A 129,972-nucleotide genomic window follows, 5' to 3' on the forward strand; every position below is an offset into this window, starting at 1 on the left:
CCCGGAGACGTCACTATTTATTTTTTTTACCCTATAAATGCGGCGCCTTACATTATGCAAATGTCCCAGAATGATCCTGAGTATTGATCTCCTGAGCGATGATCGATAGCACTCAGGTCAGATCCTGGAAAGTGACGTGACGTTCACATCTGCCATACTACTCCCCCCATCATCCTGCCGACACATCAGAGGAGGAGGATGAGAGCACTTCCCTAGCAGCTGCTATACAAGGTACTGACTGTATGTCACCACTGACTTGTCTGGCAGTAGTTCTGTGTTCTGTGAAGACAGTATCACACAGGAAAGCTTAGATACACTGGGAAGAAGGCAGTGTCACAAATGATCTGCTTAGGCCTCTTTCACACTTCAGTCTTTTGACGTCAGTCGAAATCCGCCCTTTTTTTTAAAGAAAAAAAAAGGATCTGTCGTTCTTTTGGCGGAATCCGTTTTTTCCCATAGACTTGCATTAGTGGCGGTGGTCATCCGTTAATTGATGGATCCGTTGGAATTTCAGCGTCCGCCGTCTTGAGTAGACGGACATAGCAACGTTTCTTGTCTGAGTTGAAAAGACGGACTGCAACGGATCCGTCGCAGTCCGCCGTTAGCTACTATGGAAGCCTATGGGCGTCGGATTCCGCTTTTTTTAAACTGAGCATGCCCGGAAGATGTTCCTTTCATTTTATTTAACCCCAAAACCCGTTCTGGCAAAGAAAAAAATCTCTCTCTCGACTGCTATTCCTTTGAATTTCAGACACTGCTGCAACACATCCGTTTTTTCACTCTTTGACAGTTTACAACTGACGTCAAAAGGCTGAAGTGTGAAAGAGGCCTAAGATACACTATGTCACATATAACACATATAGATACACAGCTCAGCAGTCAGCATCACACAGGAGAGGATTAGATACACGGCTCAGCAGTCAGCATCACACAGGAGAGGATTAGATACACGGCTCAGCAGTCAGCATCACACAGGAGAGGATTAGATACACGGCTCAGCAGTCAGCATCACACAGGAGAGGATTAGATACACAGCTCAGCAGTCAGCATCACACAGGAGAGGATTAGATACACGGCTCAGCAGTCAGCATCACACAGGAGAGGATTAGATACACGGCTCAGCAGTCAGCATCACACAGGAGAGGATTAGATACACGGCTCAGCAGTCAGCATCACACAGGAGAGGATTAGATACACGGCTCAGCAGTCAGCATCACACAGGAGAGGATTAGATACACGGCTCAGCAGTCAGTATCACACAGGAGAGGATTAGATACACGGCTCAGAAGTCAGTATCACACAGGAGAGGATTAGATACACGGCTCAGCAGTCAGTATCACACAGGAGAGGATTAGATACACGGCTCAGCATTCAGTATCACACAGGATAGGATTAGATACACGGCTCAGCAGTCAGCATCACACAGGAGAGGATTAGATACACGGCTCAGCAGTCAGTATCACACAGGAGAGGATTAGATACACGGCTCAGCAGTCAGTATCACACAGGATAGGATTAGATACACGGCTCAGCAGTCAGCATCACACAGGAGAGGATTAGATACACGGCTCAGCAGTCAGTATCACACAGGAGATGATTAGATACACGGCTCAGCAGTCAGTATCACACAGGAGAGGATTAGATACACGGCTCAGCAGTCAGTATCACACAGGAGAGGATTAGATACACGACTCAGCAGTCAGTATCACACAGGAGAGGATTAGATACACGGCTCAGCAGTCAGCATCACACAGGAGAGGATTAGATACACGGCTCAGCAGTCAGTATCACACAGGAGAGGATTAGATACACGGCTCAGCAGTCAGCATCACACAGGAGAGGATTAGATACACGGCTCAGCAGTCAGCATCACACAGGAGAGGATTAGATACACGGCTCAGCAGTCAGCATCACACAGGAGAGGATTAGATACACGGCTCAGCAGTCAGTATCACACAGGAGAGGATTAGATACACGGCTCAGCAGTCAGTATCACACAGGATAGGATTAGATACACGGCTCAGCAGTCAGCATCACACAGGAGAGGATTAGATACACGAGTCAGCAGTCAGTATCACACAGGAGAGGATTAGATACACGGCTCAGCAGTCAGTATCACACAGGATAGGATTAGATACACGGCTCAGCAGTCAGTATCACACAGGAGAGGATTAGATACACGGCTCAGCAGTCAGTATCACACAGGATAGGATTAGATACACGGCTCAGCAGTCAGCATCACACAGGAGAGGATTAGATACACAGCTCAGCAGTCAGCATCACACAGGAGAGGATTAGATACACGGCTCAGCAGTCAGTATCACACAGGAGAGGATTAGATACACGGCTCAGCAGTCAGTATCACACAGGATAGGATTAGATACACAGCTCAGCAGTCAGTATCACACAGGAGAGGATTAGATACACGGCTCAGCAGTCAGTATCACACAGGATAGGATTAGATACACAGCTCAGCAGTCAGTATCACACAGGATAGGATTAGATACACGGCTCAGCAGTCAGCATCACACAGGAGAGGATTAGATACACGGCTCAACAGTCAGCATCACACAGGATAGGATTAGATACACAGCTCAACAGTCAGCATCACACAGGATAGGATTAGATACACAGCTCAGCAGTCAGGATCACGTGTATCTAATCCTCTCCTGTGTGATACTGACTGCTGAGCCGTGTATCTAATCCTCTCCTGTGTGATACTGACTGCTGAGCCATGTATCTAATCCTATCCTGTGTGATACTGACTGCTGAGCTGTGTATCTATATGTGTGTGGGGAATAAGGTGCAATCTAGTGGCCTCAATTGATGTTTTGGCTGTTTGTTTTGTTGCCTGTTAATCCTGGGTGATGAACCTACCAAATGAAATGTTTTATATTGTGTGAGGATCTATTCCTTTCATTTCTTTTCTTTGCTATATTTTTTTCCCCCCTATATTGATAGGGTGATATTGTGGGAGAGAGGGATAGTCCACGTTGAGTGGGGGCGCCAAAAAAACGTCTTTTAGGGTGCCAACCTCCACGGCAAGGAAGGAGTCAGTGAGGTATATTGCAGGGTTACTGCAGGCAAATTTATTAACACACAGGATAGGATTAGATACACGGCTCAGCAGTCAGTATCACACAGGATAGGATTAGATACACAGCTCAGCAGTCAGTATCACACATGATAGGATTAGATACACGGCTCAGCAGTCAGTATCACACAGGATAGGATTAGATACACAGCTCAGCAGTCAGTATCACACAGGAGAGGATTAGATACACAGCTCAGCAGTCAGTATCACACATGATAGGATTAGATACACGGCTCAGCAGTCAGTATCACACAGGATAGGATTAGATACACAGCTCAGCAGTCAGTATCACACATGATAGGATTAGATACACGGCTCAGCAGTCAGTATCACACAGGATAGGATTAGATACACAGCTCAGCAGTCAGTATCACACAGGAGAGGATTAGATACACGGCTCAGCAGTCAGCATCACACAGGAGAGGATTAGATACACGGCTCAGCAGTCAGTATCACACAGGATAGGATTAGATACACAGCTCAGCAGTCAGTATCACACAGGAGAGGATTAGATACACGGCTCAGCAGTCAGTATCACACAGGATAGGATTAGATACACAGCTCAGCAGTCAGTATCACACAGGATAGGATTAGATACACGGCTCAGCAGTCAGTATCACACAGGAGAGGATTAGATACACAGCTCAGCAGTCAGTATCACACAGGAGAGGATTAGATACACGGCTCAGCAGTCAGTATCACACAGGATAGGATTAGATACACAGCTCAGCAGTCAGTATCACACAGGATAGGATTAGATACACAGCTCAGCAGTCAGTATCACACAGGAGAGGATTAGATACACGGCTCAGCAGTCAGTATCACACAGGATAGGATTAGATACACAGCTCAGCAGTCAGTATCACACAGGAGAGGATTAGATACACGGCTCAGCAGTCAGTATCACACAGGATAGGATTAGATACACAGCTCAGCAGACAGTATCACACAGGAGAGGATTAGATACACAGCTCAGCAGTCAGTATCACACAGGATAGGATTAGATACACTTACTTAAACAAAATTAGTCTAGGAAAAAATAATCATGTAGTGAACATATATTTCCCTTAAAAACAATATTTTAATTCCTCATTTTGTTAAAAAAGCACGTAACCCAGTGTATAGAGCAATACAAAAACCCTATATAATCCACAATAATAAATTTGCCTGCAATAACCCTGCAATATACCTCACTGACTCCTTCCTTGCCGTGGAGGTTGGCACCCTAAGGCCGGAGTCACACTGGCGAGGAATACGGGAGAGTGAGAGGCGCAAAAAGCACGCATTAGACACGGACCAATGATTCTCTATGGGGTCCCTCGCACCAGCCGTATATTTCTCCTCAGTATCCTACGCTCCGTGCCACTCGCAGCATGCTGAGACTGTCAGCGTACTACGCCCGTAGTATGCCAATGCAAGTCTATGGGTGCGCAAAAAATACAGATTACACACTGAACACACGTGTGACCTGCGAGAAATACGCACCCGGTGTCTTTTAGCAAAGCCGGCAATTCAGTGCGCGATACAGTAAACTCACACTGACAGGTTTAATAAAGAAATGAAAGAATAGATGTAGACACACAGAATATATATATATATATATATATATATGCATTCTATGTGTCTATATCTATTCTTTCATTTCTTTATTAAAACTGTCATAGGGCTCCATTATATGTCCATTTTGCAAGCCTGCGAGAAAATCTCTCCATACGGATTACATACGGATGCTTACATGCGCAAAATACGCGACCACACCTTCATTACGGATGACATACGGAGCACTGTTTAGGGGTCTGTCATCCGTATTACGCATGTAAAATACTGACCGTATTTTGCGCAGGTTAGTGTGACTCCAGCCTAAGAGACGATTTTTTGGCACCCCCACTCAACGTGGACTATCCCTCTCTCCCCTAATATCACCCTATCAATATAGGGGGGGGGAAATATAGCAAAGAAAAGAAATGAAAGGAATATATCCTCACACAATATAAAACATTTCATTTTGTAGGTTCATCACCCAGGATTAACAGGCAACAAAACAAACAGCCAAAACATCAATTGAGGCCACTAGATTGCCCCTTATTCCCCAGACTCCTGCCCCTTATTCCCCACACTCCTGCCCCTTATTCCCCACACTCCTGCCCCTTATCCTCCACACTCCTGCCCCTTATTCTACAGACTTCTGCCCCTTATTCTCCACACTCCTGCCCCTTATTCTCCACACTCCTGCCCCTTCTTCTCCACGCTCCTGCCCCTTCTTCTCCACGCTCCTGCCCCTTCTTCTCCACGCTCCTGCCCCTTCTTCTCCACGCTCCTGCCCCTTCTTCTCCACGCTCCTGCCCCTTCTTCTCCACGCTCCTGCCCCTTATTCTCCACACTCCTGCCCCTTATTCTCCACGCTCCTGCCCCTTATTCTCCAGACTCCTGCCCCTTATTCTCCACGCCCCTGCCCCTTATTCTCCACGCTCCTGCCCCTTATTCTCCACGCCCCTGCCCCTTATTCTCCACGCTCCTGCCCCTTATTCTCCACGCCCCTGCCCCTTATTCTCCACGCCCCTGCCCCTTATTCTCCACGCTCCTGCCCCTTATTCTCCACGCTCCTGCCCCTTATTCTCCACACCCCTGCCCCTTATTCTCCACGCTCCTGCCCCTTCTTCTCCACGCTCCTCCCCCTTATTCTCCAGACTGCTTCCCCTTATTCTCCGCACTCCTGCCCCTTATTCTCCAGACTCCTGCCCCTTATTCTCCACGCCCCTATGTTGCTTTTTAAGGACTGCCTGCATTTTGAGGTTCTGCAGCCGCTGAGGTGTATTATGAGGTTCTACAGCAGTTGAGGTGTATTATGAGGTTCTGCAGCAGCTGAGCTGCTGAAGAATATCTATCAAGCAGTACATATCACCTCATGTCAGTCCGTCAGTGGCTTGCACACCAGAAGTAACTCTGTGCAGGAGCAGCCTTTCGTGCATGAGAGATAAGCGGTGCCTGTGTGACGCTGATCATCTCTGTATAACTACCCAGTTCTGACATCAGGATGTGATGATTATTCAGATTTTACTTACAGACTTGTTAATGGAAAATTGCTAATATGTATAACAGATCGGTGTTCCCTGCAGTTACAGGTAGATCTTTGGGGGTCCCCGGCACTCAGGGAGTAGGGGGAGGCTCCCCACTCATGTTGTGTAGAATTGTGCATGTGCTTTCTCGTCCTGGGAGGCTGAAATTGGAGCCGTGTTTCCACTGGACCTACTATGTTACTGTGTAACCCTATAAGTGCAGATCCGCGCCGTCACTCACCGGCTCGGGGTATTCCCTGCGCTGCACAGCTCCCGGCTGAATGTCAGTTTTCCATGTTGCTCCTTCTCCCCTTCCTCAGGAAGAAATGCAAGACCCGTCCTAATGAAGCAGCAGACAATGGCGGACACCATGCAGAAAACTCATTAAGCCTCTGCTTACTGGATACATGATCCAGACGGAGTCCTGAACCCTGGGAGGACGCCAGCTCCGCGTATCAGGTCAGTGTGCACCCCAGAGAAACCGAGGCCGAGAGGAGCACGGGCCAGCGGTGTATAATAGTGCGGAAGCGTTATACGAGGAGCGGCCGATGTCAGGACATCATATTACAGTACAGCAGTGATATACTGTGCTTCGAAAAAAGTATTTATACCCAGGGTCGCTGTCCTGGTGGAAGGTGAACCTACACCCAAGTCTCAAGTCTTTTGCAGCCTCTATCAGGTTTTCCTCCAGGATTGCCCCATATTTAGCTCCATCCATCTTCCCATCAACTCTGACAATTTTCTCTGCTCCTGCTAAAGAAAAGTCTCCACACAGCATGATTGCTCCCTCCACCATGTGTGACGGTAGGGATGGTGTTTTCAAGGTGAAGTGGAGTGTTAGTTTTCCGCCACACATAGCATTTTGCATTTAGTCCAAAAAGTTCTCCTTTGGCCTTATTTGACCATAGACCCTTCTTCCACATGCTCGCTGCGTCCCCTATGTGGCTTTTTGAAAACTGAAAATGGGACGTCTTATGGCTTTCAAAAATGATTTGTGAAGTACACTACTAATAGTCATCCTGTACAGATTCCCCCCCCCCTGAGCTGTGGATCTCTGCAGCTCCTCCAGTACTAAAGTACTTAAGTTTGTGGGTGTAATATGAAAAAAATGTTGAACAGTTCGCAAGGTAAGAATACTTTTCACAAAAAACAGAATAGTGCCAGCTCACTGTAGAAGTTTATAGGAGTCCGTTGTGCACGGAACCTCGAGCCAACCACTCATGTATAGCAACTGCAGGAAAAAGAAGAAATGTTCCAGCTTCTGGTAAAATTTTCAGAGTAGTCTTTATTCCATCAAAAAAACAATTAAAATAGGATTGCGAAACGCGCGTCGGGGCAGCAGGGATGCCAAGGCTTCCACGTGCACTATTAGGTATGGTTAATCCAGCAGCTGTTTTAATATATACAGCACCGTATTTTCATATTGGGGATATATGGGACACATTGTCCTTAATAATAGCACAGCACTTTTTATTGGGCAAGGTGTAAATGTCCATCCTTTATATATTGTTTACAAGGAGTACATAGCACTTTATATATTTTTGGTATGCTTTTATTCAGCCTTCTATTTTTTGAAGTGTTAACTCTCGTGTTTACCCCATTTACTGTCCTTTTTGATATGAAATTTAGATTTGCGGTTATATTATCAATTTTTTATGGTGTGTTTTTACACTTTGTGCGTTGAGGGTGTTTTATGGCACTATGTCCCTGATTTTTGTATTTTCAAGACTCCTTTTTAATTTTTGTTTTTAAATGAATTTTCAATAAAAATATCATTTTACTTAGTTTGTCTCTTGTTACCAAATTACTTCATTGGATAACGGTTTTTGTGATAAATTAATACATCTAATACTATATATTGAAGTACACAGTCTGGTACTGTATGTGTGGGTTCTTGCTTGCATTGTAGGGTAGCCTGACACTACACACATACACTAATATTATTGTTCGTTCTGTCTGATCACAGTTTCCTGTTCTTTGGTGTCCAGGTCCAGAGAGCTGAGGGTGCAGCGGGGACACGATGACCTCTCCGTGCTTCGCCCGTGAGTATCAGGACTGTGCGGGGCCCGGGGCCAGGTCTGCCTCCTCCGCTCACTGTGTTCTGCCTGCAGGTCTGCAGCTGGATGAGAACTTGCAGCTGATGCAGGCCGGATCCGTGATGAGGAAAGTGAAATCCCGAAATTGGAAAAAACAAAGATACTTCAAACTCCAAGAGGATTGTATGACCATCTGGTACAAGTCCAAGAAGACGGGCAACACCAAGTCCACCTGTGAGTGCCAAAAGGGCCGACATCACTGCAAACAAGAACTGCTGCAACCTTCTGATGCACTTTCTTTCAATTATTTATTATTACCTTTGTCAGATTCAAGTTATTTCTGTCACCATTGTGGGTTTTTCTGTAATTAAACAAGGGGTGCCAACAATTTTGACCGCGTGTGTACATTGCAGCAAAGCCTCAGCGCAGGAGAGAGCTATGTGCAGCTGATTTATGGTTTACCTAAACTGGATACAATTGTAGCAAACACTCAGCTGTCAGCAGTATTAGTTCTGTGCAGGTTTTTATCCTTTAGGTGTAAACAAGAATTTTCCTTTTCCTGCACAAAAAGAAAAAGAAAAGAATTGAAATACAAAGTATAAAAGAAAGTTGCAGAACTTCAAGCTTCACTCTCAGGGGTAGAAGCTTCTGATAATATTTGCCACTTGATAATTATTTCTCAGACCTTCGATTTCTGGATGGATATGGTACAGGCTGCGAGGCATTATGTGGCGGTGCAGTGCGTCTGCGCGTCCATTACTGATTCCCCCCAGGCATTGAGTCTTGAGCAGGGAGTTCTGCATAGGTAAAGTTTTGCCAGAGCTGCTGCTGTGAGAATAGATTTCCAGTAATCAGTCTGCGGGAATAGCGAGGGGTGATATCCTGCCAGTTCAGGGGCCAAGAACAGTGAGGTTAATGCAATGGAGCAGACGGGTCGCCCAGCACCGTGCATTACTCATGGTTTGGATTCCAAGAGAGCTGAGCTGTGGTTTTCCGTAATGAAAGCCGTGTCTGCATCATTATGAATTACAATTCCTGCAAACAGCAAAAACATATATTTTTACATAAAGTAAACTCAGAGGGTAAATCCACCTCTCAGCAACATATTAGAGTATAATATCTATATCAGCAGTACAATCACTGTGTACATACATTACATTACTGATCCTGAGTTACATCCTGTATTATACTCCAGAGCTGCACTCACTATTCTGCTGGTGCAGTCACTGTGTACATACATTACTGATCCTGAGTTACATCCTGTATTATACTCCAGAGCTGCACTCACTATTCTGCTGGTGCAGTCACTGTGTACATACATTACTGATCCTGAGTTACATCCTGTATTATCCTCCAGAGCTGCACTCACTATTCTGCTGGAGCAGTCACTGTATACATACATTACATTACTGATCCTGAGTTACATCCTGTATTATACTCCAGTGCTGCACTCACTATTCTGCTGGTGCAGTCACTGTGTACATACATTACTGATCCTGAGTTACATCCTGTATTATACTCCAGAGCTGCACTCACTATTCTGCTGGTGCAGTCACTGTGTACATACATTACATTACTGATCCTGAGTTACATCCTGTATTATACTCCAGAGCTGCACTCACTATTCTGCTGGTGCAGTCACTGTGTACATACATTACATTACTGATCCTGAGTTACATCCTGTATTATACTCCAGAGCTGCACTCACTATTCTGCTGGTGCAGTCACTGTGTACATACATTACATTACTGATCCTGAGTTACATCCTGTATTATACCCCAGAGCTGCACTCACTATTCTGCTGGTGCAGTCACTGTGTACATACATTACATTACTGATCCTGAGTTACATCCTGTATTATACTCCAGAGCTGCACTCACTATTCTGCTGGTGCAGTCACTGTGTACATACATTACATTACTGATCCTGAGTTACATCCTGTATTATACTCCAGAGCTGCACTCACTCTCCTGCTGGTGTAAAGATTTGATCTTCCACATTGAATAAACAGTTATTTTTTTCATTCTAGTTTCCATCAGTGACATTGAGACGGTGCGGGAAGGTCATCAGTCTGAGATTCTGCAGAGTATCGCTGATGAGTTTGAGTCAGAGCTGTGTTTTACCATCGTCTTCTTCGGGCGTCGGGCTAACCTTGACCTTGTGGCTAACACGGCGGAGGACGCTCAGTGCTGGATCCACGGCCTAGAGAAACTCATGGAGACAGTGAGGAATATGGACCAGAAGGAAATCCTCGATCAGTATCCTTCAAATCATTTTACAATCAGGAAGTTCAAATTCTTCCCCATTTTCTAGATCTGCGCTTGCTGTCAGTGGATGGAATATTCTTGTTGATATCCAGAGACTAAAAACCCAAATCATATTGATGTTGATGCAGCTGCAATTTGATACAATGTATCCAATGTGGCGCAGCGCCTACTATGTGTGTTGGGGATCACTCGCTTGGCAGCGGATTAGTCAGGAACAGGTTTTTCACACAAAACAGTCCATATGGTTTATTTAAATGTCATAAACCGCACCATATGCCAGGTTTCACATCACCGGCTTACACACAGTCCATTACTTCATCACGTGTGGCTTTATACAGCATTCACTAGTCACGCCGGACTCTCTCCAGTCACCGGGTTCAGTAACTGACCTTTGTCAGTGCACATAGTTCTTTCCCCATTCCTGGGGCTACCTCTCAGGAGCTCCTGCTCCACAGGCTGACTCCTCATCAGTCCAAGGTCCTCAACAGGACAGCATCTTTCTCCGTGTGGGGCCGTCCCAGGCTCTGCATACACATGTGGCCTGTCCGGGTGCTATTCAGGACACTTGTCCAACACCCAGGCCACCAGGTCCAAGGTCTCACCACGTGCTTCAGGAATCCGATCCTACTCCCAGGTTCTTCCAACACAGACCTTTCAGAAGCTTGCACCCTGAACCATTCAGGTACACACACTCTGTCCATGTGACCAGACCTCAGTCACATTATATGGTTGTAACCACCCCCACGGATGGGCGGTACATGTGTGGTTAGTCAATTCCCGCCCAGCTCTCTGACTAACCCTATAAGCCACCCTGACAAGTAATACTTGTGGAACTATAAGTCCCAGCATAACCATATCATTTTGGCTTACAGCGCAGAGAACCTCTGTGACACATACTGGACATTTACAATAATGCCAGTCCCTAATTTACCATTATAATTATGCCTCCAAGCGCATCATGAAGCGCATACACAGCGCCCCCTAGCTGTAGCAGAGGTTACTGCATCACACCGTGTAGGTAAAGGCTTGAAGTCCAGTGTGAATTGTGTTCAGTGTGGATTTCTTGAACTGATACATTGTGACACACCATCAGCTGTGCCAGCAAAACTAGATGTTCTCACTGTAAACAAGAATGTTTCAATACAATAAAAGCAAGCAGAGAGGAGGAAATCAGCGAGATCCTGGAGCAGAAATGAGAAATTTTGAAATTCCTTCATTTTACTGATTTTATCTTGGCTTTGCGTTACATTGTCCTCTCTGTTCACAAACAAAACTGAAATAAAAATTAGAGGGCAGTGCATTATGGGAACTCCTGATCACTGACACATCGCAAGCTGCAAACAATAGAATTTTTTTGTTTTCAGCTTCAGCAGTGACTGGAGCATCAAACTTCACATAACAATATCAACAGCATAAAGTTCAATAAAATAAGTAAAGTAAAATATTTGCAACGTAACTCAGCGCTATGTGCCGGGAACTCCTGGGCGAAAACGGTGGGACTTATGTAAATCCACCCAAAAGTGGGCACTATGGGGCAAATTGGGGATGGAGACTTAAAGGGGTTTTCCACCTTTGGGGACAATTTGTTTTGTACTTATATAGATGTATTTGGGGCTAAAAATCATTTTGGAATCATTCAAAATTTTGCTCCGTGTGGTTTTAACAAGCTCTTTGTTTCTCCGCACATTCAAGTTTAAGGCTATGTGCACACGCTGCGGATTCTGCTGCGGATCCGCTGTGGTTTTGGCCGCTGCGGATCTGCAGCAGTTCCGCAGACAGTGTACAGTACAATGTAAGTATATGGGATTTACAATCCGCAGTGCACATGCTGCGGTTTTTCAACTGCGGAAAAGCTGCGGTTTTGAATCCGCAGAAGGAGTTAACATGTCAATTCTTTCTGCGGATTCCGCAGCGGTTTGCCACCTTTTCCATTGTCCAGGTGTCAAACCACAGGGGAAAAAACCGCTGGCCAATCCGCAGGAAAACCGCAGGTCATTTTACCTGCTGATCCGCAGATAAAAATCCGCAGACCAATCCGCAGCGTGTGCACATAGCCTAAAGTGGTCTTTGATCATAAATCAGCCAAGAGGAGGTCAGAAAATGAAAGACAGAAGAGTAATAAACTCTGAGCATGCATGTACATAAAAAAGTCCCAAAAAAGTGGCCAACCCCTTGATAAACCGCAGTTGACCAGTGAATGTTGCTTTTCCCTTGACCGGGCCACTCAGATGGATCTGTGACTGGTTCCAAAAGGCCGACAAGAATCGAGACGGGAGGATGAATTTTAAGGAGGTCCAGGATCTTCTGAAAATGATGAATGTGGACATGAACGAGCAGCACGCGTATCGTTTGTTTCAGGTAATGGGTGTGAATACTTATACAAACCAAAGGTGGGCTAATTCAAGGCAGTTATCATTAGTAATGTGTAGAGGTGGGCTAAGAGTGATCGTTTTTGGAACAGCTGCAGAGCCACAGATTAGCGACCACCGATTTTCGATTTTCTTAAAGGAGAGGATTATCTCATGAGAATCTCACGATTGTCTGACATCCAATCTTACGATTGGCCGAGTGCAACAAGCTCCCAGCGGATCCTAATCAATAATGCAATTTGGTCCAGAGTATCAATCTCTCGCGAGTCGTCGTTGGCAGCCCATCCGTGGGCGTCTAAGATGTAAGATAATTACAATATTAATTAGTAAGTAACCCCCGATACAGAATGTTCTAAGGCGGGTGATATCTAGAACCTGCATTAAATAACAGATCCTGTGAGAGAGGAAGTGTCGATGGGGGTCAGCACGCGTTTCAGGCCATTAGGGTCTCAGAAGCTGCAGAATTCTGTCCGGAGAGAAGCGGCTTCATGTAATCTACAATGGCTGGAAACATAAGGAGAAGAAGGAGCAGCGGCTATAGATTTAATCACAGAAACTTGAGGAAGAACTGCTCAGCTCTGGTACATCTGCTCAGAGTACAAATAACCCCGCCATACTGTGCATCAGCCAGAAGTCCGGGACACATGAACGACTGCGGAATTTTGGCGTTAGCGACAATATTTTTTTATGGATGCAAAATTTAAAGAAAGAAAAAAATAGAAGAAAGTGATACTTTATTTCTTTTTGAAATTGTATCTGCCTAAGAGTTTTGTGTCCAGAGCATTCACCCCATTTCCCTTGCTTACACTAGCTATGCCACTGGCCAGAATAATAATGCCGTACAATGCCGTCATACAGTGCTCATATACTAACAGCAAACAGTGAGCAAATAAAAGAATCATACTGAGTGCAACCTACTGTTCTGCCCAAAAGTTTACACACCCCAGCAGAGTTTTTGCTTTCTTGGCCTTTTTTCAGAGAATATGAATGATAACATCCAAGCTTTTTCTCCCTTCATGGTTAGTGGTTGGTGAAGCCATTTATTGTCAGACTATTGTGTTTTCTCTTTTTAAATCATAATGACAACACAAAACATCCAAATGACCCTGATCAAAAGTTTAAGATTTATCTCTAATTTTCAAAACTTTTGAGTCTCCTCAAACAAAGCGGGTGGGCTGTTTGTAATCTTTGTCGCAAAGTGGACTGAGGGCCTAACAGGGTCCCACATACCATAAATGATGGTAACTATATAAGACCAGTCTGCAATTATTCCGGCCTCCAGGTATACCGTATGTAACTGCTAAGCTTCTCTTTACGGGAAGACAGGTTTACATATAGCATAAATCTTTTTTATTTTTAATAAATAAAACAGGAGGTTTACCTTTTGTATATTGTATTTCAAAAATCACAATGTGACGTATAACAAAAAAAAAAGTTATTAAAACCAATATTGGTATTTCCTCAATCCCCCCTCCCCCCAAAAAAAAAGAATAAAGGTTAGTTATTAATTCATATGTCATCAACCCATAAAGGAAAAATTCCACGTCTAGCTACATCAATACTATCAAATGTATCAGCATCATTAGAAGCTTTTTTTCCCATTCTCTACAAGAAAGAGTTAATAACTTACATTCCCAAAATGGCGCCAGAGAAAACTACTACTGATTGTCTAAAAAAAAAAAAAAAATCAGATTTCATATGTCAAAGACATGAGATTACTGTAAAGCCTGTGCCCCACTTCATGTTCAACCCGTATAAGAAGACCAGTCAGAGTGCCCCCCACAAGTACCAGCCAAAACACCAAGTGCACCCTGGTCCCAGAAACATGAATGCTCCCTGCTCACGTGCCCACCTGCTCATAATACCTCCAGAGGATAATCCCAGCCCCCTGGTGTATGAGCCACTATATATATTCACCGAGAACCATCATATGCTGACGGCTGCAGTTCATTCTCTGCCCATTTATCTATCAGGGCCAGCAGGAAATCACAACAATAATGTAATTATCCACCATCTCCCCAAATATATTCTGTGCTGCAGGAGTACGACAAATGCTGAAGAGGAAACTACTGCCGCTCTAATGCACAGAGAAGCACCGCACTTAAATAAAAATGGATGGATGTGTCATGTTACATTTGTGAATGGCCTTTTCTTAACAATCCTTTCCAGGCTGCGGTTATCCCGGCTGCTTGTGCACCTTTTTCTACCACAATTTTTCCTTCCACTTTCCATTAATCTGCTTGGATCCAGCACTCTGTGAACAGCCGGCTTCTGTAGCAATGACCTTTTGTGGCTTCCCCTCCTTGTGGAGTGTGTCAGTGACTGCCTTCTGGACATCTGTCAGGTCAGCAGTCTTCCCCATGATTGTGGAGCTACTGAAAACAGACTAAGGGACCTTTATAAACACTTAGGAGCCTTTACAGGGGTTTATTGTTAATGATTCTAATTTACTGAGATAATGACTTTTGGGTTTTCATTGGCTGTAAGCCATAATCATCAACATTACCAGAAATAAACACGTGACATAGAACTCTGAGTGTAATGACTCTATAGAATAGAGGAGAGTCACTTTTTGCATTGAAGAATTGAAATAAATTAACTTTCTAATTTTGTGAGAAGCTCCTGCATATTCCTGTACATAGGGAGCAGGGTTATAGTCACAGTGAGCATTTACCAGCACATATCAGATGATTTGTCGCTTTATAACAGCTTTTCTGCTCTCAGATGGCTGATAAATCGGAGTCTGGGACCCTGGAAGGTGATGAGTTTGTGATGTTTTACAAAGCCCTGACACAACGAGATGAAGTGCTGAAGATATTCCAGGACTTCTCAAAGGATGGCAAGAAGCTAACTCTGTTGGAGTTTGTGGATTTCTTGCGTCAGGAGCAGCTTGAGGTGGAGAACACTGAAGAGTTTGCAATGGATCTTATTGCTAGACATGAACCTTCAGAGACGGGTAAGATGATAGAATACTGTGGTAAACTATAGCAGGAGACAAGCCGTCATTCGGAATGTTCCGTTTTTTTTCAGTTTGTTGCAAAGTTCTGCCCTCTGGTCCAATATAAAATCAATGTGTGATCTCATGTGAGGGGTTGAAAGACCTTCATCAGCTCCTGAAAATCATTTCACTTGTGACTTCCATGAATCTGACTTTTCTGCATTTATGTAAATAAAGCTTAATCATTTTAATAAATACGAATTTCACAAGTTTGTAACATCAGACAGTTTTTGTTTTTTACCTCCTAACCTATTCAGGATCTCTGACTGCACTGCGTGCGTGGAAGAAAAATGATTGTTTCAAATTTGTGGAATTTTCGTTTTTACACTGATTAAGATTTATTTACATAGAACAGAAATTCCTTCTCGTGTCTGGTCTGCCATTAACGCACACGTGTGGCGGTGGCGTAGCGTGGTTACCAGCTCCCAACGCGATTCGCTATTGAACCTTTTATCTCTCAACTACAATTATTATATTACTGTATTTTAACAGATTTAACTGTAATTATAGTTTGTCGTTTTGCTTCTACCTGACATATATTGTAAAAATATAAAGTGATACATATTTCTATTTACTTCATTTTTTTTTAAATGTAGCTCATTATTACCCTTGGCTAAACCTAACCCTGGTCCTGACACTATCCCTAAACCTAGCCCTAACAACTTTCCCTAGCCTTAAATCTTAGCTCTATCACCAGCCTAGTAGCTGCTCAGCCTCAGCCATCTCTCTTGCTGCCTATACAGAGCATTCAAATGGTCAAGACGATGTTATCATCAGCTGCTGCCCTCTGCAGAGGCAGCAACCAAGATGGCAATGCTCATTTCATTACACTGAGAGATTTGTCATCTTGGTTGCTGCCTATAGCTGCTGTGTTGGACTCATTGCACCCATGCGGTTCTCAAAGGAGCGACGTTTGCTAGTGTTGCTCATTGCACTGGACAGTCAGTTGGGTTGGAGGGACCAATATTTTCCACCCACCATAGAATTTTGCACCCATGGAATCATCTCCCTCTGTCTATGCGGCTCTTAGAAAACTACAACTCTCAGCATGCCCTGTAAGCCATAAGGGAACAGCTGGAGAGACACGGTTTGGAGACCACTGCTATAGATCAGTGGTGGCTTAGAAGTTCTTAAATCCAGCAGCATCATGAATGAAGATCTGCTGGTCTCGTTTCCCTTTTTAGACACCTTTCACCTTGTTTTATTGAAGGATCAGGTTGTCGTCCTCTTGGCTTTTGCCCCACAGCTTGTGTTCTCCTATCTCTGCTTGTTGGTAATAGCTGATCACAGCGATCGGCTCTAATCTGTGGCTAATCCTGGCAGTATGTGTTCAATTTCCCTATAGCGCCACCACAGGCAAACTGAAGCATTACAAATTGCTTATTCAAATCAATGGGTTGTCTATGTACAGGTCCTCCGGGGCACATAAAAGTGAGATTTTCTAAACTAATCAACCCCTTTCATTGTTACTAAATTGTAGCAAAAAAGCTTCACGCCCTCAGTATCGATGGCTTCCTGATCTACCTGTGCTCTGCGGCGGGATCCATCTTCAACGTGCGCCATGAACCTCTCTACCAGGATATGACGCAGACGCTGGGCCACTATTTCATCTCCTCCTCGCACAACACTTACCTGATGGAGGACCAACTACGGGGGCAGAGCAGTGTGGAGGGCTACATCCGGTGAGAAGCGGCAGCAATGCATGTCATGTCCACCACTGATGGTTACCTGGTGGGGTGGGCTATGGTCAATGGTCTGCCGACTAATTCTAGAATTATTTCATTCAGGGCATTAAAAAGGGGCTGTCGCTGTGTGGAGGTGGACACTTGGGATGGCCCCAATGGAGAACCCATTGTGTATCATGGTCACACCTTCACCTCCAAGATCTTCTTCAAAGATGTTATATCGGCCATCAACAAGTATGCATTCAGGGTAAGTACATCACAAAAAGAGCTATTCATAGAGGACCTAGGGCAGGGGTAAGCAATCAGTTCTCTGAATTGTTTCTGGTGCCACTTTGTAAAGTTCTGTCCTAACGTCTGATTTGCCCGCGCTGTGCCGATCCACTGGAATGCTCTACCCCAAGGAATTAGGACTATCCATAACTTGCACAGTTTTAGGCGCTCCCTCAAAACACAGGGGGAAGATATTCTTTACAAAGTGTTTTACAGTGATATGACTTGGGTATGACGTCACTTGGTGATCGGTGGGGTCTGATCTTCTAAGGTTTGGTTGTCTTTCTAAATTTGGGCTATTAGTTCAGCAGGTGGCAGAGGTACAGGGGAAAGAGTGGAGCGGGGTCATCATTCTCAGGATCCCAGGGAGCGGGGTCGTCATTCTCAGGATCCCATGGAGCGGGGTCATCATTCTCAGGATCCCATGGAGTGGGGTCATCATTCTCTGGATCCCAGGGAGCGAGTTCGTCATTCTCAGGATCCCAGGGAGCGGGGTCGTCATTCTCAGGATCCCATGGAGCGGGTTCGTCATTCTCAGGATCCCATGGAGTGGGGTCGTCATTCTCAGGATCCCATGGAGCGGGGTCATCATTATCAGGATCCCATGGAGCGGGGTCGTCATTCTCAGGATCTCATGGAGCGGGGTCGTCATTATCAGGATCCCATGGAGAGGGGTCGTCATTCTCAGGATCCCATGTAGCGAGGTAGTCATTCTCAGGATCCCATGGAGCGGGGTTGTCATTCTCAGGATCCCATGGAGCGGGGTCGTCATTATCAGAATCCCATGGAGCGGGGTCGTCATTCTCAGGATCCCATGGAGCGGGGTCGTCATTCTCAGGATCCCATGGAGCGGGGTCGTCATTCTCAGGATCCCATGGAGCGGGGTCGTCATTCTCAGGATCCCATGGAGCGGGGTCGTCATTCTCAGGATCCCATGGAGCGGGGTCGTCATTCTCTGGATCCCAGTAATCAGACCCCTTATAAATGGCTTGCCTAGTAAAGATAGAGAAAGGCATTGCAAGTTTCATATATTCTTTTTGTTTCTGTTCTTCATCATTATCAAGATCTCTTCTTATTGTCATGAATTGGAAACATTAATAGGAGAAGAATTAGGAAAGCTGGTGCAAACTGAAAGCGTAGCTCAGCAATCAGAATCCAAAAATGAAACAAGTAACCTACCGTATTATTTTATTTAAAGGGTTAAACCCTTGGTCTCACACCTGAGGGTTTGTTACAATGTATCAGCAGGGAGCATTGTGCTGTTGATAGATTTAGCTCATGGGCGATTGTCTACACTGGATACAATTGTAGCAAATCTCCAGCTGTTAGATTTCTACATGACACAAGGGCAGCATGCACTAGGGGAAAGCTGCAGACTTTGCCTTATGCAAAACTAAACAACTCTTACATCTAAACCAATTGGTTTGAGGAAAGAAATTATTTTTTTCCAGCTTAATTAAAATTCCTATTCCTATATTCTTTGCATCAATTTCTCACTGATTTCAGATCTCAGCTTGCTGTTTTTAAGATCTCCGCTTTCTTGATTTACTTAAAAAGTCAAAGCAAAATAACTCAGGTCTGAACATATCCTTAGAGTTAATATTGCATCCAAAAGCATGCTGAAAATAAATGCTGCAAAAACTGCATAAAAAAAGCGTAAAAAAGTGTCTTTTAGACACCGATCAACAAGAAAAATCCACATAAAAAACATGATGTGAACATACCCCTATCGTTTTCTCCCGATGGGATAAAGATCTGTCGTGATCCGCCTGTGTGTCAGTCACTAAACCAGGATGGATCGCTATCCACGGGAACAGAGCAATAAAGCATACTATTCAATGACAGCAAGCAGAAATCTGGAAAAATGTGAAGATGATCACACAGCTTTCCCAGAGACCTGAATGGCAGTCTGTAGAGTCTGTGTGTCCCGCTGGATGACTGCTAATTTATCTGCTATATGTGACATCAGGACCCAGGTGTCCCTACCCCAGACACCCTGCGTCCGTCCGCCAGTGTCATCACTGCTGATCTTCACCGCAGCTCAGACAGAGGAAAGCTAATATGTCGTCTTAATAAATATTTAATCGGTTCCTTAAAAGTGAGATACCGTAAATGAGCAGGTGGTGAAAAACAATCTCAGGGAACAGGACTCGTCCTGCAGCGGGCACACCGCTGGAAAGAGACGTGGCATGTGACACTCAGATCTTTTGGCGTTGCCCACAGGTATCAGACTACCCCGTCATTCTGTCTCTGGAGAACCACTGCGGCGTTGATCAGCAGGACACTATGGCGCAACATCTGAAAACCATCCTGGGTGATAAGCTTGTGACCGGGACCCTAGACGGACGGATACCGGTGCAATTACCATCTCCAGAGGTAAAAAGTAAGAAAAATCCATCTACATGTCTATGGCCTCACTCATACGGGGGGTCGACTTTGGCAATTACTCTTTTTGCCTTATTCCAATGCCTCTAAAATAAAAAATTATGCAAATTTGTAAATAGTTTTGATTTTAAAAAAATCTGCTTTTCTGTGTATGCAGCTCCTGCGCAGATTTATATGTGTCCATGGTCCGTGTGTGGCCTGATCCTGCCGTCATGTGTTTCTATGCCCCATCTTCTATTGTCTGGAGAAGAGTCAGCAGAGAGAATAACTCATAGCTGTATGGTCTGACTACGCAGGATATGTTTGTAGTCTGTAACCATAGTGACATATAGGTCCGCATAGGACCTGTATACAAAAAAAGGACATTTTTTTTTGCATAAAAACTATTTGCAAATCTGCTTTATGTTTTATTTTAGATGCTCCCGTGCCAGTAAAGATAGGGTTTATGAGAAAATGAAAGGGACATTCTGCAAATAATGCTCATGATGAAAACTTATGCCATTTTCAAAGCCTATGTCTGTGCTCATTCAAGATCTTTGCTTGCAGTCGTTGAATGAAAAGCTATTTTGCTTACTGCTAGCAGGTGAATATATGACTTGGTGATACGACGCTCACTCTTGCGTGAACTAATATTATATGTATGGGGCAAATGTCCAAGATGCATTTAAAGGGAATCTGTCACAGGAAATTTGCGGGCTATGTAAATGTCCTGTGTCCGGTCCGATGGGCGGTGTTTCGTCTTTTTTCTCCACCCCATCCGTGGTCGACGGCCGCGAAATTTTCAGGGATTAGAGTAGTTCTCCTCCATATTTTGCGCGTGCGCAAAGCAATCTTGCTTTGCGCATGCGCAATATGTTTTGCCCATCTACCGGCAAAGCCGAAAATCAATACTGCACCTGCGCCAGTACACTATGGCACGGAACACAGCGAAATACTTCCGGGACATAGTATACCGGCACATGCGCAGTATTGATTTTCGGCTTTGCCCGCAGTTGGGCAAAGCATACTGCGTGTCCAAGAGGCAATATTGCTTTGCGCACGCGCAAAATATGGAGGAGGCCTACTCTAATTCCTGAAAATATCGCGGACGTCGGCCACGGATGGGGTGGAGAAAAGAAGAAGAAACACCGCCCATCGGACCGGACACAGGGCATTTACATAGCCTGCAAATTTCCGGTGACAGATTCCCTTTAAAGCCCCAAAGGTCCCAATTGGGCCCAGTATACGATGGCTGGAGGGGCGTATATTCAGACTTTGTGTTGGGACTCAATAATCATAAGCCTCTCCTCTGCACTAATCCACAATGTGCTCTTCTCCTAAACTCTCCAATTTCAGAAATTAAAAGGGAAGATCCTTCTAAAAGGCAAGAAGATTGGGAGGTTGAAGGACTCTTTGGGTGAACAGGTTGAAGACTCTTACATGGGAGAGATATCCGAGGAGGAAGATGGTGGTGAGATGGATGAGGAGAACGTCCGCAATGAGGATAAGAAGAGATCCAAGGCAGGTTCCAGGTTATTCATCTGCTGAGACTTGTATGACGAGGTCTTCTAAATATACATCTGTGGAGCTTCATGCAGGTTTGGGTGGGATTTCAGCTACTCTACAGATGGGAGGCCAAAAATCAACTTTTGTTCACAGTTTAAGATGGAAGCTGCTATCCTTATATTTGATCTTTCTTAGAAATCTAAGGATCGCCTCTCACAGGAATTATCGGACTGCATTATCTACTGTAAGAGCGTGCCCTTCGAGAGCTTCAAGCACTCCAGGACCAACTACAAGCCGTATGAGATGTCGTCCTTCACAGAGTATAAGGCTCGGAAGCTCATCAGAGAACCAGGTGACAAATTATGGATGATGGGAGTTCTAGTACCGAAGTTCACTCAGTCCTGAGAACTTGCTTTGGATGATTATATCCGCTGATTACTAGACCTGCTGTATACAGTATATCCGCTCTATAAGCAGTGGGAGCTCTCATTGCTATACACTTCAGTCAGTGATGATCTATGTTATCCCATGGCCTACAACATCTGTGTATTCACTTGTAGACATTCTAGTCTTTAACTTTTGGGTGTTTTATTTTCTTGTAGGTAATGAATTTGTCCGACACAACTCCTGTCAACTCACACGAGTTTACCCCACCGGTCTGAGGACCGACTCCTCCAATTACAACCCACAAGACATGTGGAATGTGGGATGTCAAATGGGTAAAGTATTATTCGCGAGTTTCCTCAGTTTAATCAGATTTTGTGCAAATTTACACCATATCCCCAAAAAATACTACAGTACTGCCCCCTATGTACAAGAATATAACTGCTATAATACTGCCCCTATGTACAAGAATATAACTACTATAATACTGCCCCCTATGTACAAGAATATAACTACTATAATACTGCCCCTATGTACAAGAATATAACTACTATAATACTGCCCCTATATACAAGAATATAACTACTATAATACTGCTCCTATGTACAAGAATATAACTACTATAATACTGCTCCTATGTACAAGAATATAACTACTATAATACTGCCCCTATGTACAAGAATATAACTACTATAATACTGCCGCTATGTACAAGAATATAACTACTATAATACTGCTCCTGTGTACAAGAATATAACTACTATAATACTGCCCCTATGTACAAGAATATAACTACTATAATACTGCCCCCTATGTACAAGAATATAACTACTATAATACTGCCCCTATGTACAAGACTATAGCTACTATAATACTGCTCCTATGTACAAGACTATAGCTACTATAATACTGCTTCTATGTACAAGAATATAACTACTATAATACTGCTCCTATGTACAAGAATATAACTACTATAATACTGCCCCTATGTACAAGAATATAGCTACTATAATACTGCTCCTATTGTAGGGATGTGACTCGCTCAGGTGCAGCGGGAGACAATCATGAGGCAGGTTCTTCCCAAAGTTCATGAGGTTTATTTGCTCCATAAACCATATATCTGCATATCACCAAAATAGCCTCTAGCTTAGGCACAAAAGAACATAAACGTCCGTGGCTTCAGACTCGGACCGAGAGTCTCAGCACATGCTGGGAGGTGTAGTCCTCCCCATATACAACTAATATACACAGGCCAGGGCAATGTCCAGAGCAGCGCTGCATCTGCAGCCGCAGACACAGGAAGGCTTCTCCTTCCTTAGCACACAGGCCACTCTCTGTAGTGTCCCACCTGGACACATGGAAGTCTGTCCACACTCTGACAGACTCCCTCCACACTCTGACATGTGCCAAACACCTCAATTACATAGCCCTGTAACCACACCCAAAGGGGATCACATGGCTATGACATCACCAAAGGTTGTATAGACACACAGGCTTCCCTGACACAGTGTAACAGAAAGATCAGCAGTACCTCTGCTGATCAATACACCCTGGAGCCTGCATCCCAAGGCCACCCACCTTGAGACCCACAATGGTCATTTAGGACCCTGCTCCTGTTACCACACTGAATGTGCCTGTACACCCGTCCTGGGACAGCCACACAGCGCCCCCTAGCCGACACAGTGGTAACTACACCACATACCTCCCCCCTCTGTTCAAACTTGTGGGGTTGAACACATGACATCACCCAGGTATCTTGAGACCTGGCACCCATGTCACCTTGCCCTACAAGTCGAGAGGACCATCTCCGTCTGTTTCGGTAGTCAAACTGCCTCATATTCACGTTAGGCCTCCCCCGCCCCCAGCGGTCAGTATCTCGGCCTTGGGCTTTGGCCTTCCCGTCAACGTCCGTCAGTGTAATCAGACACTCTTTAGTCTCCACCTGTTTGCAGTGCGCTCCGTCACCCGACCTTTCTCTCACCGGCCGGCTCTCCCAGTTCACACTGTCATGAGTCCCACGTCCAGCTGGGCCAACTGGCTGGTCTGAGTCTGACCCTCTGTCACTATGTCCACCACCGGGTCTCGTGCCTATGTTACTACGATTAGAACGGCCACTTGCGGACTCTCGACGTTCTTGCCTTCGACTACCTGTCCTTTCATTCCTTGGAGGATCCCTTCGGGTCCTTACACCTTGGGTTGGAGGTGGACGCCACCTGACGTTCTCTATCTGCTCATTCATCTGCAGTCGATCCTGTCGTAGCTGCTCAATCTCCTTCAGGTACGCTACCCGATATTCCAGGAGCATGCGAAGCTTCCCAATGCTTTCCACCGAACCAACCACAATGGCAGGAACCATGTCAACTTCAATAACGGCTTGGATTTCACCAGCAGGTGGGATCCTCACTCTCTTCACACAGGACCGATTCACCATCTCCTGCATCACCTTTCCAAGTCTGCCAACGACTTTCCCCACCAGATTTCTGGGTACCGGAATTATGTCTTCCACAAAGCCCAGCCGACTTTGTGCTTCCCTTGCAAGCTCCAGACGTCGAGCGGCTTTCCTATTACGCTCCACGAGCATCTGTTTCGTGCGGAGACATTGTAGGTGCATCTCCTTCAGGACAGCCACCCTTCTCTCTGTGTCTTCCGTTTATGCCAGTATCACCAACTGGTCTGTTTCTGGTGCCCAGCTCACACTATAGGCCTTTACTGCCTTTTTAAAGGTCTCATGCACACCTTCGCTGGCACACGCTTCTCGCACGTCTTCGGGTACCTCCATCACGCACTTGAAGGTCATGGACTTGCTCTCATCCTGGACAGATGGCTCTGGGTTCCCCACGGACACTTCCCTCAAGGTATCTGCCAAGACCGGGTGACTGTCTTGTGCAGCTCTTGGTTCACCATCTTCCTGAGATTTACAGTCTTCAGGACCCTTTTCCAAGATGGGCTTTGGCAGTTCTGCCTTGCTATCAGTCGGGCACGGCCGCTGTACGTCTTCACCCATCCACTTCTTCTGCAGAAGACCTTTTACTACTCCACTGAGTTCTTGCAGAACTTTATCTCGCTCCTCTGCCAGGTAGCGACGCTGATCCTCTCTCCTGAGAATCTCCTGTTGATGCTTCTCTTGGGTCTCTCTGAGCACCTCCATATCTTCCAACAGGGTCTTGTTCATGGTTTTACATGCTGACAGGTGACCTCTGAGCTCAGAGACTTCCTTCTCCAGCTCATCCACTCTGTGCTCAGCTGCTTGCCTTAGGACTCTTTCCCGTTCGACATGTTCTGTTACAGTCTCCTTTATCAGCTGTATCTCATGATCTTGTTCTCTTTTGGCCAGCACGTGTCTCACCACTACCTCTTTAATTATATCATCAAAGGGTACCACTGGGTCAGTCACACCAGTCGAGTGAACCCTCCAGTTACCGTCCAGCACCAATGTGTCTAGTCCAGTAGTCTCATCTCCCAGCCCACCATCTGTCTTATCACGAGACCTCAGGTCCGTCAGTTGGGCAGATGTACTTCTTCCTCTGGTCAGTTCTACCTCTGACCTGTCCATGTCAGGAGCCGTCACTGTCTCAGTGTCTGCTTGTCCCACAGTCAAAGCATCTCCATCGTCAGACCAAACGTCATCAAACAAAAGAAAGTCCCGGCCCCTCTCCCAGGCATAGACTAAGTCCCGTGGTATTCCTCTACCTTGGCACTCACCACCTTTGGTCCCCTCAAACACTACTGTGTCTACTGCGTAGTTCACCGTGACCCCGTGTTTACAGCGAACCCTGATGTTTTTCTCTGTCAGAGAGAAAACGAGAGGCGTTCCTGTCAGAGTCACCTGACTCTCTGAGTCCAGCCGACCAAAGGCTCCTTCCCGGTGCAGCATCACTGTACACATCTGTGGCCCATCATTACTACCCGGAAAGGATACTCCACATTCTGAAAAAGACCTGCACATACACTGCGGTACTCCAGACATACCTACTGAGTCACCCAGTGCTGTCACTTCTTCACACTTGGCCCCTTTCTGGACCACCACCCCGCTTTGGGTTGCCACCCCAATTTTGGTCACCGCCCCCTTTTGGAACTCCACCCCTTTTTGGGTTACCACTCCAATTTGGGTCACCGCCCCCTTTTGGGACTCCACCCCTTTTTGGGTTACCACTCCAATTTGGGTCACCGCCCCCTTTTGGGTTTCCACCCCTTTTTGGGTTACCACTCCAATTTGGGTCACCGCCCCCTTTTGGGTCACCGCCCCCTTTTGGGATTTCCCCATGTCCGTCCTGCAGAACCTCTTAGGCCACAGTTCACACAGTACAGTTTGTCTTTTAACGATACCACACAAGTCTTTGCTGGCACCACCACAGCTCCTGCTGTCACTGATCACCGGCACCTCCGGCTGCTGTTCACACACATACACAGCGGCTGGTGTCACTGCAGCTCCTGCTGCGCCATCTTCGTGGACCCGTCGATCCACCGGAAGCCGCTTGTCACCTTCGTAACCCCGCCGGGTTACTAGAAGCCGCTTGTCACCCTCAAAGATAAAAGAAACCACAAAAGCGCGCCCATAGGGCCTTACCAGTGCAGGTATAATGGGTTACGCAGCAATAATACAGGGTACTCACCCTTAATAGTTGTGTAAAGCCACAACTACTGTATCCGCTTAGTCACATGCCATAAAGCTGCAGCAGGATGGTGTAGACAGACAGCGTCTGCTACCAATGCTCCCAGGGCAGATCCCTTAAAGAAAACACCAGGTCCCTGTGCTGCGAGACCTTCGTGACCCCACTGAGCCACAGCAAGCACCTTCAGGTTTTGCAGAGGAAAAGAAAAAAAAAAACAAAAACACATGCACAGTCTCTCACATGTCCTGTCCGTGTGCTGTTCAGGACGTACCGTCTCCACCTGAGACCGTCCAACACACAGGGCACACCGGGTGCTATTCAGGGAGCAGCCCTCCTCCCAGGGTTTCCCAACACACCGGCCTCACCAGGTCCAGGGGCTCAGCGGGTGCTCTTCAGGACATCCGTCTCCACTTGTTACTGCCCAACACACGCCTCACCAGGTCCAAGGTCATAGCACGTGCTTCAGGGCTCCTCCCAACACTGACCCTCCAGGACCTTGCTCACTGACCCCTCCAGGTACACAGTCTCTCACTGACCCTGGTCAGTGCAACACAGACTCCTGTCTGTTACCTGTGTCGGCCACACAGGTTCCTGGACGCCTCTTCTCCTCAGAGGTATCCCACAAATATTAATACAGTCACTTTCTCTGACCTCGGTCAGTATTACTCACGGTTGTCAGACCGTCTGCTCTCCTGGCTCAGAATCGCCAGCGCTGCCACACGTGCTTCTGGGAGTCGCTGCCCGCAGTCTGTCACCAATTGTAGGGATGTGACTCGCTCAGGTGCAGCGGGAGACAATCATGAGGCAGGTTCTTCCCAAAGTTCATGAGGTTTATTTGCTCCATAAACCATATATCTGCATATCACCAAAATAGCCTCTATCTTAGGCACAAAAGAACATAAACGTCCGTGGCTTCAGACTCGGACCGAGAGTCTCAGCACATGCTGGGAGGTGTAGTCCTCCCCATATACAACTAATATACACAGGCCAGGGCAATGTCCAGAGCAGCGCTGCATCTGCAGCCGCAGACACAGGAAGGCTTCTCCTTCCTTAGCACACAGGCCACTCTCTGTAGTGTCCCACCTGGACACATGGAAGTCTGTCCACACTCTGACAGACTCCCTCCACACTCTCACATGTGCCAAACACCTCAATTACATAGCCCTGTAACCACACCCACAGGGGATCACATGGCTATGACATCACCAAAGGTTGTATAGACACACAGGCTTCCCTGACACAGTGTAACAGAAAGATCAGCAGTACCTCTGCTGATCAATACACCCTGGAGCCTGCATCCCAAGGCCACCCACCTTGAGACCCACAATGGTCATTTAGGACCCTGCTCCTGTTACCACACTGAATGTGCCTGTACACCCGTCCTGGGACAGCCACACAGCGCCCCCTAGCCGACACAGTGGTAACTACACCACACTATGTACAAGAATATAACTACTATAATACTGCTCCTATGTACAAGAATTTAACTACGATAATACTGCTCCTATGTACAAGAATATAACTACTATAATACTGCCCCCTATGTACAAGAATATAACTACTATAATACTGCCCCTATGTACAAGAATATAACTACTATAATACTGCTCCTATGTACAAGAATATAACTACTATAATACTGCTCCTATGTACAAGAATATAACTACTATAATACTGCCCCTATGTACAAGAATATAACTACTATAATACTGTCCCTATGTACAAGAATATAACTACTATAATACTGCTCCTATGTACAAGAATATAACTACTATAATACTGCTCCTATGTACAAGAATATAACTACTATAATACTGCCCCTATGTACAGGAATATAACTACTATAATACTGCTTCTATGTACAAGAATATAACTACTATAATACTGCTCCTATGTACAAGAATATAACTACTATAATACTGCTCCTATGTACAAGAATATAACTACTATAATACTGCTCCTATGTACAAGAATATAACTACTATAATACTGCTCCTATGTACAAGAATATAACTACTATAATACTGCTCCCTATGTACGAGAATATAACTGCTATAATACTGCTTCTATGTACAAGAATATAACTACTATAATACTGCTCCAATATACAAGAATATAACTACTATAATACTGCTCCTATGTACAAGAATATAACTACTATAATACTGCTCCCTATGTACGAGAATATAACTACTATAATACTGCTCCTATGTACAAGAATTTAACTACTATAATACTGCTCCTATGTACAAGAATATAACTACTATAATACTGCCCCTATGTACAAGAATATAGCTACTATAATACTGCCCCTATGTACAAGAATATAACTACTATAATACTGCCCCTATGTACAAGAATATAACTGCTATAATACTGCCCCTATGTACAAGAATATAACTACTATAATACTGCCCCCTATGTACAAGAATATAACTACTATAATACTGCCCCTATGTACAAGAATATAACTACTATAATACTGCCCCTATGTACAAGAATATAACTACTATAATACTGCCGCTATGTACAAGAATATAACTACTATAATACTGCTCCTATGTACAAGAATATAACTACTATAATACTGCTCCTATGTACAAGAATATAACTACTATAATACTGCCCCTATGTACAAGAATATAACTACTATAATACTGCCCCCTATGTACAAGAATATAACTACTATAATACTGCCCCTATGTACAAGACTATAGCTACTATAATACTGCTTCTATGTACAAGAATATAACTACTATAATACTGATCCTATGTACAAGAATATAACTACTATAATACTGCCCCTATGTACAAGAATATAACTACTATAATACTGCTCCTATGTACAAGAATATAACTACTATAATACTGCCCCTATGTACAAGAATATAACTACTATAATACTGCCCCTATGTACAAGAATATAGCTACTATAATACTGCTCCTATGTACAAGAATATAACTACTATAATACTTCTCCTATGTACAAGAATTTAACTACTATAATACTGTTCCTATGTACAAGAATATAACTACTATAATTCTGCTCCCTATGTACAAGAATATAACTACTATAATACTGCTCCTATGTACAAGAATATAACTACTATAATACTGCTCCTATGTACAAGAATATAACTACTATAATACTGCTCCCTATGTACGAGAATATAACTGCTATAATACTGCTTCTATGTACAAGAATATAACTACTATAATACTGCTCCTATGTACAAGAATATAACTACTATAATACTGCTCCTATGTACAAGAATATAACTACTATAATACTGCTCCCTATGTACGAGAATATAACTACTATAATACTGCTCCTATGTACAAGAATTTAACTACTATAATACTGCTCCTATGTACAAGAATATAACTACTATAATACTGCTCCTATGTACAAGAATATAACTACTATAATACTGCTCCCTATGTACGAGAATATAACTGCTATAATACTGCTTCTATGTACAAGAATATAACTACTATAATACTGCTCCTATGTACAAGAATATAACTACTATAATACTGCTCCTATGTACAAGAATATAACTACTATAATACTGCTCCCTATGTACGAGAATATAACTGCTATAATACTGCTTCTATGTACAAGAATATAACTACTATAATACTGCTCCAATATACAAGAATATAACTACTATAATACTGCTCCTATGTACAAGAATATAACTGCTATAGTACGGCCCCCATAATAATAATAAATTTTATTTCTATAGCGCCGACATATTCCGCAGCACTTTACATTTCAGAGGGGATTTGTACAGACAAATCACTAATGCTCTAGGATTATCCCACCGCTGCCACCAAATATGTGAGGAACGGCGGACCGCTATCGCCAAATTGTGACGGACAGCAGACCCTGTGCCACCAATATGTCACGATCCCACCACCGACACTGGTTTGTCAGCGGACGGAGGGACGTGACGCACTGCCGGAACACGGCTATCACAGGCACAGTGGGGGCTTATCTTAGTTATCCCACCACTGGCACCATGTGACAAAAATACAGCAAGCTAATCTTGCTCTGACAATTTACCGCAGGGGGGTATTTTGGATGCCCCACCACTGCTAACAACCTTCCAAGAACTGCGGAAATTTATGTATATCCCACTTTCTAAGTTCCACTTTGGAACTCGCAGCTCTCCGGCGCCCCCCTTACCCTCAGGTCAGTCAGGGAACTGCACATAGGATAAGTAGTCACCAGACGGGCTGCTTGTTGTGCACGGGCAACTAGACTACTGCAGTAAGAGAATTATCAATGCCGTGGCCTCAACCACTCCTTCAGCAATATAAGACCCTTCTGTACTGCCAGCTAGCCTCGCCAGCCACGCACACCAAGCTGCCACAAGCTCCTGGTTTCTCCACTTAAGTTATAGACTTAATGGAGGGGTTCGAAGCCAACCTGAACAGTAGCGTAATTATCTAAAACAAGGCGCATAGTTCGTTTCCTAGAGCATGGAGACAGAGTTAATAGATTTTAGAATTTATTCTCACGAAATGGGCGGTCTGGTGAGGTCCAACCTCCCTTCTCTCTCAGTTATAACTTAACTAAAAAGGTTATGATAACCATATCTTAATGGGGAAGCTCGTATGAACTCACCCATGTTTCCCAGTGTAACAAACCCAACAAGAAAACATCAAGAATGCACTAGATAGGACACTCCATTTGGGAGCAATCCATATCTCAATTTCTGGAAGTCCGAGAATCGTGAAACTCAGGGGTTTAGAAAGCTGGCTTTGTGCCCTTTGCAGGAATGTGAGTTTCATATCTCTGTCACAAGCGAAGTGCGCGCTAGGCTTCTTTTAATATTTCCTATACCTGTATTCAAGCTTCATGGTTTCAGAACAAAGCAATGCTTTCTCTTGCAGGGGGGAAGGCTGCGAGAGGAAATGGACGGTTTCATGTTACCAGCAAGCAAAGAGCTGATAAGGAGGGGGGGTTGCAGCTACATCACAGGCTTGTCTCCTCAGTGTATAGCAATGGGAGATTCTAGAAAGTTCTGCAAAATCATATCTTACATTACACCTCCCCCCTTTAGAGGGCGCTACGGAGGCATTACCTGTCGGTAATCGGCCATGCACACCTCAGCGGGTTCGCCCCGGCAGGACAACCCATCGGCATTGCCATGTTCACTGCCCTTTTTGTGTTGTACAGTAAAGTCGTACTGTTGAAGGGCAAGGCTCCAGCGGAGCAACCATCCATTGGTTACGGATACTGTGTGCAACCAGCTCAGAGGGTTGTGGTCGGTTACCACCGTGAAGGTGCGCCCGTACAGGTAGGGCTGCAAACGTTGCAATGCCCACACCATGGCCAGACACTCCTTCTCGATGGTCGAGTATGCCACTTCTCTCTGCAAAAGTTTCCGGCTCAGGTACAACACGGGGTGCTCCTGGTTCCCCGAGTCGACCTGGCTGAGCACAGCACCGAGGCCAAACTCGCTGGTGTCGGTCTGTACCAGAAACAGGCGACTGCTGTTGACTACTCTCAACACTGGAGAGCTGCACAGGGCTGCTTTCAAAGCTTGGAAAGCCGCCTCAAAGTCATCTGTCCAGTTGACTGTTTGGGGTAGCCTCTGCTTGGTGAGGTCCGTCAAGGGTTTTGCAAGGGCGCTATAGTCCTGCACGAACCGCCTATAGAACCCTGCAGTGCCCAAGAAGGACTTCACCTGTTTCTTGGTCCTGGGGGTGGGCCAGGACGCAATTGCGTCCACCTTTTCTGGCTCTGACCTCATGCAACCCCCGCCAACCCGGTGCCCCAGGTACTGGACCTCGCTCATGCCCATCTGGCACTTTCCTGGCTTGATAGTCAGGCCTGCCTGGTGAAGACGCTTGAGCACCTCCTGGAGATGCTGAAGGTGTTCCTCCCAGGTGGAACTGAAGATGGCGATGTCGTCCAAGTACGCCACCGCGTACTCCTCCAGTCCCCGAAGCAGGTGGTTGACCATCTGCTGGAAAGTGGCAGGGGCATTTTTCATGCCGAAGGGCATGACCGTGGACTTGTACAGTCCAAAGGGGGTGATAAAGGCGGATTTCTCCTGCGCCTCAGGGCTCAGGGGAATCTGCCAGTATCCACGACTCAGATCCATGATGGATATGTACCTTGCTTTTGCCAACCGCTCAAGCAGATCCTCGATGCGCGGCATCTGGTAGGCATCAGAGGTTGTGATGGCGTTGAGACCCCTGTAGTCCACGCAGAACCGGGTGGTTCGATCCTTTTTAGGCACAAGGACTACAGGTGAGGCCCACTCGCTTTTTGACCATCGAATCACCCCCAGCCTTAACATCTCATTAATCTCTTGGCGCATGACTTGTTGCACCTCCTCAGAGATCCAATAAGGTGTTCGCTGTAGTGGGGTGTGATTCCCGGTGTCCACCTCATGAACCGCTAACTCCGTCCTCCCAGGTCGGTTGGTGAACACGGCCCGGACGGGTTCCAGGGCTTCCACCAACTGCGACCGCTGGGATACGGTTAGCAAACCACTTATCTCCATGTCCTCAATGGACCCATTGGCCTTGGCTTGGGCCAGCATGTCCAGGAGGGGATCTTCCTCCCCATCCTCGGGCAGGTTGCAGACCGGTAGGACGCAAGCTTCACGTTCGTGGGGCGCCTTCAGCATATTGACGTGAAAGGCCTTGCGCCTACCCCGAGCATGGTCAAGCGTGACCACGTAGGTGAACCGGTTGAGCTGTTGGTGGACGACGTATGGGCCTTCCCAGGCTGCCTGAAGCTTATCCGTTGGTACGGGGACCAGCACCGATACCTTTTGACCCACCTGGTAGGTCCGCTCCCGGGCGTTCTGGTCGTACCAGTGCTTCTGGTCAGCCTGAGCCTGCGTCATGTTGTCATGCACCAATTGCGTCAAGGTCTGCATCTTGTCACGGAAGCGCATGACATAATCCACGATGGACACTTCTGTGGGGTTTGGCTCATCTTCCCAGGATTCTCTTATCAACCCAAGGGGTCCCCGGACTCGCCTGCCATACAGGAGCTCGAAGGGGGAGAACCGGTCGAGGCCTGCGGAACTTCTCTGTAAGCGAACAGCAGGTGTGGGAGGTACCGCTCCCAGTCGCGACGTTGGGTCTCAACCAGCATGCGGAGCATCTGTTTGAGGGTACCGTTGAAGCGTTCACACAAACCATTAGTCTGTGGGTGATACGCACTCGATACCAGGTGCTTCACCTGAATTTTCTCACAGAGAGCCTCCATTAGGCGAGACATGAATTGGGTCCCTTGATCAGTAAGCATCTCCCTGGGAAATCCTACGCTTAAAATGATGGTCACCAGTGAGTCAGCCACCTTATCTGCCCTGGTTGAAGACAGAGCTACTGCCTCTGGGTACCGGGTAGCGTAGTCTACCACGGTGAGAATGTATTGCTTTCCAGAGCTGCTGGGGATGGCCAGCGGGCCTACAATGTCCACCGTGATTCTCTGGAAAGGCTCCTCTATCACCGGCAAAGGGATAAGGGGAGCCTTAAGAGCAGGCCCCGCCTTACCCACTTTTTGAAAGGTGTTACAGGAGCGGCAGTATTGTGTTACATCTGTCCCCATCTTGGGCCAATAGAAGTGTTGAGACAGCCGTGCCTTTGTTTTGCTGATCCCCAAGTGTCCAGCGAGTGGAATCTCATGGGCAATCCGCAACAACTCAGTTCTGAACTGTAGGGGGACGACTAGCTGTCTTTCCCTCAACCACTCCTTTTGGGGATCTCCGGGTACTGTCTCCCGGTACAACCTTCCTCGTTCCCAGAACACCCTCTCCTTATCAGGCTCGGAGGTGGGCGTCTCGGCGAGGTGTCTCAATTTCTCCAGGCTTGCATCTGAGTGCAGAGCAGCCTGGAACTACTTGCTGGAGGCTGCCAGAAGTGACGTCAGGGACCCTTCCTTACTGGGACCCTCTAGAACCGGCTCTGGGTTCACCTCTGGTTCAGTCTCTCCTGTAGCAGAAGAGGGTCCAGAAGACAGTGCGCTACCTGCGATCTGGGCACTCTGACTGCGTGTGACAGCTGCTATGTATGCTGTCTCCCTGGGGATTTCTACAGACCCACCAGTCGGTGCTGCTATGGGCTCTTCCTCCCCATCCACCCCCAACACTTCAGGAGCAGTGCTACTTATGGGCCAGTTACCTTCCTCGGTGGCACTGGTCAGTTGCATGGCATTACCTTCCTCATGGTCCCCATGCACCTCCCCATTTCCTTGAGCACCGTTGCTTGCTCCTGCCAGGGATTCCTCAGCCGTCTCACTCCGTAGAGTGACAGAGCTGAGCACTTCGGTACCTGTGGACACATCTACCGTTTCAAAGAAATGGTTAACAGGTTCCGTCGGCACAGATACATCATCATCATCATCATTCCTAGGAAAAGAATGGTTATCAGATTGCTTTGGTAAAGTTACATCACCATCATTCCTGGGGAGAGAATGGTTGTTAGTGGCATCATTACTCATCAAGGCATTTGCAGGTAACACATTCAGTTTCCTGTCATCATCATCATCATCATCATCAGGGTTAACATTGCCCTTATTATCAAATTGGGGAGGGGTGTCAGGGACATAGTATGCAACCATCCTCCCCAAGTCAGTTCCCAATAAAACATCAGTGGGCAGGTTTTCGGACACTCACACTTCCCTCACCCCGCTCCCAGCACGCCAATCAAGGAATACCCGGGCCACTGGCAAGAGACAGCGGGTACCCCCAATCCCGGTGACAGTCAGGGTTTTCCCCTCAACAAACTCTTCAGGGGCCGCCAGTCCAGGACGGATGAGGGTTCGTTCAGCCCCGGTGTCCTTGAGGCCTGAAGCAAGACGGGCCCCCACCTGGACAGGTTGAACGTTGTCGTCAATCCTCCCAACCACACCTCCCACCAAAAGAACAGAGGCGTTGGGCCCAGAAGCCTTGGCTGTGGGTTTCTTCGGCTTTTCCGGACAGGTGGAACGGAGGTGACCAGTCCGATCGCAGTTGTAACACTTGCGACTGTCAGTAATAGGCCTGGCGTTGGTATCTGGGCCAGGGCCTCCGGAGTGACGGCTAGCTGGGGCACTGGGGTTGGTTGCAGGCTTTCCAGCTGGTGGTGAATGGCCTCCGCGTCTCTGGCTTCCGGTTGGCCTCGTAGTTGTCGGCGATCTGAGCCGCTTTGTCAGCTTTCGTTGGTTCGCGGTCCAGGATGAACTGTCGGACCTCAGCTGGGCAGAGATGCAGGAACTGGTCTTTGATCATCAGGTCCCGTAGCTGCTTAAAGGAATCAGTCCTTGCACCACATCACTATAGCTATCGTGTGGGCCACGTTGGAGGTTCCGGAACTTCTTTCAGTATACCTCAGGTGTCAGTCGGTATTTGGCGATCAGAGCCTGCTTGATGGCATCATAGTCGTCGTCTTCTGACGGCAGAGAAGCAAACGCCTCCAGAGCTTTGCCTTTTAGCCCTGGAGTCAAGTACCTGGCCCATTGGACCTTATCCAGCCGGTACTGTCGGCAGGCTTTCTCAAAGGCTCGCAGAAACGTGTCCAAGTCCCCATCCTTTTCCATCATGGGAAAATGCTCTGGCCGGGGTTTAGGAGTCTGGACGCTGCTGGGCTCACTGCTTCGGGTTGTGGGGGTGGAGCACCTCCAGTTCATGGGCCCTCTGCGCCTCGCGCTCAGCTCGCTGCTCTGCTCTCTCCGCCTCTGCTCGGCTTGCTGCTCCTCTCTTTCCCGAGCTTGCTGGATCAGTGTCATACGGCCCTCGCGGTCTTCGGCAGGGAGAGTGTCCAAGGCCGCTTGCAGGTAGGGGTCCAGCGTGCTCTGGTTGAATGTGGGGCCAGTGCTCAGGAGTGGAGCCTCTGCTGCAGCCCCATTGTCACTTGGGCCAACTTCTGCACCCGCTGGACTCTGGGTGTTGTCCAGCTGCACCAGAGCCACGATCAATTGATCTCTGGTTTTGCTTGTGGCGTCAATGCATACTGCAGCAAGGTTTTCCTTTTTCTGCTGTCTGTACCAGGGTTCTCCTTTTGCCGCCATGGTTGCCAAATAAAAGATAGAAAAGAAAAACGAAGAAAAGGGAGGGAATACTTGTACGTACACAAAAATGTTTCAGGACTAGTAACCACTGAGTCTGTTCTCCAAAACCTATGATTCAGGATTCCCGCAGGAACCTTGCAGGATTTTAGTGAGAGGAATGATTGCTCAAACCAAATCACTAATGCTCTAGGATTATCCCACCGCTGCCACCAAATATGTGAGGAACGGCGGACCGCTGTCGCCAAATTGTGACGGACAGCGGACCCTGTGCCACCAATATGTCACGATCCCACCACCGACACTGGTTTGTCAGCGGATGGAGGGACGCGACGCACTGCTGGCACACGGCTATCACAGGCACGGTGGGGGCTTATTTTAGTTATCCCATCACTAGCACCATGTGACAAAAATACAGCAAGCTAATCTTGCTCTGACAATTTACCGCAGGGGGGTATTTTGGATGCCCCACCACTGCTAACAACCTTCCAAGAACTGCGGGGATTTATGTATATCCCACTTTCTCAGTTCCACTTTGGAACTCGCAGCTCTCCGGCGCCCCCCCTTACCCTCAGGTCAGTCAGGGAACTGCCCCTAGGATAATTAGTCGCCGGACGGGCTGCTTGCTGTGCACGGGCAACTAGACTATTGCAGTAAGGGAATTATCAATGCCGTGGCCTCAACCACTCCTTCAGCAATATAAGACCCTTCTGTACTGCCAGCTAGCCTCGCCAGCCGTGCACACCACGCTGCCACAAGCTCCTGGTTTCTTCACTTAAGTTATAGACTTAATGGAGGGGTTCGAAGCCAACCCGAACAGTAGCGTAATTATCTAAAAAAAAGGCGCATAGTTCGTTTCCTAGAGCATGGAGACAGAGCTAATAGATTTTATCATTTATTCCCAAAAGAATGCGGGCAGTGATTACACAGATAAAAGTTGCTATAAAGTTGAGACGTTACATATGTACAAATACAAATATAAAACAAAGTAAATGAAAGAACAGAAAGTAACACTCACATGTGCGTAGGCAGACCATGTGGCTGGGGGAGGGGCGCTTAACCAAACGTCCCCACTCATCGGCATGTCTCTCTGGCAGGAGGACTCCAGCTGAACTGACTGGAATTTGGTAGGGAATACCTATAGCCTAGGGTCGGTGACTTCACGAAATGGGTGGTCTGGTGAGGTCCAACCCCCCTTCTCTCTCAGTTATAACTTAACTAAAAAGGTTATGATAACCATATCTTAATGGGGAAGCTCGTATGAACTCACCCATGTTTCCCAGTGTAACAAACCCAACAAGAAAACATCAAGAATGCACTAGATAGGACACTCCATTTGGGAGCAATCCATATCTCAATTTCTGGAAGTCCGAGAATCGTGAACCTTAGGGGTTTAGAAAGCTGGCTTCGTGCCCTTTACAGGAATGTGAGTATCATATCTCTGTCACAAGCGAAGTGCGCGCTAGGCTTCTTTTAATATTTCCTATACCTGTATTCAAGCTTCATGGTTTCAGAACAAAGCAATGCTTTCCCTTGCAGGGGGGAAGGCTGCGAGAGGAAATGGACGGTTTCATGTTACCGGCAAGCACAGAGCTGATAAGGAGGGGGGTTGCAGCTACATGACAGGCTTGTCTCCTCAGTGTATAGCAATGGGAGATTCTAGAAAGTTCTACAAAATCATATCTTACATTACAATAAAAATAATCACATAGATTATAACAAATACCAAGAGGAATGAGGGCCCTGCTCGCAAGCTTACAGTCTATAAGGAAAGAGGTAGACACGAAAGGTGGGTGGTAACAGTTGCCCTGATTGTATGGACCATGTACAAGAATATAACTACTATAATACTGCCCCTATGTACAAGAATATAACTACTATAATACTGCCCCCTATGTACAAGAATATAACTACTATAATAATGCCCCCTATGTACAAGAATATAACTAATACTGCTCCTATGTACAAGAATATAACTACTATAATACTGCCCCTATGTACAAGAATATAACTACTATAATACTGCCCCTATGTACAAGAATATAACTACTATAATACTGCCCCTATGTACAAGAATATAACTACTATAATACTGCCCCTATGTACAAGAATATAACTACTATAATACTGCTCCTATGTACAAGAACATAACTACTATAATACTGCTCCTATATACAAGAACATAACTACTATCATACTGTCCCTATGTACAAGAATATAATTACTATAATACTGCCCCCTATGTACAAGAATATAACTACTATAATACTGTCCCCTATGTACAAGAATATCACTACTATAATACTGCTCCTATGTACAATAATATAATTATTATAATACTGCTCTTTTGTACAAGAATATAACTACTATAATACTGCTCCTATGTACAAGAATATAATTACTATAATACTGCTCCTATGTACAAGAACATAACTACTATAATACTGCCCCTATGTACAAGAACATAACTACTATAATACTGCCTGCCCCTATGTACAAGAATATAACTACTATAATACTGCTCCTATATACAAGAATATAACTACTATAATACTGCTCCTATATACAAGAATATAACTACTATAATACTGCTCCTATGTACAAGAATATAACTACTATAATACTGCCCCTATGTACAAAAATATAACTACTATAATACTGCTCCTATGTACAAGAATATAACTAATATAATACTGCTCCTATGTACAAGAACATAACTACTATAATACTGCTCCTATATACAAGAATATAACTACTATAATACAGCTCCTATGTACAAGAACATAACTACTATAATACTGTCCCCTATGTACAAGAATATAATTACTGTAATACTGCCCCCTATGTACAAGAATATAACTACTATAATACTGCCCCTATGTACAAGAATATAATTACTATAATACTGCTCCTATGTGCAAGAACATAACTACTATAATACTGCCCCTATGTACAAGAATATAACTACTATAATACTGCTCCTATGTACAAGAATATAACTAGTATAATACTGCTCCTATGTACAAGAATATAACTATTATAATACTGCCCCTATGTACAAGAATATAACTACTATAATACTGCTCCTATGTACAAGAATATAACTACTATAATACTGCTCCTATGTACAAGAACATAACTACTATAATACGCCCCTATGTACAAGAATATAATTCCTATAATACTGTTCCTATGTGCAAGAACATAACTACTATAATACTGCCCCTATGTACAAGAATATAACTACTATAATACTGCTCCTATGTACAAGAATATAACTACTATAATACTGCCCCTATGTACAAGAATATAACTACTATAATACTGCCTCCTAGCTGTGAGGTTGTGTGTCAGTGGTTCTCCTGATGTCTGGAGCAAGCCCAGGGAGTGGCCACCCTGGGCGAGGAAACTCCCCTGGCAAGGCCCAGGCTTCCCGGCCTACACTGGGACTAGCCTCTCAGGCTTCTACTAATGGGAATGTTAATCCCAAAGCCACTGTGAGTCCAGTGAATGCAGCGAGTCAAAGCTGCAGCAGTTCTATGAAGAAAGAAACAGTTGTGAGTAAAGTTTTGGGAGGAAAACCTTCTCCAGTTCCAGCAAAGAAGCCAGAAGGAAAAGTGTCTGTGAGTGATGGAAACCAGCTGAATGTGAAGTCTTGTAGCTCCCCTGTCAGTAAGCAGCTCCTGCCAGGTGCACAGGTGAGATCGGCCCCAGCTGTGCAGATCACCTCTGCTGCTTCCAGGCAGAGACGGACGTCTTTGGAAAGGCAGACAATGCAGGGGAACCTACAGCAACATGGCAGTATGGCGCGGTCAGGACGCACACGGTCACAGTCAGGTGGCAGCGATAAACCTGCTGCGGAGCCTGCATCCAGCCAAGGGGCCACAAAACCATCCGTGGTGGACCCGCACAAGACAGGATTCAAAACCCCTGTACCCGTGGTCAAGACTAAACCTGTGGGGCCGGCGCGTGCACCCGAGCTGCAGCTAGCGGATGAGATACCGGGACTTGTCCGAAAACTGGGTGAGTTACAGCAGCAAAAAAAAGCGCTGCAAATGGAGGTAGACTTCATCTATAGTCTAAAGACCACTAATCCTGCCAGTAATGACGCCTATGACCTGAGACTGAACACACTGGGTGTACAGCTGGCGAGTGTTGTGCAGGACACTGAATCTGTGCTGGAGAGCATGGGGCCCCTGGCAGAGACCTACAGGAACCACGAGTGGTTCGCCTCCTATAAGCAGGACTGTGCTGTAGAGGCCAGGACCCCTGATGTTCAGGACGGGACCCCCCAGCAGCGGACACGGCCAGTGTTACAGGCTGCCCGCTTCTGCTTCCAGGAGGGTAAACAACTGCAGCAGCAGGCAGCTCAGTGTGAACAGGAGCATACACTTCAGACTGCAGCAGAGGCACCACAGGTCCCAGAGTGCCCCACACAGGAGCAGGACAGTATATGTGAGACTGTTTGTGCTGATGAGACAGCCGAGTGTGAACAGGAGCACACACTGCAGACTCCAGCAGAGGCACCACAGGTCCCAGAATGCCCCACACAGGAGCAGGACAGTATTTCTGAGACTGTTTGTGCTGATGAGGCTGAGGCACAGACTGTGGCTGGGGATGCTGTGCCCATGGGGTCGGGGGTTGGAGGGGTTTCACATTCTGTAATGGACGTCGCACTGTCTGATAATGATGCTGCTTATGATAATGTGCATGATATGTGTGATTATCCCCCTTTGCCATCTAGTCCACAAGGTGTGACATCCCCCCTGCTGCAGGCCCTCTCCCTGTCAGTCAGCCCAGTGTGACCCGGCAGGTGCCCCCCAGGAATGCCTGGAGCCGCGGCGCCGCATCCTTCACTTCCAGCGCCAGGTATACCGGCCAGACATTCAAGCGCATTAATGTGGTGCGGTTTAAATACATAGGTGCCAAGGAGGATCTGCCACAACGCAGGTATGTGGTGAGAGAGCTGCTCTGCGGCCAGATGGGGTTTGTGGCAAATGAGATACTGGCGGTGTCTAATCTTCAGGACAGGCAGGGCTACGAGGTCAGCTTCAAGCTCATGTCTGACCTGGATAGATTCTGGGCCAATTACCCCAAGTTCAGAGATGCTGAGGGCTGGAATAAGTTTGTGTTGGTTCCTATCTCCAGGCCAGACACTGTCACAGTGAATATCACCTTCTGGAATGAGGCCGTTCCTCCACAGGACATCAAGGTGTGGCTCCGGAGACACTGTGACCTCGTCTCTGGACTCACCAAGGTCAGAGATGAGGATGGTATCTGGACAATGGGGTGACGGGTCTTGGTAAAATTGCGGCAATGTAATAACATCACTGCCCACTTACCCAACTCCTTCTTCATTGGGAGGGAGAAGGGAAGGTGTTATTATCCCGGGCAACCCAGAAAGTGCTTCAAATGTGGTGGGAAAGGTCAAATGGCTAACGCCTGTACTGTGGTGAAGTGCAGTCTGTGTGGGGCAATCGGCCATGTCGCTGCAGACTGCCGGGACGTCAGGTGCAACCTCTGTGGTAAGATGGGCCACCCTCACAGGGACTGTCCAGACGCCTGGCACAACATCTGCAGAGTCTTCCCTGATGAGTTAGTGATGGCAGGGGCAGAGGCTCAGGAGGATGAGGATGTGGTGGCAGGGACACATGAGGAGGAGTGTTTAATGTCAGGAGAGATGTTGACCAGCTCAGATGCCCACCAGGAGTCCACTCAGGCAGCACCAGAGAAGCAGGGTGCAGAGGGGAACATGGAGGTCGTCCATCAGGTCCAGCAGCCTCAGATAGCCCCCCCTTCAGCATCGCTGTCTGTATCTGATGACTGGAACATTAATAATAATAAAAGGAAGAAAAAGAACACATCCTCCCGTAAACCTGAGGCAGAATATGACACTGGTCAGAGTGCTAGTAAGAAGGTTCAGAATTCTGCAGGAGTGATGGTCGTGTCCAACAAGTATGGAGTTTTATCTGACTCCAATGGTGACGATTATGAGGAAGAGTTGAGGAAAGTTGATGCTGAGTGTGACAGGGACATAGAGGACCATCCCCCACCAAAGCGGAAGCCCTTATCTGTAGACCCTCAGGTAGAGTCTGACATGGACACCAGTGGTGGACAGAACATCTCTGACTCATGATGATGGCTATTACTCTGCTCTTTCTATATTGTGTTGTGATGGCGGGGTTCTCATTGACAGTGACCTCGAGCAATGTGAATAGCATTAAGCTGAGGAGAACTAGACACACGGTGTATGAACATCTCAAATATCTGGACACAGATGTCATCTTCCTGCAGGAGACACGACTGACATCTCTGGGGCTTATGAGAGAGGCTGAGAGGGAATGGCGGTCCGGTCCTTCTTTCTGGTCACTGGCTGTGGAGCCTTACGCCGGGGTCGCTGTCCTGTTTAACACCAATGATGTGACTGTGCATAGGATGACGGAGGTGGTCATGGGAAGATGTCTGGTCCTGGAAGTCACTGTCCATGGGAGGCGACTCCGGCTTATTAACATCTATGGGCCACAGACAGTGACTGACAGGATCCAGCTGTTTAATGACGTCAAGCCTTACCTCTTCACTTCTCTTCCAGTGGTGATGGCGGGGGACTTTAATGCCATAATGACATCAGGTGACAGCTCCTCGGGCAGGGCAGTGACCAGGGACGGTAAGGTCCTACATAACGTTATAATGCAGGCAGGACTGACCGACGTTTTCACACAGGGTGGGCGACAGCCAAAATTCACGTATTCATGTTCCAACAGGAGCAGTAGGGATAGATTTTGCTTTTGTCAGTCCTACTGAGGCTGTCGGCGCCCTGAGTGAGAAGGTCGTCCCTTACTCTGATCACCTCGCCTTGTGCTTCTCTTTGGGTTCCTCTAACCGTCCGGACATTGGTAGAGGGTTGTGGAAGCTTAATTCCAGTCTCCTGGATGATGCCTATGTTCAGAGCCGTGTTCACTCCCTTATCCAGCTTCATCTAGACAGGGTTGACTTCTATGACAACATGACCGACTGGTGGGAGGACGTCAAGGAGGATATCAGATCCCTCTTAAAGAGACTGTCAGTTAATAAAGGGAGGAATAAGTACAGCCAGTACCTAAAGCTGCGCAAAGAATTGGAGTCACTGTATTCGGCGGGCGGGGATGACAAAGTGAAGATCGACCGGCTGAAATCTGAGATAAAGCAGTATCAGTATAGCAGGTATACCTCCCTGGTTCTTGAACGGGATTATGGGTCCTTAGGGGCCCCTGATCCCTTTGAGAATTGCAGGGAGAGGGTGGCCAAAAAAATGGTCACGGGTCTCATTGACTCCCAGGGTGTATTGCAGGATTCACGGGAGGGTATCCTGGAGGTGGTGAGATCTTACTATGCTGACTTGTTTCAGAGGAAAGTTTTGGATAAAGATAAGATGGCTCAATTCTTGGAGGCAACTCCAGCGCCTGATACTAATGATCTGGACTTTTCTCCTTTGACAGCAGAATTAACGGTGGAAGAAGTTAAGGAGGCTATTGATAAGTTATATCTGAAGAAGGCACCAGGTCCAGATGGTATAACAGCAGAATTTTATAAGAAATTCAGAGACCTCCTGGCTCCAATTCTCGTGGATGTGTATAGAAATTGTCTAGAAAATCACCTGATGCCTCCATCCATGAGAGTGTCCTCGTTAATTCTGCTGTCTAAAGGTAAAGAGCCGAGTGACATCAAGAACTGGTGGCCGATTGCCCTCTTGAATGTGGACAGGAAGATTCTAGCAAAGATCCTATTTTCTAGATTAGTCTGTTTGTCCCCGGCACTGTTGGCAGGCTCTCAGTTTGGCACAGTAAAAGGGCAGAACATCTCTGGAGCAGTCATCTCGATACGAGAGATGTTTGAGAGATGTAAAGCTCTGCGGTGTGGGAGATATGTTGTTAGTCTGGACCAGGCTAAAGCCTTTGACAGGGTTGATCATGACTATCTGTGGGCCACTTTGTCAAAGTACGGTATTCCGGGACAATTTGTGGATTGGGTGAAGACGTTGTACAGAGAGGCGGTGAGCTTTCCTCTGATTAATGGTTGGCAGGGTGACACTTTTGGAGTTGGGGCGGGGGTGAGACAGGGTTGCCCAATGAGTCCGCTCCTGTATGTTTTTGCCCTAGACCCGTTTCTGAGGTCACTGCAGGAGTGCGATTTTCAGGGGGTGCCGGTCCCCCACTGCCCGCCTCTGAATGTTGTTGCCTATGCGGACGATGTGACGCTGGTGATCTCCAATCCTCGTGAGGTGCAGATGTTATCTGCGTCCATCAGAAGCTACTCAGAGGCCTCCGGGTCTCTGGTCAACCTTGAAAAGAGTCAAGCTCTGTGGACATTAGATACTGAGCCCAGCTTTGATCTGCCGCAGTTTTCCAAAGCCTCCACCCATATTAAGATCCTAGGGGTTAAATTTGGGAGGGATGATAATGCCACGCTAAATTGGGAGGAGAAATTGGAAACCGGAAATGCAAAGGTTCAGCGATGGAAGAACTGGAGGCTGACCTACAGAGAAAGGGTCACAATGTTGAAGACTTACCTGGTCCCCGTTTTCTTGTATGTCTCTGTCATTTTCCCTTTACCAGAATCTTTCTCAGCGAGGCTCTTCAGCCTGTTCTTCCAGCTCTTGTGGGGGAATAGGATGAACCTGATAAAGAGGGGAATAACATACCTACGGCGGAGAGAGGGTGGGCTGGATATGTTGAATCCAAGGGTTTTCTTTGACTCCTTGTTTCTAAAGGTGAATTTTGGGAACATGGACTCAAACAGTAGCTCCCTGTGGGTAAATAGTATCAGGTACTGGATATTGCCTTTTGCAGAATCTTGGGTGCGAGGCGGCAGTCTCAAGAGGAGGAGATGGACAGGTGACCACCTCCCCCAGTATCTGGACTATGGTCTGAAGTGTGTTAGGAGGTGGGGACTGGAGAGGTCTTACATTGAGAGCAGTACGAGAAGAGACCTGTATGCTCGTGTATGTAGGACTTTCTTCTACTCTCCACTGGCCCTGAGAGATTGTGTCACCACCACCCTGCAGGAAAGCCTTAGGTTCCTAAACGGGAAACGGCTTCCTCCTAAACTGTTTGATGTCACTTGGCTTTCACTGCATAGTCGGCTCTTTGTCAGAGGGAACCTGAAACATCTGTGTGTCTCTGATCGGAATTGTCCCCTTGGTTGTCAGCAGGAGGAAACTATGGAGCACTTTATATGTGATTGCTGGGGAGGGAGGAAGATCTGGGAGGAAGTGTCAGATAATCTAAAAATCCCCAGACTGCGGACTCTAAAGTATCCTGACATAATCTATGGTGTCCCCTCCACTGTTAGTAACATCAACAGAGAGACAATGTACATTATAATCAGTGTCATCAAATACTATCACTGGCACATGAGAACCCGGGTGTCACTGCACAATGAGCCGTTCGATCACACCGCTGCCGCCAATCAGGTTATGTCAGAACTCCGGTGGATAAAATCACTAGAAGTTGGAAGGAGTCCAAGAAACATAACGTTATGGAGAAACGTAAAATTCAGTTAGAAAATATGATAATGTTTTGTTTTGTTTTTTTTTTTTTGTGTTTTTTTTCCCTCTAACTTTCTTTTTCCATCCCCAGGTGTGGACACTTTAATTTATTGATGAATATGATCTGATTATTAGTGCTGTGTATATATTACCTAAGTGGTTTGTGTTTTGTAATACTGGATGATTTTTGTTTTATTATAATTGTATTTATGTTTGGGTTTTATAATAAAAATTGCCCCTATGTACAAGAATATAACTACTATAATACTGCTCCTATGTGCAAGAATATAACTACTATAATACTGCCCCTATGTACAAGAATATAACTACTATAATACTGCTCCTATGTACAAGAACATAACTACTATAATACTGCCCCTATGTACAAGAATATAATTACTATAATACTGCTCCTATGTGCAAGAACATAACTACTATAATACTGCCCCTATGTACAAGAATATAACTACTATAATACTGCTCCTATGTACAAGAACATAACTACTATAATACTGCCCCTATGTACAAGAATATAACCATTATAATACTGCCCATATGTACAAGAATATTACTACTATAATACTGCTCCTATGTACAAGAATATAGCTACTATAATACTGCCCCCTATGTACAAGAATATAACTACTATAATACTGCCCCCTATGTACAGGAATATAACTACTATAATACTACCCCTATGTACAAGAATATAACTACTATAATACTGCCACCTATGTACAAGAATATAACTACTATTATACTGCCCCTATGTACAAGAATATAACTACTATAATACTGCTCATATGTACAAGAATATTACCATTATAATACTGCCCATATGTACAAGAATATTACTACTATAATACTACCCCTATGTACAAGAATATAACTACTATAATACTGCCACCTATGTACAAGAATATAACTACTATTATACTGCCCCTATGTACAAGAATATAACTACTATAATACTGCTCATATGTACAAGAATATTACCATTATAATACTGCCCATATGTACAAGAATATAACTACTATAATACTGCCCCCTATGTACAAGAATATAGCTACTATAATACTGCCCCCTATGTACAAGAATATAGCTACTATAATACTGCCCCCTATGTACAAGAATATAGCTACTATAATACTGCCCCTATGTACAAGAATATAACTACTATAATACTACCCCTATGTACAAGAATATAACTACTATAATACTACCCCTATGTACAAGAATATAGCTACTATAATACTGCCCCTATGTACAAGAATATAACTACTATAATACTGCCCCTATGTACAAGAATATAACTACTATAAAACTGCCCCCTATGTACAAGAATATAACTACTATAATACTGCCCCCTATGTACAGGAATATAACTACTATAATACTACCCCTATGTACAAGAATATAACTACTATAATACTGCTCCTATGTACAAGAATATAACTACTATAATACTGCTCCTATGTACAAGAATATAGCTACTATAATACTGCCTCCTAGCTGTGAGGTTGTGTGTTTGTAGCTCTCCTGATGTCTGGAGCAGGCCCAGGGGGAGGCCACCCTGGGCGGGGTAACTCCCCAAGCAAGGCCCAGGCTTCCAGGCCTACACTTGGAAGTAACGCTCAAGTTGTGTCTAAGGCGGATGCAAGTCCCAAAGTTGTTTCTTAGGGAAAAAAAGCTCAGAATGGAAGTAGCAGCAGCAGCAGCAGCAGCAAGAAAGATGAAGCTGTGAAAGTGCAAAAAGTAGCGGAACAAGGAAAAGCCATGGCTGTGGGTAAGAAAGTTCCAGTTAAGCAGTCGGCCAGCCAAGGCAAACAGAGTGAAGGACAACTAGGAGAAATCCAAAAGAAATCTACTGGTGAGAAGCTGAATGGAGGAAAGCAGCCTGCAGCTCAGGAGGTGCCATCACCGGCTTCAGGTGTGCAGCTGTCTCCCAGCAGACAGAGGAGAACCTCACTGGAGAGACAGACGCTCCAGGAGAACCTGCAGCAGAAGCATGTGGTGGCCAGCATGGCGAGCTCTGGGCGCACAAGGTCGCAGTCAGGTGGCAGCAGTAAAAGTGCAGTGGAGCTTGGAGCCACGAAACCAGCGGTGGTGAAAGTTAAGGAGACGTCTGGTTTCAAGCATCCGGGGACATTGCTGAAAGCAGGATCCCAGGAGGAGACGCCATGTGCACCTGAGCTTCAGGTCGCAGAGGAGATCCCAGGACTGGTCAAGAGGCTCGGTGAGTTACAGCAGCACAAAGACTTGCTGCAGAAACAAATAGAAATGGGCTATAATGTAAAGGCTGCTAATCCTGGTGGGGATCACACCTTTTGTGATCAGACTGTGAACATGCTTGGTATACAGCTGGCAAAAGTGGTGACGGACATGGACTGTGTCCTAGAGAAGATGGGGCCCCTGGCAGAGACTTATAGGAACCAGGAACTGTTGATGTCACACAAGCAGGACTCTGCAGGTTCCAGCTCAGACATTGTCCCAGGTGGGCCCCTGAAGCCGGTGCGGCCAGTGCTGCAGCCTGCAAGTTTCTGCTTCCAAAAGGGTCAAATACTGCAGCCGCAGCAGCCTGCGGCAGACCCCAAGCAGCAGCATGTTATGCAGATTCCAGCAGGTGTACCACAAGTCTCAGAATGCCCAGCACAGCAGCCTGCAGCAGATTCAAAGCAGCAGCATGGACTGCACTTTCCAGCAGAGGGACTACAAGTCTCAGAATGCCAAGCACAACAGTTGGGTAGTGGACATGTGCTGGTCATTACTGATGGTGCCCAGCAGGGCTCTGATGCTGGGGATAACCGCACTGTATCTGAGGGGTCGGGGGCTTGGGGAAGCACAGTATCTTTGGTGGACGCTGCACAGTCTGATAATGACATTGATGCTGATGATAACAATGTGCATGATAATGTCTGTGATTTCCCCCCTTTAATTTCAATCACACAAGGTGTGGCTGCCCCTCCTGCTGCAGACCTTCACCCCGTCAGTCAACCCAATGTGACCCCGCACAGTCCCCCCAGTAATGCCTGGAGTCATGGTGCTCCGTCCTTTACCTCTGGTACCAATTATACAGGCCAGGCGTTTAAACCGAGAAACGTCGTGCGTTTCCGGCACAGAGGTGCCAAGGAGGACCTGCCAGACAGGAGGTTTGTCGTCAGGGAGCTCTTGTGTCACCAGATGGGGTTTGTGCCAGTCAGCATCCTGGTAGTGATTAATCTTCCAGACAGGCAGGGCTATGATGTCAGCTTTAAGCTCATGTCTGACCTGGACAGATTCTGGTCTAGTTTCCCCAAGTTTAGAGACACGGAGGGCTGGAGTAAGTTCAGCTTTATTCCTATCTCTAAGCCGGATACTGTCACCGTAAATGTCATCTTCTGGAATGAGTCTGTTCCCCCGCAGGACATTGTGGTGTGGCTCCGGAGGCATTGTGACCTGGTCTCTGACCTCACCAAAAGCAGAGACAGTGATGGTATCTGGACGAGAGGGTGGCGGGTTTTGGTGAAACTGCGCCAATGCAATAACATCACTGCCCATTTACCCAACTCCTTCTTTATTGGGAGGGAGAGGGGTGTGTGTTTCTATCCTGGGCAGCCTCGTAAGTGCTTTAAATGTGGCAAGGCAGGTCACCTGGCAAATACCTGTACTGTGGTGAAGTGCAGCCTGTGTGGGGAGGTCGGCCATCTAGTTGCAGACTGCCAGAACATCAGGTGCAACCTCTGTGGGAAGATCGGTCACCCTCACAGGGACTGTCCAGACGCCTGGCACAATGTCTGTAAGGACTTTCCTGACGAGGACTTGGTGGCACGGGCAGAGATTCTGGAGGAGGCAGCTTTACTGTCAGGGGAAATACTGACCAGACCAGAGGTCCACCAGGGGTCTACTCAGCTAACACCAGAGCAGCAGGGTTCAGAGAGAGAACAGGGGAGTATGGAGGTTGTACCTCAGGGGCAGCAGTCACAGGAAGGCATTACTTCAGTGCTACCATCTGTGTCTGAAGAGTATAGCAATAATCAGAAAAGGAAGAAAAAGGACAAGGCCTCCCGTAAACCTGAGGGGTATGACACTGGCCAAGGAGCCGGGAAGAAATTCCAGAGTTCTGCAGGTGTAATGGTCGTGTCTAACAGGTTTGATGTTCTGTCTGAGTCTGACGGCGATTTTGAAGATAACCTTAAAAGAATTGACGCAGAGTGTGATAGGGACGTAGAGGACTGTCCTCCGCCAAAGCGGAAGCCCTTACCGGAGGGCACTCGAGTAGAGTCTGAGATGGAGACCGGTGGTGAACAGAATAACTCCGACTCAGATCTGTGACGCTGTCAACCAGATAATGTCTGAACTCAGATAGGGAAAATCATTAGGAGAAATTAGGAAATGTTAAGATAGAGAAGGATGAGTCACTGGGTAGGAACATGATGAGCTCTGTTTGCAAAGTGTTTTTTTTTTTTTTTCCCTCAAACTAGGAGTATGGACTCTAAGTTAATTTGATATGTATAACCTGGATATGTAATGAATGTATGTACAATCCTAGTGAATTCAGTTTTGTATTACTGGAGGAATGTTATTTGTATTTGTTTGGTTTTTACAATAAAAATTGCCCCCATGTACAAGAATATAACTACTATAATACTGCCCCTATGTACAAGAATATAACTACTATAATACTGCCCCTATGTACAAGAATATAACTACTATAATACTGCTCCTATGTACAAGAATATAACTACTATAATACTGCTCCTATGTACAAGAATATAACTACTATAATACTGCCCCTATGTACAAGAATATAACTACTATAATACTGCCCCTATGTACAAGAATATAACTACTATAATACTGCCCCCTATGTACAAGAATATAACTACTATAATACTGCCTCTATGTACAATAATATAACTACTATAATACTGCTCCTATGTACAAGAATATAACTTCTATAATACTACCCCTATGCACAAGAATTCTCGTAACTACTATAATACTGCCCCCTATGAACAAGACTATAACTACTATAATACTGCAATATTATCATTATTATAATACATATTTTAATTATGTGAAATTGTGACTGTAAACCTAGAATATGGAAATATACAAACTTAAACTCAAAGTAGGCTACAGACTTAAGACATTTGTGGGGGAATGGGAGGGGGTTAAAGTTACTTTTCCTTCCTCTGTTACATGGAACTACAATATAAATGTGCTTTCCTTGCATTAACAACCATTCCTGTTCTGTGTTTTAACTTCTTAGCGGCGCTCAATTTCCAAACAGCAGGAGTAGAGATGGATCTTAATGATGGACTCTTCCAGCAAAACAGACGTTGCGGTTACGTTCTGAAGCCTTTGTTTATGAGACGCGCGGATACCAATTTTAACCCAGATCAGCCACAAGACACTGAAGGTTATTCACCCGTCAGCCTATCCATCCAGGTAATATACATCCCAAATTATTACCAATCTATTAAATCAGCACGATCCATTATACTATATATAGGATGTAAAACTTATACCAGCTGTCCATATATAATTATATACAGGAGATGTCCAGGTTATACCAGCTGTACATATATAATTATATACAGGAGATGCCCAGGTTATACCAGCTGTCCATATATAATTATATACAGGAGATGCCCAGGTTATACCAGCTGTACATATATAATTATATACAGGAGATGCCCAGGTTATACCAGCTGTACATATATAATTATATACAGGAGATGCCCAGGTTATACCAGCTGCACATATATAATCATATACAGGAGATGCCCAGGTTATACCAGCTGCACATATATAATCATATACAGGAGATGCCCAGGTTATAACAGCTGTACATATATAATTATATACAGGAGATGCCCAGGTTATACCAGCTGCACATATATAATTATATACAGGAGATCCCCAGGTAAACCAGCTGTACATATATAAATATATACAAGAGATGCCCAGGTTATACTAGCTGTACATATATAATTATATACGGGAGATGCCCAGGTTATATCAGCTGTACATATATAATTATATAGGGGAGATGCCCAGGTTATACCAGCTGTACATATATAATTATATAGGGGAGATGCCCAGGTTATACCAGCTGTACATATATAATTATATACAGGAGATGCCCAGGTTATACCAGCTGTACATATATAATTATATACAGGAGATACCCAGGTAAACCAGCTGTACATATATAAATATATACAGGAGATGCCCAGGTTATACTAGCTGTACATATATAATTATATACGGGAGATGCCCAGGTTATATCAGCTGTACATATATAATTATATAGGGGAGATGCCCAGGTTATACCAGCTGTACATATATAATTATATACAGGAGATGCCCAGGTTATACCAGCTGTACATATATAATTATATACAGGAGATGCCCAGGTTATACCAGCTGCACATATATAATTATATACAGGAGATGCCCAGGTTATACCAGCTGTACATATATAATTATATACAGCAGATGCCCGGGTTATAACAGCTGTACATATATAATTATATACAGGAGATGCCCAGGTTATACCAGCTGCACATATATAATTATATACAGGAGATGCCCAGGTTATACCAGCTGTACATATATAATTATATACAGCAGATGCCCAGGTTATAACAGCTGTACATATACAGTCATATGTAAAAGTTTGGGCACCCCTATTAATGTTAACCTTTTTTCTTTATAACAATTTTGGTTTTTGCAACAGCTATTTCAGTTTCAAATATCTAATAACTGATGGACTCAGTTATATTTCTTGATTCAAATGAGGTTTATTGTACTAACAGAAAATGTGCAATCTGCATTTAAACAAAATTTGACCGGTGCAAAAGTATGGGCATCCTTCTCATTTTCTTGATTTGAACACTCCTAACTACTTTTTACTGACTTCATGAAGCACTAAATTGGTTTTGTAACCTCATTGAGCTTTGAACTTCATAGCCAGGTGTATCAAATCATGAGAAAAGGTATTTAAAGTGGCCACTTGCAGTAGTTCTCCTATTTGATTCTCCTATGAAGAGTGGCATCATGGGCTCCTCAAAACAACTCTCAAATGATCTGAAAACCAAGATTATTCAACATAGCTTTTCAGGGGAAGGATACAAAAAGTTGTCTCAGAGATTTAACCTGTGAGTTTCCACTGTGAGGAATATAGTAAGGAAATGGAAGAACACAGGTACAGTTCTTGTGAAGCCCAGAAGTGGCAGGCCAAGAAAAATATCAGAAAGGCAGAGAAGAAGAATGGTGAGAACAGTCAAGGACAATCCACAGACCACCTCCAAAGACCGGCAGCATCATCTTGCTGCAGATGGTGTCACTGTGCATCGGTCAACAATACAGCGCACTTTGCACAAGGAGAAGCTGTATGGGAGAGTGATGCAAAAGAAGCCGTTTCTGCAAGCACGCCACAAACAGAGTCGCCTGAGGTCTGCAAAAGCACATTTGGACAAGCCAGTTACATTTTGGAAGAAGGTCCTGTGGACTGATGAAACAAAGATTGAGTTGTTTGGTCATACAAAAAGGCGTTATGCATGCGCTGTATTGTTGACCGATGCACAGTGACACCATCTGCAGCAAGATGATGCTGCAGGTCTTTGGAGGTGGTCTGTGGATTGTCCTTGACTGTTCTCACCATTCTTCTCTGCCTTTCTGATATTTTTCTTGGCCTGCCACTTCTGGGCTTAACAAGAACTGTACCTGTGTTCTTCCATTTCCTTACTATGTTCCTCACAGTGGAAACTGACAGGTTAAATCTCTGAGACAACTTTTTGTATCCTTCCCCCTGAAAAGCTATGTTGAATAATCTTTGTTTTCAGATCATTTGAGAGTTGTTTTGAGGAGCCCATGATGCCACTCTTCATAGGAGAATCAAATAGGAGAACTACTTGCAAGTGGCCACTTTAAATACCTTTTCTCATGATTTGATACACCTGGCTATGAAGTTCAAAGCTTAATGAGGATACAAAACCAATTTAGTGCTTCAGGAAGTCAATAAAAAGTAGTTAGGAGTGTTCAAATCAAGAAAATGATAAGGGTGCCCATACTTTTGCACCGGTCAAATTTTGTTTAAATGCAGATTGCACATTTTCTGTTAGTACAATAAACCTCATTTGAATCCAGAAATATAACTGAGTCCATCAGTTATTAGATATATGAAACTGAAATACCTGTTGCAAAAACCAAAATTGTTATAAAGAAAAAAGGTTAACATTAATAGGGGTGCCCAAACTTTTACATATGACTGTATAATTATATACAGGAGATGCCCAGGTTATACCAGCTGCACATATATAATTATATACAGGAGATGCCCAGGTTATACCAGCTGCACATATATAATTATATACAGGAGATGCCCAGGTTATAACAGCTGTACATATATAATTATATACAGGAGATGCCCAGGTTATACCAGCTGTACATATATAATTATATACAGGAGATGCCCAGGTTATACCGGCTGTACATATCTAATTATATACAGGAGATGCCCAGGTTATACCAGCTGTACATATATAATTATATACAGGAGATGCCCAGGTTATACCAGCTGCACATATATAATTATATACAGGAGATGCCCAGGTTATACCAGCTGCACATATATAATTATATACAGGAGATGCCCAGGTTATACCAGCTGTACATATATAATTATATACAGGAGATGCCCAGGTTATACCAGCTGTACATATATAATTATATACAGGAGATGCCCAGGTTATACCGGCTGTACATATATAATTATATACAGGAGATGCCCAGGTTATACCACCTGTACATATATAATTATATACAGCAGATGCCCATGTTATACCACCTGTACATATATAATTATATACAGGAGATGCCTAGGTTATACCAGCTGTACATATATAATTTTATACAGGAGATGCCCAGGTTATACCAGCTGCACATATATAATTATATATAGGAGATGCCCAGGTTATACCAGCTGTACATATATAATTATATACAGGAGATGCTCAGGTTATACCGGCTGTACATATATAATTATATATAGGAGATGCCCAGGTTATACCAGCTGTACATACATAATTATATACAAGAGATGCGCAGGTTATACCAGCTGCACATATATAATTATATACAGGAGATGCCCAGGTTATACCAGCTGTACATATATAATTATATACAAGAGATGCCCAGGTTATACCAGCTGTACATATATAATTATATACAGGAGATGCCCAGGTTATACCAGCTGCACATATATAATTATATACAGGAGATGCCCAGGTTATACCAGCTGTACATATATAATTATATACAAGAGATGCCCAGGTTATACCAGCTGTACATATATAATTTTATACAGGAGATGCCCAGGTTATACCAGCTGCACATATATAATTATATATAGGAGATGCCCAGGTTATACCAGCTGTACATATATAATTATATACAGGAGATGCTCAGGTTATACCGGCTGTACATATATAATTATATATAGGAGATGCCCAGGTTATACCAGCTGTACATACATAATTATATACAAGAGATGCGCAGGTTATACCAGCTGCACATATATAATTATATACAGGAGATGCCCAGGTTATACCAGCTGTACATATATAATTATATACAGGAGATGCCCAGGTTATACCAGCTGTACATATATAATTATATACAGGAGATGCCCAGGTTATACCAGCTGTACATATATAATTATATACAGGAGATGCCCAGGTTATACCAGCTGCACATATATAATTATATACAGGAGATGCCCAGGTTATACCAGCTGTACATATATAATTATATACAGGAGATGCCCAGGTTATACCAGCTGTACATATATAATTATATACAGGAGATGCCCAGGTTATACCAGCTGTAAATAATTGATTTTTTCTGTGTAGGTGATTAGCGCTCAGCAACTGCCTAAAGTTGAAAACAGTAAGGAGGGCTCCATTGTGGATCCTCTGGTTCGTGTGGAAATATTTGGGGTTCCCATTGACCAATCGAAGCAGGAGACAAAGTACATAGAGAATAATGGTGAGTGCGGCGTCGTTCTGCTCAGGAAATCACCACTTCACCTTGTTTCAATGAAAAATTGGTTGCAAATCCTTCACACACCTCTATCGCCGGAAAAAAAAAAATTCCTCACAACACAAAGCAATTTTTTTTTTTTTTTTTTTTTTTTTTTACAACGTTCGGAATTACCGTAGTTTCTCACACAAAAATATAAAAATAAAAAAATACAAGTTTGCCGTCGCCGCGATCGTACAGATCCGGAGCATAACAATTTCAGATCATTTTTACTGCACAATAAATGTCATAAAACCAAAACCCCTAAAAACCTGCGGCGGCGGCGGCATCGTGTTTTGTCTCCACCACTTCACTTTGTTTGGAATTTTTTTTCCCGTTTTTTGAATTTATTACATGGTAAAGTGAATGGTGTCATTACTAGAAACCACAACTCGGCCTGTAATAAAAACTAAGTTCTCGTACGGCTGTGGGGCCAGAAAATGGAAGAAAAAAACTAAAAATTTTACGAAAACTTTCAAAAAAAAAAAAAAAAAATTATCATGAGATTAACCCCTTCCAGGCCGTATAGATGAACCTCGGCCAGTCTGTGGGTTTCCGTACGTTGGTCTGTACGGTTGGATGCAGATTATGGCGGCAGGGACCGTAGATCAATGGCGGTCCCTATAGCAATGTATAGGCAGATTATCAGACCCCGCCATTTTCTCACCTGCTCCCATTCGCTCTGCTAATTTCTGACAATAGATGTTTTTTCTGCCGTCTCTATGGTTTCGGGCCGGCATTGCCGGTGTCGTGGCTTCCCGGAGGAGTTGTAGGCCGCGGGACTCGTGAATATTTCCCTAGCGGTAACCGTACTCTTATGTCCGTCCTTCCATCTAAAGGATTTAACCCCATCTGGAACGAAACCTTGCAATTCAAGATCCACGTCCCCGATCTGGCCCTCGTCCGGTTCGTGGTGGAGGATTATGACAAGACAACAAGGAACGATTTCATCGGCCAGTACACGCTCCCGTTGAAGAGCGTCAAGTCAGGTGAGAGCGTGCGTTCGTGTCTCCCACGCACGTGACTGGGCCGCGGGTTATCAAAGCTGTGGAAAAGAAAAATGGTTTTTGTTTCCCATAGCAACCAATCACAGTGCAGCTTTAATTTTTACCAGAGCAGTTTCAGAAATTAAAGCTGAGCTCTGATTGGTTGCTATGGGCAACTCAGATAATTTTCCTATCTGCCGTAGTTGGTGCAGAAGTCACAATTGTACCCAGGCCCCGGTGGCCTGGAAAAGGCTCCTATACTGTACTCCTCCTATGCAGATCAGCCATGACATTAAAACCACTGATGGACAAAATGAATAATATTGTTTTGGTGACAGTGACACTTATAAATGGCTGCTGTCTATTGTTACCTGAACAGTATAGATGGTCGAGTGTTCCCAATATACGGTGGATCTTATGGAGCGTTCCCAGTATACGGCGGGTCTTGTGGGGTGTTCCCAGTATACGGCGTGTCTTATGGAGCGTTCCCAGTATACGGCGGATCTTGTGGGCTGTTCCCGGTATACAGCAGGTCTTGTGGGGTCTTCCCAGTATATGGCGGGTCTTGTGGGGTGTTCCCAGTATACAGCAGGTCTTGTGGGTTGTTCTCAGTATATGGCGGGTCTTGTGGGGTGTTCCCAGTAATCGGCGGGTCTTGTGGGGTGTTCCCAGTATACGGCGGGTCTTGTGGGGTGTTCCCAGTATACGGCGGGTCTTGTGGGGTGTTCCCAGTAAACGGCGCGTCTTGTGGGGTGTTCCCAGTATACAGCGGGTCTTGTGGGACGTTCCAGGTATACAGCAGGTCTTGTGGGGTCTTCCCTGTATACAGGAGGTCTTGTGGGGTCTTCCCAGTGTATGGCGGGTCTTGTGGGGTCTTCCCAGTTTACAGCAGGTCTTGTGGGTTGTTCTCAGTATATGGCGGGTCTTGTGGGGTGTTCCCAGTAAACGGCGGGTCTTGTGGGGTGTTCCCAGTATACGGCGAATCTTGTGGGGTGTTCCCAGTATACGGCGGGTCTTGTGGGGTGTTCCCAGTATACGGCGGGTCTTGTGGGGTGTTCCCAGTAAACGGCGGGTCTTGTGGGGTGTTCCCAGTATACAGCGGGTCTTGTGGGGTGTTCCCAGTATACAGCGGGTCTTGTGGGACGTTCCAGGTATACAGCAGGTCTTGTGGGGTCTTCCCAGTGTATGGCGGGTCTTGTGGGGTCTTCCCAGTTTACAGCAGGTCTTGTGGGTTGTTCTCAGTATACGGCGGGTCTTGTGGGGTGTTCCCAGTATACATCGGGTCTTGTGGGGTGTTCCCAGTATACGGCGGGTCTTGTGGGGTGTTCCCAGTATACGGCGGGTCTTGTGGGACGTTCCAGGTATACAGCAGGTCTTGTGGGGTCTTCCCTGTATACAGCGTCTTGTGGGGTTTTCCCAGTATATGGCGGGTCTTGTGGGGTCTTCCCAGTATACAGCAGGTCTTGTGGGTTGTTCTCAGTATACGGCGGGTCTTGTGCGGTCTTCCCAGTATACAGCAGGTCTTGTGGGGTGTTCCCAGTATGCAGCAGGTCTTGTGGGACGTTCCAGGTATACAGCAGGTCTTGTGGGGTCTTCCCTGTATACAGCAGGTCTTGTGGAGTCTTCCCAGTATACGGCGGGTCTTGTGGGGTCTTCCCAGTATACAGCAGGTCTTGTGGGGTGTTCCCAGTATACGTATACAGGTCTTGTGGGACGTTCCAGGTATACAGCAGGTCTTGTGGGGTCTTCCCTGTATACAGCGTCTTGTGGGGCCTTCCCAGTATATGGCGGGTCTTGTGGGGTCTTCCCAGTATACAGCAGGTCTTGTGGGTTGTTCTCAGTATACGGCGGGTCTTGTGGGGTCTTCCCAGTATACAGCAGGTCTTGTGGGGTGTTCCCAGTATGCAGCAGGTCTTGTGGGACGTTCCAGGTATACAGCAGGTCTTGTGGGGTCTTCCCTGTATACAGCAGGTCTTGTGGAGTCTTCCCAGTATATGGCAGGTCTTGTGGGGTCTTCCCAGTATGCAGCAGGTCTTGTGAGTTGTTCTCAGTATACGGCGGGTCTTGTGGGGTGTTCCCGGTATACAGCAGGTCTTGTGGGGTGTTCCCAGAGTACAGCAGGTCTTGTGGTGTGTTCCCAGAGTACAGCAGGTCTTGTGGGGTGTTCTTTGTATACAGTGAACTGCTGACTATGATGGAAAGGTGACCGACGCTCAGACCATTAAAAACTTGATAGAACTAGACCACATAGCGATTTAAGTTAGCACTCATTCTGATGAATGGCGTTTTCCATCATGTGAACGACAGCTGGATTGACTGAGTAAAAACAGGGAGGAGTGACACTGAGGTGTTGTCAATCTTCATCCATTTAGGGTGATTGAGACCTCAGTGTCCCTTCTACTGAATCTCTGCCCACCAAGCCTGATTGACAGCTCTTCAGTATCCATCCTTCCTGCTGCTGCTGAGAGCTCGAGCTGCTCAGCACAAGCTGCAGCTGTTAGCTCACGGAGCCAGACTATTTCATTCTATAGCTGGACTCTTAAAATCCTCAGTTTAATATCAGAATTATGCAGTCATTCTGACGTGGATTTTTAGAGTAATTTCCCCAGTTTCATCAGATCTAAGAGATCTATTTAATAATTTAGAGTTGGTATTATCAAACCTGGTAATAAATCCGCTTTGGAGGGATTTAACAGTTCCCAGCTTTTTAGAAGGATTCCTTGAAAGTATGCTGATCACAGCGATCAACATTAATCTGGCAGGAAGTCTTTAATTTCCCTGCAGTGCCACCACAGGAGAAAAGGAATATTACATGTGTGTATTCTCATCAATGTGTTGTCAGTGTAATGTTGGACAGGAGCATGCTCTGGAGTAAGAGTCGTGTAACTTATAGCCATTGGCTAAGGGATGAAGATTCTGAGGACCCCCCTCCATTAACGAAGAATTCACTAATAAGCAATATGACCCCATGCCCAACGATGTCCAGACCGGCCACAGGTCTTCTGACCCGCACTTGGTCCTGCCATAGCGATCCGTACTCAGACTGTGGCTGTCAGATGTGTAAGACCAACCTACAGCAGCACGGATGCTTTTCTCTTTAATTTACATGTTTCTCATAGCCAGTGTTTTCCACAGGTTATCGCCACGTCCATCTCCTTTCCAAGGACGGCACCAAGATCCCGCCAGCCACGCTGTTTGTTTTCATCCGTATAACAGACACCGGAAATCCAATGCAGGAAGCGGAGGGTTAATAGATATTACAACTACTTCAGTCCTGATGCTCGGCCTTACTGCTGTTACGCTAGATTTTGCACTTCCCCTACCCCTCTCCCCTCCTGCTGTTTTGTATATACTTGTATATTGTGCTATTTATTTTTTACATATTTATTGTACATTTGTATATTTGGTGCTATTCTATCTAAAAAACTGTTGTTTTGCTGTCTGATCAACCTATGAGGACAGTATTATTGCTGTAGCCCGGGTGGTGAACAGCATGGCGGTGCTGCCCCCAGCAGCACGAACAGTGTTAGCAATCTTCCAATATTATCTCCATTAGTCGGGTTGTCTGGATTGGATAATCCCTTTGCATATTTTGGGTTCTCCAGAGTATAAATGATTGCAGGGTCCCAGCGTGATCTGCTGCTATCACAAAGCTGCAGTTGGAAGACCCCCTCCCTCTATTATCTCCCTCTGCACCATAGTGGCATTTATTAAAGGGTTATCTCATCCAGACAACCCCTTTATTGGATAAAGCCATGCCGAAGTATTAAACACTATTGTAAATGACTCCCCTCTGTAATGACGTGTTTGTCTGGACTATGCAAATCTGAATTTTAGACTGAATTGTCTAATATTGTGGAATGTTGTGACTTTTTGTAAAGCGAGGTCTTTGGATGGGGTATTATTGCAGCAAGGTTGTATATTGCAAAAGTGTTGCATTGCAGCCATCATCTTAAAGGGTTAATCCAGATAGATTGGGTTGAACGGACTCTTTAAGACAAGAAGCTGATCAGCCGCTGCTTAGACTCACGGTGATCAGTAAGTAGAAACAGCGCCGCCAAAGGTGAAGCGAAGCATTGCAGAATCTGCTGAAAACCATGTCCATGTGATGGATATTGTAACGCATGGCTGTGAGGCGCGTTGTTGCCGCTCTCGGCTCATATTATATGTTTATTAATACACAGCTGAGTGGGGAGGCTAGAGGAGACAGCGTCAATAAATTAAAAAAAATGACTTGTGAAAAAGTTTTGTAGATAAGTCATTATTGTCCTCTACTCCTCTTTGGTTGGACCTCATCTGGAATATTGTGTCCAGTTTTGGGCACCACATTTTAAAAAAGACATCAACAAATGGGAACAAGTTCAGAAAAGAGCAACCAGAATGGTGACCGGTCTGCAAACCCTGTCTTATGAGGAAAGGTTGCAGGATTTGAGAATGTTTAGCTTGCAGAAGAGAAGACTGAGAGAAGACTTAATAGCTGTCTACAAATATCTGAAGGGCTGTCACATTGTAGAAGGAACAACTTTATTCTCTTTTGCACAAGGAAAGACTAGAAGCAATGGGATGAAACTGAATGGGAGGAGACACAGATTAGATATTAGAAAAAACTTTTTGACAAAGTGATCAATGAGTGGAACAGGCTGCCACGGGAGGTGGTGCGTTCTCCTTCAATAGAAGTCTTCAAACAGAGGCTGGACAGACATCGGTCTGGGATGATTTAGCGAATCCTGCTTTGAGCAGGGGGTTGGACCAGATGGCCCAGGAGGTCCCTTCCAACTCTACCATTCTATTCTATGATAAAAGCATTCTGTTTGTGTCAGGTGAGACTATTCGACAAAGCTGTCCTGTCTGTATATGAGGAATAACACTATTTCTGGCCATTATATGACCTGTATTCTGCATTTTTCAACAGTTTTCCCCTCTACAGGTTCTCTCTCTACCTTTGGCACCAGTTGGGTACAGCTGTTTCGTTTAGCCCTGGTGTAACTCAATGGCTGTAACACTTGTGAAAATGCTCTGCTATGGGATAGAACGCTGTCGATTGTTACCAAGTAGCCTTATCCTGAGATCTATTTTTATAAATAAAGAAGTTTGGACTTCTCATGAATGATAATTTTCATGTCTGCATGTTCTATTTAGTAAACTTTAGCTTTGAAAAATGTTCTCCTGAGGTATTATTTATTTCCTAATTGTAGCTGTGAATTGCAGAAATACACATGAATGTTGAAACTGTTACTTATATACTTGTAGTACGTGAGCTCCTGTTGCAGTCTTGGATAAATGGTGTCTCTTGCACTAATTATTTGAGTCCTTTCATATAATGAGCTGTGACACGGTATTTGCTTCCATGTTCTTCTGGAGACCCATAGTCTCTTGCTATGCAATCCCATAACAAATAGTATATAACTGTACTTTATCACTGATTGAAGGCTTGTAGTTAAAAAGTGTCATAATGCATCAAATGTTTTCAATCTTCCCAGACCTTAATCAGGTCTTTACAAACAAATGTTTCCTCTTGCAATTATTTGATATTCAAGATGTCCTACATGTGTGATACTATTTGAGTTCTTACGGGATGGTAAAGGGCACCAACCAAAGCCCCAAAATCAATCTCAGACTGATCGATATTTTCTGACTACTAGATTTTAAAGACAAAGTACAAAGACCTCCACAGGATGGTAAACTGATGAGCAAAAGGGTAACAATGTTTTGAACTTTTGACTTTCAGGCTCCATATCTCATATACAATCATCTTGCCCATCTCATAAAAAACTGACTTGTAACTTTTACCATATAATTAGTTATGCAGATTCTCGTCATGTCACTGCATTGTTACTGTTTTGCTCCTGGTTGTGCAAAAAAATCTTTCTTCCTATATACTACAAATAATAACCTGCTTTCACGTTCCCTAATAGCTTAGTGTGTTATTAGGACGATTCCCAAGTGAGAGGTCACTTATTTGAATCAAGGGGCAGCCATGAAAACGATTTCCTAAGAAAAGAGATGAAGCAGCATCCAGCTCAGCGATAGCGGTTTCTCAGCCAAGAAAATTTCCACCGCATCACGTGAGCGCCATGATAGCTGGAAGATACGAAATGAAGTCCGTCCATTCATTCATTCAGAAGCCAAGAGGTGGACGTCCAGGGAAAATATCGGAGTCACCAAGTCGGCTCATCACAATGTCTATCAGTTCTGGTGACAAATACGGCAGTGGAGGAGGCTCGTATGCTTCATAATGGGGGGATCACAGACGTTTATGAAAGCACCGTGTACGTTACGCAAGTATGGAATGACGACCTGAAGAAAGGTAAAGAAGACTTCAATATCATAGGAAGAGTCGGCTCCAGTTTGGAAAAAAGGACGAAAAGTGGAGAGTAGAAGATTGGAGACGAGGGATGTGGAGCGATGAGACAAAAGTCAATAGCCGGCTCTGATGGGTGCAACTTGGTCTGGAAGAAACAAGGGAAAAGGCTCTAACAGATGGAGAAATTGAAGGAACTGTCAAGTTTGGTGGAGGAAGCCTGGTGTTATGGGGTGGTCTCGCAGACAAAGGTGTTGAATTCTTGACCTGGATCGATGGTGGTCTCAATGCTGAGCTATATGGGAGTATGCTACAAGACGAGTAACTTCACACACTCGAGTACTATAGGTAAGAAAAGGACGACAGCGATCCATAACGACAACGACGCAAAATACGGTGAGATTAGCAATCAAATGGGTCAATGACAGTGAAGTAGAGGTGCTGGATTGTCCCCACAGTCCCCAGACCTCAGCCCAATCCAACACTTGTGGGTAGAGGTGAAGAATAAGCTGAACCCAGTGAGGCGACCAGTGTGCACCAACTATGGGAACGTGTATAAGAGACCTGGGGTCAGAGTACAGCCGAGACATGTATTAATCTGCTGGAGAGCAGCTCGGAAGGACTCAGACAGGTGGAATTACAAAATACTGAAAAAGAAACACAAATTTCAATTTATGTTTTTAGAAGCAAAACAGTAACAATACAGCGACATGACGAGAATCTGCAGAAATAATCACAGGCAGAATAGCTGCATGTCACATTTATGTATGAGAAAGCCAAAATGATTGTCTATAAAAGGATGGCAGTGTCACATGGTGAGATATGGAGCCTGAAAGTCAGAAGGTCACAACATTGTTACCCTTTTGCTGGTCAGTGCATGTTCCCTTTTCATTTATTTGTGCATTGATGCAACCCATATAAAAGAGTCTGTCCCAGAATTATGAAGGCTGAAATTAGTAAAAGTTTTCTGTGTTTATCGCTTGTACAATTCCTAAATCATGTATAGATACAGTATATATATAAGGTTTACCACACTATAGCAAATAATGTTGTAAATCCTAATTCCCAAGATGTTAAGTACTCATCTCATGTGAGTGTTAAAGAGCAATTCCAGTCAAATAGGCCGACTGAGGGGGTAGAGTGTCTGTATGACAGCAGCTCTGCTCCCTCCACTGGGGCAGTATTATAGTAGTTATATTCTTGTACATAGGAGCAGTATTATAGTAGTTACAGTATATTCTTGTACATAGGGGGCAGTATAGCAGTTATATTCTTGTACATAGGGGGCAGTATTATAGTAGTTATATTCTTGTACATAGGGGGCAGTATTATAGTAGTTATATTCTTGTACATAGGAGCAGTATTATAGTAGTTATATTCTTGTACATAGGGGGCAGTATTATAGCAGTTATATTCTTGTACATAGGGGGCAGCATTATAGCAGTTATATTCTTGTACATAGGGGGCAGCATTATAGTAGTTATATTCTTGTACATAGGAGCAGTATTATAGTAGTTACAGTATATTCTTGTACATAGGGGGCAGTATTATAGCAGTTATATTCTTGTACATAGGGGGCAGCATTATAGTAGTTATATTCTTGCACATAGGAGCAGTATTATAGTAGTTATATTCTTGTACATAGGAGCAGTATTATAGTAGTTACAGTATATTCTTGTACATAGGGGGCAGTATTATAGCGGTTATATTCCTGTACATAGGGGGCAGTATTATAGCAGTTATATTCTTGTACATAGCGGCAGTATTATAGTAGTTATATTCTTGTACATAGGAGCAGTATTATAGTAGTTATATTCTTGTACATAGGGGGCAGTATTATAGCAGTTATATTCTTGTACATAGGGGGCAGCATTATAGCAGTTATATTCTTGTACATAGGGGGCAGCATTATAGCAGTTATATTCTTGTACATAGGGGGCAGCATTATAGCAGTTATATTCTTGTACATAGGAGGCAGTATTATAGTAGTTATATTCTTGTACATAGGGGCAGTATTATAGTAGTTATATTCTTGTATATAGGAGGCAGTATTATAGTAGTTATATTCTTGTATATAGGAGGCAGTATTATAGTAGTTATATTCTTGTACATAGGGGGCAGTATTATAGTAGTTATATTCTTGTACATAGGGGGCAGCATTATAGCAGTTATATTCTTGTACATAGGGGGCAGCATTATAGCAGTTATATTCTTGTACATAGGGGGCAGTATTATAGTAGTTATATTCTTGTACATAGGGGCAGTATTATAGTAGTTATATTCTTGTATATAGGAGGCAGTATTATAGTAGTTATATTCTTGTATATAGGAGGCAGTATTATAGTAGTTATATTCTTGTACATAGGGGGCAGTATTATAGTAGTTATATTCTTGTACATAGGAGGCAGTATTATAGTAGTTATATTCTTGTACATAGGAGGCAGTATTATAGTAGTTATATTCTTGTACATAGTGGGCAGTATTATAGTAGCTACATTCTTGTATATAGGAGGCAGCATTATAGTAGTTATATTCTTGTATATAGGAGCAGTATTATAGTAGTTATATTCTTGTACATGGGGGCAGTATTATAGTAGTTATATTCTTGTATATAGGAGCAGTATTATAGTAGTTAGATTCTTGTCCATAGAGTAGTATTATAATTTGTATATTCTTGTTCATAAACTAATACTGACACAGTTATATACATATATATTAGCATTACAGAGCAATGACTAAATTTACTTACAATGTGAACTCTCCTCGGCCAGATATGTCCTTAAATGGTCGCTGCGCCTCTTGACCCTGGTTATAACTCTCATTATATATTCACTCGAGAGTAAAAATGAGCAAAGTTCCTTCCAGAATAAAGGAAATAAAATTAAATCTGTGGTTGATGCTGAGAGTAAGCCGGCCATAGATGTGAGACATTTATCTGCATAATAGTGAAAATTTCAGCTAATTTTGAGTAAATCTGTTGCCAATGTGAAATCTGTGGTTATTATGCACAAATGCCTAGCATCAGATACTAGTTTGGGCTGAATCTGCCAATTAGCTGCAGATAAGCGTCTAATGTCTATACAATCAAAACAAAAGGCGATATTTACAAAAGTCGACATAAAAAAACTTAAGGGTATGTTCACACTGGGTATTTTTAGCAGTGTAAAGTCTCCAAAAGCCTCAAAAACTTGGAGTTTCTGCTCAGTTTTTATTCCAAAAACTCAGCAAAAAGACTGAAGTGTGAACAGATCCTTCTTCTAGATTTTAGAAAGGTTTACTGCCCCATTGAGGATTATGTCCACAATGACTGGAACTGCCCTTTAGTTCTTGCTCTTCTCCTTCCTCAGGTCTTGCTGCAACTTGTTGTCCACATAGTAATATAGCTAATAATATAAAATACCTTAGTAACAGTATGTCACATTATCAGTGAATGTCAGAAAAATTTCTGAAAACCAATGCATCTTGTGCACTATTGTCTGTCCGTGGAATTTTTTTTTTAATAAAGCAACTTCTTCACACCGGTCACTTTGTCAGTTTGTATTTTTCTGAACCTCTAAGCCATTAATGCAGTGCAGCTGTGAATCCAGCACTGAACTGAGAAAATTACTAGTAAATAGCAGCAGAAAGGACAGTATACATCAGTACTGAGTACTGTAGTTTTTAATCCAGCAGTTGGGTGAAATTAAAGAGTCTTTGGAAAGTAGTAGTATGGAGGTCATTATACAGCACTACTGAGAAGTGTAGCTGTGACTCCATATCTGAAATAACATTTACTAGAAAGCAGCAGCATGGAGGTTATTATACAGCACTACTGAGCAGTGTAGATGTGAATACAGATCTAACATTTACTACAAAAGAAGCAGCATTAGGGCAGAGACACATTGCCGTATTTCTGGTGGGAGAATTGCATAGTGAAACTCGTACTGGTTGTAGGCTCTCCTGACCTGAGCTTGACAGCTGCAGAGTAATCCATCATGCTGTCATGCTCGGGTCAGGAGAGGTGCCAGCCAGTCCGTGCAGCGCGATGCGATTATCAGACGAGTTATACGGCAGTGTGACTCCAGCCTTACGCCGTGATTCTTTCACTATGCTCCATCCTCCCTGTTGATAGTCTTCAATAGACAGCTGTAATCTCATCCCTCGGTCAATTGGCAGTTTATATTAAGCAAAACAGATTTTTTTATCCATTTATCACAGAGAATAAGTTCAGGAATCAGGGGCGTGGAGAAGAATTGGCTCATAAGTGGAGAAAGAAGCAGACTTTTCTGTCCAGAAAGACAAGGGTAATGTAAGCCTAGATCCATGCTGGGAATAATCGGCGAATGAGACAAGGACACTTGAACATGCACCCCTGAGGGAAAAAGGAGAAGCTTGTGTATACTTGTAAGTATACTTAGCGGAATAACACAGAAAATGGCAGATTAACAGTTGCAGTTTCTTGTAGATGACCAATTAATGGCCGACACTCAGGAAATCTGTGTCACAAATTTCACGACCAAGAACACAAACACTTTTAGCGCCTTTATTTATTTATTTTTTTAACCTTTTTGACCCCTAAAAGACATTAGCAGTCAAAATGTAAAAGACGCAGCGACGTTTGAGGAAAACGTACAATATTTATAACAGGACTGGAAAACGTGTGGAAGTCGCCATCCAAATCAATACTGTTCAACGTACAATTTAACAAAAATCAAAAACCGCTGACAATAAAAACTACGGTACTTGTATAACCAGAAGTAACGCAACATCCTAATGAGAAACGGATAGACTATATCTTTTTGGACTAAAAAAAAAAAAAAAAAAAAAAAAGTGGGAGTAACAGTTGGTGGGGGGCAGACACAGCGTCCTTCCCGACAACATGGAACAATGCAGCGGTACAGATCTGTCCTCCTATCCGACAAGCATCAGTATGATCAGAGCAGAGTAGAGCAGGAGACGAGGCTAGCAGGCCATGCACATCATTTGATCATTCGCATGGCTGGAAGGAACTTCAAAATATGGTAATATACAGTGTGTGTATGTAGCAAAGCTATGTGTGTGTGTGTGTGTATGTAGCAAAGCTATGTGTGTGTGTATGTAGCAAAGCTGTGTGTGTGTGTGTGTGTGTATGTAGCAAAGCTGTGTGTGTGTGTGTATGTAGCAAAGCTGTGTGTGTGTGTGTGTGTGTGTATGTAGCAAAGCTGTGTGTGTGTGTGTGTAGCAAAGCTGTGTGTGTGTGTGTGTGTGTGTGTAGCAAAGCTGTGTGTGTGTGTGTGTGTGTGTGTGTGTGTAGCAAAGCTATGTGTGCATGCAGCAGTGTTGGGTATATGTGGGCTGCGGACAGTGTACATAATATACGTGCTATAAAGCTATGTGTATAATGGGTATGCTGCAGAGAAACGCTAACAATGGGTCCATTACCTCCAAATTCTTCCCTAGTGTATTAAATTAGTGATGGTGACCAAAAAAGAAATGTAAACCAAAAAGGAAGTTTTAATTAGTAACAAATATGTTTTTCCTACTTTCAATATGTCATTGGACAGGTGATATACAGATATGGGACAACCCCTTTAAGTATTACATGGATTCTGCACACACTACATGGATGTACACAGTTCTCCTGAGCGGGTACCATTCCTACTGTAGATAATAAAGGGCAGGAAGAACAGTGCCATTATTACCTACATAAGGAGAGTCGACCATCCTTTTATGTAGGAGACAGCAGAAAAGTCCCAGATCTAATGTTCCAATAACCGCGCCAGCGCCCCCGAGAGGCCGACAGCTCCGGCAAATAACGTACAGCACCAACTGGATTCTGCAGGTAAAACCATGGGACATTATTAATTAAGAGAAAGGTCATGTTCCCCCAAACATTGCAGCATTGCTTTAATCCAGCTAAAATAAATTGTAAGGGTATGTGCACACGTTGCAGATTCTCCTGCGGTGTACAGTACCATTATATTCTATGTAAAATGAAAAACCGCTGGGCACATGCTGCAGATTTTGCTGCGGATTTGAATCCGCAGCATGTCAATTCTTTGTGCGGAATCCGCAGCGTTTTTACACCTCTTCCATTATAGGAATCCGCAGGTGTAAAAATGCAGGTCAAATCCGCACAAAAACTGCAGAAAAAATCCGCAGTAAATCTGCACTAAATCCACAGGTAAAACGCAGGTCATTTTACCTGCAGATTTAGCAAAATCCGTGCGGAAAAATCCGCAGCAGAATCCGCAACGTGTGCACATACCCTTAAGCAACTTTTTAAATAGTTTGGGGAATCTGTAGCAATTTTTTTGCACACAGCTCCCACGCAGACCTATGTGTCTCTTTGACTTCAAACACCCAGGTGGATCCTGCAGTCCTCCACCATTTCTACCTATTTCTTGAAGGTGGAGGAGAGTAAAACGTTGCTGCAGGATCAGGCTGCAATGTTTTGTCTGTCTTCATCTAGATACATACGTCTTCACAGGAGCTGTATACACAAAACGATTGTTTGCAAAACGTTAGATGCATTTAAAACAAGTTATAACCTGCTGATCAGTAGGTTCCCCACAGCTGGGACCCGCACCGACGGGGCGCTTTTATCCCCGATACAAGATGACGTGGCAGGTCGGACACCCAGTCATTCTCTATGGGCCACCGGGAAAAGTGAAGCGCAGTTCTTGGGACCGCCATAGAAAGTGATTGGAGCGCCGGTTGTACATGCGCACGGCCGCTCTATTGTTATAGGGATAAACATTCCCATGGTCTGCCAATCAATGCAAGTCCCAGCAGTCAGACCCCCACCAATCAATGTAATCACCAACCCCTTTAAAATGTATCTACTAAAGTTTTTTTTCTAATTAAAATCATAACGTTTCCAGTTTCCCAGGATTTTCTTGTATCCTTAATTCCATTTTCACGCAAGATTATGGGGACCGCCATCTTGCCTGAGCCGCTACTCTGTTTACAGCATTCAAAGATTTGCTTTACAGCAGCCACATAGATATAAGAAGCTGCTGTGTTGAGTGTAGTGAGCATGCTCTGTGCGCCGAGCAGAGATCGCTGCGCAGGCATCCTCTGTGCCCCCCGCAGAGATCCCTGCGCAGGCATCCTCTGTGCGCCGCGCAGAGATCCCTGCGCAGGCATCCTCTGTGCGCCGCGCAGAGATCCCTGCGCAGGCATGCTCTGTGCGCCGCGCAGAGATCCCTGCGCAGGCATGCTCTGTGCGCCGCGCAGAGATCCCTGCGCAGGCATGCTCTGTGCGCCGCGCAGAGATCCCTGCGCAGGCATGCTCTGTGCGCCGCGCAGAGATCCCTGCGCAGGCATGCTCTGTGCGCCGCGCAGAGATCCCTGCGCAGGCATGCTCTGTGCGCCGCGCAGAGATCCCTGCGCAGGCATGCTCTGTGCGCCGCGCAGAGATCCCTGCGCAGGCATGCTCTGTGCGCCGCGCAGAGATCCCTGCGCAGGCATGCTCTGTGCGCCGCGCAGAGATCCCTGCGCAGGCATGCTCTGTGCGCCGCGCAGAGATCCCTGCGCAGGCATGCTCTGTGCGCCGCGCAGAGTGCGCCGCGCAGAGATCGCTGGGCAGGGAGCGCAAGTATTCACGGACAGACAGAAATGGGAATATACTGTCGTGACAAAAACATGTCAGTTTAATGGTCTCTAAGTCCAGGCCCTCAGGAGCTGCTCCATAGCATCTCGCCAGGGACTTAGCACTGGCTATGAGTAACTGGGCACAACACCGCCATGACACGTGGTCAGCGACCAAACCAGCAGAAGGACACAAAAACTGGGAGAAGAAGAGATCCTGGGGAGCTGTAAGAGAGAAGGCTGTTGTGTCTCCTGATAACCTGGCACCTTAGCCACCTCCAGGACGCCATATTCAGGACATTTTACCACTTTAGGGAATTACCCCTTGTAGGATTAAAAAAATAAATAGAAATTGTGCCTGGTGAAGAGAACAGTATAGACTGGAAAACTAGAAGAAGCAAATGTTCTCGGTAAGTAGGAATCTGCGGAGGATTAATGTTCGGCTCCGGCTTCTCCATTACACTGCGGAGTCTGCTGAAACGTTGCGGCGTGTCCCTGGGCAGAAAATAAATATGGCTCCTTCCCAACGCCCTTGGTCAGGTCTGGATTATTGGGGTGATGTCGCTGTATATGTTTAACCACCTGGAACTTTTGCTTGGCCCGGTACGAGCAATACTGGCAGAAGAAGGGCTGCTGGTTTGTGTGGGTGAGGTGGTGATGGCGGAGGCCGGCGGGCCAGCGGAAGCTTCGTTGGCACATGTTGCAGACGTACGGTTTTTCTTCGCTGTGTTTTTTCAGATGGGTTTTGAGAAGGAAGCGGGTCTTAAATGCTTTTCCGCACTGTTCGCAGATGAAGGAGCGCACGTCTCGGTGGCGGGTTTCCCGGTGGACGCGGAGGGCATCTGCTCTGTTGGTGCAATAGTCGCATTCCTCGCACTGGTATGGCTTCAGGCCTGGAAATACAGAAGCACAAGACACTCACAGAAACCTGACATGTACCGTCTGTGTCACAAAGACGTCACAATTAGAAGTCTGCGAGCGGCGGGGGTCCGACTGCTGCCCGCCTTTAGAGTTCCGGGCTTCCAACTCTCAGATCCTCACCATAAAATCTTCAGACCAGTCTACAGAAGTTGCTATTTTTTTCCCTAGTTTTTCATTCCTTTATATTTTATATCTTTTTATGTCCAAAAAACCCCCCAGAAATTGGTTGGATTATGTTTTTTCGGCATACAGCTCCTCTGATGACCCATGGGTTTCTATGGTTGCAGACTAAAAACCAACTCCGTATAGTCTGATCCTGCTGGCAAGTCAACGTCCGTACTCTGCCCCTGCGGACACAATGACTAGCTCAGGCTGGCACATGGCAACTAGATTGCAGGGTCAGACTACACGACGCATGTCTGTAGTCTGTTACCATGGAAATGCATTGCGCTTCACAAGAGCTATAGCCACAATACATGACTTACCTTACTATTATACCATGGCTGTAACTAACAGTGTAGTTCCACCCCAGCCATTTTGGTATTATTGAAGCCATCAGAGGAAGAATTGCTGTTTTCTTAGATGCAGTAAACAAAGTACTCAAGGGGTTAAATTAACCAAAATGGCATTGCCCAATGGTACCGGCGTAGATCCGGTGTTACCTGTGTGCTTGGTCATGTGATATTTCAGCTGGTTCACCCACTTGCACTTGTAGCCACATTCTGGGCACAGGTAGTTTTTCTCGTCCTTGTGGATGCGCATGTGGTACTACAAGAACAAGGAGAGATTGTGAAATTATTCATGGTCAGACGGCTTAGCATCCATTGTTCATTGGGTCGTCCAGGTTTTCCCGCCAATGATCTCTCCCCTTTGGACACTATGGGCTATCACTAAGACATATAACATACAGAGGGGGGTCTAAAGGGACAGGTTCTCTGATTTTGGACGACTGACAGCCCCCATCACTTCTACCACAGGAAACTTACTTTAAGACGTGAAGGGTCTGCGCAGGCGTATGTGCAGAGGTGACACTTGTAGGGTTTTTCACCGGTGTGGATTCGGCTGTGCCAGGTGATCTTCTGCTTATTCCGGGTGCTGTAGTCACAGTCTGCGCACTTGTAAACCCGAGTGGCCCCGTGGCTCTTCACGTGATGGTCATAGACTAGTTGATGACGACAGGAGAAGGAGCAGAAAGGACATCGCAGGGGGCCCTCGTCCGCCTCTCCGTCCGGCAGCCCGGTGCTTTCATGTTCTTCCGCATAGTGATTGATAAGCTGCTGTCTGTCTTTGGCGGCATACTGGCACTGTTGGCAGTGGTGAGAAAAATGAGTTTTCCGATGTTCTTCAATGTCCTCCCTGCAAGAGAACGATTCCTTGCAAACTGTGCATTCCAGCTGGAGGTGCTGCTTCTGCAGGTGGCATCGGAGGGTGGCCTGGCTGTGGCAGGAGAACTGGCATTGTGAGCATTCATGAGAGGCTTTTTCATGGTGCTTCCTCAGACTGTGCTGCTTTAATGCAGCCTCGGAGCTAAAAGTTGCCTGGCAAACGGAGCAGGGGTAGACGGCATCACCGCTGTGGCAGCTGGCCATGTGCCGGGCGACGTCATTCTGACTGTAGCCGCTATAGTCACAGAGTTTGCAGAAGTGAGTGGGCATCTTCTCGTGAACCCTCCTTTGGTGAAGCCTCAATTTAGAGTTTGTTCCAAAGGTCCTGCTGCAAGATCCACAGGATATCCGACCGACGCCAGTGTGCAGAGACTCGTGAGCTTCGAGCCGGTAACGCCTGGCAGTGCCGAAATCGCAATATCGACAGCGGTGTGGTTTGATACCTTCGTGGCGAATCCGCACGTGCTGCTTCATGCAACGCGGCTGTTTGCAGGTGAAGTCGCACTGCTTGCACTGCAGCTGTAGCCTGTTCTGAGAGTATTTCTGGTGCAACTCTCGATGACGTTTCAACGCCCCGGGAGACATGCATCGAAAAGAGCACAAGGAGCACTGGAGCTCGCTGGGTTTTAAACAACCTTTCTTCTTGTGGGTTTTCAGGGCTCGTTCCTGGGTGCAAGTAAAGACACAGGAAGGGCAAGAAAGCCGACGGGCGCCGGTTGAGTCATACGAGCCTTTGCTAACCCCCATCCCGTCAACCTCTTGCTCTGGATTTTGGTGGTGTTCATCCAAAGGGCTCTCAGGAACACGTTCCATTTGTTGGGTGTGGTCTAGTTGTTTGTGCAGTTTTATGGTGGCCTCAGACTGTAATCCTGCCGGACTAGGAGCCCTCCGTAACTCCCGGCAGTTCTGGCTGACGTGGCAAATTATGGTACATTCTCTGGAGCAGGAGTAGGAACAAAATAAGCAGTGAAACTTTCCCCCTTCGATTCGGTACTTCTCATTAACAATCGCAGAGTTCGGGAGGGTATCTGATGAAGATACTGCTGCACTCGTTTCTTCGTCATCTAAGGACCTTTCTGGAGTTTTGTGCTTTATTGGATTTTGGAATAAACTTGGACAGGGGGACAAATGTTCATCAGCTTCTAATGATTCCTTACATGAGTCTAAGCCTACCGGACCATCTGCTAAATCCCTATCCTCTTGCTGGCCTACTCCCTCCACCGACATGGCCGTCCTAAGACAAGCTCTCTTCTTCCTAAGCTTCACGGGGCACTTCTTAAGGACATGAGTATTGAGTCCCCTCTGCTGTTTAAAGCTGGCGCCGCACTCCTGACACACTAACGAGGACTTTCGAGGGTGGCATCCGTTCTTGGCATGTTGGACGATGCTTCCTTTCTTTTTTGTGATGTAGGAACACTTCTCACATTTGTACACTTGGGCGTTGGACTGGACCACCAGCATTTGGACCCTTCCTTCCAAAATGAGCGTCTCTGCTTGCTCCTTGTCTTGCTTTCTCAATGCTTTTAAGATGGATTCCGGCTTACCGCTTTCATCGTCCGCTTCATCCAGAGGGACAGAGGTGGCTTCGACTTCTTGGATGGCGCCTTCATGAAGTTGGCTGGACTGGCATACTATGGTCAGCTGGACGCCACCCTTGACCACATCTGCCCAGGACTCCTGCACTTCTACAGGGAGGTCTCCAGGCTGTAGCTCCAGATCAGTGTTCACATGGAGGGGCAGCTCGTCACCTTTCTCGCTCACTTCACAGAGGATTGCTTCTTGGTTGTACTGCACAGTTACGCAGACCCCATTTTCATCCTTCTCCGTATCGTCCGTGTGTGGATCTGCTTCTTCCTCATAGTCTTGGCCACAGTTTGCATGGTCCTCCCCAGTCATGGACTCGGAGAAGCAAAGAATTTCATCACTGGTAGGGAGAGGATCTTCACAAGCAGAAGACTCTTTGGCCAAAAGTTCACTGGACTCTGAAAGTTCAAGTCTTACCGGAAAGTCCTCAATTTCAATACTGCACGTTTCAACTGGTTCCAGGGTAATGGCAGCCAGTAAAGACTCATCTGCCACTGAAATACTGGTATCTCCGGGGGGTTCCTGAAGACCATCCACCTGCATGCATTCAGAGGACTCATCATTCACCGTCTCGGCAGGGTTACTGCTCGGAGCCTGTTTTCCAGCAGAGGATACATGTTTGCTAGTGGCTGGGACCTCAATTTTGTAAGGAAATAGCAGATCCACACTGCTGTTCTCCTGTTGCTTGCTGGCATACCGCTCCAGCCAGTCCTGATCCCCGGGGACATATCCGTGGGACTTGCGCTTGTGGAAGAAGAGACTGGTATTACTAAAAGTACGGAAGGAGCAGAGGGCACAGCGAAACTCCCGATGCTTGGTGTGTTTGCCGTTTTCATGGATGCGCAGGGTCTGCTTGCACTTGGTTTGATAGTTGCAGTGCTGACATTGGTACATGGTGATCTGGGAGGATTGAGAATGTTTCCCCTGCATGTGTTTGTAAAGCTCGGCCTTACGCTTGCACCCGAATCCACAGATTTCACAGATAAGAGTCTTCCCCTGATGCCGGAGCTTATGGCTACTGAGCTGGTCTGCCCGATGACAGCGGTAGGAGCACTGGTTACAATGGTACCTGTCGGAATAAGGACCAAACACTGGACATTACAAATCTGGATTAAAAAAGTGCTTTTAAATCATTAATTTACTTTCATGTTGCCATATTCTGAGAATAGAGAGTGCAGCTCTGGAATATAATACAGGATGTAACTCAGGATCAGTAATGTAATATATGTACACAGTGACTGCACCAGCAGAATAGTGAGTGCAGCTCTGGGGTATAATACAGGATGTAACTCAGGATCAGTAATGTAATGTATGTACACAGTGACTGCACCAGCAGAATAGTGAGTGCAGTTCTGGGGTATAATACAGGATGTAACTCAGGATCCGTAATGTAATGTATGTACACAGTGACTGCACCAGCAGAATAGTGAGTGCAGCTCTGGGGTATAATACAGGATGTAACTCAGGATCCGTAATGTATGTACACAGTGACTGCACCAGCAGAATAGTGAGTGCAGCTCTGGGGTATAATACAGGAGGTAACTCAGGACCAGTAATGTAATGTATGTACACAGTGACTCCACCAGCAGAATAGTGAGCGCAGCTCTGGAGTATAATACAGGATGCAACTCAGGATCAGTAATGTACACAGTGACTGCACCAGCAGAAGTGTGAGTGCAGCTCTGGAGTATAATACAGCATGTTACTCAGTATGTGAGGTCTTGTGCAGCGCTCACCTGAGGTCCCCGCTGTGTTTGCGCATGTGCACGTTCAGGTAATGCTTCCATTTGGTGATGTACCCACATTCTGTGCACATGTAGTTCTTATCCGTGGAGTGGGTCAGCATGTGCTTAGAAAGGTAACTGATGTCTCGGCACATGAAATCACACTGGCTGCACTTATGAGGCTTTTCACCTGAGAATGGGGAGAAAATGAGAAGCTGTCATGTGGCCATTGTTTCTTTAAGTTTTCATCGGAAAGTTAATAAGAAATCAAGGATAGGTGGAAAAAGAGCGCGACCGCCGGACTAGACTACACAGGGTTTATTTGTAGGATGTAACACTTAGAATACTGTGTACAGTTCTGGTCTCCGGTGTATAAGAAAGACATAGCTGAACTGGAGCGGGTGCAGAGAAGAGCGACCAAGGTTATTAGGGAACTAGGGGGTCTGCAATACCAAGACAGGTTATTACACTTGGGGTTATTTAGTTTGGAGAATCGAAGGCTTAGGGGTGATCTTATTACAATGTATAAATATATGCGGGGACAGTACAAAGACCTTTCTAATGATGTTTTTACTCTTAGACCTGTGACGGGGACAAGGGGGCATCCTCTACGTCTGGAGGAAAGAAGGTTTAAGCATACTCACAGATGCGGATTCTTTACTGTAAGAGCAGTGAGACTATGGAACTCTCTGCCATATGATGTTGTAATGAGTGATTCCCTACTAAAATTTAAGAAGGGACTGGATGCCTTTCTTGAAAAGTAAAATATTACAGGTTATAGTCACTAGTTTCCTTAATATTGCGTTGATCCAGGGAGCTAGTCTGATTGCCGTATGTGGAGTCGGGAAGGAATTTTTTTTTCCCCAATGTGAAGCTTACTGTTTGCCACATGGGTTTTTTTTTGCCTTCCTCTGGATCAACATGTTAGGGCAGGTTAGGATAGGATATGGGTTGAACTAGATGGACTTAAAGTCTCCCTTCAACCTTAATAACTATGTTACTATGTAACCAAGGACACACATAGGACCGCACGGGAGCTGAATACACAAAACAATGAGCTTTTTTAATATTTAAGACTATTTTCAAAGTTTCTTATCTTATTTTCCTTTTAGATGCATCAGAAAAAGGAGATGAGGATCTAATTTTCAGGACTGTGGTCAGTCGTCCATCACTGCCGACAGGTGACTTACATCCCTTGCACCGATTATTTGGCGCTAGCACGTAATTGCGGCTACAGATGTGGCAAATGGACTCAGGTCGATTCACTCATCTCCTGACGTTTCCCTTTAGGTTAAAATAAATGCAGCTCTTGGCCTGTAACGGTGCTCAGAGTGGGGGTCTCGCTGGAGTCCGGAGCGTTACAGCTTCAGAGGCTGAAGTAGGGAAACCCTCTCTATCGACAGCTACCATGGAGGTAAAGGGCCGACCCATTAAATGGAATCTGTCACCCCTTTTTTTCGACTATGAGCTGCCGGCACCGACATCAGGGGCTTATCTACAGCATTCTGTAATGCTGTAGATAAGCCCCCGATGTAACCTGAACGATAAGAAAAAAAACAGGATTTTTTGGGTTGCTTACCGTAAAATCTGTTTCTCGGAGCCTTCATTGGGGGACACAGAGACCATGGGTGTATGCTGCTGCCACTAGGAGGCTGACACTATGCACAAAAAAAGGTTAGCCCCTCCTCCGCCGTATACACCCCACTGACCGGCAGGAAGTTCCTCAGTTAGTGAGAAAGCAGTAGGAGAAGTAACAGAATAGATTGAGAACAGAACAAACAACTCAACTGTAACAAACCGACAAACATAAGAACAGGAGTTGTAGAACATGGGAGGGTGCTGTGTCCCCCAATGAAGGCTCCGAGAAACAGATTTTACGGTAAGCAACCCAAAAAATCCTGTTTTCTCGTTCGCCTTATTGGCGGACACAGAGACCATGGGACGTCCCAAAGCAGTCCCTGGGGTGGGAAACAAACTTCCATCAGGCCAGTGGACTCGCCACCGCAGCCTGCAGAATCCTTCTACCTAGGCTGGCGTCCGCCGAAGCGTAGGTGTGGACCCTGTAGAATTTCACAAAGGTGTGATCCGATGACCACGTTGCAGCCTTGCAAAGCTGCAGCGCGGAAGCTCTGTGGCGCACCGCCCAGGAGGCACCCACCGCTCGGGTAGAGTGCGCTCTGACCCCTGGAGGGGCCACTCGATGCTTGACCCGGTATGCCTCCAAAATTGCCGATCTGATCCAGCGCGCAATAGTGGCCTTTGAGGCTGGGTGACCTTTCCTCGCCCCGTCAGGAATGATGAACAGAGAGTCTGACTTCCGCAAGGAAGTCGTCCGGGCTAGATAGACTCTCAATGCCCTGACTAGGTCCAGCTTGTTCAAGGACCGCTCCCGAGGGTGAGCTGGGCTCGGGCAGAAGGATGGCAGAACAATGTCCTCATTGAGGTGAAACGAAGATACCACCTTCGGAAGAAAAGAGGGCGGAGGCCACAGAACTATCTTGTCCTGATGAAGGACCAAAAAAGGAGAGCGGCAAGAAAGTGCTGCTAATTCCGACACGCGCCGGATGGAGGTAATGGCCACCAGAAAGGCCACTTTCCAAGAAAGGAGGGAAAGGGAAACGTCCCTGAGAGGTTCAAAAAGGAGGACCCTGCAGAACCTGAAGAACCAAATTAAGATCCCAAGGATCCACGGGCGCTCGGTACGGAGGAACCGTGTGAGCCACACCCTGGAGGAAGGTTTTGACCTGGGGCCGGGAGGCCAGCGTTTTCTGAAATAAAATGGACAGTGCCGAAACTTGACCCTTCAAGGAACTGAGAGCAAGCCCCGCATCCAGCCCTGCCTGCAGAAACGCCAGAATAGAAGGGAGCGAAAAAACCAAGGGCGCGATGTCATTGGTCTCACACCAGGAGAAATAGGCTTTCCAAGTACGGTAATAGATCTTCGAAGAAGAAGGCTTTCTGGCGCGGATCATGGTATGAATCACCCGATCAGAGAATCCTGCCCGTCTCAAAACCTCGGTCTCAACAGCCACGCCGTTAAATTGAGCGACCGAGAATTGGGGTGGCAAATCGGGCCTTGAGACAGCAGATCTGCCCTGTCGGGAAGCTTCCAGGGGGCGTCCGCGAGAAGGTTGACAATGTCCGCGAACCAAGACCTTCTGGGCCAATTCGGGGCGATGAGGATGACTGGAATCCCCTCTGCTTTGATTTTCTTCAACAACTTGGGAAGAAGAGGCAGATGAGGGAACAGGTAGGGGAGCTCGAACTGTGACCAAGGGACGGCCAGAGCGTCGGCGCCCACTGCCAGAGGGTCCCGAGACCTGGACACGAATTGTGGGACTTTCCTGTTGAGGCGAGATGCCATGAGGTCTACATCCGGAGTTCCCCACCGACAGCAGAGCAGATGAAACACCTCCGGATGTAGGGACCATTCCCCTGCCGCGAGACCCTCGCGGCTGAGGAAATCGGCGGCCCAGTTGTCCACGCGGAATGTGAACCGCGGAAAACGTTGGAACAAAGGTCTCTGCCCATTGAAGAATTCTGGACACTTCCGCCAGAGCTGAGACACTCCGTGTCCCCCCTTGGCGGTTGATATACGCCACCGCTGTGGCATTGTCTGTCTGAATCCTGACAGGCAGGCCCTTGAGGCGCCTTTCCCAGTGGACGAGAGCTAGATGGATCGCTCGTATCTCTAGGACATTGATCTGCAGAGCTGATTCCTGAGTCGACCATCGACCCTGAACAGTGTGATTGCGGAACACTGCACCCCAGCCGATGAGGCTGGCGTCCGTAGTGACAATCTGCCAGTGAACGGGAAGAAAAGACCGCCCCAAGAGAATGAGGGGAGACGTCAACCACCAGTTGAGAGACCGCTTGATCCGGCATGAAAGGCGAACCGGACGATCCAGAGACAGAGCCGACCTGTTCCACCTGGACAAAATGGCCTGCTGGAGTGGCCTGGCGTGAAATTGGGCAAAGGGAACTGCCTCTATCGCCGCCACCATCTTCCCCAGGACCCTCATGGCTGTCCTGAGGGATGGAAATCGTGTGATCTGTAATGATCGCACGCCCTGCTGCAGGGAAAGGATCTTGTCTTGTGGGAGAAATACCCTTGACCGACGAGTGTCGAACAGAAGGCCCAGAAACACAAGGCGTTGAGTAGGGACCAGACAGGACTTTTTCCGGTTGACGATCCACCCAAAACTGGACAGGGTGTCTAGAACGATCGCCACACTTAGGCGGGCCTGTTGAAAGGAGGGAGCCTTGATCAGGATATCGTCGAGGTACGGAAAAAGAACGAGACCTCTGATCCTCAACAAGGCCATCAACGCCGCCATAATCTTCGTGAAGACTCTGGGAGCGGTGGCGAGCCCGAAAGGAAGCGCGACGAACTGGTAATGTTCGTGGTGAATCGCAAACCGCAGGAACTTCTGATGTCCGGGAAATATGGGCACATGTAGATAGGCATCTTGGATGTCTATGGAACCCATGAATTCCTGCTCCTCCATGGAAGCAATTACCGAGCGTACAGACTCCATCCGGAAGTGGCGAAGGCGAACTCTCTTGTTGAGTAACTTGAGATCCAAAATGGGCCGAACTGCCCCGTCCTTTTTCGGCACCACAAACAGGTTTGAATAAAACCCTGTGAAGCGTTCCGATTCGGGAACGGGCACAATCACCCCGGAACTGAGAAGAGAGGCGATGGCCGAACCGAACCCCGGGACCAAGGCCGGATCCCTCGGCGGACGGGATTGGAAGAAGCGATCCCGTGGAAGAGAAATGAACTCTATTTTGTATCCTGTTGATACAACCTCTCTGACCCAAGCGTCCTCTACTGAGGCGAGCCAGACGTCGCTGAAGAAAAGAAGTCGACCTCCCAATTGGAAGGGACCCACGGGAGACCGATGGTAGTCATGCGGATGTAGACCGTCCAGATCTAGATCTGGACGGTCTTCCCTGGGAAGAGTGGGACCGCCAGGACGGAGTGGGCCTGAAGGAAACCTTCTTTCTTTCCTGACGTGCCTGTGGCCTTTGCTGGTTGGAAGGGTTTTCCGCCGTATTGAAACGGCGGAAAGTCCGAAAGGGACGAAACTGACGCCTTGGAGGAGGTCTGCGAGGCTTGGAGGGGAGAAGAGAACTCGTACCTCCGGTAGCGTCCTTAATAATCTGATCCAATTGTGATCCGAAGAGACGCACTCCCTGAAAAGGCAGATTGGTCAGAGACTTTTTAGAGGACAAGTCCGCCTGCCAGGCCTTGAGCCAAATTGTATGTCGGATTGCCACGATGTTACTTGACGCCTGAACTGCGCAAGATGCGGCATCCAAGGAGGCAGAAAGCAGATAATCCCCCGCATGGGAAATCTGATTGGCGAGATCGGCCAAATGCTCTGGTCGTGCCTTATCCAGAATGCCCTGCCGAAGGTCGTCTGCCCAAGTGGATATGGCCTTTGCAGCCCAAGAAGAAGCAAAGACTGGACATACCGCTGCTGATGCCGCTTCGAAGGCAGATTTTGCTAGAGATTCTATGATCCTATCATTAGAATCTTTTAGAGACGCCACACCTGACAGCGGAAGGACCGTATTATTAGAAAGTCTGGACACGGGAGGGTCCACCGAGGGAGAAGCGGCCCAGTTGTCCGTGAGCTCTTTAGCAAACGGGTACAGCACGCCGAGACGCTTTCCTCTTTGAAAGCGTCTGGTCGGATCTTCTCTCTCCTTTGTAAAAATCTTTCCAAACTCAGAATGGAAGGGAAACACCCTGGATGGTGTTTCCGCCCGTCTGAACGAAACCTCCTGATCTGAGGATTTCGCAGGGGCATCAGCGATGTCGAAGGTATGGTGAATCGCAGCAATGAGGTTTTGCACCGTAACCTTCATGTTCGCATCCTGGTCCGAATCCAGCTCTAAGACCCCTTCCGATTCCGAAAGCGCTTCGCCTGACTCGGGAGAGGAGGCCCGAGAGGGAGACTGCTGGGGACTATGGGGTGAGGTAGGACGAGGGGAGGACTCCGCCTGGAGGTCCTGCCTGGGCCTCTTGCGACTGCCGCTGGCTGGCTCAGATGGGACGTCCTGAGACGTGCTGGGTCCCGCCGAAGCTCCCAAGGGCAACTTGTCCAGAACGGCTACTAGGGACTGAGACACCTTGGTGAGGTCTGCCACTGACTGTGATAGAGAGGAGGCCCAGCCCGGCATGGGGGGCTCACTCACCACTGGGGCTATGGATGGCTCCTGAGCGGCGTCGGGCTGGATTGGATTGCTACAGTCCAGGCAGAGGGGAGTGGACTGACCTGAGGGAAGTTTGCAATTGCAAGAAGAGCACGCAAAGTACTTGACTAAGGTGCCAGAGGAGGCAGGGGGACGAGCGCGGTCAGACTTAGAATTAGACATACTGACGGACAGTCACTGAAGCCTTGCTGGAAGGTTGGGGGACAGGAGGCAGAGGAGGGTGTCAGTTTGCAGTATGCAGAGCTACTCACGGTCCGGTGTCCTATCGCAGCTTCCAATAAATGGAGATGCACGGTTCGTCCGGCTTGCAGGGGCACGGCTGAGGGAACAGCGTCCGGCTGACAGGCTGCGAGGGGGGGGGGGGGGGGGAAGAGCTGTCCGATAACCAGCCAGGGCCTAAATAGCTGCAGCGGCCGCCTGGAGGCGTCGCAGCACTGTCACAGCGACCGCTGCCGAAGAATCCATGGAGTGGCCTGGCGTGGAACCTGCAGGGGAGAATGGGACTCAGGTCTCATACTTACCCTCCTGATCCGTTTCATCCAGCATACTGTTTCAAGGAGAGTATCCTGCGCCTCAACCGACCGACCGGCTCTGGTAGGCGAGTGGGTGGGAGACGGGGAGCGAGGACCATCTGGAACGCCACATCCATGTTAGGGGTCTTGGTCCTGCTGTAGACTTATGAGGATACGGGGTGGCAGTACACGCCGTACTCATAGTCTCTTTGTGGGACTACAGATGTGACTATTCACACTGTATCCCTCCGGAAAAACCTGAAAAGCAACGACGCACATCGAGGTAGATATGGGTCTAATCAAAGACCTGTGTCCACCTCCTACTGACACTAAGCTAAACTGAGGAACTTCCTGCCGGTCGGTGGGGTGTATACGGCGGAGGAGGGGCTAACCTTTTTTTGTGCATAGTGTCAGCCTCCTAGTGGCAGCAGCATACACCCATGGTCTCTGTGTCCCCCAATAAGGCGAAAGAGAAAAGAGTTAGATTATACTCACCCCGGCGTCTGGTCTGGTCCGATGTGTGTCACCGTCCCGTCCGGCGCCTCCCATCTTCATACAATGCCATCCTCTTCTTTCCTTCCTGTCATGGCTCTGGCGCAGGCGCACTGCTCTGCCCTGTTGAGGGCAGAGCAGATTACTACAGTGCGCCGGACCTCTCCCGGCACCTGCGCACTGCTCTGCTCTCAACAGGGCAGAGCAGTGCACCTGCGCAGGAGCCACGCTAGGAAGGAAAGAGGACGGCATTGTATGAAGATGGGAGGCGCTGGACCGGACAGAGACACCCATCGGACCAGATGCCGGGGTGAGTATAATCTAACTCTTTTTTCTTATCTTTCAGGTTACACAGGGGGCTTATCTACAGCATTACAGAATGCATTACAGAATGCTGTAGCTAAGCCCCTGATGTCGGTGCCGGCAGCCCATAGGCGAAAAAAAAGGGGTGACAGATTCCCTTTAATGAGCACTGAAATGTGCTCAATCAGCCAAAGCAGAGACAACCATCCATAAAAGAAGTTTCTGATCTTTTTCAGCTTGTTGGCACACAGTACAGTTCTGGATGGGTGAATTTTAGGCCGCACATTTAGGGAAGAAAAAAAATTAAACTGCACTGACTATAGGAAATAATCAACTGGTCCTTCTGATGACATGCAAAAAATATGCATAAAATAACCCCCTAAAAGAGACCACCATGCATCGACTATCGTTGTAGCACTAACCATTACCTCATTAGAACACCACGGGCCTGATCCAGTTACAGGAAATGCCTGAGACTTTGCCCATCCTTAGTATAGATCATCAATATTGGATCAGTGAGGGTCCCACACCCATCACCCTCCGATCTGTTGATAGGAGGTCCGGCAGCCATGGAACCAAACATCGCAGCTCCATACACAGGGTAGTGACAATTCTCAGGTATTGCAGCTCAGCTCCCATTTACATCAATAGGAGCCACTACAGCGTATGGAGCCATGGTGTTCCGGCTCTGTTAATCCAGCAGCTTTTGGACCGGTTAATAGACGACCTGTTGGAGCGCGGACTGCCACCAATCAGATATTGATGATTTATCCCATCATCAGTATCGCAGTTCTGGACTAGTCCTACAATCATGAGACAAAAGTAATTACAAAATATCAGAAGACTACACATCATAAAAGGATATTTCCTGTACCTGTGTGTAGCAGCATGTGTCGCATCAGAACCCTCTTGTGTGCCGTGGCAAAGTCACAGTCTCCGCAGTGATGGATCTTCTCATTGGCGTGCATTTTCCCCACGTGGTCGGCATATTCCACCGGATTAAAGCTCTTGTAAGGGCAGAAGCGGCATGTCAGCTCCTCTTTTCCCGGATGGCCGCACTTCTTGTGCTTGCGGAAGACATGTTTGTTGGAGCACACAAAGTCACAGTCCCGGCAGTGGAAAGCGTAGTGGTTCTTCCGATGGACTTCCATTTCTTCGCGACTCTTGAAGAGCAGGGAGCAGGCGTGGTAGCGACACTCTATGGCCTGTATGCCGTGAGACTCCTTTACATGTCGGAGGAAGTCTTTACGATCAGACAAGGCTTGGTCACAACCTTGCTGAAGGCATCTCATCTTCTGCTCCGTTTTGTGTCCTTTCATGTGATCCTTCAGAGCCTGACTCAGTTTGAAGGTTTCTTGGCACACTGGGCAGGAGTAGGTGTCAGAGTAAAAGTTGGACACCCCTTCGTGAATGCTCGCCATGTGCCGGTTGAGGGCATTCTTCTCCACGGCGCTGTAGTCACACAGGGGGCAGCTGTGGACTTTGTCACCGGCCTCCCTCATCATATGGATCTTCAGCTTATTGCGGCTGGTGAAGAACTTTCGGCAGTTCGGGCACTGGAGGTTCGGGTCGGGGAAGTGAAGATGGAGGTGGTCGGCTAAGTGGGTCCTTTTCTTAAAGCATCGCTTGCACTCCGGGCACATGTGGGTTTTATACAGGTGCTCCTTTCCGTTCTCTATACCTCCTACATTCAGGGAGACAGAAAAATGCCTTGTCAATTCTATATGAGTATATTCGACTTCTGCTACAGGTGGTCTCAATCATAACTGGGAAAATTGCAAAGTGCTTGTAGAAAACAAGAACTACAATTTATTTCTTGGTTCAAGAAGGGATTTTAAAATTCTGTAGTTTATTGTTCGATGACTATGTTACCGGCCACCTCTGCAAACTATCAGAAGTGGACTATTTCCTAGCCAAGGAGTATGCTCTTGCAAGCTTTTATTTTTACTACGAAGCTTGTAAGCGCTGCTCTGAAGCTGTCCAGATCACTGGATACGACAGGCTTCAAAACCCCTGCGCTCCTCCGAGACTAAGCTTCCTTGCAGCAGAGGAGGTGAAGTTTGTGCCAGTAGTTCAGCTGTGCCACTGGTCTGAACTGACACAAATCAGGAGCACTGTGTACCCTGGAGATCTAGAAGCTGAGAGGCGGGGGAACGGTGCACTCCTGAGCACAGGACGTGGGAAAAAAAAAAAGCCATTATCTTTCCCCAAAACATGCAGCTTCCACACCTCCATTGCTCGTCACATTGTGTCAGAGCTGTTTCCTAATGTAGTCTCTAGAAGTAATCAAGAAGGTTTTCATTTACTGACAGCAAGCAGAAATCTTAGGGAAAAAAAAGTTTCACAATTCAGTGAAGAATCAGCTTTATTTAGGCTATGTGCACACATCACGGAATTCCCGCGGAAGTTACCGCGGGAATTCCATTCCGCGGGAAAAATCGCATTTTAAATCCCCGCGATTTTCCAGTGGAAAAACTAGTGATTTGCAAGCGTAATTAGCTTGCAGAATGCTAGCGTTTTCCAAGCAATCTGTAGCATCGCTTGGAAAACTGATTGACAGGTTGGTCACACTCGTCATACATAGTGTTTGACGAGTGTGACCAACTTTTTACTATTGAGGCCGCCTACGTGGCATCAGTAGTAAAAAGAAGATCTAATGTTAAAAATAGCAAAAAAAAAATAAAACATGTTTTTCTCACCTTCTGGCGTCCTGCGCAGCATCCCAGATCATCACGATGCTCTCGGCAAGTCCCGTTCCCAGCGATGCCTTGCGACAATGACCTTTGATGACGTTGCGGTCTTGTGAGACTGCAACGTTATCAAAGGTCATTTTTGCAATGCATTACTGGAAACGGGACCTGCCACGTGTATCGCTGAGGCCTGGTAATGCTGCGAGGGATGCTGGAAGGTGAGAAAAACACGATTTTTTTATTTTAATTCTGCTTTTTACAGGGATATGGTACCCAGAGCCCGGAGGAGAATCTCCTCTCCGTTGGACCATGGGTACCATCCGCAAATGTTCTGCTTACTTTTCGCATGGTGGGCATAGCCACATGCGGAAAGTAAGCAGAACAATGCAATCTTGTGTGCGGGATCGCCGCGATTAAGCAAAATTCGGCTAGTTTCACATTAGCGTTTACGGCCGCAGCGTCGGGCTGCGCACGGCCGCCACTAAGCCCCGCCCGGTAGCTCCGCCTACGGACTCATGACGCTGCATGCGTCCCCTATCTTTAGCACTGGGCATGCAGGCCGTGCGCAGTATGAGTTTGGCGGCGCATGAGTCCTTTTGACGCTGCGCCGAGCGCGCCAAATTGCAACCTGTTGCGTTTGGCGCTGGTCGGCGCAGCGTCAAAAGGACGCATGCGCTGCCAAACGCATACTGCGCACGGCCTGCATGCCCAGTGCTAAAGATAGGGGACGCAGGACGCATGCAGCGTCATGCGTCCGTAAGCGGAGCTACTGGCGGAGGCGCGGCAGGGGCGGGGATTAGCGGCGGCCGTGCGCAACCCGACGCTGCGGCCGTAAACGCTAATGTGAAACTAGCCTTAATGAGCATGCTGCGTATTTTTCTGCGATGCGATACCGCCGTGGGAAAGTCCGCAGCATTAGTTCAGCATTGCGGAATCCCATAGGAATGCATGGGATGCTTTTTTTTTTTTTTGCGTTTTTTTGCTGCAAAATCACCACGAAAACGCAAAAAAACGCTTCATGTGAGCACAGCCTTACAGGAGGCTGGAGGCCACCTTTTTTCAGTCATTTCTGTACCATTAACAGAAATCTGCATTATTTGTGTGATGTGTAGAAGTTCGGAATCCTTACGTGTAATCTGCTGCCTTATTGGACTCTTGTCGCTGCCGTTATTTTCATTTTCCTCATTGCTGTTTGATTCTGGATTTTCAGTTTCGCTTTTCCTAGTTGTTTTACTGCGTTTTCGGCATCTGAGCGACGGGACTGAATTGTGATCGACAGCATCTGAAAAACGAAGATTGCACATGAGATGTACATTCAATAGAAGCTGATCAATAGAACAGGAGTATAAACCTGGACCTGATCATCCAGAATTCCTGCAAATCATGCAGATACAGCGACAGAAACTAAACCTCTGAGCACATACAAATACTCGGAGATCACCCGAGCATGCTCTGGGAAATCTCGAGTAACCTGTATACTCGCGCATCACTAAATTTCAACCCAATTGCAAAAGATAATTTTAACCCAAATTACATGCATTTGACCACAATTTTTCCCAACCTTTTGGTCCCCAGGTTTGTGTTACAAGCCTCAAAACACACAGTGGCATGTAAAAGTTTGGGCACCCCTGGTCAAAATTACTGTTATTGTGAACAGTTAAGCAAGTTGAAAATTTAATGATCTCTAAAAGGCCTAAAGTTACAGTTTAGGCAGCCTTGGTGATTTTTTTGCGCGCAGATAACCTGTTAGGGTTATGGCTTGTTCACGATCATCATTCGAAAAGGCCAGGTGATACAAATTTCCCAGCTTTATAAGAACCCAGCATCCTCTAACCTTGTGCCAAAAACAGCAGCCATCGGTTTTTCTAAGCAGCTGCCAAGCACTCTGAAACTGAAAATGGTGGAGGCCACAAAGCAGGAGAAGGCTATAAGAGGAGAGAAAAGAGTTTTCAAGTTGTCCTTTCTTCAGCTCGAAATGTATTTAAGAAATGGCTGTTACCAGGAATAGTGGAGGTCAACATAAGGTCTGGAAGACCAAGCAAGAGCTGCCTGTAGGATTGCTAGAGAGGCAAATCAGAACCTACGCTTGACTACAGTGCAAACGACCTTCAGAAAGATTTATCAGACTCTGGAGTTTTGGTACATTTTTCTACTGTTCAGAGACACCTGCACAAATATGGCCTTCATGGAAGAGTCATCAGAAGAAAACCTCTCCTCCTCCCACCTCAACATAAAATCCAGCATCAGAAGTGTGCAAAAGAACATCTGAACAAGCATAATGCATTTTGGATAAAAGTCCTGTGGACGAGTAAGATTAAAATAGAATTCTGTGGCCACAATAATCAAAGATGGAGAAAAAGGGCACAGAATTTCAGTTAAAGAACATCTCTCCAACCATTAAGCATGGGGGTGGATAAATCACGCTTTGGGGTTGTGTTGCAGCCAATGGCACAGGAAACGTTTTACGGGTAGAGGGAAGAATGGATTCAATGACATTTCAACAAATTCTTGATGCAAACATAACACCATCTGTAAAAAGCTGAAGGTGAAAAGAGGAAGAGGATGAGAATGGCTTCTACAAATGGAGAATGATGTGACACCTGTCACAATCCGTAATAGACAACCTCAAAAGGGGCAAGCTGGAGGTTTTACAATGGCCCTCACAGTCCACTGATGTGAACATCATTGAAAATATGTGGCGAGACCTCAAAACAGCAGAGGAAGCGAGACGGCCCAGGAATCTCACAGAACTGGAGGAATTCTCCAAGGAAGAATGGAGGAAACTCCCTCAAACAAGATTTGAAAGACTCTTGTCTGGCTACAAAAAGCGTTTACAAGCTGTGATACTTACAAAAAGGAGGAGATACTAGGGACTAACCATGCAGGGTGCACAAACTTTTGCATCAGCCTATTTTCCTTTTTGAAAATGTAAAAAGTTTATATATGCCTAGAATACCAAGGAAGTGTGTAAACTGTAACTTTAGTCCTTTTAGAGATCATTTCATCTTCATCTTGCTTAGCTGTTCACAGTAACAATAATTTTGACCAGGGGTGCCCAAAGTTTTACAATGATCCTGGCTTCCTTTGGAGGAGGACTGTCAATCACAGGCGTTGATCCAACATTTACCAGATTCTGGGATACAGAGATTTCCCATTAATATATGACTGTGCAGAGTAGTCGTAGCCGCAACCCCCAAATTATCTAATGCCAATACACATCAGGGATCCATCACATAATTACGTTGGATGTGATGTGAATGGGAGGTACCCTGTAAATATGGTAGATGAAGCGTCCGCCATATTCACTGTACCCACGTGCCCTTTACTTACTAGATGGTGACACAATCTCTAGGAAGTGATTCGTGTCTGGATGGTCGTCAGTAAGGTGAACGAGGGCCGAGGACGGCCGGGATTCAGACTCTTCTAAAGTAAAATATGGCTCCCCAGGATTATTGTGGGACTTCCGATGTTGGGAGAAAACCTTAGAATTGGAGCTGATAAAGTCACACTGGTTACAGTGAAAGGGAAAATGAGTCTGGAAGTGCCGAGACATCTCCTGGCGTCCGGGGAAGAGGACACGGCAGGAGCGGTGAGAGCAGGTCACGGGCGTCAGCTTATGCTCCCTCCGCAGATGAGACTGGAAGCTTTTCAGGTCTTGAGCCAAGAACGAGCAGTCACTCTGCCAGCACCGGAGGTCTTGTGGGGGAGGCGGGTGGCTTCGGAAATGTTTCTTCAGCTCACTCGGCGTCTTGAAGCCATTCCGGCAGATGGGGCAGGTGAGGGCGTCCGTCTCGGCTCGCGGACAGGTCTCCTCCTGCCTGAGGACCGAGTCTGTGATGAGGATTTGGGATTCGGCGAGAGATATACTGGAACAATCGGGCGCTGGCGGATCTCTAAGGTGATGGCAGATCTCCTGGGACAGCAGACTGGCAATGGGCACGACCGATTTACCTGGATGGAGGCAAAGGAAATGGCGAATCACAGCTCAGCCACCAGTAGGCACAAAGCCCAATCCCCCAGACAGTATGGCTGTCACCTACAGATTTTGGCCCTTGGTTGATTTTTTGTGGTGGCTCCTTCTCAAATTTTCCACTATATCAACATATTCTCTGACATGACAAAAGAGCTGTGAACACATTTGTATTTAAGGAGTGGGGAGGGTGTCACCCCCTAAAAATCAAACAAAAAAACCTTACACTTACCAGTGTCATCAGCACAGTCTCCACCAGAAGTCCCAAATCTCGCCTGCTCGTCAGTATTCACCGATGTGGTGTCCATCTGGGAGGTGTCTTTACTCTGTAGATAGATGGGCTGTAAATGCAGGGGCTCCTCAGACGCAGCATGGTCGTCTGCAAAATCTTCTATTGTCCCCTGAGCACAGGTGGACATCTGAAAAACCAGCTGCTCACATGACTGAGTGCTCCAATCAGAGGCCACCAATAGTCCGTCCTCTGACATTTCCTACAGAGCGTCGGCTGCTGCATTCTCTACAAAAGCCGAGCTGGAGCCTCGAGTACAACGACTGAAAGGACAAGAAAACTAAGAAGAAACATCTCATAGAAACAAGTGACCAGAGGGAATAACAGCTCAGGAGGAGTAAGGAGCAAAAAAAATAAAAACTAAGATAACAGTCTTTAGCAGTTATATTCCTATACATAGGGGGCAGTATTATAGTAGTTATATTCTTGTATATAGGGGCAGTATTACAGTAGTTATATTCTTGTACATAGGGGCAGTATTATAGTAGTTATATTCTTGTACATAGGAGCAGTATTATAGTAGTTATATTCTTGTACATAGGAGCAGTATTATAGTAGTTATATTCTTGTACATAGGAGCAGTATTATAGTAGTTATATTCTTGTACATAGGAGCAGTATTATAGTAGTTATATTCTTGTACATAGGAGCAGTATTATAGTAGTTATATTCTTGTACATAGGAGCAGTATTATAGTAGTTATATTCTTGTACATAGGGGCAGTATTATAGTAGTTATATTCTTGTACATAGGGGGCAGTATTATAGTAGTTATATTCTTGTACATAGGAGCAGTATTATAGTAGTTATATTCTTGTACATAGGAGCAGTATTATAGTAGTTATATTCTTGTACATAGGAGCAGTATTATAGTAGTTATATTCTTGGACATAGGAGCAGTATTATAGTAGTTATATTCTTGTACATAGGAGCAGTATTATAGTAGTTATATTCTTGTACATAGGAGCAGTATTATAGTAGTTATATTCTTGTACATAGGAGCAGTATTATAGTAGTTATATTCTTGTACATAGGGGCAGTATTATAGTAGTTATATTCTTGTACATAGGAGCAGTATTATAGTAGTTATATTCTTGTACATAGGGGCAGTATTATAGTAGTTATATTCTTGTACATAGGAGCAGTATTATAGTAGTTATATTCTTGTACATAGGGGCAGTATTATAGTAGTTATATTCTTGTACATAGGGGCAGTATTATAGTAGTTATATTCTTGTACATAGGAGCAGTATTATAGTAGTTATATTCTTGTACATAGGGGCAGTATTATAGTAGTTATATTCTTGTACATAGGAGCAGTATTATAGTAGTTATATTCTTGTACATAGGGGCAGTATTATAGTAGTTATATTCTTGTACAAAGGAGCAGTATTATAGTAGTTATATTCTTGTACAAAGGAGCAGTATTATAGTAGTTATATTCTTGTACATAGGGGCAGTCTTATAGCAGTTATATTCCTATACATAGGGGGCAGTATTATAGTAGTTATATTCTTGTATATAGGGGCAGTATTATAGTAGTTATATTCTTGTACATAGGGGGCAGTATTATAGTAGTTATATTCTTGTACATAGGAGCAGTATTATAGTAGTTATATTCTTGTACATAGGAGCAGTATTATAGTAGTTATATTCTTGGACATAGGAGCAGTATTATAGTAGTTATATTCTTGTACATAGGAGCAGTATTATAGTAGTTATATTCTGGTACATAGGGGCAGTATTATAGTAGTTATATTCTTGTACATAGGAGGCAGTATTATAGTAGTTGTATTCTTGTACATAGGGGCAGTATTATAGTAGTTATATTCTTGTACATAGGAGCAGTATTATAGTAGTTATATTCTTGTACATAGGAGGCAGTATTATAGTAGTTGTATTCTTGTACATAGGAGCAGTATTATAGTAGTTATATTCTTGTACATAGGAGCAGTATTATAGTAGTTATATTCTTGTACATAGGAGGCAGTATTATAGTAGTTGTATTCTTGTACATAGGAACAGTATTATAGTAGTTATATTCTTGTACATAGGAGCAGTATTATAGTAGTTATATTCTTGTACATAGGGACAGTATTATAGTAGTTATATTCTTGTACATAGCGGCAGTATTATAGTAGTTATATTCTTGTACATAGGAACAGTATTATAGTAGTTATATTCTTGTACATAGGAGCAGTATTATAGTAGTTATATTCTTGTACATAGGAACAGTATTATAGTAGTTATATTCTTGTACATAGGGGCAGTATTATAGTAGTTATATTCTTGTACATAGGAACAGTATTATAGTAGTTATATTCTTGTACATAGGGGCAGTATTATAGTAGTTATATTCTTGTACATAGGAACAGTATTATAGTAGTTATATTCTTGTACATAGGGGCAGTATTATAGTAGTTATATTCTTGTACATAGGGACAGTATTATAGTAGTTATACTCTTGTACATAGGGGCAGTATTATAGTAGTTATATTCTTGTACATAGGGACAGTATTATAGTAGTTATATTCTTGTACATAGGAACAGTATTATAGTAGTTATATTCTTGTACATAGGAGCAGTATTATAGTAGTTATATTCTTGTACATGGGGCAGTATTATAGTAGTTGTATTCTTGTATATAGGAGCAGTATTATAGTAGTTATATTCTTGTACATAGGGGCAGTATTATAGTAGTTATATTCTTGTACATAGGGACAGTATTATAGTAGTTATACTCTTGTACATAGGGGCAGTATTATAGTAGTTATATTCTTGTACATAGGGACAGTATTATAGTAGTTATATTCTTGTACATAGGGGCAGTATTATAGTAGTTATATTCTTGTACATAGGAACAGTATTATAGTAGTTATATTCTTGTACATAGGAGCAGTATTATAGTAGTTATATTCTTGTACATAGGAGCAGTATTATAGTAGTTATATTCTTGTACATAGGGGCAGTATTATAGTAGTTATATTCTTGTACATAGGGGCAGTATTATAGTAGTTATATTCTTGTACATAGGGGCAGTATTATAGTAGTTATATTCTTGTACATAGGAACAGTATTATAGTAGTTATATTCTTGTACATAGGAGCAGTATTATAGTAGTTATATTCTTGTACATAGGGACAGTATTATAGTAGTTATATTCTTGTACATAGGGGCAGTATTATAGTAGTTATATTCTTGTACATAGGAGCAGTATTATAGTAGTTATATTCTTGTACATAGGAACAGTATTATAGTAGTTATATTCTTGTACATAGGGGCAGTATTATAGTAGTTATATTCTTGTACATAGGAACAGTATTATAGTAGTTATATTCTTGTACATAGGTGCAGTATTATAGTAGTTATATTCTTGTACATAGGAGCAGTATTATAGTAGTTATATTCTTGTACCTAGGAGCAGTATTATAGTAGTTATATTCTTGTACATAGGAGCAGTATTATAGTAGTTATATTCTTGTACATAGGAACAGTATTATAGTAGTTATATTCTTGTACATAGGGGCAGTATTATAGTAGTTATATTCTTGTACATAGGAACAGTATTATAGTAGTTATATTCTTGTACATAGGTGCAGTATTATAGTAGTTATATTCTTGTACATAGGAGCAGTATTATAGTAGTTATATTCTTGTACATAAGAGCAGTATTATAGTAGTTATATTCTTGTACATAAGAGCAGTATTATAGTAGTTATATTCTTGTACATAGGGGCAGTATTATAGTAGTTATATTCTTGTACATAGGTGCAGTATTATAGTAGTTATATTCTTGTACATAGGAGCAGTATTATCAGGCTCGGAGTGGCCTGGCTGGGTACCGGGTAAATGCCCGGTGGGCCCTTTAAAAACCCTGCCCCTTTAAGTGCGTGGGCCCTTTAGGACGCGCGCGTGCACATACCATAGCGCGCGGCCCGGGCCCGACGTTTCCCCGTCTGAGGCGCTGACGCGGTGTCGGGCGACCTCCTTGCTGGCTCCGGCTCCACTGCTTCTGATCACTCACCCAGCCCCAGGACCTTGCCGCTGTTTTGATTGGGCGGTGACACGCCCCACACTCTGCTTTACGGCTCTGTAGCTGGCAGCGTGTGAGACAAGTGGACGCCGCCGAGCTCCGCTCTCCCTGCTGCTGCTGCTCCTACTCTGCTCCGGTCCGGTGAGTAGAGTCTGGAGAGGAGGGGGAACAAGGAGTCTCCATGGAGGAGGCCAGAGGCGTCCGGAGGAGGAGGTAGTGATGTGTCGTTCGTGAACGAACCGAGACAAAGAGCCGGCTCTTTCATGTGACCGACGGGAGTCGGCTCACCAGTGGGAGCTGAGCCAAATTTTTTTCCCCCTGCTATTTGCATAGCTTCTGGCTGGGAGGAGCTGAGGAGGAGACTTAGAGCAGTGAGCACAAGTGAGGAGTGACTGGGCTCCTCCCACATGACACAGAGCTGTACTGTGATTGGCTGCTCAGTGCAGTGAGTGCACACGTGATCTGTGATAGATCCCAATGTGCAGTCACACAGAGACTGTCACTGACATAACAGTGGATGTCCGGCAGCTGCAGGATGAGCACTGACAGCCATCTTACCCCTCATTATCTTCTGTAGTTCCTGCTGCTCTACAGTGGGAAAGTAATAATATAAATCTGAGGCGGAGAAACTCTGTGGACAGATCCGGGTATATCTGTAATATTACGGGCTAAGGCTGGTTTCACACTAGCGTTTATTCCACGCAGCGCACGGCACCGCCCCCTGCAGGCTCCCTGCCCGCCCCATCCGGTCATCGCCGCCTACTATCGCACACGGCCACATGCGATCTGCGCACCCTATCTTTAGCATAGGGTGCGCAAATCGTGCACTAGTAGGATTTTAGCGTGCGCTGCGCACTTTTGAAGGTGCGCCGAGCGTGCCAAAATGCAACATGCTGCGTTCGGCGCACATCTTCAAAAGTGCGCAGCGCACGCCAAAATCCTACTAGCGCACAGCCAGCGCACGATCTGCGCACCCTATGCTAAATATAGGGTGCGCAGATCGCATGCAGCCGTGTGCGATAGTAGGCGGCGATGACCGGATGGGGCGGGCAGGGAGCCGGCAGGGGGCGGGGCTCAGCGGCGCTGCGTCGAATAAACGCTAGTGTGAAACTAGCCTAAGCGTCACTCTGTCCGAAGCCTTAATAGACTGCACAAGTGTGACGCACCTGCGCAGTCTGGCTCCAGACAACAGTGTCACCCCCCCCACGAGATCACGGTAGACGCACTCCCCCCAGGAGATCGCAGTATGCGTGAGCACTGAACGCATACCGCGATCTCCGGCACAACACCTTACCGATTTGGTGTGGTCGCGGGATCTTGCATCTGGCGGTGATGACAGGAGAGGGCGGGTTGTTGGGCCGGAATCGGCGCATGCGCAGTCTGCACTTTCCGGTACCATTTTGTGGAAGACACACTGCAGTGTGTCTTCAAGAAAATGGCGCCAGAAAGAGAGGAATGCGCAGGCGCCAATTCCGGCCCAACAGCCCGCCCTCTCCTCACATCACGGCACAAAAGATTACCGATCGGGTATTCGCCATGAAGTCAGAAGAGGGCGGGTTGTGGCGCCATGCATACCAGGATTGGGGGGTGAGGGGTAGCATGCATACCTGGATAGGGGGGTGAGGGGACCATGCATACCTGGATAGGGGGGTGAGGGGACCATGCATATCAGGATAGGGGGGTGAGGGGGCCATGCATACCAGGATTGGGGGGTGAGGGGACCATGCATACCAGGATAGGGGGGTGAGGGGACCATGCATACCAGGATAGGGGGGTGAGGGGACCATTCATACCAGGATAGGGGGGTGAGGGGACCATGCATACAAGGATAGGGGGGTGAGGGGACCATGCATACCTGGATAGGGGGGTGAGGGGACCATGCATTCCAGGATAGGGGGTGAGGGGACCATGCATATCAGGATAGGGGGGTGAGGGGACCATGCATATCAGGATTTGGGGGTGAGGGGGCCATGCATACCAGGATTGGGGGGTGAGGGGACCATGCATACCTGGATAGGGGGGTGAGGGGACCATGCATTCCAGGATAGGGGGTGAGGGGACCATGCATATCAGGATAGGGGGGTGAGAGGACCATGCATACCAGGATAGGGGGTGAGGGGACCATGCATATCAGGATAGGGGGGTGAGGGGACCATGCATTCCAGGATAGGGGGGTGAGGGGACCATGCATATCAGGATAGGGGGGTGAGGGGGCCATGCATACCAGGATTGGGGGGTGAGGGGACCATGCATTCCAGGATAGGGGGGTGAGGGGACCATGCATATCAGGATAGGGGGGTGAGGGGGCCATGCATACCTGGATAGGGGGGTGAGGGGACCATGCATTCCAGGATAGGGGGTGAGGGGACCATGCATACCTGGATAGGGGGGTGAGGGGACCATGCATATCAGGATAGGGGGGTGAGGGGGCCATGCATACCAGGATTGGGGGGTGAGAGGACCATGCATACCTGGATAGGGGGGTGAGGGGACCATGCATTCCAGGATAGGGGGTGAGGGGACCATGCATATCAGGATAGGGGGGTGAGAGGACCATGCATACCAGGATAGGGGGGTGAGGGGACCATGCATACCAGGATTAGGGGTGAGAGGACCATGCATACCAGGATTGGGGGTGAGGTGACCATGCATACCAGGATAGGGGGGTGAGGGGACCATGCATACCAGGATTGGGGGTGAGGTGACCATGCATACCAGGATAGGGGGGTGAGGGGACCATGCATACCTGGATAGGGGGGTGAGGGGACCATGCATACCTGGATAGGGGGGTGAGGGGACCATGCATACCAGGATAGGGGGGTGAGGGGACCATGCATTCCAGGATAGGGGAGTGAGAGGACCAGGCATATCAGGTTTGGGGATGAGGGGACCATGCATACCAGAATTGGTAGGTAAGGGGTGCCATGTATGGTGCAGATATCAGAGTTACTCTGTAAGAACCTGGGACATGTCTCCAAGGATTTACTTATAAGGGTATGTGCACATGTTGCGGATTGCTGTGTGGAATTTTCTGTGCGGAATCTGCATCTCTTGGCATAATCTGCAGGTCTAAATCCGTGCGGTTTTTATGCGGATTTAGGCTATGTGCCCACGTAGCGTTTTATTCCGGACACTCAAAACCAGACTCCTTCCCAGAAAACGCGTGTTTTTTTTCAGCGCGATTTTACCCCGATTATGTTCGCGATTTTGCCGCGATTTTTGCATGCGAAATTCAAGCATTTTCCAAGCGATTTGAAACATCGCTTGGAAAGTGATTGACAGGTTGGTCACACTCGTCAAACATAGTGTTTGACAAGTGTGACCAGCTTTTTACTATTGAGGCCTCAATAGTAAAAGAATGTTAAAAATGATAAAAAAATAAAAAATCGGGGTATATTTACCTTCCGACGTCCCGCGCAGTCTCAGCGATGCTCCCTTTCCCAGCGATGCTTTGCGAGACCTGTGATGAAGTTGGTCTCGCGTTGCTATAGCGATCTCACGAGACCGTTAGAATAACGCGAGACTACGTCATCACAGGACCGTGCCGCAAGGCATTACTGGGATCGCTGAGGCCCGGGAAGGCAGCGCGGGACGCCGGAAGGTAAATATACCCTGATTTTTTTATTCTTTTTTTTACAGGGGCATGGTGCCCAGGGCCTGGAGGACAGTCTCCTCTCCTCCACACCGTGGGTACCAACCGCACATGAGACGCTTAACTTCCCGCATGGTGGGCATAGCCACATGCGGGAAGTAAGCGATTCTCATGCATTCCTATGGGTGCGGAATCGCGGCAATTTTTTGCGATTCCGCATAAAAGAATGAGCATGCTGCGTTTTTTTCCGCGATGCGATTCCGCCGCAGAAAAAAGCGCAGCATTAGCACAGCATGTGCGGAATAACATAGGAATGGGGGGCGTTCTGTACGAATTTTTTTAAACGTTTTCGTGCCGAAAATCGCAGCAAAAACGCTTAAAAATCGCACCGTGGGGCACACAGCCTTATTATGGATTTTGTGCGGATTTCCCCTGTGTTTTTACACCTGCGGATTCCTAGAATGGAAGGGGCGTAAAAACGATGTGGAATCCGCGCAAATTATTGACATGCTGCGGAAAATAAACTGCTGCGTTTCCGCTTGGATTTTTCCGCAGCATGTACACAGCGTTTTTTTTCCCCCCATAGAATAACATTGTACTGTAAATCACTTGTGGATCTGCAGCGTGTGCACATACCCTTAGAATAATCAGTGCCGGCAGATGTCACAGCACTGACTAATGTAGAAACCACATGGACAAATATCAGATATTAGAGGAGAACACAAATCAGCAATGTGGACAGGAGTGAGGGCCTGATCCCAGGAGCTTACACTCTGAGAAAATGGCTAAAAAGCCTTCACTAGACCCCTGTACAGCAGTATAATGAGGCCCAGGCTTTACAGTTAAGAGACTCGAGTGATAAAAGTAGCACTTTTTGCAAGAAGAGCCGCTTTTTGAGCCAAAAAGAGCCTGCTCTTTTTGGTGAGCAGAGCCGATTGAGCCAGATCACCAAAAAGAGTCGGACTGCCCATCACTAGGAGGAAGAGGCCAGTGGGGTCCGGAGGAGGAGGAGGCCAGTGGGGTCCGGAGGAGGCCAGTGGGGTCCGGAGGAGGCCAGTGGGGTCCGGAGGAGACAAGAGGCCAAAGGGGTCCGGAGGAGGAAGAGGCCAGAGGGGTCCGGAGGAGGAAGAGGCCAGAGTGGTGCGGAGGAGGAAGAGGCCAGAGGGGTCCGGATGATGAGGAGGCCTGTGCTGTATACCATGTGGTGCTGTGCTATATACCATGTGGGCCTGTGCTTTATACCATGTGGGCCTGTGCTTTATACCAATGGGGGCTGTGCTGTATACCAGTGGGGGGCTGTGCTGTATACCAGTGGGGGGGCTGTGCTGTATACCAGTGGGGGGGCTGTGCTGTATACCAGTGGGGGGGCTGTGCTGTATACCAATGAGGGGCTGTGCTGTATACCAATGAGGGGCTGTGCTGTATACCAATGGGGGGCTGTGCTGTATACCAATGGGGGAGCTGTGCTGTATACCATGTGATGCTATGCTATATACCATGTGGGCCTGTGCTTTACACCATGTGTGCCTGTGCTTTATACCATGTGGGGCTGTGCTTTACACCATGTGTGCCTGTGCTTTATACCATGTGGGGCTGTGCTGTATACCATGTGGGCCTGTGCTGTATACCAATGGGGGGCTGTGCTGTATACCAATGGGGGGCTGTGCTATATACCATGGGGGGCTGTGCTATATACCATGTGGGGCTGTGCTATATACCATGTGGGGCTGTGCTATATACCATGTGGGGCTGTGCTATATACCATGTGGGGCTGTGCTTTATACCATGTGGGGCTGTGTTATATACTATGTGGCTGTGTTATATACCATGGGGGGTACATTATACATTATATTCTATGGGGGAGGCTGTGTTATATAATATGGGGGCTACATTATATTCTATGGGAGGTGGACTGTATTATATTCTATTCGGGGCTACATTATATTCTATGGGGGGCTGTATTATCTTTATTATATTCTATGGGGGTGATTGCAACATACCTTATGAAGGGGCTACATTATACTATATGAGGAGGCTACATTGTATTCTACGGGGGGCTGCATTATATATTATGGGGGGCTAGATTATATTGTAGGGGGGCTTTATTATACTTTATGAGGGGGCTGCATTATACTATGAGGATGGCTACATTGTATTCTATGGAGGGGCTACATTACACTATATAAGGGGCTGCCATATATTCTATGGAGGGGCTGCATTATACTATATGAGGGGGGCTGCATTATATTCTATGGGGGGTTACATTGTATTTTGTGGGGTGGCTACATTATGCTCTAAGGGGTGGCTGCATTATACTATAGGGGGGCTGCATTATATTCTATGGGGGTTACATTATACTCTGTGGGGTGGCTGCATTATACTATATGTGGGCTGCATTATACTGTATTGAGGACTATGGGGAATACATTATACTATATGAAGAACTATGGAGTGCATTATACTATGGAAAGAGAATTGTACTACATGGATGACTGGCAGTGTATTATACTATATGGAGCACTATGAGGAGTGTATTAAACTATATGGAGGACTGAGCAGTGTATTTTAATATATGGAGGAGTGTATTATATTATATGCAGGACTGAGTGTATTTTAATATATGAAGGACTGAGGAGTATTATATACTATATGGAGGACTATGGGGCAGATTATATTATATGGAGGACATTATATTATATGGAGGACTATGGGGCAGATTATATTATATGGAGGACATTATATTATATGGAGGACTATGGGGTGTAAACGGTAGATGTGCTGCTGATAACATGATACTATATGGGGACAGATTGATCCATTAGTGATTGTTCTGTCCCCATCATTCTTTCTCAGATGGTGGAAAAAGAGGCCAGGAAACCAGTGTTGAACGACTTCAATATTGTCGATCGCACTCATTTAGCGTCCTGAACTCAGCGCATGTAACAACAACCGAAATACTTCTGTGCGATGTGCAATATGTTAGCATTTGGGGCCCCATTTTAAAATTGGCCTAGGGCCCCACTTTGCCTTAAACCAGCCCTGCTCATACATATGACATGATGCAGCATCACAGATCACAATCTCTGCCAGTGCCTCCTATATAAGATACACACACACACCACACTCTAATATGGCCTAATATGTCATATGAGGCCTGTATATTGACCGTACAGACTGCACTATCATACTCCTGTATGCCGTACATAGGCAGAGAGTGCGGTCTGTACAGTATCTAAGAGGGCGACACTCAGTATGTCTTATAGGAGGCCAATATGCCATACATACTGCAATATCGGCATCCTATATACTGTACATGCCACACTCTCAGCCTCTTATAGAAAGTGTCTGTTATAGGAGACCGAGAGTGCAGTCTGTACGATATATAGGAGGCTGAGAGCGTTCTCTTTTGCACACTGTACAGCTTGCTAAATGGCACATGTTTTAGTGGGAGAGGCCAAAAAATGAACACATAATAAAACCGTTTATGGTAGCCATAGGGTGGGCCCCTAGAGTCAATTCTCCTGGTGGGCCCTAGGCACCCCAGTCCGACCCTAGTAGTTATATTCTTGTACATGGGGCGGTATTACAGTAGTTATATTCTTGTACATAGGAGCAGTATTATAGTAGTTATATTCTTGTACATAGGGGCAGTATTATAGTAGTTATATTCTTGTACATAGGGGCAGTATTATAGTAGTTATATTCTTGTACATAGGGGCGGTATTACAGTAGTTATATTCTTGTACATAGGAGCAGTATTATAGTAGTTATATTCTTGTACATAGGGACAGTATTATAGTAGTTATATTCTTGTACATAGGGGCAGTATTATAGTAGTTATATTCTTGTACATAGGGGCAGTATTATAGTAATTATATTCTTGTACATAGGAGCAGTATTATAGTAGTTATATTCTTGTACATAGGAGCAGTATTATAGAGGTTATATTCTTGTACATAGGATCAGTATTATAGTAGTTATATTCTTGTACATAGGGGCAGTATTATAGTAGTTATATTCTTGTACATAGGGGCGGTATTATAGTAGTTATATTCTTGTACATTGGAGCAGTGTTATAGTAGTTATATTCTTGTACATAGGGACAGTATTATAGTAGTTATATTCTTGTACATAGGGGCAGTATTATAGTAGTTATATTCTTGTACATAGGGGCAGTATTATAGTAGTTATATTCTTGTACATAGGATCAGTATTATAGTAGTTATATTCTTGTACAGAGGGGCAGTATTATAGTAGTTATATTCTTGTACATAGGGGCGGTATTACAGTAGTTATATTCTTGTACATAGGAGCAGTATTATAGTAGTTATATTCTTGCACATAGGGACAGTATTATAGTAGTTATATTCTTGTACATAGGGACAGTATTATAGTAGTTATATTCTTGTACATAGGGGCAGTATTAGAGTAGTTATATTCTTGTACATAGGATCAGTATTATAGTAGTTATATTCTTGTACAGAGGATCAGTATTATAGTAGTTATATTCTTGTACATAGGGACAGTATTATAGTAGTTATATTCTTGTACATAGGAGCAGTGTTATAGTAGTTATATTCTTGTACATAGGGACAGTATTATAGTAGTTATATTCTTGTACATAGGGGCAGTATTATAGTAGTTATATTCTTGTACATAGGGGCAGTGTTATAGTAGTTATATTCTTGTACATAGGGACAGTATTATAGTAGTTATATTCTTGTACATAGGAGCAGTGTTATAGTAGTTATATTCTTGTACATAGGGACAGTATTATAGTAGTTATATTCTTGTACATAGGGGCAGTATTATAGTAGTTATATTCTTGTACATAGGAGCAGTGTTATAGTAGTTATATTCTTGTACATAGGGACAGTATTATAGTAGTTATATTCTTGTACATAGGGGCAGTATTATAGTAGTTATATTCTTGTACATAGGGGCAGTATTATAGTAGTTATATTCTTGTACATAGGGGCAGTATTATAGTAGTTATATTCTTGTACATAGGGGCAGTATTATAGTAGTTATATTCTTGTACATAGGGGCAGTATTATAGTAGCTATATTCTTGTACATAGGGGCAGTATTATAGTAGTTATATTCTTGTACATAGGGGCAGTATTATAGTAGCTATATTCTTGTACATAGGGGCAGTATTATAGTAGTTATATTCTTGTACATAGGAGCAGTGTTATAGTAGTTATATTCTTGTACATAGGGACAGTATTATAGTAGTTATATTCTTGTACATAGGGGCAGTATTATAGTAGTTATATTCTTGTACATAGGGGCAGTATTATAGTAGTTATATTCTTGTACATAGGGGCAGTATTATAGTAGTTATATTCTTGTACATAGGGGCAGTATTATAGTAGCTATATTCTTGTACATAGGGGCAGTATTATAGTAGTTATATTCTTGTACATAGGAGCAGTATTATAGTAGTTATATTCTTGTACATAGGGGCAGTATTATAGTAGTTATATTCTTGTACATAGGAGCAGTATTATAGTAGTTATATTCTTGTACATAGGGGCAGTATTATATTACACTTCTGCCCTTGTATCTGGCACTATATCACTGTGCTGTATATGACACGTCTTTCTCTGGTTTCCTCTCTTTGCTGTCGCCTCTGCCCTCACAGCTCAGCTCGCACTGTTACCCGGGTATCCATTAGTACCTGGTCTCTGGAGGCCTCTGGACATCTTTGCTGCAGGTTCTGAGCTTTTGCACTCTCGGTTCCGGTTACTGCCGCAGTCTGTAGGCGTCATCAGAATGTTTTTATCCTCCGGTCTGTGCTGTTCCTCTGAAACCGAAGAAGAGACAAGTGTTTGTTGGAACGCAACCGGAAAAGCTGTGTGGAACGCAGACGAAGCGACGCTAAATATTCGTATCAAGAGGCTTGGAACGCAAAACGAGAATTCAAATGAGGCGTGGAACGCACCGCCCAGGAAGCTGCGGCTACGCGCGGCTCAGAGACTGGAGCGGCAGGCACGGAGCTGTGACCTCTGCAGGCTCTGCTCTCCCCGGACACAGGTGATACCGCGCGGGCCCCAGAATGTGAAGTCATGGACGAGGTAGAAGGGTCGCAGCCGGGGATTTGTGGGGTCTGCATTTTAATTAGATGCTGTTTGCTGCTATGTCTATTATTTTAAGTGCTGTTTCCATAGTGAGGAGTTTGCTTTAACCCATTCAGATGACTTTTTAAATATATATTTTTCTTAAGCTTTTTTCCTGTATTCCGCTTTTGTCGCCATTTTTTATTCTCTTTGTATTTTTTGTGTTTTCGGTCGAGCCGACTGAGGGGTTGTATGGACGGTTCCTCTGGTTTATTGCCACCAGTTTGGGTTGATCATTATTTTTCAGGGGTAATTAATATAAAATAATCTGTTATTCTGTTTTAGACCTTTTTTTTTCTAGCTGACATAACAGGAGGCTCCTGTATCATCTGCAGATTTGTGTAACTGGTTGCATTCTGCCTAGATAGCTGTATTAGGGTCGGACTGGGGTGCCTAGGGCCCACCAGTGGAATTGTCTCTAGGGGCCCACCCTATGGCTACCATAAACTTTTTTTATTACGTGTTCATTTTTTGGCCTCTCCCACTAAAACATGTGCCATTTAGCAAGCTGTACAGTGTGCAAAAGAGAACGCTCTCAGCCTCCTATATATCGTACAGACTGCACTCTCAGCATCCTATATCACATACAGACCGCACTCTCGGTCTCCTATAACAGATACTTTCTATAAGAGGCTGAGAGTGTGGTATGTACAGTATATAGGATGCCGATATTGCGGTATGTATGGCATACGTATTGGCCTCGTATATGATATGCAGACTGTCGGCCTCCTATTAGGCCCCCTATAAGACATACAGACTGTCGCCCTCTTAGATACTGTACAGACCACACTCTCTGCCTATGTACGGCATACAGGAGGATGATAGTGCTGTCTGTACGGTCAATATACAGGCCTCATATGACATATTAGGCCATATAAGAGTGTGGTGTGTGTGTGTATCTTATATAGGAGGCACTGGCTGAGATTGTGATCTGTGATGCTGCATCATGTCGTGTATGAGCAGGGCTGGTTTAAGGCAAAGTGGGGCCCTAGGCCAATTTTAAAATGGGGCCCCAAATGCTAACATATTGCACATCACACAGAAGTATTTCGGTTGTTGTTACATGCGCTGAGTTCAGGACGCTAAATGAGTGTGATCGACAATACTGAAGTCGTTCAACACTTGTTTCCCGGCCTCTTTCCACCATCTGAGAAAGAATGATGGGGACAGAACAATCACTAATGGATCAATCTGTCCCCATATAGTATCATGTTATCAGCAGCACATCTACAGTTTACACCCCATAGTCCTCCATATAATATAATATCCTCCATATAATTGCCCCATAGTCCTCCATATAGTATATAATACTCCTCAGTCCTTCATATATTAAAATACACTCAGTCCTCTATATAATATAATACACTCCTCCATATATTAAAATACACTGCTCAGTCCTCCATATAGTTTAATACACTCCTCATAGTGCTCCATATAGTATAATACACCGCCAGTCATCCATGTAGTACAATTCACTTCCCATAGTATAATGCACTCCATAGTTCTTCATATAGTATAATGTATTCCCCATAGTCCTCGATACAGTATAATGCAGCCACCCCACAGAGTATAATGCAGCCCTGCCATACAATATAATGCAGCCACCCCTTAGAGCATAATGTAGCCACCCCACAAAATACAATGTAACCCCCCCCATAGAATATAATGCAGCCCCCCTCATATAGTATAATGCAGCCCCTCCATAGAATATATGGCAGCCCCTTATATAGTGTAATGTAACCCCTCCATAGAATACAATGTAGCCCTCCTCATATAGTATAATGCAGCCCCAACAGAATATAATATAGCTCCCTCATAAAGTATAATAAAGCCCCCCTACAATATAATCTGGCCCCCCATAAAATATAATGCAGCCCCCCTGTAGAATACAATGTAGCCTCCTCATATAGTATAATGTAGCCCCTTCATAAAGTATGATGCGATCACCCCCATAGAATATAATAAAGATAATACAGCCCCCCATAGAATATAATACAGCCCACCTCCCCATAGAATATAATGTAGCCCCCATATTATATAACACAGCCTCCCCCATAGAATATAATGTATAATGTACCCCCCATGGTATATAGCACAGCCCCACATGGTATATAGCACAGCCCCACATGGTATATAGCACAGCCCCACATGGTATATAGCACAGCCCCACATGGTATATAGCACAGCCCCACATGGTATACAGCACAGCGCCATGGTATACAGCACAGGCCCACATGGTATAAAGCACAGCATCACATGGTATATAGCACAGCATCACCACATGGTATACAGCACAGCACCATGCTATACAGCACAGGCACACATGGTGTAAAGCACAGGCCCACATGGTATATTGCATAGCATCACATGGTATACAGCACAGCTCCCCCATTGGTATACAGCACAGCGCCTCCATTGGTATACAGCACAGCTCCCCCATTGGTATACAGCACAGCTCCCCCATTGGTATAAAGCACAGCCCCACATGGTATAAAGCACAGCCCCACATGGTATAAAGCACAGCCCCACATGGTATAAGGCACAGCCCCACATGGTATAAGGCGCAGCCCCACATGGTATAAGGCGCAGCCCCACATGGTATAAGGCACAGCCCCACATGGTATACAGCACAGCCCCCCATTGGTATACAGCACAGCTCTATGGTATAAAGCACAGTCCCACATCGTATAAAGCACAGCCCCACATGGTATATAGCACAGCCCCACATGGTATATAGCACAGCCCCACATGGTATATAGCACAGCCCCACATGGTATACAGCACAGCGCCATGGTATACAGCACAGGCCCACATGGTATAAAGCACAGCATCACATGGTATACAGCACAGCGCCATGGTATACAGCACAGGCACACATGGTGTAAAGCACAGGCCCACATGGTATATTGCATAGCATCACATGGTATACAGCACAGCTCCCCCATTGGTATACAGCACAGCCCCACATGGTATACAGCACAGCCCCACATGGTATACAGCACAGCCCCACATGGTATACAGCACAGCCCCACATGGTATAAAGCACAGCCCCACATGGTATAAAGCACAGCCCCACATGGTATAAAGCACAGCCCCACATGGTATAAAGCACAGCCCCACATGGTATAAGGCACAGCCCCACATGGTATACAGCACAGCCCCCCATTGGTATACAGCACAGCTCCATGGTATAAAGCACAGGCCCACATGGTATGCAGCACAGGCCCACATGGTATGCAGCACAGGCCCACATGGTATGCAGCACAGGCCCACATGGTATGCAGCACAGGCCCACATGGTATGCAGCACAGGCCCACATGGTATATAGCACAGGCCCACATGGTATATAGCACAGGCCCACATGGTATATAGCACAGGCCCACATGGTATATAGCACAGGCCCACATGGTATATAGCACAGGCCCACATGGTATATAGCACAGGCCCACATGGTATATAGCACAGGCCCACATGGTATAAAGCACAGGCCCACATGGTATACAGCACAGCCCCCCATTAGTATACAGCACAGCGCCATGGTTTACAGCACAGCCCCATATGGTATATAGCACAGCATCACATGGTATACAGCACAGCCCCCATTGGTATACAGCAGAGCGCCATGGTATAAAGCACAGGCCCACATGGTATATAGCATAGCATCACATGGTATAAAGCACAGCCCCCCATTGGTATAAAGCACAGCCCCCCATGGTATATAGCACAGCATCACATGGTATACAGTACCATAGTATACAGCACAGCCCCACATGATATACAGCACAGGCCTCTTCCTCCTCCGGACCCCTCTGGCCTCTTCTTCCTCCTCCGGACCCCTCTGGCCTCCTCTTCCTCCTCCGGACCCCTCTGGCCTCCTCTTCCTCCTCCGGACCCCTCTGGCCTCCTCTTCCTCCTCCGGACCCCTCTGGCCTCCTCTTCCTCCTCCGGACCCCTCTGGCCTCCTCTTCCTCCTCCGGACCCCTCTGGCCTCCTCTTCCTCCTCCGGACCCCTCTGGCCTCCTCTTCCTCCTCCGGACCCCTCTGGCCTCCTCTTCCTCCTCCGGAGCCCTCTGGCCTCCTCTTCCTCCTCCGGAGCCCTCTGGCCTCCTCTTCCTCCTCCGGACCCCACTGGCCTCCTCTTCCTCCTCCGGACCCCACTGGCCTCCTCTTCCTCCTCCGGACCCCACTGGCCTCCTCTTCCTCCTCCGGACCCCTCTGACCTCTTCCATGGAGACTCTTTGTTCCCCCTCCTCTCCAGGGACACAGACTACCCTCACCCACTCACTAGACTCTACTCACCGGACCGGAGCAGAGTAGGAGCAGGAGCAGCAGCAGGGAGAGCAGAGCTGCATGAAATGCGCCCCGTGTGCACGGGGCCTTACAGCGTCTCCATGTGGTGTCTTTATAGCACTTAGAATCATAGAATCGTAGAGTTGGAAGGGACCTCCTGGGCCATCTGGTCCAACCCCCTGCTCAAAGCAGGATTCGCTAAATCATCCCAGTCAGATGTCTGTCCAGCCTCTGTTTGAAGACTTCCATTGAAGGAGAACTCACCACTTCTCGTGGCAGCCTGTTCCACTCATTGATCACTCTAACTGTCAAAAAGTTTTTTCTAATATCTAATCTGTGTCTTCTCCCATTCAGTTTCATCCCATTGCTTCTAGTCTTTCCTTGTGCAAATGAGAATAAAGTTGATCCTTCTACAATGTGACAGCCCTTTAGATATTTGTAGACAGCTATTAAGTCTCCTCTCAGTCTTCTCTTTTGCAAACTAAACATTCCCAAATCCTGCAACCTTTCCTCATAAGACAGGGTTTGCAGACCGGTCACCATACTGGTCGCTCTTTTCTGAACTTGCTCCAGTTTGTTGATGTCTTTTTTAAAATGTGGTGCCCAAAACTGGACACAATATTCCAGATGAGGTCTGACCAAAGAGGAGTAGAGGGAAATAATGACTTCACGTGATCTAGACTGTATGCTTCTGTTAATACATCCTAGAATTGCATTTGCCTTTTTTGCTGCTGCATCACACTGTTGACTCATATTCAGTCTGTGATCTATTAGTATACCCAAGTCTTTTTCACATGTGCTGTCACTTAGCCCTATTCCTCCCATTCTATATATGCTTTTTTCATTTTTATTGCCCAGATGTAGTACTTTGCATTTCTCCCTGTTAAAAACCATTCTGTTAGTTGCTGCCCACTTCTCCAGTTTATTTAAATCTTTTTGAATCCTCTCTCTCTCTTCTCTAGTATTAGCTATCCCTCCTAGCTTTGTGTCATCAGCAAATTTAATCAGTTTACCCTCAATTCCTTCATCTAAATTGTTGATAAAGATGTTGAACAATACAGGGCCCAGGACAGAGCCCTGTGGTACCCCACTTGAGACATTCTTCCAACTGGATGTGCAGCCATTTACGACCACTCTTTGGGTCCGATCACTAAGCCAGTTATGAATCCACCTAACAGTTGCCTTGTCCATTCCATACTTAGTCATTTTTTCAATAAGGATTGTATGAGAGACTTTGTCAAATGCTTTGCTGAAGTCAAGATATACTATATCTACAGCATTTCCTTGATCCACCCAATCAGTGATACCGTCATAGAAGGAAATTAAGTTAGTCTGACATGACTTATTAGTTACAAACCCATGCTGACTCTGTTTAATCACTTCATTCTTATCCAGGTATTGACATACATGTTGTTTAATAATTTGTTCAAAGATCTTTCCTGGTATAGAAGTCAGACTCACCGGCCTATAGTTACCTGGGTCCACCTTCTTCCCCTTTTTGAAGATAGGAACAACATTTGCTCTTCTCCAGTCTTCTGGCACTTCTCCTGTTCTCCAAGAATTTTCAAAGATTATAGAGAGGGGTTCAAAAATTTCTTCTGCTATCTCCTTCAGTACTCTGGGGTGTAATTCATCTGGACCTGGAGACTTGAATTCATTTAGGTTAGCTAAGTGTTTCCTCACTATCTTTCTGTTTATAGATATCCTGGATTCTTCTATTCCCTTAATAGGACAGTGAATAACAGTTGATGTTACATTTCCTTTCGGAGAGAAAACAGATGCAAAATAGGAATTTAAAAGTTCAGCCTTCTCAACATCCTGTCTTACCATTTCATCATTTTCATCCTGTAAAAATCCTATGCTACAATTGTTTTTTTATTTATTTTGGTCCTATACTGAAGCATTTTTTCTTTTTTAGACCTTTTTACTCTTCCTATAATATAGATTATTCCAGTCAGCGTGCTTGGTTATGTTATCGCTTACATGCCTGCTGAGTGCAGTGTGTTACCCTCCTGCGGGGGCTGATAGGGTTATGTCCATAGCAAACTCGGGGGGCCAAATCTGTCCCTTCTGATGTAGTAAGCCAATACAAAATCCCAACAGCAGGAATCATAATGAAAAATAGTGGCCAGTACAATAACCACACCACCAGATAGCATTAGCCAAGGAAAACCCCACCAAGTTTGCAAACATACAGAAAGAGAAAGGAGTCTAAATCCATTAGATAAAATCAGATCCTTATTTTATTCATTATATCACATCAAAAAGTAAACAATGTATGACAGTATTATGTCAGAGTGATAAATAGGAGACCAAGGTGCAACACTAGTGCAAAACTCATGACAGCATAGAATATCAACATGTATATAATGCCAGTGCAGCAATATTAAGGTGGCCCCCAAAGACACAAATTGGCAGGGGTATGTAGATCCCCTAGTGAGGTATGTTAAAAATCCCAGTAATCCACTGCCTTTCAGACATCAGGTCATAACCCCACTTATCATAACTTACCCATGCTGTCAGAAGGCCTGCACGCTGTGCCCCGACGCGCGTTTCGCGTGGGCTTCTTGCGGGGGCTGTGGTAAGCCATCAGCACCCGTTGTCCAATCGCAGCGGCACGACTGACAGATGATCCTCCCTCTATCAAACACCTTAGATGCAGTATTTATGGGGTATTACGGCCAGGGGTCGGAGCTGACTGAGTTCTTAAAGGGGTTGGCTTAGATTTTAGATTATACGTTTAAAAATAAAAAATGTTAAAAAAGACGCAAAATACTTTCCAATTTCTTCAGATATCCCACGTGTCTTGTGTTCTTCCAAAATCTCAGTTCTCTTGCTTCCCTAATGATTGGATCTTATGTGACATCCATCTGGCAGCCGATATTAAATCACTTGGCATGATCATTTCACAAAGCCACACCGTGGACCCGATGATACTGGGGTCTTGACCAATGCAGAACCTGGTAGAGATTACATTAGGTAGCTTATTATTTTTCTCCCACTGTAATGCTGACCCTTTTACTCTTTTCTCCCGCTATGTTGTCAGAATGCCACAGAGAAGATAATCATCACTTCCATCGGTTTCGTCATCTGTCACAATGCCGCTATCTGATTTCCTGGCGGCGCTGAAGGATAACCCTTACTTTGGTGCTGGGTTCGGTCTGGTTGGTGTGGGCACAGCTTTGGCATTGGCTCGTAAAGGGGCCCAGCTAGGAATGGTGGCCTTCAGGAGGCATTACATGATCACGCTGGAGGTCCCCAGTAAAGATAAGAGCTACCAATGGCTGCTGAGCTGGATCTCGCATCACGCAAAACGCACGCAACACCTGAGCGTGGAGACGTCGTATCTGCAGCACGAGAGCGGCCGGATCAGCACTAAATTTGACTTTGTGCCCAGTCCTGGAAATCACTTCATTTGGTAGGTGCCCCCTGATGGGTTTCTTATGAAGATGATGTAATGGGGGGCCGTAGTTATTGTCAACCAACCTGTCCGGAGGAAGCGAATAAACTGCGGAATACACTTCCTCCAATGAGGCAGAAAAAGCTTTAAATCTAAATACTCTTAAATGGTTAATCAACTATTTCCAGACAGGAATTCTAAAAAGTCTCAATGTCTTTTTCGTAAGGTATAGAAATAAGTGGATTCGCATAGAGAGAAATCGTGAAAAACAGATGATTGACTTACACACAGGAACCCCCTGGGAGTCTGTTACCTTTACTGCAATAGGGACCAATAGGGATATTTTCTTCAATATTCTACAAGAAGGTAAAAAAGGAGTCTGATGTAATAAACCTATAATACTAATGTACAAGAACCTTGCTACTATAATACTGCCCATATGTACAAGAACCTTGCTACTATAATACTGCCCCTATGTACAAGAATATAACTACTATAATACTGCCCCTATGTACAAGAATATAACTACTATAATACTGCCCCTATGTACAAGAATATAACTACTATAATACTGCCCCATATGTGCAAGAATATAACTACTATAATACTGCCCCCTATGTACAAGAATATAACTACTATAATACTGCCCCCTATGTACAAGAATATAACTACTATAATATCGCTCCTATGTCCAAGAATATAGCTACTATAATACTGCTCCTATGTTCAAGAATATAACTACTATAATACTGCCCCTATGTTCAAGAATATAACTACTATAATACTGCTCCCTATGTACAAGAATATAACTACTCTAATACCGCTCCTATGTACAAGAATATAGCTACTATAATACTGCTATGTACAAGAATATAACTGCTATAGTACTGCTCCTATGTACAAGAATATAACTACTATAATACTGCCCCTATGTACAAGAATATAACTGCTATAATACTGCCCCTTTGTACAAGAATATAACTGCTATAATACTGCTCCTATGTACAAGAATATAACTACTATAATACTGCTCCTACGTACAAGAATATAACTACTATAATACTGCTCCTATGTTCAAGAATATAACTACTATAATACTGCTCCTACGTACAAGAATATAACTACTATAATACTGCTCCTATGTACAAGAATATAACTACTATAATACTGCTCCTACGTACAAGAATATAACTACTATAATACTGCTCCTATGTTCAAGAATATAACTACTATAATACTGCTCCTACGTACAAGAATATAACTGCTATAATACTGCTCCTATGTACAAGAATATAACTACTATAATACTGCTCCTACGTACAAGAATATAACTACTATAATACTGCTCCTATGTTCAAGAATATAACTACTATAATACTGCTCCTACGTACAAGAATATAACTACTATAATACTGCTCCTATGTACAAGAATATAACTACTATAATACTGCTCCTACGTACAAGAATATAACTACTATAATACTGCTCCTATGTTCAAGAATATAACTACTATAATACTGCCCCTATGTTCAAGAATATAACTACTATAATACTGCTCCCTATGTACAAGAATATAACTACTCTAATACCGCTCCTATGTACAAGAATATAGCTACTATAATACTGCTATGTACAAGAATATAACTGCTATAGTACTGCTCCTATGTACAAGAATATAACTACTATAATACTGCCCCTATGTACAAGAATATAACTGCTATAATACTGCCCCTTTGTACAAGAATATAACTGCTATAATACTGCTCCTATGTACAAGAATATAACTACTATAAAACTGCTCCTACGTACAAGAATATAACTACTATAATACTGCTCCTACGTACAAGAACATAACTGCTATAATACTGCTCCTACGTACAAGAATATAACTATAATACTGCTTCTACATACAAGAATATAACTACTATAATACTGCTCCTACGTACAAGAATATAACTACTATAATACTGCCCCTATGTACAAGAATATAACTACTATAATACTGCTCCTATATACAAGAATATAACTACTATAATACTGCCCCTATGTACAAGAATATAACTACTATAATACTGCCCCTATGTACAAGAATATAACTACTATAATACTGCTTATATGTACAAGAATATAACTACTATAATACTGCTATGTACAGGAATATAACTACTATAATACTTCCCCTATGTACAAGAATATAACTACTATAATTCTGCCCCTATGTACAAGAATATAACTACTATAATACTGCTCCTATGTACAAGAATATAACTACTATAATAATGCCCCTATGTACAAGAATATAACTACTATAATACTTCCCCTATGTACAAGAATATAACTACTATAATACTGCCCCTATGTACAAGAATATAACTACTATAATACTGCCCCTATGTACAAGAATATAACTACTATAATACTGCCCCTATGTACAAGAATATAACTACTATAATACTGCCCCTATATACAAGAATATAACTACTATAATACTGCCCCTGTGTACAAGAATATAACTACTATAATACTGCTCCTATGTACAAGAATATAACTACTATAATACTGCCCCTATGTACAAGAATATAACTACTATAATACTGCGCCTATGTACAAGAATATAACTACTATAATACTGCCCCTATGTACAAGAATATAACTACTATAATACTGCTCCTATGTACAAGAATATAACTACTATAATACTGCCCCCTATGTACAGGAATATAACTACTATAATACTGCTCCTATGTACAATCATATTACAGCCCTATTTATAACATGTTTTCTTTTGTCTGTGTTCTTTCTTGTAGCTAGAGAACTTGCTCTTCGCCAGCAGGAGGGGAAGACGATCATGTACACCGCTCTGGGTGCTGAATGGCGACCATTTGGTTTTCCAAGGCGCAGACGCCCCCTGACTTCTGTGGTGCTAGAAGAAGGGATTTCTGATAAGATTGTTCAGGATGTGAAAGGATTTATCGACAATCCCAAGTGGTACAGTGACCGAGGCAAGTACCTGATCCCCCGAGGATGAGATTGGGAAGAGCACATTGTGTCTGCGGGTCTCTGGGAAATGTTATCATGTTTTCTTTCTCCCCTACTATAAATCACAGGGATCCCGTACAGACGCGGATATCTCCTGTATGGGCCGCCTGGATGTGGGAAGAGCAGTTTTATGTAAGTATCATTGTGACTTATAGGTTTGTATTATGGATATGACATATTGGTGACTGCAGGTCAGGGGGTTATTTTAGGGGATGATTTTTGGAAAGTTGTGTGTTTTGCTCTCTGGTTACATTGTCTCATGGACCCCGCTGTCCTCTCAGCACAGCCCTGGCCGGAGAGCTGGAGTATAGCATCTGTCTAATGAGCCTGAGTGACAACAGCCTCTCAGACGATCGCCTCAATCACCTCCTGAGCGTCGCTCCGCAGCAGAGCATCATCCTATTGGAGGACGTGGATGCTGCTTTTATTAGTCGAGATCTGGCAAAGCAGAGTAAGTGTCCAGTAATTGTATCTCTTATTGTTACCTGCATTATCCTGAGTCATAACAACACATTACATAATGTGTGCAAATGATCCTGAGTTACATCCTGTATTATACTCCAGAGCTGCACTCACTATTCTGCTGGTACAGTCACTGTGTACATACATTACATTACTGATCCTGAGTTAGATCCTGTATTATCCTCCAGAGCTGCACTCACTATTCTGCTGGTCACTGTGTACATACATTACATTACTGATCCTGAGTTAGATCCTGTATTATCCTCCAGAGCTGCACTCACTATTCTGCTGGTCACTGTGTACATACATTACATTACTGATCCTGAGTTACATCCTGTATTATCCTCCAGAGCTGCACTCACTATTCTGCTGGTGCAGTCACTGTGTACTAATCCTGGAGCTGCAATCATGGTTCTGCTAGCCGTTATGGTGACAGTCAGTAAGCTGGTTGCTAGATACTGACTGTTCCCGCCTATCCTACATCAGGGGCAGTAGATTATATTCTGCGTCTCTTCTCTTTCAGATCCCTCTGCCTATCAGGGGTTCGGCCGGTTGACGTTCAGCGGTCTGTTGAACGCTCTGGACGGTGTCGCTTCCACTGAAGCTCGCATCGTGTTTATGACGACTAATCACATTGACAGGTGCGATGGTGAAATGTTCCTCATATACTTGGTGGTTTCACACAGTTTGTAAAATCTCTCCTTGCTGCCATTGAATATTAACATTCATACTTAGGCTGGAATGGGCTTTCAGCCTCCAAGTATGACACTAATCACAGCTGAGGGTTTGTTACTATTGTATGCAGACTAGCAAATCCATAAGAGTAAAACACCTCAGCGTTCACCTCCTTCTTGTCCTGATAGTTTGTTACAATGTATCAGTCAGTTCTCTGCACTTAGTGTCCTGAAGCTGCAAATACTTTGCTTTTTTTATTGTTTTACTGAACTTGCATTACATTGTTTTATAGTAGTCACTTCCAGAGCTGCATTCGGAGTTCTGCTACCTCTTGGTAGCAGTCAACATACAAAACTTTCATGGACGTGTCCCCTAAGAAATCTATTTGTTTTCTGGTCCTGGTTCACTGCCCCAGACTGGCCGAGTACTGCGCTCCGCTTTATTTAGCGGCTCCATAGAGAATGAATGCAGCGGCGGATGAGCATGTGCCCCGTTCTGCTGATAGGAGCGAGTGCAATCTCCTTGATTGTCGCCCATTCAGAAGTTATCAGCTACCTCTTAAAGGGAATATTCTGGCATTTTAAAGGGATTGTCCACTTTCTTAGTATTTTTTCTCAAACATGGCTTATGAGAAGGGAAAGTGGTGCAAGTGCAGCGTTACAACACGGAGGCTGCTGAGTGATGAGTCTGGTCACATGCCCCTCCATCACGGGCCGTGCCCGGGATCTAGTCTCCATAGTGAAGCACCTTAGCTAAGAGGAGAGCAGTGAGGGAACTTAAAGGCAACCTTTTGGGAAGTCAAGAAGAGAAAGTGTGACTAGGCCAATGTGTAACAATTTAATTCTTGCACATTGGCTGCTCTTCCTTTGGTCGGCTCATGCAGTATGTAACGTTGAATAACCTATAGTACTGCAAGGCGCGGGCGCCGGCCAAAGGAGGAGCCACCCGCGTGGAGCAATATAGCTTAGGGCTATTGATAAGTGAATGTGCTCGGATAAGGTGTTATATGAGCATGCTAAGAGTGTCTGCAGAGTGCTCCAAAAAAATATGTTCGAGTCGTGCGCGAGATCTGACGTTCTTCTGTCTCTGTAGGTTGGACCCAGCGTTGATCCGACCAGGTCGGGTGGATGTCAAACAATTCATTGGACACTGCACCCGGTGGCAGCTCGCCCAGATGTTCCAGAGGTTTTACCCGGATCAGCCCAATTCTGCCGCTGAGGAGTTTGCGGACTCGGCCCTTCGCGCCTTTGAGCAGATTAGCGCCGCCCAAGTGCAAGGCCATTTTATGATGCACAAAAATGACCCCCGGGCCGCCATCAAGAACATTCCCTCCCTGACGCTTTAACAGACCGCGAGGGCCACGTTTTACCAAGGACTGTCCAGTTTTGTCTAACTGGAATCAAGTTAATTGGGATTTTTGCTACTCTTCTAATGCACTCCATTCTCAAAATCATTGCTTGCTGTAAGTGAATGGAAACTTTGTTGCTCCCACACAGGGCTTGAAATTCAGTTCCATCTTGGATCATAGAGAACAAGAGGCTGCACGTGTCTCTGTCAGACAGGACCAGCACTGCTCTAGGGGTAAACTGGAAAACTCTGGTTTTCTGACAGCAAGCAGAGATCTTGAAAATGGAGCAGAATTCACACAAGAAGCCTATAAGAAAGAGGTTTTTATTTTTTTTATTATGTGATGGTTTAGGTATTCATACATGTTGTGGACAGCTTGGAGAAGTGTGACGGCTGATCGCTCTGCCTGAAGCTGCTGAATACACTTCCCCTTTAAATGGAGCAGGCCAGGCAGAGCGCAGTTGCCCATATTATTACACCTTCCTTAGGGCTAATGCATGATTAAAGGGGTTGTCAGTGATTAAAAAAACATGGTTGCTTTCCTTGACCTACAGCGCCACCCCTGGCTGCAGGTTGTCTGTGGTGTTGCAGCTCATCCCTGTTCACATTAATACAGCTGAGCTGTAATAAAACCTGTAGACAGGGTTGATGCTATTTTTTGGGGGTGAAAATAAGCAGCCATGTGCTTTTAATCCTGGAAAACCCCTTTAAAGGCTCCAATTAAATTGAATAACCCAGCATTGTCTTCCACCTCGCAGCCGGTTTGATAAAGAAACATCGGAATAATGCGGTTATAATCGGAAAAATATGTATTGGGACGATCCATTTCTGCAGCCGCCATCAGTAATTAATGGCCTCCAGTCTATAAGTGCGGTCCTTCGGGGGCTCCGGGGCCAGGAAAAGAGCGTTCTGTTCCAGGAGCAGGAACCATGGCTGCCTCATAATGAGGTTTTATTTATAGACCTATAGCGTCGCCTCGTCAGACAATAAAAGTGCATTTATTATTAACTGGATCCTGAATGTTTTATCTCCCATCCACATCCCTCACCCCCCACCCCTCTAACACAAAACACTTAAACGACTCGTCCAGTTCTGATTTTCTTTATTTTAAAGCCCCAGTATGTCAGAAAAAAACAATCACATTTGCCTTTCCGAAACCCACCAAGGTTTAATTCTGCCCGAGCGTCTATATTCTGCCATTACCATCTCTCACGAGTTTCTGTCATTAGAGTAACTCTTCCAAAATCATCATTTAAGTCTGACATTGCAACTTGGGCTCCATTAAAGTGAATGGACCCTGCAATACCATAAGCAGCCTGTGGACAGGGGTGGTGCTGTTTTTATGGGAAGAAAGCAACAATATTTTTGGAATCCCGGGCCACCCCTTTTACAGGTGATCACACAAAATTAGAATATCATCAAAAACTGAATTTATATCAGTTCTTCAATACAAGGAGTGACTCCTATATTCTATAGAGTCATTACACACAGAGTGATCTATGTCACGTGTTTATTTCTGGTAATGTGGATGATTATGGCTTACAGCCAATGAAAACCCAAAGTCATTATCTCAGTAAATTAGAATACTTTATAACACCAGCTTGAAAAAATGATTGTAAAATCCGGAATGTTGTCCTCCTGAAATGTATGATCAGTAAATGCACTCAGTACTTGGTCGGGGCTCCTTCTGCATCAATTACTGCATCAATGCGGCGTGGCATGGAGGCGATCAGCCTGTGGCACTGCTGAGGGGTTATGGAAGCCCAGGTTGCTTTGATAGCAGCCTTCAGCTCGTCTGCATTGTCGGGTCTGGTGTCTCTCGTCTTCCTCTTGACAATACTCCATAGATTCTCTATGGGGTTAAGGTCAGGCGAGTTTGCTGCCAATCAAGCCCAGTGATACTGTTGTGTGTAAACCAGGAATTCGGCCAACATTTCTGATTTTAAAATCATTTTTCAAGCTGGTGTTATAAAGTATTCTAATTTACTGAGATATAAAAATTGGGTAAGCGTGGATTGATTCGGCGCGGCTGAATAACTGAAGATCTGGGTGTGTTAATAAATTATGGTTTTATTTCACACGTTTAAAAGTACTGAGACTTCTTCATCAGGAAATACTACAAATGTTTGGTATTTTCTGATGAAGACGTCTCAGTACTTTGAATAAAACCACAATTTATTAACACACCTGGATCCTCAGTTATTCAGCAGCGCAGAATCAATCCACACTTACCCAATTTTTATTTCTATGGTGGCCATCAGTGGAGTGGACCTGTGGATCTGCTGCAGCGAATATTCCTATTAGCTCAGCTCCATCTGGTGAGTGCATTTCAATTGTATTAAACCATTTGTGTCTCGGATAAGACCCTATTTTTACCCTTCACCATGACAGCACCCACTGGAGGTATCGGATCCGCCCCACTTGGAACAGTAAAACCTACAGGAAGATAAAAAGGGGGCGGTCCGCCTTTCCTCCTCAGTTTTGGTTTCCTGTTCCCAGGGAACCTCAGGATTGATCCTTCAGGAAGACGTACCTGGGCCATATGCACGCCGCCTGCGCGGTTGCCATGAGAACGGCAGGGGCTGCGGTCTGGAAGCAGCGTCGGGGAAGACTCCGTTAGGCGGCTCCCCCCCTCGTCTGATGGCTAGAGGTGATGACCGGGTCCGGGAAGGGCCGCCCGGTCTCACCTAGGGGCGTGCCAGGTGGCACCAAGCGCGCAGGAGCCGCCGCTGCAGGAAGTGGTAAGTGCGCCAGTGGCGCGAAGAAAAAAAAAGAGGCAGAGGTGGCGGCAGCGTCGGGAGAAGCGCGGGCCGCATACAAAAGCGGCGGCACGGTAGCCGGCCGGCGCAGATGCTCCTAGTCCCCGGAAGTAATGAGTGAACTTCCGGGGCATGATGGCTGAGGAGCGCAACGGCGCATGCGCGGTGATCCCGGGGAGGAGGAGCGACTTCCGGGAGAGAAAAAAAAAATCTATTTAAACAAACGCCGCAGCTTAGCGGCAGGAAGCCATGTCATCCCCAGCGGAAGTACACGCTCCAGCAGGAGACTGCGGGGGGCAGCTCCTCCAGGGACCGCACTACCAGGACAGACACCGCCCGCAGGAGGGAGGCGGGAGAGTCAAGACCTAGGACAGGATCTCAGCCATCTGATCCGGTAATAAAAAGCTTCACTGGGTGAGTGTGCAATATATATACTCTGCCTATTAAGCTGACCTCTCCTCCCTCCCCTCCTTTCGCCATGTCGCCCCTCTTCCAGGCGAAGAAAAAAGAGAAATCCAAACATAATGCGCTTTATGCGCTGAGCCTCTCCCTGACTCCTACCCCCAAAAGCTCTGTAATCAATGCACCAGAGAGACTAGACAAGGGTCGGCAGTGTCTTCAAAGGACATTCGGGCCATAATTAGGGAGGAAATACAGGCTATCACCCGTGCCAGTACTCCCTCAGAAGCTAGGAGCAAAAAACAGGTGACCCTCAGTTCAGAGGAAGAACAGGGATTAATCTCTGATTCTTCACTCGCATCATCATCGGATATTGAGGGACGATCTTGTTTTCCCCTGGACAGTGTGGATAACTTGGTCAAATCCGTGAGGAACACTGGGCTGTGAGGAGCCAAGGGGCGCCCAAACCGCACAAGAAATAATGTTTGCGGGGTTGGCGTAAAAGAAAAGGAGGGCGTTCTCAGTGATACCGGCAGTTAAGGCCCTAATAAAGAGAGAGTGGGAAAAACACGATCAAAGAAGTTTTCTCCCATCGGCCTCAAAGAGGAAGTATCCATTTAGCGATGACGAGCTATTAAAATGGACCAAAGTTCAAAGGTTGATGCTGTTGTAGCCTCTACCTCGAAGCAGTCTACTATTCCGGTAGAGGACGCAGGCTTATTGGCGGACCCGCTAGACCGTAAAGCGGAGTCATCATTAAAAAGGTCTTGGGAGTCCACCACAGGCATTGTTAAGCCAGCAGTAGCCAGCACATGCACCGCCAGGTCTATGCTCGTATGGTTGGACCAATTGGATCAACAAATCGAGCAGAAGGTGTCTAGGGAAAAACTAAGGGCCGCTATTCCATTAATTAGAGGAGCAGCAGCCTCCATGGCCGATGCTTCGGCAGACACTCTGCGGCTGGCAGCGAAATCAGCTGGTCTTGTAAACAACGCCAGGCGGGCACTATGGATGAAGAGCTGGAAGGGGGATGCGCAATCAAAATCTAAGATTTGCACAACCCCGTGCGAGGCTGAGCTTCTCTTTGGGAAAGCCCTAGATGGCATACTTGCCAAAGCGAAAGAAAGGAAGAAGGCCTTCCCTGATTCTTCTATCCCTTTCTACAGGAGAACCTTTAAAAGGCGACCGTTTGGAAGAAGGAGACAAGCGGATAGGTCAAATAGATGGCCCACGAAGGAGGAAAAGCAAAAGGGTAGCGTGTTTAAGGGTTCAACATTCAGAAAGGAAAATAAATACTAAAAAATCAGTCCTCCCAGTAGGGGGTAGACTAAAATTTTTTTCTTCAAAATGGGAACAAATAACTTCGAGTCCATGGATCCTAAGTTTAATTAAAGAGGGAATGAAAATAGAATTCCTTCAAATCCCTTACGATTCCTTTATCATAACCCACCTTAATGGGATAGATGAGGGGGGGGATGCTAGGTTGGAGCTGCAGGACAGTGAGGCAGCTAGCTGGGTGACAGTTAGAAGGAGGGGTAGAGGGAAGAGCACCAGGGAGGCTAGTCCTGATCTGGCACACCCCAATAAGTTTGCTAAGTTGGCAGATGAGGGGAGTGTTAGTGCAGGAGTAGCACTGCTGCAGCAAGGCATGTCCTCTGAAAGCCGGAGGAGTGTCTGCTCCAGTAAGGGGGGAAATAGGAGAGCAGGGCAGGCCAGACAGGTGCTGGTAGTGGGAGACTCAATTATTAGGGGAACAGATAGGGCAGTCTGTCACAAAGACAGGGATCGTCGGACGGTGTGCTGCCTACCTGGCGCTCGAGTCCGACACATCGCTGATCGGGTTGACAGATTACTGGGAGGGGCTGGTGAGGATCCAGCGGTCATGGTGCACATTGGCACAAATGACAAAGTTAGAGGTAGGTGGAAGGTCCTTAAAGATGATTTCAGGGAATTAGGCTGTAAGCTTAAAGCAAGGACCTCCAAGGTGGTATTTTCGGAAATACTTCCTGTACCACGTGCCACGCCAGAGAGGCAGCGGGAGATTAGGGAGGTTAAAAAGTGGCTCAGGAATTGGTGTAGGAAGGAGGGGTTTGGGATCCTGCAGAACTGGGCCGACTTCTCAGTTGGCTACAGGTTCTACGCTAGGGACGGGCTGCACCTCAATGGGGAGGGTGCAGCTGTGCTGGGGGAGAAAATGGCTGGAAGGTTGGAGGAGTGTTTAAACTGGGGACGGGGGGGGGGGGGAGGGTATTCCTTTTATAGTAGGGGAAGACAGTGCAGATAGAGACCTGGGCACAAATAATGACATTGGGGGTGGGGGTGGCATGGGGGGTGGGGTTAGAACAGTTAATAATTTAAGAAAGAATAGAGGTACAGAGAGATACATAAAGTGCATGTATACTAATGCCAGAAGCCTCGCCAACAAGATGGAGGAATTGGAGTTAATGTTGTTGGAGCATAATTATGACATGGTGGGGATATCTGAGACATGGCCGGACGAGAGCCGTGACCGGGCGGATAATTTACAGGGCTATAGTCTGTTCAGAAATGACCGAACAAATAAGCAAGGGGGAGGCGTGAGTTTATATGTAAAATCATCCTTAAGACCCATCCTGCGTGATAATATATATGAATCTAATGAAAATGTAGAGTCCCTGTGGGTGGAGATAAGGGGAGGGGGAAAAATAATAAATTACTGATAGGGGTTTGTTATAAGTCTCCAAAAATAATGGAAGTAACAGAGAATATCCTCATAAAGCAAATAGAGGAAGCAGCGACTCAAGGAGAAGTCATTATTATGGGGGACTTCAACTACCCTGAAATACATTGGGGAACCGAAACCTGCAGTTCCAGCAAAGGTGATAGGTGTCTGACAACTATGAGAGACAATTACCTTTCACCACTGGTTCAGGACCCAACAAGAGGGGGGCACTGCTAGACCTAATATTAACCAACAGGCCAGACCGCAGATCAAATGTAAGGGTTGGGGATCACTGGGGGAATAGTGATCACAAATTAATAAGTTTTCATGTGTCCTTTAATAAGATGTGTAGTAGAGGGGTTACAAGGACACTAAACTTCAGGAAGGCAAATTTCCAACGGATGAGAGATGATCTTGGTGCAATTAACTGGGACGATTACAGGAGGATTTATGTAAACTAGAAGCTTGGGCTGATAAATGGCAAATGAGCTTTAATGGGGATAAATGTAAGGTCAGGCACTTGGGTAGAACGAACAAGATGTATAACTATGTGCTTAATTGTAAAACATTGGGCAAAACAGTCACTGAAAAAGACCTGGGTGTATGGGTGGACGACAAACTCACATTTAGTGGCCAGTGTCAGGCAGCTGCTGCAAAGGCAAATAAAATAATGGGATGCATTAAAAGAGGCATAGATGCTCATGAGGAGAACATAATTTTACCTCTATATAAGTCACTAGTGCGACCACACTTAGAATACTGTGTACAGTTCTGGTCTCCGGTGTATAAGAAAGACATAGCTGAACTGGAGCAGGTGCAGAGAAGAGCGACCGAGGTTATTAGGGAACTGGGAGGGGTCTGCAATACCAAGACAGATTATTACACTTGGGGTTATTTAGTTTGGAAAATCAAAGGCTTAGGGGTGATCTTATTACAATGTATAAATATATGCGGGGACAATACCAAGACCTTTCTAATGATCTTTTTACTCTTAGACCTGTGACGGGGACAGGGGGGCATCCTCTACGTCTGGAGGAAAGAAGGTTTAAGCATACTCACAGACGCGGATTCTTTACTGTAAGAGCAGTGAGACTATGGAACTCTCTGCCATATGATGTTGTAATGAGTGATTCCCTACTAAAATTTAAGAAGGGACTGGATGCCTTTCTTGAAAAGTATAATATTACAGGGTATATACACTAGTTTCCTTAATATTGCGTTGATCCAGGGAGCTAGTCTGATTGCCGTATGTGGAGTCGGGAAGGAATTTTTTTCCCCAATGTGAAGCTTACCGTTTGCCACATGGGTTTTTTGCCTTCCTCTGGATCAACATGTTAGGGCAAGTTAGGATAGGATATGGGTTGAACTAGATGGACTTAATGTCTCCCTTCAACCTTAATAACTATGTTACTATGTTACTATGTTAACGCTATAGTTCAACAAAAGGCCCTAGAAGTAGAAATTCAGAACCTACTATCCAAGGGGGTTTTAGCAGGAGTCCCAGAGGGACAAGAGGGTAGGGGGTTCTACTCTCCTTTATTTTTAATTTCCAAACCAGATGGTACGTTTAGGACAATTATAAATTTGAGGAAGCTTAATACGTTTATAAAAAATTATAAGTTTAAAATGGAATCAATCAGATCCACCATAAAACTTTTCTTTCCAAACTGTGTAATAGCGGGCATTGACTTGAAGGATGCTTACTATCATCTTCCTATTCATGATAGATATCAAAGGTACCTAAGGGTCGCGGTGATATTCGAAGGCAAGATCCGTCATTTTCAGTATATGGCCATGCCTTTCGGCCTCTCTACGGCGCCAAGAATCTTCACCAAAGTGATGGCAGAGGTGATTCATTATAGGGTCCAATTCAAAGTACTTGTTCTCACCCACAAAGCTCTCCACAGTGCGGCACCCCCCTACATCTCCTCCCTCATTTCTGTCTATCGGCCTGGCCGACCGCTGGGCTCTGCAAAAGACTTTCGACTAACCTCTGCACTAATCCATACCTCCCACTCCCGACTCCAAGACTTCCCACGCTGCGCCAATCCTCTGGAATGCTCTACCACAAGAAAGTAGGACTATCCACACTTTGCACAGTTTTAGGCACTCTCTCAAAACACATCTATTCAGAGCAGCCTATCACGTTCTCTAATCAGTCATTTTATGTGCAAGTGTGAGTATGTACCCCATTCACTATCTCTGTCCCCCACCTTCTCAAGATGGCTGGACCATCATTGTAAATACATCATTGTAAATACAAACCTGTGCTTTGTATCTCCCCCACCTCATTGTAGATTGTAAGCGCTCACGAGCAGGGTCGTCTTATTTTACTTTAATTACTGTATTGTTAACGTTGTTACTCATGACTTGTGTTTTGAAACTGTAAAGCGCTGCAGAATATGTTGGCGCTATATAAATAAAGATTATTATTATTATTATGGCCTATCTTCATCAGAAAAACACTCTAATCGTGCCTTATCTGGATGACTTCTTAATTATCGGGAACTCGGTCACCCAGTGTACCAGACGTGTGGCTGACGCAGTCTCATCTTTGCAGGATCTAGGCTGGATCATCAACTTCCAGAAGTCCGGACTCGTTCCGCATTCCTTTCAGATGTTCTTAGGGTTCCAGTTAGACTCCACAACCCAGAGATGTCTACTCCCTCAGGTAAAAATTACACTTCCAAAAGAGAAGGTGGAGGCAGCCATAAGTAGACCACGTATGTCTCTGAGAGGGGCAATGTCGCTATTGGGGTCACTCATTTCCTGTGCCCCGGCAGTCCGGTGGGCCCATTATCCCGTCCGCACACTGCAGCATCAGATCCTCCAAGAGGACAGGCGACAGTGGTCACCTCGAGAGCAAGATAACCTTATCACAGGAGGTCTTGGCTTCTCTAGAATGGTGGCTAGATGATAACCATCTGTCCACAGGAGTCCCATGGGTCATAGTACCATCTTGTATCCTAACCACCGACGCTAGCCCCCACGGCTGGGGAGCCCATATGGGGAATAGCTTTTGTCAAGGAAGGTGGAATGGAGATGAACTAGGCTACTCGTCTAATCTAAAAGAACTGACGGCGGTATATTATGCTCTACACCATTTTCTTCCACAGCTCCAACGGAAGCATGTCAGGATCTTATCGGACAACACCACTATAGTGGCCTACATAAACAGACAGGGAGGTACTCGATCAGAGACTCTGATGTCTTCTGCGGCACGAATCTTAAACTTAGCCGAAAGTTATTTCTTGTCCCTCTCGGCCCTCCATATCAGGGGAGAGAACAACCAGGAGGCAGACTTCTTAAGCCGACACACACTTCGGCAGGGGGAGTGGTGCCTCAATCGCCGAGTCTTCAAGGACATAGTAGCTCTATGGATGCAAACTCAGGTGGACCTCTTTGCCACGAAAGAGAACAGACAAATAAAAGCGTTTGCCTCCCTGTCCCTGTCAGATCATCCAGACATACTGGACGCCCTCCAGGCCTCATGGAAGTTCAACCTGGCATATGCCTTCCCTCCGATGATTCTCATACCACAGGTCATTCGGAAGATCAGAGAGACAAGGCGAGAGTAATTTTGATAGCACCATTCTGGCCCAAGAGACCGTGGTTCTCATGGCTATGAATTATGTCGGTGACAGATCCTTGGGTCCTCCCTTTGATTCCCAACCTACTCTCCCAAGGCCCTTTTTACTACCCCCAAGTGGACAGCTTACACTTGACGGCGTGGAATTTGAAAGGCAGCTACTAAGATCGAGGGGGTTTTCTGAAACACTAATTGCTACGCTCCTACAGAGCAGGAAGCAGTCCACTACCCAAATTTATACAAGGATATGGAAAACATTCCTGCAGTTTCATACAGCGCCTCATACCACAGAAGTTCCGATAGTTTCTATCTTGAAATTTCTACAGAAAGGGAAGGACTTGGGCCTGGCAGTAAACACGCTGAAAGTCCAAGTGTCCGCATTAGGGGCACTGTACGGCCATAATGTAGCAGGAAATAAGTGGATATCACGATTCATTACAGCTTGGGAACGGATAACTCCGGTTCACATACCTGTGATCCCTGCATGGGACTTAAATCTGGTCTTAGACGCTCTTATGGAAGAACCCTTCGAGCCGATAGACACGATATCCCTGATATGCTTGTCACTCAAAACGGCCCTCTTGGCACTAACGTCGGCTTGGAGAGTGAATGATATCCAAGCCCTATCCATAGACCCGCCCTTTCTCCAGATATACCAGGATAGGTTAATATTAAAACCAGACCCCTCATACCTGCCTAAGGTATCAACAAGGTTCTATAGATCTCAAGAGATACTTCTCCCGACCTTCTCTGGAGACCCCTCCACTCCGGAGGAGCGGAAATTCCACACCTTGGACGTTAGAAGAACTGTCGTAAAATATATTGAGAGGTCCAGGAGCTGGAGGCAGTGTAGGGCTCTGTTCATATCTTTTCAGGGCCGTAAAAAAGGGTATGGAGTCACGAAGAGCACCATTTCCCGATGGATCAGGGATGCCATTCGCTTAGCCTACTCCGCGAAAAATGAAGAGCCTCCGGAGAACATCAGAGCACATTCCACCAGAGCAGTGGCAACCTCCTGGGCCGAGAGGGGAGACGTTCCAATTGAAGCCATATGTAAGGCAGCAATTTGGTCAACCCCTTCTACCTTCTATAATCACTATAGACTTGACCTTTCATCAACTTCTGACCTAAGCTTTGGCAGGACTGTCCTTGGCACGGTGGTCCCACCCAGGTGATGGTCTCTGGAATCTCTCCGGTGGGTGCTGTCGTGGCGAAGGGTAAAAAGCCGGATTACTTACCGGTAATGCTCTTTTAATGAGTCCACGACAGCACCCGCTCACTTCCCTCCCTGCTAAGATATCAATAATAAAGTGTATCTGCTAAGGATGAATAAGTAAAATTTAGAAAAGCAAAGACACTGCCTAAACCTTGGCGGTCCTCCTGGTACTCTGAAATACAAAACTGAGGAGGAAAGGCGGACCGCCCCTTTTTATCTTCCTGTAGGGTTTCCTGTTCCAAGTGGAGCAGATCCGATACCTCCAGTGGGTGCTGTCGTGGACTCCTTAAAAGAGCATTACCGGTAAGTAATCTGGCTTTTCTCTGACGGCACCTCTTGAATTTACTGAGATAATGACTTTTGGGTTGTCATTGGCTGTATGCCATAATCATCAACATTACCAGAAATAAACACGTGGAATAGACCACTCTGTGTGTAATGACTCTATAGAATATAGGAGAGGCACTTTTTGTATTGAAGAACTGAAATAAATTAACATTTTGATGATATTCTAATGTTGTGCTATGCACCTGTATATTCCGCTACAGTTGAAAAAATCATATCTACACATTCCTTCATTATTATTTTTAAAAAATTATTACTGGGGTCTGTATCTTGTTCTTCCTTGCTGCCCACTATTTACTAGCGAGCAGTAAAAGGGGTATAAGCTGTCTGATATCCTAAAAAAGAAAAGGACATGTATATAATCCAACACAGAATATATGCATAAATATGGCAAATGTTTTTACTACTTAGGCCGGGATCACACATGCCAGGAATACGTCCGAGTCTCGCATGTTAAGACCCGGCACTGACGCCGGCACTCAGGAGCGGAGCGTTCAGCTCACACTACTACTGAGTGCCGCTACTGAGTGCCGGCGGCAGTGCTGGGTCTTAACATGCGAGACTCGGACGTATTCCTCGCATGTGTGATCCCGGCCTTACACAGTATCACTGCCGGTCTGACAAGCAGAGAAATTAAAATTTTGAATAAGGAAATGTGAGAAGTTTTTGTTTCAGAATATTTACCATTGTACATTATGTTCATGTCTCTCAACAAAAAAAAAAATCTGAGAAACATTTCTATAAGTAGCCCGACCACTGAGACCCCCAGTGATAGAGGGCAGGGGTCTGCATAGAGAGATGGTGCGCTTTCCCAATCTCCGC

At 45.4% G+C, this 129,972-nt stretch overlaps 3 protein-coding genes and 1 long non-coding RNA gene across 10 annotated transcripts; 2 read left to right on the forward strand and 2 right to left on the reverse strand.

The window, feature by feature from the left end:
- The first annotated feature begins 7,591 nt into the window (after nucleotides 1-7,591).
- On the forward strand, nucleotides 7,592-67,061 carry PLCD4 (phospholipase C delta 4). Of its 2 annotated transcripts, XM_073545402.1 has the most exons (15): nucleotides 7,592-8,192; nucleotides 8,262-8,420; nucleotides 10,216-10,444; nucleotides 12,682-12,811; nucleotides 15,547-15,778; nucleotides 17,301-17,502; nucleotides 17,608-17,752; nucleotides 19,999-20,151; nucleotides 21,496-21,660; nucleotides 21,841-21,997; nucleotides 22,248-22,364; nucleotides 51,435-51,613; nucleotides 56,083-56,218; nucleotides 57,091-57,240; nucleotides 60,373-67,061. In XM_073545402.1, the coding sequence occupies exons 1-15, from the start codon at nucleotides 8,171-8,173 to the stop codon at nucleotides 60,486-60,488; spliced, it is 2,292 nt and encodes a 763-aa protein (XP_073401503.1). In that variant the 5' UTR covers nucleotides 7,592-8,170; the 3' UTR covers nucleotides 60,489-67,061. The 2 variants fall into 2 exon arrangements, with proteins under 2 accessions (XP_073401503.1, XP_073401502.1); XM_073545401.1 differs by having other exon boundaries at nucleotides 7,592-8,420.
- On the reverse strand, nucleotides 8,377-11,127 carry LOC141049206 (uncharacterized). The gene is made up of 3 exons (XR_012220283.1): nucleotides 10,153-11,127; nucleotides 8,872-9,221; nucleotides 8,377-8,745 (listed from the first exon to the last, which is right to left on the reverse strand). It is a non-coding gene; the product is annotated as an uncharacterized lncRNA (long non-coding RNA).
- Nucleotides 67,062-68,046: 985 nt separating the features above from the next.
- On the reverse strand, nucleotides 68,047-95,347 carry ZNF142 (zinc finger protein 142). 2 transcript variants are annotated; one of them, XM_073545400.1, is made up of 9 exons: nucleotides 95,207-95,347; nucleotides 91,128-91,447; nucleotides 90,256-90,876; nucleotides 88,055-88,207; nucleotides 85,110-85,919; nucleotides 76,716-76,893; nucleotides 72,997-76,048; nucleotides 72,673-72,778; nucleotides 68,047-71,982 (listed from the first exon to the last, which is right to left on the reverse strand). In XM_073545400.1, the coding sequence occupies exons 2-9, from the start codon at nucleotides 91,381-91,383 to the stop codon at nucleotides 71,522-71,524; spliced, it is 5,637 nt and encodes a 1,878-aa protein (XP_073401501.1). In that variant the 5' UTR covers nucleotides 91,384-91,447; nucleotides 95,207-95,347; the 3' UTR covers nucleotides 68,047-71,521. The 2 variants fall into 2 exon arrangements, with proteins under 2 accessions (XP_073401501.1, XP_073401499.1); XM_073545398.1 differs by having other exon boundaries at nucleotides 95,105-95,244.
- On the forward strand, nucleotides 95,219-119,149 carry BCS1L (BCS1 homolog, ubiquinol-cytochrome c reductase complex chaperone). Of its 5 annotated transcripts, XM_073545404.1 has the most exons (9): nucleotides 95,223-95,356; nucleotides 104,454-104,845; nucleotides 112,265-112,636; nucleotides 112,845-112,984; nucleotides 115,426-115,620; nucleotides 115,726-115,789; nucleotides 115,939-116,108; nucleotides 116,643-116,760; nucleotides 117,887-119,149. In XM_073545404.1, exons 3-9 carry the CDS (start codon nucleotides 112,317-112,319, stop codon nucleotides 118,137-118,139), a joined length of 1,260 nt encoding a protein of 419 aa, XP_073401505.1. In that variant the 5' UTR covers nucleotides 95,223-95,356; nucleotides 104,454-104,845; nucleotides 112,265-112,316; the 3' UTR covers nucleotides 118,140-119,149. The 5 variants fall into 5 exon arrangements, with proteins under 5 accessions (XP_073401504.1, XP_073401505.1, XP_073401508.1 ...); XM_073545403.1 differs by lacking the exon at nucleotides 104,454-104,845 and having other exon boundaries at nucleotides 95,219-95,356; XM_073545405.1 differs by lacking the exons at nucleotides 95,223-95,356; nucleotides 104,454-104,845 and having other exon boundaries at nucleotides 112,504-112,636; nucleotides 112,851-112,984.
- Nucleotides 119,150-129,972: the final 10,823 nt, after the last annotated feature.

The sequence above is a fragment of the Dendrobates tinctorius genome, unplaced genomic scaffold (genome assembly GCF_039654945.1).
Source record: "Dendrobates tinctorius isolate UK_male_01 unplaced genomic scaffold, ASM3965494v1 ptg000143l, whole genome shotgun sequence".
In the NCBI taxonomy this organism is placed as follows: domain Eukaryota; kingdom Metazoa; phylum Chordata; class Amphibia; order Anura; family Dendrobatidae; genus Dendrobates; species Dendrobates tinctorius.

What these genes read in the sequence shown, in the direction of transcription:
- PLCD4 (XM_073545401.1), top strand. Translation starts at nt 8,171, where the DNA reads ATGACCTCTCCGTGCTTCGCCCGTGAGTATCAGGACTGTGCGGGGCCC. An exon ending in ACATGAACCTTCAGAGACGG is followed by an intron (nt 15,779 to 17,300) that starts GTAAGATGATAG and finishes ACTAAATTGTAG; the next exon opens with CAAAAAAGCTTCACGCCCTC. An exon ending in GAATGTGGGATGTCAAATGG is followed by an intron (nt 22,365 to 51,434) that starts GTAAAGTATTAT and finishes TTAACTTCTTAG; the next exon opens with CGGCGCTCAATTTCCAAACA.
- ZNF142 (XM_073545400.1), bottom strand. Translation starts at nt 91,383, where the DNA reads ATGTCAGAGGACGGACTATTGGTGGCCTCTGATTGGAGCACTCAGTCA. An exon ending in AGACTGTGCTGATGACACTG is followed by an intron (nt 90,877 to 91,127) that starts GTAAGTGTAAGG and finishes GCCTCCATCCAG; the next exon opens with GTAAATCGGTCGTGCCCATT. An exon ending in ACACATGCTGCTACACACAG is followed by an intron (nt 76,894 to 85,109) that starts GTACAGGAAATA and finishes CCCCATTCTCAG; the next exon opens with GTGAAAAGCCTCATAAGTGC.
- BCS1L (XM_073545403.1), top strand. Translation starts at nt 112,317, where the DNA reads ATGCCGCTATCTGATTTCCTGGCGGCGCTGAAGGATAACCCTTACTTT. An exon ending in CCTGGAAATCACTTCATTTG is followed by an intron (nt 112,637 to 112,844) that starts GTAGGTGCCCCC and finishes CTTTTTCGTAAG; the next exon opens with GTATAGAAATAAGTGGATTC. An exon ending in ACGACTAATCACATTGACAG is followed by an intron (nt 116,761 to 117,886) that starts GTGCGATGGTGA and finishes CTGTCTCTGTAG; the next exon opens with GTTGGACCCAGCGTTGATCC.